This window comes from Hemicordylus capensis, chromosome 1 (genome assembly GCF_027244095.1).
Source record: "Hemicordylus capensis ecotype Gifberg chromosome 1, rHemCap1.1.pri, whole genome shotgun sequence".
Classification (NCBI taxonomy): Eukaryota; Metazoa; Chordata; class Lepidosauria; order Squamata; family Cordylidae; genus Hemicordylus; species Hemicordylus capensis.
The window spans coordinates 158,363,331-158,486,453 of record NC_069657.1 but is presented as its reverse complement, the minus strand read 5'-3'; the positions used below and the strand labels follow the sequence as shown (position 1 = coordinate 158,486,453).

At 43.9% G+C, this 123,123-nt stretch overlaps 1 protein-coding gene across 1 annotated transcript; it reads left to right on the top strand.

The window, feature by feature from the left end:
* Positions 1–9,482: 9,482 nt before the first annotated feature.
* Positions 9,483–65,794, top strand: TFCP2L1 (transcription factor CP2 like 1). The gene is made up of 15 exons (XM_053287537.1): positions 9,483–9,740; positions 23,112–23,263; positions 41,830–41,906; positions 44,620–44,725; positions 45,173–45,279; positions 46,220–46,372; positions 47,310–47,420; positions 50,565–50,656; positions 52,551–52,599; positions 52,696–52,789; positions 54,408–54,498; positions 55,035–55,135; positions 57,322–57,464; positions 60,279–60,330; positions 61,334–65,794. Exons 1-15 carry the CDS (start codon positions 9,679–9,681, stop codon positions 61,369–61,371), a joined length of 1,428 nt encoding a protein of 475 aa, XP_053143512.1. The 5' UTR covers positions 9,483–9,678; the 3' UTR covers positions 61,372–65,794.
* Positions 65,795–123,123: the final 57,329 nt, after the last annotated feature.

Sequence of the window (123,123 nt, the reverse complement as noted above, 5' to 3'; positions counted from 1 at the left end):
TAAGTTTCGAAGGTCAATCATGCAAGCCCCTAAATGTGTCTCTAATACAGCATTAAGATTGGAACTGGGAGTCATGTGAGTGGAAAAACCCAAGCGTGGATTACTACCCTTAACTACTGGCTGAAGGGGGTATTCTCACCAATGGGCCTGGCCCCACTGATGCTTGAAGATAGTTTTCAGATACAGTGGAAGTCAGCTGTTAAAGAAAAGCTCACCTCTTGTGGCTTTTCCCCTGAAGCGCTGCCTTCCATAGGCTACGAACAAGCAAAAAAGGCTGTAAAGCAAAGAATACTGGACATGGAATGGCAACAGGAGATAAGCAAGGCCCCAAAACGACTCATGGAGACATGCTTTTAGCAACAAGCCAGCTGATTGTTGTCAAGCCCTAATAATTTCCAAATATCGTAGAACATTTGCGCTGGCTTGCTTTGATGTGTTGCCCTCAGCAGTGTTATATGGTAGATATGGTGGGATCCCCTACTTGGAACGTTACTGTCCATGTAGTATACAGGCCATAGAGGATGTGGGTCATGCTTTATTATACTGTAATTTTAATAGGGATTCGCATGAATCATTAATTTTACCCTTGATTAAGGATCTACCAGAGGAGATGAAGCATATATTTTATTTCTCTTATCAAACCATCAAGCCCACATTACACATAACGTGACTAAAAGGCCCTGAGCCTTTTTGGAAGGGTGGTATAAAAATCAAATAAATAAATAATAAATTATAAATAAGTTTTGTTTAATAGTAATGAATATATGACAACACCTAATGACTAATGTAGCGGAATAAGTTACTATGTCACTGTATATTTGTAAAGCTATGTTGTTGCTATATTGTGTGCGTATGACACTGTGCTTTTTTCTTCATGTTTCTGTACTGGCCAAAGACTGTAAAAAAAGTTTATCTATCTATCTATCAAGAAGGAAGAAAGGTATAGGGATGTGCACGGAACCACGGAGGCGTGGTCCGGCACTGGGGGGAGTGTGTCTTTAAGGGTGGGGGGGTAGTACTTACCCCCCCCCTCGCTCTTCCCCTGCCCCCTGCCGCTGGACTTTTCTAAAACGTTCTTGGGGTGGCAGAGTTCCTCTCTGCCGTCCCTGCCCCCATCATTGTCTTCCTTCCAACAAGCCGAAAAAGCTGGCGTCACGCATGCGCCCGGCGCGGCGCGCACCTGCCACCGCCGGCGCCGCATACGTCACAATACTACCCCCTCGCCCTTAAAGACACCGGCCAAATTCTGGACCGATCCGGAGGCCTTTTGCATGGCCCCGGACCGGTCCATGCACACCCCTAGAAAGGTACCACCAAGGTCAGGAGGACGCCAGCATAGCTACCAAGTAGAGTCAGGGAAGCTATAAAAGGGAAGAAGACTTCCTTCAGAAAATGGAAGTCCTGCCCAAATGAACAGAGAACAGAAAGGTACAGAAACTCTGATAAAGGAAATGCAAGGAGACAATAAGGGATGCAAAAAGAGAATTTGAGGAGCATATTGCTAGAAGTGTCAAGGGGAATAACAAAAACTAGGGATGTGCACAGAACTGGCTGGCCCAGTTCGGTCCGGCACTCTTTCGAACCCCACCCCCAGACCGGTTCGGTCCAGGAGGGTGGGTTCACAATTTTTTTTTAAAAAAAAACAGCAGTTTTACTGTATCCCCTTTGGGGGAGTTCCTTGGGGTGGCAGGGGTGGTGGTCCGTGGAGGTTCCCCCTCCCCCCACTGGCCTCCGTTATCACCACCAGCAGCCTATTCAGCCGGGTTTTTTTGCCCATTCAGGCCTTCGAACTTCGGCATGGTGGCCATTTCGGACATCGCCATGCCTGCACAATTGGCCTCTGAGAGGCATGGCATGACCCAGGCCAATCAGAGGCCAATTGCGCAGGCACAGCGGTGTCCAAAATGGATGCTGTGCTGAAGTTTGAATGGGCTACTGGTGGTGATAACAGAGGCTGGTGGGGGGAGGGGGATATTTAAAAAATTCATAAAGCCCCCGAACAGTCGGGGTGTTCAGTCTGGGGTTGGCCAAACCTGTTCGGTCCGCCGAACCTGTTCGATGTCAAGCCGGTTTGCACATCCCTAACAAAAACTTTAAATATATCAGAAGCAGAACACCTGCCAGGGAGGCTGTAAGGCCCTTAGATGATGAGGGCATGAAAGGGATTATTAAGGAGGACAAGGAGATTGCAGAGACGCTGAATGAGTTCTTTGCATCTGTCTTCACAGCAGAAGATACTGACCATATACCCTCTCTGGTACTGAGCTTTTCAGGTTTAGCAGCTGAAGAACTGGACAATTTGAGGTGACAAGGGAAGATGTTCTAAACTGTCTTGAAAAACTAAAAACTAACTAACAGCCAGGGCCAGATGGCATCCACCCAGGAGTTGTGAAGGAACTCAAATGTGAAATCTCCTAGCAAATGTGAAATCTCCTAGCAAAAATATGTAACTTGTCCCTACAATCAGGCTCTGTACAAGATGATGGGAAAGTAGCCAATGTAACATCGATTTTCAAAAAGGCATCTAGTGGGGATCTGGGAAATTACAGGCTGGTCAACTTAATTTTGGTGCATACTTAAGGACAAAATTGTTAAACATATAGAAGAAACAGCTTTGCTGAAGGAGAACCAGAATGGCTTCTACAAGGGCAAGTCTTGCCTCACTAATCTTCTGGAGTTCTTTGAGAGTGTCAACAGGCATGTGGATAAAGGTGATCTGGTTGACATAGTATCTTGAACTTCCAAAAAGCTTTTGATAAAGTTCCCCACCAAAGGCTCTTGAGTAAACTTAGCAGTCATAGGATAAGGGGAAAGGTTCATGTGTGGATCGGTAACTGGTTGAAGGATGAGAAACAGAGGGTAGGAATAAATGGACAGTTTTTACAGTGGAGAGAAGTTGGAAGAGGATTCCCCCAAGGATCGGTACTAGGACCAGTGCTCTTTAACTTGTTCATAAATGGTCTAGAAGTTGGGATAAGCAGTGATGTGGCCAGATTTGCAGATTACACAAAACTATATAAGGTAGTTAAATCCACAACAGACTGTGAGGAGCTGCAAAAAAGATCTCTCCAAACTGGGACGGTGGGCAACAAAATGGCAAATGCGGTTCAATGTAAGCAAGTGTAAAGTTATGCACATTGGGCAAAAAACCCCTGCCCCCCAACTTCACATATATGCTGATGGGATCTGAGCTGTCCTTGACTGACCAGGAGAGAGATCTTGGGGTCATAGTGGACAGCTCATTGAAATTGTCAATTCAATGTGCGGCAGCTGCAAAAAAGGCTAATTCCATGCTAGGAGTCATTAGGAAGGGGATTGAAAATAAAAATGCTAATATTATCATGCCTTTATACAAATCTATGGTGCAACCACATCTGGAGCACAGCTTTGGTCACTGTATCTTAAGAAGGATACTGTAGAACTAGAAAAGGCGCAGAAAAGAGCAACCAAGATGATCAGGGGCCTGGAGCACCTTCTTTATGAGGCTAGGCTCCAGCATCTGAGGCTCTTTACCTTGGAATAGAGGTGACTAAGGGGAGACATAATCGAGGTGTATAAAATTATGCATGGAGTGGAGAGTGTGGACAGAGAGAAATTTCACACACACACACACACACACACACACACACACACACACACACACACCCCCACTAGAACCAGAGATCATCCCATGAAACTAAGGTTGGGAAATGTAGGACTGACAAGAGGAAGTTCTTCTTCACAAACCGCATACTTAATCTATGGAATTTTTTGCTATGGGAAGTGGTGATGGCCACGAGCTAGGGTGACTTTAAAAGGAGCGTAAACAAATTCATGGAGGACAGGTCTATCAATGGCCACTAGCCTGGTGGCTGTCGGCCACCTCCAGCCTCAGAGGCACGATGCCTCTCAATACCAGTTGCAGGGGAGCAATAGCAAGAGATGGTATGCCCTTACCTCTTGCCTGTGGGCTCCCCAGAGGCATCTGGTGGACCACTGTGTGCAACAGGATGGTGGACTAGATAGGCCTTGGGCCTGATCCAGAAGGGCTGTCCTTATTAGGTTTGCCTATGTGTCACTCACTACAATTGTACTAAATTTGGTTCAAATCAAGTTCAAGTTAACCCATTTGCACATATCAAACATTTATGCTTTCAACATCTTGAATTGGGGTGGATGACTTCATCACAAACGATTTCATTCTGGTGTCTCTAAGTTTCCTACATCCCATATTGGTCCAGGCATCGCCAAGTTGATAGCAGAGGAGACACAGACACACACATAGAATGCCGGGTGATTAAAAAAAGCTTACCTTAAGGAAAGTAGGAGGGATGTGCACGGTGATTTGAAGATGAATTGATTCGAATCAAATCAGGTTGATTTGAATGATTCAACCTCAAATCAAATCACCATTGTCCTCAGCATAGATTCTAGAGGTCTAATCAAATAGATCCTGATTTGATTTGAGTCAATTTGTCAATTCAAACTGCCATTTTGCTTGCCCATTCTACTGCTTCAGGTTGGTTTTCTGTGGGGAGAGCAGATCTACTGATAGGTTTTCTGGGAGAGCAGGTCTACCCATTAGACCCAATTGGTAGACCAGCTCTCCCTAGAAAAACAGTGCAATTTGAACACTGTTTTTCTGGGAAGAGCAGCTCTATGGTCCAATTGGGTTTAGTGGGTAGACCTGCTCTCTGCTGAAAAACGGAATCAATTCACAAATTGCATAATCGAATACACTGGCAGGTGATTCGAGATTTTGTGATTCGATTCAAGGTTGAATTGAATAACAAAATTCAATTCATGCACACCCCTGGAAACACACAAAAATTATATCTATCTATCTATCTATCTATCTATCTATAATATCAGCAATAGAACACACTGAACTTTTCAGTTAAGGCTGCAATCTTATATACACTTACTTGGGAGAAAGTCTGATTGAAACTATTAGTACTTCTAAGTAGGCATGCATAGAATGCATTGCACTATAAAGCCAAAAGCCTTAAACATTACAATACTTGAGTAGACAGTGGTTTAGATCAAAATCAAGCTATCTTATCAGTTGCCCTATGGAGATCCCCTGCTGGCAAAAAACCAAGGCAACATTCCACAGGGGGATTACTTATTCTGAACCTCTCCCAGCCAACCTCCTGTGCTTCATCTGCCTTTCTCTAAGTCCAGTGGTTGAACAGAATAGTGACCACAGGTTTTGCTCCTTAACTCCACTTCTGCAAGCGCTAGAGCTTAGCTTTTTTCTTTTCAATGAAAGGTGGGAATCCAGGCAAGCTAATGGACTAACCAGGCACTGGGGAACATGGTTAAAATCTAGTAAATGCCCCAAAATCTGGGGGAGATGGTAACCTTAACAGCCTGCCACCCACTAGGCTATTTAGAGCTCTCGCTTCCCTCTCTCCTTATCTAGTACCTGGTAGCTGCCTTCGCTCTGTGCAACTGGCAATATAAAGGTTGTCAAATACTACTGTTTGCATGGTACCTCTGTATGGAGGAACAGCCCTCTATTCCTCCTAACCTTTTTACCGCTGCCATCAAGTGGCCTTTTGGTATGGCTGGATCCACTACAACAGCCCTTCACATTTATCAAAAATTTCAAAAAAACAAAAAACAAACCTCAGTAGTTTGGAAAGGCTTATAGGTATGGGGTGGAGACAAAACAAGCTCCTATTTTATTTTATTTTTAATAACAAGGAAGTTTACTTTTAGGAGAAAAATTGTTCAATTAAAAATTGTTTTACAGGGAAAAAACAAACAAACTCAAAACAGTTACTTACAGAGCAGGTCAAGGGAAATAACAAAGCTGGAGAAACATAATCACTACTGACTCTATATTGGTCCCTACTCAGAGTGTAGTAGTTAGAGTGCTGGACTAGGACCGAGGAGACCTGAGTTCAAATCCCCATTCAGCCATGATACTAGCTGGGTGACTCTGGGCCAGTCACTTCTCTCTCAGCCTAACCTACTTCACAGGGTTGTTGTGAGGAGAAACACAAGTATGTAGTACACCGCTCTGGGCTCCTTGGAGGAAGAGCGGGATATAAATGTAAATAATAAATAAATAATAAATAAATTTCTTCTCAGCTTTGGATTTGCTGGGCAGACTCTTTGTTCTGATTCTGGGGCTCAATCCAGCCTGGCTCTTCCTTTTCTTCCAGTGGTTTCAGCTAGGAGGCTTCTCTTCTTCTTGATGGCTGCTCACTCTCTGCATGGATTCACTGGATTCATTCTAGAAGACTTCCAGACTCTCTTCCTTCTTCTGCAACCTCCCGCTCTGACTTGCTCCAGCAGACTCTCTTGACCTCTTCTTCCAGGACTCTGAATTCCCTCTCTAAATGCTCCCAATATATACAGTTTCTTTAGCCCATCAGAACCTCAGCCCAGCCAATCAGAACAAATGAAAAATTCCCTCCATTTTAAAAAATCTCCCTCCCCACCAAAAAATCAACTGTCAAAATGCTTAAGCAAATGTGAAACAAGAATCAACTTCTGACCCTGCCATCCTTCTCCATGTACAGGGATTAGCAAGCACAGAAATCCTATTTACAATACTGCAGAGTTGTTCTGAATGTAATATAACACAATTCATGTATCAGGGCTTATTTACAAGAAGGTTTGGAAATAATAAATGATACAATAAAGCGGCTTATTTACAGAAACCCAAGAGGTTTAGGCCTTGTTCCTCCACACTGTGCTTTACCAATAAATACATTTTATTTCTGTGTTTCACAGGCCTTGAGTCTGTTGTTCTTCCAGGGTACCCTAACATTGGCATTTGATTGTGTCCAGGCTGTGATCCATTTTTTAATGCACACTTGCTTATTTGGTTTTCAAGCTAATCCTCCTAGTTTGTTCCTAAAAGTATAATTGCACACATGGATCGTGTACATCCATGAGCAAGAGTGGTTATAGTAGCTGTTCAGGATAATGATATTGGGATAGTGATATTGGAGCCTTCCTCTTCTGTCCCGTCTTCAGATGTCTGCCTTTTCTCACTCTCTTATATTTTTCAAAGCAGAGGTGCACCTAGGTAATTTTGGAGTGTAGACCTAGAGGCCTTTGGAGCCCCCCCCCCGCAAATTAAGGATCATCAAGCTCAGCCAGGTGACCACACCATCCAGGACAGACTAAAGAGGATTTGTGGCGGGGTGGGCTGTGGAGGCCCTGGACTTCGGCCTGGATGTCCAGGGGAAGAATGCCTCTGTTTGAATGTCTGCCTTTTTGGGGTAGCCATAGAACTTCATGTCCTTATCTTTGAGTTCCTGCCCTTGTGCTTTTGTTTTGTAACTATGAACAGGCCCTTTTTATTTTAGAAAGGGCTCATAGAATTAGTTTTCATTCAGTGTTATGCTCGTTCCTGAAACATAGGCAGCCGAGTCAGTCCATTGGTTCATCTAACTCAGTATTGCCTGCACTGACTGGCAGCAGTTCTCCAAGGTTACAAAGAGCTCTCTTTATCAGCCCTACCTGGAGATGCCAGAGATCGAACCTGGGTCTAGAGCATGCAAAACAGATGCTCTACCCAGGGGCGTAGCTAGGGGAGAGGGAGCCCGTGTTCACCCCTCTCTCCGGCGGCATCTTGGAGTGAGGGAGATAATGAAGAAAATAGGGAGAGGTGGAGCTGGGGGGATACACCCCTGGCCCTACTATTGAGCTATAGCCTCATATCCTAAGGGGAATATCTTATAGCATGCAGCACTTGCTGTATCCTATAAGATCCAAATGCAAACCAACGTGAATGCTCCTTAGCAAATGGGACAATTCATCCTTGCTACCATTAGACCAGTTTAATGAATGAAATATGTGAATAGTAAAGTCGCATCTCTGAGCTCATGCAGAGTGCATTTCCTTCACAAACAAGCAACCAAGCCAGCCTCAGTCCCCACACAGCTGATATTTAAGAAAGTAGGTAGCTCTCTTTTCCTAAAGTACTGACCATGACAATGTCTTATTTCCAGTAATAGGATTCAGCCTTGGAATATTTGAAATACGGAATGACTTTTGCAGCATCCGTTTCCTTCACCACTAACTGCAGCTATAGCCCTCATACATTGTTTTTAATTAATGTTTTGCTTTGTAATCTTGTTGTAAACCGCCCAGAGACGTAAGTTTTGGGCGGTGTAAAAATATGATAAATAAATAAAATAAATACATCTGGAATACGGGGTCAGTACTTCTGAGGCAGAAGTTCAGGCGGCCCTAGCCGTGAAATGGTGAGCTTTGAGGATTAAGCCTCCCTGTTGCAGCCTGTATTTGGGAATACCTGGGAAACCAAAACCCTCAGTCAGCCCTGAGGGCAGCCTGGCACTGAGTTAATCCAAGTTAGTGTCAATCCCTGACACGCGGCAATTCTCCTGGAGAAGGATAAGACTTTGTGAGAACCACTTTGTAGTACACTCATAATAATCTTCTTCTATATATTTATTTCTCTAAGACGTACCCGTGGCTAATCCCATGCGTGGCAGCTCTTGTGAGAGTTTGTGAGCAGCTGCTGATTAGCCACGGGGACGGGGGAGAAAATGGCAGTGGTGGTGCCAGGCTGGGGATAAAACGGTGGCGGAGGTCAGCTGGTGAAGGGCAAGTGGCGGCTGGCAGGAGGTGGTGGCCGGAGGGCAAGTGGTGGCCAGCCAGAGGCATACACGCAGGAGGTGGTGGCCGGAGGGCAAGTGGTGGCCAGCCAGAGGCAGACACGCAGGAGGTGGTGGCCGGAGGGCAAGTGGTGGCCAGCCAGAGGCAGACACGCAGGAGGTGGTGGCCGGAGGGCAAGTGGTGGCCAGCCAGAGGCAGACACGCAGGAGGTGGTGGCCGGAGGGCAAGTGGTGGCCAGCCAGAGGCAGACACGCAGGAGGTGGTGGCCGGAGGGCAAGTGGTGGCCAGCCAGAGGCAGACATGGAGAGCAAGTGGCGGCCAGGCCAGCCAGCCACAGAGGGCAAAGAGCTGGTGGAGGTGGGGGTGGGGAGAGAATGAACTGGGACTAGGGGGTGGAGATCGAAATGGGGCTGATGTAGGGAGAACTAGGGGTGCAGATGCTCTGCGCCAGGTCAGCTAGTGACCATGGAATTGGGGTAGGTGTCATTCTTCCAGGATGGGCTTGGATGGATTATCCAGGAATCTGCTTGAATCTCCAGGGGGCTCTTGGAAGCAGTCCTAAAGATTCCTTGAAATGGAGAAAAATATCGGGGCCGGGATTTTCCAGGAACAGCTTCGGCCCGTCTGCAACTAACTCTAAGCTTCAGTAACCTTTTCTTTGGGGTGGGAGGGGAGGACGGGGATACTTCTGAAGAAGTCCGCCTCAGCCACGCTGCGCAGCTCCCTTCGTGGTGGTGAGGTAATAATCTCTCCTCTCCCAACTCCACTTCTGTAGCTCCTCCTCCTCCTCGACTTCTCCACCTGTGCCGGGGGCAGCCCCGCATTGCCGCCCAGAGTTGTGGCAGAGACTGAGGCGTCGGTGGCGGGGCGGGCGGGCGGGGGGGAGGAAGGAGGAAAGAGGTCCTAGCGCCTGGGAGCGGCTAAGCAGCGGATCACGCGGCTGGCCAATAAAAGCGCGCGGAGCTCCGCCGGCCGGCCGTCGAGTGCCTGCTGCCCTTGGAGCCTCGCTTTGACTTAGCAGCAGTCTCGGGTTCGCAGCCCGCCTCGTGTAGGGATTTTGCTGGGTTCAAGGCTGCTCGGTGAAGCAGAAGGAAGATGCTGTTTTGGCACACGCAGCCGGAGCATTACAACCAGCACCCGACAGGCAGCTACCTGCGGTGAGTGAGCCCCCGAGCCTGTCCGCCCCAGACTCGCAACGCTGGGCGGAACAAGGCGCGCGAGTCTCGTCGCGCCCCAAAGGAAAAATGCAGTTGTCCGACTTGCGGGCTGGCGTTGCAGCCAGCTAGGAGTGCCCTGCAGAAAGCGATGCTCTCTTCGGTGTTGGAAAGAGACTCCATGGTCTCCCTGCTGTTAGGCTGTTCAGGAGAGGAGGGGGTCCAGGTTTTTGGCAGGCTTCAGGGGCAGAGGAGAGTCTTGGAGGGCGGCGGCGAGGTCTGCCATCCCATTAGGAATTTGGAAAGGAGGCAGGGACGGGCCATATGTGCGGTAAGGTAGTGGCAGGAGAGGCGAGAGCCCCGGTCCGGAAACCGAACGGGGGGCGTTATGGATCAGGGGCAAGCACGGCGGTGCTAGTGCGGCGGGCTTCGAGCCAAATAAGACGATGATCTCGGTGTACCTGGCGCCTGAAAGTTCCATCAGCGATACACACAGGTCCTGCTGCACAAGCGGGTTCTTCTATTCACATCTTTGCAAGAATATCGCGGTTTCGTCGATGTAATGTGTCAAGCGGCTCAGTTCCGAGGGTCTGCGAAGCAGCAGGAATACTGTACAGTTAAGAGAAACGCCCTATATCGGGCAGCAGCGATGTAGAACGATGCTAAGAGGCATCATCTCACATTGCACCCGGGAGATGGCAATGGCAAACCCCTCCTGTATTCTACCAAAGAAAACCACATGGCGCTGTGGTCGCCAGGAGTCGACACTGACTCGACAGCACAACTTGACTTTATGAGGCATCTTGTATAATAGGGATGATTAAGGAGCACGCCTTTGAGGGGTTTTTGGATAGCCCTATATTTGCATGTTACGTTTAACGTGTGAACAATCTGCATACACAGGGTTTGTTGTCTGGGCATATGTACCATTATTCACGCATATATAGCTGTTTGGGCGATCCGTGCTCTGTGCATTTTCAAAGATTCCACTCATATTGTTAAGTGAACATAAGAAGATTCCACTCATAAGTGAACATGCGTACAAGTCAGTCCCATGAAAATATGTGTATGTATGTACATGCACATACAAAGTCTCATATTCAGCAGTGAGATTGGGAATATGTATTCTAATCTGCATGGGTGATTGACTACAGAGTTATGACAGTGATATTTAGTCAGGATTAGTTAGTCCGATATTGTGTACAGGTAGTTATAGTGCTAGAGTGCAGTGCACTTTCCAAATGTTTTTATTGCATGTCGTGAGAGAATAAGGATTGCTGTTGCATGTTAATGGCAGTGAGGGCATTAATTAGGATTAATTAGGGCCTAATTAGGAAATTGTTGTTTTTCTGTATTACTGTAGAATGAAAAAGATGTACTATCTGTGGCATTAATTCAGTCCAGGTCTTTCCAAAGTTCTGCCCTTGCTATAGAAATATCCAAAGTTCTGCACTTGCCTATAGAAATGGATGATTGAACACCTCTGGGAATTTTGTGCAGCAGGCATTGATGTGGGGTGTCAGCCCTCTGTTGTGCTTTTTGTTGATAGATTTTAAGATGGAGCATCACCTGCCCTGCTTGGTCCCAAATAAGTGTCCTTATTTGACCCAGCCAAAACTGTCTTTTTGGGTAACTCTGACACTTATTTTATTTGTATCTCTGTAAACCGCTTTGGGATCTTTTGTTGAAAAGTGGTATATAATATTCATCTTTATCTCTTCTTCACACACAACAAGCAATTTCAGAGGAGGACGTGATTTAGATCAGGAAAACTGTTGAGGGGAATAGTTAAATACCTCTCACCCAATATTGATGCTCTGATGAAAGTTCAGAGCCCCCCCGCCCCCGGTTGCTTTAAAGTAAAAATAAAATCATTGGGAGATCCAGTCACAGATCTGTCTGTAACACATAGTTTGGACAACCAATTCCAATCCAACAGAAGATCATTTAGCTTGAGAACAAAATGATTCCCAAAATCATCTTATTTTAGTCATCATATTTTTATACCACCTGATATGTACATCTCTAGGCAGTGTACAAAATGTTAACTTCCAGGAGCATTTCCAAAGGGCTTTTAGCCCACTTCTCCAGAATGGAGGGTGAGCATTTACATATCAGCCAGATTTATCCAGAAGTCCCTGCAAGCTATTGGGAACACTCCTCCAGGATGATTCAGATTTTTCATTAGGCATTGGAATGTAGCCAGATTTATGTTTGGGGTAAAGAAATCCACTTTTTGTGCTGGGTTTTGGGGGCAAATTTGAACCCACAGTAAAGTCTGCTGTCTAAAAATGCTCCAGTTGATAGAACATAAGAGAATGAGCTATCTCACTATGAGGGACTGGAAGAGTTCACAAGTGGGATGAGCTTAGCATAGTCCCCAAACTATATGCTATTTAAGAACATGGTGCATGCACTAACATGAGAACCAGAGGGAGTGCTACGGGTTAACAAAGAGAGCGGAGGAAGCCTTCACTCAATTAGGTTGCTGTCTTAACTGCTTACTAACACATAGGTGGGGGCTACTATTCCAGTGTGCTGCTCAGATTTTCATTTTGTGGGACTGGAGCAGTTTTCCTGGGCATGTCCTGTAGATTTCTTAGAGTAGATACAGAATATAGAACCAGTCTCCAAAGTGGAAGCTGCAAACATTGCTAATGGGATAGCTCTGCATCAAGTTGGATGCAGGAAGCATCTGAGAGGAAAATACAAGCCCAAGCTTTGGTGATGGCTCCCACCTGAAGGGACTTCTTGGTGGAGTGAGAAGGGGGTCCACTATCAGCCCTATCCATGCATGATTTTACAATGATTCAACCACCAGATCCCTACAACGAAGGAAACCCTTGTTACAATTGTGGATAAAAAGGGCATTTTTGACTGGAATGCCCATATCTTCAAAGGAACCATGAGCAGAGAACCTTCAGTGCTGTTAAGAGTTATCCCCAACTCCCTCTTGCTATATATAAATACACCAAGGTCAATCTTTAACTAAATTCCATGCATTTGGTACTGTTGTAAGATCCACGTTGTTAGCTGGATACGCATCCTCCTCCTACTTTGTTTCCTGCTACTTTTGCCCTTTCCATCTGTATGTTTTGCTGTCCTGCATTGACTGACATACTTCCTAGAAAGCTATTTTTAAACAAAAACCACACACTTTTGGTTTGGCTTGTATTAACTCTGTCCAGATTTCTTGAGTTTAGCCAATCTTGAGCTACGATGAGGAGAAATAGCTCTGTTTCTTCTTAAGAAACTCTGTTTCTTTTTTGTGGGGGGCAACTTTGAGAAGATTTTGCAGTGGGTCCTGGCAGAAGTGTCCTGTGTCAGCAAAGCACTGACAAAGTCTTCCAGGCAAGGAAGACAAAACACAAAAGAACTGAAAAATAAATAATGTATAAAATAGATTATTTAGAATTACAATACCTATAACATATTCATAATACAATAAAGTGTACAAAAGATCGTTCAAGAATAGAACCAGTATTACAAAAAAGTAACGATACATATATACTGGAGGGCTGTGGGCCACCTCCAGCCTCAAAGGCAGGATGCCTCTGAGTACCAGTTGCAGGGGAGTAACAGCAGGTCTGCCCTCAACTCATGCCTGTGGCTTCCAGCGGCATCTGGTGGGCCACTGTGCGAAACAGGATGCTGGACTAGATGGGCCTTGGGCCTGATCCAGAAGGGCCATTTTTATGTTCTTATGCTCTTACTCCACAGTTCTACCAATAGATAGTCCATGCCTAGGACAAAATCAGATATCCTGGTATTGGTCAATTCCATAATTCTAAGCAGTAGTGTACTGGAAGGGCAGGATATAAATATTTTAGATAAATAAAATAATAAATAAATAAATAATGATCCAATGGTGCATTCCTGTTGTAAGTTCTAGAGCTACTCTACAGAGCAAAGGAATTTTACTTCTGGTAGGACCATTGGTGGTTTACTTGATCTGGTGGATACAATGAAGTTAGTAACAATGAAGCCTGTATTTTGAAGCAACTTCACTGAAGAATGCCTTTTTTTTGGCTGAAATTCATCTGGTGATTCATAAGGACAGCAGTTTTGTTAACACTTGGACTACTTCAACTCCAGAACTTAAAACAGGAATACACCATTGGATTCTTTATGGAATTGACTGATACCAGGATATCTGATTATGTCCTAGGCATGGACTAACTGTTTATGGAATCGTGGAGTATATTTGGGTTCTTTTGTGTTTTGTCTTGGTATATGTGGACCTAGTCACAGGACCTTTTTTTTTTTTTGCTCCAGGCAAGGAAGGCACCAGTTATTTAAGGATATGAGAAGTGTGTGATCTTGCCCCCTCCCCCCAATTCATTTAGATGATTCAATCATTTTCAGTCACTTTACTTAGCCTGGTTAATCCAGTTTATTCTGCCTTACTTCCAGACTGGCCACATTTTATTTAAATGTTTTAATTTAAGCCAAAGAGACATTGGGCAATGTAAGCTTGGAAGTGGAAGATATAAAATCTGTATTCCAGCCCTTCCCAATAAAAAGCTATACTTAAAATAGCTGGAGGTGGGGAAGCTCTTTGAAACCATGTTATTTGTGCCTTCTTCTGAACAATGTCTAGCATCCTGTTGGCATTCAATAATGTTATTAGTACTAATGAATATCCAGCTGATTCTGTGCGTTATCAGCCACCCCAAGGTTTTAGGGCAGGGGCTGGCCTTGTTGCCACAGTTGATCCCGGAAACCACCTCTGTGCCCATAGTCTTTGTGTCATGGCAGGAAAATGACTCTCAGGATCCTCTACCCAGGGACGGCAGTTTCCAGAGGAGCCCCAGAAACCTGGAGTTAGCCCTGCCATCCTCTCAGAGACTTAGAGCACACATTGTTCCTCCAGAACACCTAACATCTCTCAGGTTCCACATATTGAAGCCTAGATCAGACTGTATGTGGGGGCTTCCATACCAGAATGGAAGGAAAGATTCCTACACATTGAAAACTAGCATGTTTGAAGGAAGACTAGAAGAGAATGCTTTCCCCTAGCATCTGTGGGGACATCTTTATATGGAGGAGCATTCCGTCATGTGAGCCTCCACCTCAGGGTGGATTTGATTTAAATCACTAGTCATAAGACTAGATTTAAATCATGTTTTTTTTACATAAAGACTCATTCTTGCTGGTATAATCTTAATATTTACAACCAGATGAAGGTTTCATTTTTGGTCCTGTTCTAGCTAGAAAAATTGCCCAAAATAATCTTACAGAAACCTCTGGAAGAGCATGACATTGTGAATGGATTAATGGAATTCATTTACCAAAAAATCCAGACATTGCATATATACAGCCTCATGCTACATAATTAAAAACTAATCCTTATTGCATGATGAATAACCTTTAGACTGTAATGTATCTTAAATAGAAAATTATCTTTAGATAGATTTTTCCTCAAAAAGCATTTTATTTTTAAAAAGTCTGATTTAAATTTTAAAAAAATCTGATTTAAATTTTAAAAATCCAATTTATTTTTATTTTTAAAAAATCATTGATTTTTATCCTCCCTGCTCCACCTGCAGACAGATGTAGTAAAACCTAGAGAAGTTTTGTTTGCGGTCTCGAGTGCCTATTGTTATGAACTAGTAAATGGACCTGTGTATTGGATATGTATGCTACAGAGTGACTTATGTGTTGACACTGTTGCTCTAGTTAGTTGCTGGTAAATGGGTTGTGTTGGACAGCCTGGGGAGAACTGGTTCAAATCATCCAGTCAGTTTCATAACTTTGTGGTAAATTTTGACCAGTCACAATCTCTGTCTAAACTACCATATGGTGCTGTGTGAACAGCAGAAAAGGGGCAATGGTAAACCACTCCTGTACTCTACCAAAGAAAATCACATGGCTCTGTAGTCACCAGGAGTTGACACTGACTTGACGACAGCACAACTTGACCTTTATGTACACTACCTGAACTCTGTGGAGGTAAGGCAGGGATACAAATATAAGTTTGGATCCAAAGATCCACCTGTGTGTGTAGAAACATGCTCCCCCTGCCCCTTTTTAGCTACAGTTCCCTGTCCCATATTGTTTCAGAGGATCATCCAACCCCTGTCAAAGGATGCTTCAGATCCTTGCTTCAGAGGATCAGCCACCCTTAAAGGGGCACAAAAGTCCTCATTGGGAAGATATCAGCCCCCCACCTGTGTGGTCTTGGATACAAGCCATAATTTTTTAAAAATGAATAAAATAACACACCACAGTATCTCAAATACTCTTAAAATACCCTATTGCTTTACAGTGTAGTCTTGAATATAGCTAGGTGAAGGCCACAGAACCCTATTGTGACTCTTACCCTCACTAAGGAAATGATTTTGTTCCAGCTGCTTCCCTTAAAAGCAGAAATGGCACACTTGTTCTAACAGTGCTCATCATCTGCTCAGGAGAGAAGTGATGGAAGGACTGTATCTTGGCCTTTCCCCCCTGTATCTTGGCCCTTTTCACTAAGACTGCAATCCCACACATTTACTAGAAAGCAATTGAACTCACTAGGTCTGAACCTCTGACTAAGAACTGTGCTCTAAACACAGTTGGAGGCATGGTCCTCTTCTATGCTTTCACCTTGATTATTCTGCATTGTGTTTTCAGCACACTATAATCTGAACAAAACGGGCTTCTATATGAGTGGTTCAACATGAGTTTTAAAAATGTCATTGTTTTTCATGCAGGTGTGTTGTGTGACACACGAAGTATCTTTGTGTGTTGTGGTTTTGCTGCATTTGGATCATTACAGAGTGACTTTCACATGACATGAGACTCATTTAATCATTTAGGGATAGTGGAGAAAGGGACACTCATTACCCTTCACCTCTATGGGCAATCTGGTCTTTAAAACAGCTAATGGTCCCACTGGCAGTAAAAGCTTAAAACATGGCTGGGGGCACTTATTTTCCATGATCAGTTGAATGAAGGCATGCATTTATGAGTTCCTTACCAAGCTGTGACATGTTAGAGCTTGTCTGGATTACCGGACAATCTAATTAATCGCCATGAGCTAGGGAAAGCCATGCAGCTACATAATTATGGCAACCTCTCTTGTGCTCCTAATGTGCTATACCTGCAAAATTGCAATCCACTGCTAAATAAGTGGTGCATTTACATAATTGGAGTGGCACTGAATTTTTTGCTTTGCCATAGTATATATGGAACCCATGAGTCAAAATATGTGTGTAGGTGGGTTATAGATAAAATCTGCTATCCAGAGATGTTACCATTAGATATAGGTTTTGTGGTGATGCGTTTTCCCCACTCATTAGCAGAGGAGCCTTGTTAGGGCAGAAAATTGCACGTACAATGGCTTCAGTTGTGCGTTAGCAGCTGATTGCATGTCAAGGCAATAGATCAGAACTACTAATGCACACTTGAATGGGTTTTTAGTGCAGGGGAATAGTGTGCACTAGCCAGATTCTTCTGGCTCTATTTTTGTGCTCTTACAGGGCTCATACTTTGGTATTTGGGTAAAACTCATGCTATTGCCTAGATCTATTCCCAGTGCAGCCCAGAGCCTTACCATGGTAGCTGTTGCTTCTAACCTGCTTGAGCAGCATTGCCGGGTTCAGACTCTGCCTTTAGGCAGTGTGTATTGTCTTATGTAAACTACTCTGAACTAGTCTACCAGTTGTAGTTTCTCTCATTGCTGGTGCTCTTCAGTGGGGAAATGCCACACTTGGTGAAACTCTCAGTTCTCTACAACTCTGAAAAGCGCAGGAGTTCTCGGTTTTGGACCTGACAACTGTAGCTGCTGGATTTTGCAGGCTAGGGCAGAAAATTAAACATTGACTTAACTACTGTTTTGTCTTTGGAGCTGGTACACAAAAATTATACATGTACTCCTTCCTTTGGACTTAAGTCACCTGGGTGACATTTAAGTAAGCAAAAATGGCTTTTAACACAAGGTAATTGTGCACCTGAATGCTACATACAGATTTGCAGAGACTATGCTTTTGCAAATAATGCAAACCTTGATGATATTGACAATATAAATTTTGACAGGTTTACTATCTGAGCAAGAAAAAAAAAGGAGAGAGAAGATAGAGGCAAAACTGAAAGAAACAGCATTAGGTGGTCCTTGGAATTAGAACTGTGACATAAACTTGATTGTAAAAATAACTTTCCGGATTCTTTAAAAGTTATGTGAAACTTATTGTGCAACATATATTTAACCAGTGGTATGATGTTTGTGCAAATATAAATATCTTCATTCTCACTATTTGAAGCCTTACTTTGGTTCCAGCACCTGTGGACTCCATCAGCATCTAACTGTGCTACTGCAGAACAAACTATGTGGGGCTAACTAGCAAAAGTCTTTGAGGATCTGAGAAGGTAGACGGGAGACTGGCGACTTGATGTGCGTGTGCTAGAGAGAATACTCCAGGGTTCAAGCAACTGTCTTGAGTGTTGAGGCACTTCTACTAGTACTGCTGTGCAGAACGGGGTTTAAGACTTTGAACTGACATCTTTGGGAGGGGAAGGGCCAGTTCTGTATTCCGGAGTTCTGCCTCCCCTCCTTTCAGATGCATCTGGGATGGAGAACTGTGTAATTTTGTGTTGCACAATATTATTTGCAACTTTATCCAGCCCTTGTGAGGTGGCAGCAGGGCTACACATCTAAAATGTTCTCAAACAAATGAAATGCCTCAAAGTGATGGTCACAGGCAGGGTGTAAAAATGGCTACAGAAAATGGCTGTAGAAGGGTGCTCTGCTGCTCTTGGGGATCACACTGTCTCTGTTTGCTGTGGGAGTGGTGTGTGGGGGGTACCTCCCACCCTCTTGGAATAATCTTGTCTCTTTAGCCCAGGGCTATACATCTTCAGCCCTCCAGATATTGTTGCACTACAACTCCCATCTTCCCTAGCCACAGAAGTCAAACATTGGGGATGATGGGAGTTGTAGTGCAACAGCAGCTAGCAGGCTGAAGTTGTGTAGCCCTGCTTTAGCCCTATGGCATGCTAATCTAGCTGCTCTGCCAGGGTGCCTATTTAAAACATGCATATGGCTTTTCATACCACCTACCCAGCAGGTAACCTAGAGCACAGATTCTCTAACACAATTCTAATATGTTTTCCTAAGAAAAGGGTGCATGTATGTGGAGTTGCTAAAGTCTCCCTGAAGTTTAAAGAGGACTAATGTAGCTTTAGTATTTTCCAGTGAATTCCATTGCTTCTTTGTCCCAGTATGCCCCTATGTAGTGCCCAGATATCCTTCTCTAAATGAAGGCTGAAACACTAGTCACATTCACTTCAGCATAAGCTTGGAGTAGAGGACTGTGATGGCTTTCTCCACTTGTGTTAAGTCTCAAGTCTGCTTCATACATTATAGATTGCTGCTGTTTTTAAGATGTTGCAGGAGTGCATTGCTTGAGAGAGAGAGTTCATTCTCTAATTAGTAGTTTCCTTGGGGGCTCTTTGAACTGAAAAGCAGGTTATATATGAAATAAGACAAATCTAAATGTGCAAATATGATGAACACATGTATTGTACAGATGCACATTTTGGGGAGCTGTGATTGGTTGAGTAATATCTACTTCATAGTATCCTGGTTTGCTTCTGTGTAATGTGTGAAATGACCCTTTAAAATGCTGAAGACAAGACCAAGCAGCATTAGCATCACGTCAGGGCTTAAAATATAAATGTTTATGTTGAAATGTGTTGTTCATCCAATCTGAGGATAGGTTCTGTGTAACTCAGATCCTGTGTGGTGAACATTGGTTGGTCCTAACTTAAAAAACAACAACAACATTTTGCTGAGGCTGTGAATCATGTTCTGATAATTCAATATGAGAATTCAAAATTCCCTAACTTTAAGACCAGTGTGAACAATACATCCAATAGATCTCCCATGGACCCGAGTCTGGATTTTAAAGGAGAGAGAAGGGTACAAGACAACATGGGTTTGCAGCCTGCTTTTATGAGGGAGATGCTGTATATGACAAATATTTATATAATGCTTTCCAACGAAAGTTCCCAAAGTGGTTTACATAGATATAAATAAATAAGGGCTCACAATCTAAAAAAGAAACACAAGTTAGACACCAGCAACAGCCACTGGAGGGATGCTGTGCTGGGGCTGGACGGGGCCTCCAAGTGGCTTACGGAGGGGGGAAAAAGATGATTCCCTGTCCCCAAAGGGCTTGCAATCTAAAACTCAACAAAACCAAAAGCAGACATGGAGCAGTTGCTTCTAGGCATTCTTTACTGATGTTGTGCTGTGCCCAGGTTCTGATCTAAGCATCTAGAGAGAACTTATTTGCTTGTAATTGTCTGGCCCAGAACCTTTTCCTTTAATGTGTTGTCGGAAAGGAGAATAGAGACTGAACACACAATGAGGTCATTCTCACAACCAGCCCTACCCGGGTGGGTCAGGACAAACCCAGGTAGGACTGGTTGTGAGAACCCCTGGGTTCGTTCTTGATCCCACCACTCCTCCCCTGGGTAGCCCTCAGATTTCAAACTAAAAGTGAGGGAGGAGGTCAAGCGTGCACCCCCTACCTCACTTTCTAGCTGTGTGCGTTGCCATGCTGCTGGCAGCCATCTTCATTGTAGAGCCCAAGCCAGGGGGAAGAGCGGCCAGGCAGTGCAGAACGCCCCCTATGCACTGTGCTGCTTGTGTGGTGGATTGTGGGATACCTGGTGGCCTGGCTTCCTTCCCCCTTCCTGATCACCATGTGTCTCGTGTGGATGTGCAGGCGGCAGAGCCCTGATTGGGCTCTGGTCATCTGAGGGAAGGCAAGTAGGACTATGATCATGGTGACTGTAAAGGCCAAACTGTGCACAGATGCTCAGCCACATGTAGCTTTTCCCAGGGTGTTTTTTTCTTTTAACAAAATTGAGCTTCTACAGTCTGGTGGCAGGGGAAGGTCTTCCGTCCTCTGGCATGTTTTTCCCTTACTAAAAGCTGCTGAGAGGAACAGTTCTTAGAAAACTGCTGGAGTAGGGATAGGAATTGCTTCCCCCCCACACTGGCTTTCTACTGGAGACTGCAGTCCTTTTGTGGCTACTTTTTTTTTTTTTAAGGAAAAGACGGCAGAGAGTAAAACTACACATGACTGGGCTGCACGTGTAGTTTGGGCACAAGGTTGCTAAAAGCATCTGAATGCAGTGAAGACCTTTTAGTCAGGACACACAGTACCAGGAAAGCTTAAAGCTACAGCTGAAGCGACCTTTAGCTTTATTTCTCCATAAAATGACATGGCAGAGTTTCAGCTAAGGACTCTTAACATGCTTATAGGCATGTTCTGTTTAATGGGCTCAGCCGGCTCCCTCATCTCTCCCACCCTGATGTTGAGAAAGCAAAACAACAAGTGAATGATTAAGCTGTGCAGAAGCAGGGCAAACATCTTCTTGACCTAATTTCCAATCCATGTCTTAGATAGCCTATCTTGACGCTTATATGTGTGCATGGCATGAAATCATGAAGCAGTTGCTTCCGTAACTGGAATATAAATAGGTTCCATGTGATTGTGGATAGAAATGTGCACAGAAGACAAATGTCTTCCTTTGCTGCCGATAGCCACTTTATTTTAATACCTGTTTTTCAACATAGAAACAGCAACAACAAATATTTATATACCACTTTTCAACAAAAGTTTCCAAAGCGGTTTAATTAGAGAAATAATAAGATGGATCCCTGTCCCCAAAGGGCTCACAACCTGAAAGAGCTGTAAGAAATGTAAGATAGGCACCAGTCAAGGAAGACATTTGATTGTATTCACATGGGTCTGAATTGGGATTGAGGGTTCCTATCACACTAGTGTTAATTAACAAAATTCTTCTAGCTCAGTGCATGTTAGCAAACAACTGTTGCAGTTGTCAGTTACCACTGTACTTACCTTATTTACACAGAGTACTGAGGAAGGTGGACCAGTGACCTGACTCGGTACAAGGCAGCTTCCTATGTTTTTATGACTGGCCTTATCATCCAATGACCTTGGTAAACTGTCTAGGACAGCTCTTTGGTTGGAGAAGCCAGTGGAAAAGGCGTTCCTTTCCATATTTTCCTTGACACATGTGCTTTTGTCACTTAGGGTGCAGTTTCTGTATACTATATTGCTGTCTTGTTGGTGGCTAATCTCCCCTACTGGCTCATCTAATGCCAGTCTTGTATTCGGTTCTTCCTTAAATTTATTTATTACCGAACAAAGCAAAAACATTGAGATCTTGATTTTTAGATGTGGAATGCATTACTTAATTTTGAGTTGACTTTTTAATACCTGTTCTAGTCAAAGCTCTTGGATATGCCTATTGAATATATTTGTATGTATTTGCCTCTATAAAATTTTTGATAGGAAGCAAATTCGAAAGTCATCTTAACAACATGCAGTGCAGCAATTTGATTGAAATCCAGGTTGTTAACTTTATGTACAAGAAAAAAAAATGCCTGCTGATTGCTCTTGCTCAAGCTGGAAGAAACTCTTACCTTTTTAATGGTAACTCTGAACTATTGGTGACAGACATCTTTAAATACAGTTTCTGGTGATGGATGTGGTAGTAGGTGAATTGCTTTGAACTGGGAATTAAGGGGTAACTTCAGAAGGGGTAACTTCTGGTAGGATCAGTTGAAGATAGGAGGAGGAAGATCTTACTTTTAGGTGGAAAAGGTGAGATGTGTAGTGTTGTCAAGGACAACTGAATAGACTGAATTGTGTGTTTGGGAAAGGTTTTCAGAAAAAGTCTTTGCCCTTTATTTAGCTGAATTTCTCCTGCAGTTCTTAGCTGTAAAAAGACAATTTCCCAGCAAAGTATTGTTTAAACTCCTGTTTACAAAGGACAGACTTTAAAGCTGTAAAAGTCCTACTTAAAGTCCTATTTCCTTTTCCCTCCATCTCCGTGGTCTGTGTGTATATGTGAATACACATTCCTATGTTGCTTGATATAGAAATAGGAGTGAAGGTGATCTAAAGTATGTCTTCAGAATCTGGTGCAAATAGATGAAATATAGTGATGCTAAGCTTGAGATTTTACCACCACTAGTAGGCAATGGTAAACCCCTCCTGTATTCTGCCAAAGAAAACTACAGGGCTCTGTGGACTCCAGGAGTCAAAATCGACTTGATGGCACACTTTACTTTACTTTACAAACCCTTACTTTACAACACCTTTACTTTACCACCCCCAGTTAGTGGGGTTATTTGCACATAGTACTCAAAGCAGTTGGTCCTATATACATTCAGTATGAATCACAGCATGCTTGTATTGGGTGTTCTTAGTTGTCTCATAATCTGGACATAGCACAGATAATAGGTTATGCAGAACTATGATCAGTTCAAACCTGCTCTGGTACTACTAATTCTTTATTCTAATAAGAGCTTTCCTTGACTAACTGGGTATTTATTGTATTTTTCCCCCCCAGTGATGTCCTCACAGTGCCAATTTTTAAGCAGGAAGAACCTCAACTTTCCCCTGAAAATGATGCAAAGCTCCCTCCATTTCAATATGTGCTTTGTGCAGCCACTTCTCCTGCTGTGAAGCTTCATGAAGAGACCTTGACCTATCTCAACCAAGGTAGGACAACCACACACTTGACTAGCCAAAGGATCACTGCTTTCTAATGCTCTCCAGACAAAGGGAGGCAATCAAGAGAGATAAGTTTATTTGGTTGTTGACCAGCAAACATTTACAACAAAACAGTATGCATTTTACAAATAATGTAACAAAACCTGGCCATGCCAGTGATAATACCATTATCCACATTAGTTAAAAGATAATTTAAATAAAACTCATCAGACCGTCCAGGCAGATTATCTAACATAGGAGATATAAGTCTTGAACAGGGTTCACTATAAAAATAACAATGAAGAATAACATGCGTGGTGGATTCTATAACCCCTTTACCACATGGGCAAAGTCGTAAAGATAGCGGAACTCACTTGTACCTGCCTTCCAATACTGCTGTGGGAAGAACATTTAACGTGCTAGAGCGAGAGCTCGTCTAAATTTAGGAGCAAGCAGCACATCAAAATACTTAGCAAGTTTAAGATTGATAGCTTGACTCTCTAAGTATAAACCATGCTTGATCCATGCAGCTTCTTGTTGAACTTCTACGTCTCAAACATGTTGCTTAACTAACTTCCTGGCTTGCTCAATTCCTGCAGTAAACAGATCCTCTACGGAAAGGCCAAAAAGAGAAAATTTACCCAACACTACTCATTTCCAACTAGAGTTAAAACCATCCTTCATAACCAAAGAGGCCAAACACGTGGGAGGCAATCAAATTTCTTAGCCCCTTCTTGGTCCAAAGCCAAGTGCATGTGGACCTGGTTAGTGTAAGTATGAGAGACCATGGGAATAGCATGTACTCCACCCTGGGCTTGATAAGGAAGATGGAGATGGATCTTGACATAGTGAAAACAAGTTAATGCTCCCTAGGAAGTCAAGAATTGACTCCCCCCGCTCCCCCCAAGAGAGAGAGAGAGAGTGAGAGTGCAGTGCTTCATTAGTTTCATCTTTGGAGATGTTGAAATAGTCTGCTTTAATAAAAGGAACGAATAGCTGATTTCTAAATGGTTAGGTTTTATAGACTGTCTTTGGTTTGTGTTTCTTCAAATCCAACTACTTTCATATAACTGTCTGAGTTACTGAACTGAAAAGCGCCATGTAGTAGATAAGTGAACTTGGAATAGGAATATATGGGTTCAGGTTCTTGCTTGCCATACAGCTCACTGAGTAGCATTTGGCAAGTCCTGAGAGCCTTGTTCAGTCACTATTTCAGTTCCTGTTCCATACAGGAACACGCTAGCTAGCCTTGTCCCCTGTATCAGAGCCATTTGTAGCCATGCCCCCTGGTTCTCCCCAAGTGCAGCATTTGTCTGCAGAAGCAGACATGGCACCCAGAGGAGTGTGTGTGGCTATGGAGCATGTTGGCATGGGGATGTGATGAGCCAGCAAGATCCCATTCCCTCTGTATTCAATTACCATGTCCTCAGATGTATTAATAAGCATTGAGCAGGGCTCCTCTGTTCTTGACCTCATCTAACTCAGAGTTGTGTTAGTGGAGGGTAAATCGTGTTTTCCTATGTACACCACCCTGAGCTACTTAAAGGAAGGTTAGAATACAAAGGTAAAATATTTAGGGGTTGTGTTTTGACACAGCCTTTTTATATGACAGAACTTGGCATAATCTGTTTTTACAGAGAAATGTCACCACCAAGTTATGACTCAATTGTTAAGCATTCTAATAGGTGTGTGACTGGACAGGGGAAATAGTGAAGCAGCTTCATGAAATTCTTCTGTTTATTGCATTTCACATAGTTGTGTATCTGTTTTAATCTTATATGCATGCATCTCTACAAACCAGTACTCGCTGGTGACTTTTAAGTTTGGGGGGCTTTAAAAACCTCATATTGACACTTCCATTCCAAAAACTGGTTTGGAAATAATGTAATCCAAGAGGAGCAGGAAACTGTCAAAATTGTGATTGCTGTCCATGCTCTTGTGCAATGTAGTAAATAGAATTGCTGCATCTTTCCCCAATATGGGATGTTCCAGGTCCCCAAATGAAAACAACTTATGTCGCTCACTATCAAAAGAGGAAAGGAAGATAAGGAAAAGAATTGTGAGAAATTGTACTTCCTGTCGTCCTCCATTCCTGGGTAGCATATTTTTTTGCAGCCACTTCTCACCATTTTGCCATTTAAGCAAGGGCTCAGTTGTCTATGAAGCAGGAGTAGTAGTAGTAGAAGAAAGCCAAAAACGCTTTCTGGAGTGACATGGTAAGCATGGAAATAGCCCTACCATGGCTGGTTCTACTGCCTAAATACTCTGTGGACAGGTGTTGGCCACCAATTGACAGGGTCAGAAAAGAATTATTTTATTGGGATCCCCGATAGGCAAAAAGTCTGGAACCCAAAGTTCTTCTCATAATGCTTGTAGAGACTTGGTGCAGTGTTCTGATCACATGAATGCTGTAATGGCTGGTGTTTCTGTAGGGCAGGAATGGGCAGAGCAAAGTTAAATGGAATAGGACACTCGAGTGGGAAGCTTCTTTAAAAGGCCTCCGGGACTGTCAACTGTTCTGCCACTTGGAAAGATTGAGTACCATATCCCAAAAGATGCAGCTAAGGGCAGCAGTGATAGTTGTAGCATCAGCCTCTGCTTCACAGGATTTCCCTCCTTTTAACTGCCCAGTAAACTGGTGTTGGAAAGGTGCTACCATCCCCCAAATCCCTGCCTCCTAGTTGCCAAACTGTATGGAGATATAATAACGTTATGGCCTGTTTCCATCCCAGCATGCAGAATCCTGCGACCTGATGTATCTGTTACTGGAGCAGTGTTGGAGCCACTCGACCATGGCCTGGCCATGTGCTACTCTGGAAATATTTGTCGGGAAGAATCTCATGGCTTGGTTGAATGATGTAGTTCCTCCCCACACCTGCACCCCCCTCAACTGTTCATGCAACCCACATGGTTCTTCTCCACAAATACTACTAGACCCACATGTGGGAGAACCATATAGAAGCAGCTCTAGGATTGTATGAATCTGGCCTATGAATTTCAGCAGTCATTTTTTAATAAAGCAAGTTTTACTTTTCAGAACTGCAGATATTTTTGAAAATGTGGTGACAAGATGTGGCAAAATCAGAGCAGTTCTGGTATGTACTTAAAATTATCTTAAAGATACTCTTTAAGAGAATTGCATACCAGCACTGCTCTGATTCCTGAGCAGCACAAATATAATTCTCTGTAAATCACAAATGTAATATCTGTGATTGGAATTCCATAACCCAGAAGAGTTGATGCTTTGATGTCTTTCTCATTATTCAAGCACTGGCCAGGTATACATACTTTGGAACTTTATAGAATTTAATAGTTGAAAGGTCATCAAATACAACCTCGCTACCCTCAGCTATGATTCAGTAAATCTGCATCGTCCCGGATAGATACTAATCTATGCTTTCCTATAAAACTTCTGAGTAAATTTCCACTCCATGAATCATTTTACTTGCACTTGGGAAATTTTTCGTAACAATCAACCAAACTTCTATGACTAGGCAAAATAAAAAATCATGTGCATTTTGTACTTTAGACCATTTGTGTCCTATCTCCACACATCTGCCCCCACCCCCCAATGTTATAGGAGCAAAAAGTGTTCTCTTGTATCTTTGGACTTGACTATGATATAATAAAATTATAATTGCATCCTCCTTTAATCTCCTTTTTGCATGTACTAACTTCCTCGGCTTCAGCCTCTTTTCATTTGATATGAATTGCCTCTGTCTATACCAAAATGAGCAAATGAAAACTGATCATGGTAGCAGAGTTGTGTCTAAAGAAAACCCCAGGGCACCCTTGTCTGAGCCACTCCAGACTCCTCATCCACTTGAGTGCTGTGCCTGCCCCTGATGAAGGGTTTCTGCCCACCAGATTCTGCTGCCTTTCTGGAATCCCGAAAGCAGTAACTACTGCTGTCTTTTATCCCCATAAAACTTGAAGGGCAAGCCAACTCTGGGCAAGTGAATAGGTCCATTTTTCTGCAGTTGAAATATGCTGAGCCATTGCCCTGCAAGCAAAGAACTGTTTTTAACCTTCCTTTTTGGCTTTGAACTTTTCTGAATTCTGCACATAGTAAGAAACCTCACCCCAGGGGAACAGAACTGTGAAGTTGAAAGGGACATAATGACCCATTTAGTAGCAGGCCAACCACCTTCCCTGAGGCATGCAGTCCTATTAGCTGAGCCCTTCCAGCTCCAATTGCTTATGGAGTCTATGGGTGACTTGGAGCTCCAGAATGTAAATGTGAATGCGCGTGCAGTTTTGAAATCATGCAGTATGGATAGTGAGATCCACATTTGGTTCACGCCCACAGATATGTGTATGATTGTGGACACCCTCAGTCAGTTTTGCATTACTTTCTATTGCATGTGTGTCCATATCCATATTCTAGCATAACATAACAGATTATATGTGCATTCATGCAATTTGGCCTGGACTGAGTTTTCAAATAATTAAAAAACAAAACAAAACACCCCAAAACAACATTATTTTGAGTCCTCAACTCTTGCATAACAGAATTGTATAGTTTGCAGTTGTGATACAATTAAGGGTTCCCTATAGCGAAAAGTCCTAGGACTTATTTTAAGATATTTCTTTACTAATTACTTTGGAAAGGCAATTTGTAATTTATTTATTTTTGGTGGGAGGGATATTTAAACAGACTCTGCCTGTTTATTTTGGGAAGTGACTGAATGAAGATTTAAGCCCCAAGCTACTACAAAGAAATAATTGTTTTTGAGAACTCTAGAACAAAAGGTTTTTTGAGTCGTCTGTAAAGAGCTTCTGCTTTTTAAGGGACACTTGTGTTATTGAGACTGGAAGTATCTATAATAAATTTCTCTGTCTGTTTTTAAAGATGCTGTGTAATAGATAATGCTGTTTTTTTAAAAACTAGCAAAGCAGGAGCTCATTTAGATAAAGCACATTGATAAATAACAGCCTGCATAATTTGAGATCCCTTCAAACCCTCCCGGTTCTCTGCACATCACTGAGAGGAAAGACTCCTGAGGAGAAAGGAGCCTATACTCTCTTATCAATTGGGACAGATTCTGTCCATCCTGCAAGTTCTCTAGTACATATGGATGACTCGGGGGGGGGGGGTTAGCCTCCAGCCTGTTTAGACACTTTTTTGAGTGTCTTAGGAACATAGGAAACTGCCATGTACTGAGTCAGACCATTGGTCTATCTAGCCCAGTATTGTCTTCACAGACTGGAGGCAGCTTCTCCAAGGTTGCAGGCAGGAATCTCTCTCAGTCCTATCTTGGAGAAGCCAGGGAGGGAACGTGGAACCTAGATGCTCTTCCCAAAGCGTCTCCATCCCCTGAAGGGGAATATCTTGCAGTGCTCACATATCAAGTCTCCCATTCATATGCAACCAGGGCAGACCCTGCTTAGCTAAGGGGACAAGTCATGGTTGCTACCACAAGACCAGCTCTCCTCTAGCCTAGCACAAATTGAGTGAACCATCTCTTCTCCCCCCCCCTCAAGTAATGGAGGTCATACTTGATGCCAAGCATTGTGAGTGGTGAGAATCCGTGTTATTGCTTCTTCAGAATATCTGCACAGCCTGGCACAAAGTGGATTCCATCCCTTTCCCTTCTCTCTCAAAGTCCTTGTATGTGCCAAACTATTGTAACTTTAGAATAAGAGATCACAAAATATAACTTTACTGTCTTAAATGGCAACAAAAGAAGGCTTCTGGAAGTAATGTGGGGAATCCTGCACTAGCATAGAAGTCTGGAGATTTCACCCCTCTTAGAGGAACATATGAAGCTGCCTTTTACTGAGTCAGACCATTAGTCCATCGAGCTCAGTATTGTCTACCCAGACTGGCAACAGCTTATCCAGGATTTCAGGCAGGAGTCTCTCTCAGCTGTGTCTTAGAGATGCCAGGGTGGGAACTTGGAACCTTCTGAATACAAGCATGCAGATGTTCTTCCCAGAGCAGCCCCATTCCCTCAGGGGAATATCTTACAGTGCTCACATGTAGTCTCCCATTTAAATTTAAACCAGGGTAGACCCTGCTTAGCAAAGGACTCTGTTTACCCAATAAAGGAATAATACAGTCCTCAACAGGCATGAGTCACTTTCCTGTTGCCAAAAGTCCTAGTTAGATGAGATGAGTTGGTGTGTGTGTGGGGGGGTGACTAGAAATAATTGTTCACTACCAATGTCAGACAAAAAGTGAACCCCTAGAGAGCAACCCTAAGAAAAAGAAGCTGCTGGAGGGGAGGGGAATCTCTTAAATGCTGTCCCCAAGTTATTTAATACTTGGGGACAAGTATTTCAGCTTTTTCATCACAGGGTGGTAGCTATCTCTAGCACTATGTATTTACTTTCACAGGATGCATTCACATTTCACATTAGTAGCTTTGCGCCCAGACAACAAAGACATGAGACAAACTTAACTGGTATTAAAGGGTCACAACTTTGTTGATAATCTTAAGCTGATGAGGATTGGCTCTCCATCCCCTACAGTGCAGTATCTATGGCCTCACTACCAACAGTGCGAGCCTGTCCTAAAATGCCATGGGTTACACACCTTGGCTCCAGACAACCCCCTTGCCTTTCCTAGCCGACCTCATGTTAGGCATCTGTGAAGAGCATCGCCTGAGCCTGAGCCTTTCAGAAAGTTGCTGCTTCTACAGATTGGAGGAAGCAGCCCCATGGAAACTGGTCCCAAGGAAACAATTCCGGCACCCTCAAGGTGCCAAAAAAAGCCACAGCAACTGCAGCCTGAAAGAGCATAGTCTCATAAGGAGAGTTACACAAGGAAGGAAAAAGGTGTACCACATCCACAACCACCATAGGTGTTAAAGGCTGATGAGGGTGCACTGTGCCCCACCCCTCAAGCCTCCTGTGCACTCTAAAGTCACCTGTGCTGTTGTGCAAACCCTGCACCTTTGTGTGGAAAGCTAGCACCGCGAGGTGACCTGCCAGGGCACCCGAGAAAAGGCCATGAGGTCCCAGGTGCACCAGATACTGCCTAAGGTGTTCTGGAGGTATGGACCACTGATTATCTAGGCCTATCTGCTTGCTATTGCTAAACACCTGGAAGGACCTGAACTTATCATATGCTATCTTTGTAGTTGGGGCCAGGGAAGTACTTAGCATATGCTATCCTTGTAGTGGCTTCCTGAGCCACTAGACGCCAAGAGTCCAAAATCAGGGTGGCATGATGTCCGGGGCAAGTTGATGGAAGCGCTCCACCTGGAACCAAGACAGCGCATCTGTGATGCCATTGTGTACCCCAGGCACGTCCCTAGCCACAAACAAAATGTTGTGGCAAAGGCATTGCAGGACAAAACCCAAACAAAGCACATCACCCTGGGGAACCTGGAAATCTGGTTGTTGATGACCTGGACAGTGGCCTGGCTGACACACCAGAAATGCAAGGCGGAACTGGATAGGAGGCCCACGCAAATATGAACTGCTGGATTAGGACTGGGGAGACCCGAGTTCAAATCCCCATTCAGCCATGAAACTACACTGAGGGAAATAAGTATTTGATCCCCTGCTGATTTTGTCTGTTTGCCCTCTGACACAGAAATGACTATAATTGGAATGGTAGGTTTATTGTAGCTGTGAGAGACAGAATAACAACAAACAAACCCTCAAAAGCCCAGTGCCCAAAAGTCAGCGATGGATTTGCATTGTAGTGAGGGAAATAAGTATTCGATCCCCTATCAACCAGCAAGATTTCAGGCTCCCAGGTGTCTTTTCACTATATGCAGGTAACGAGCTGAGATGAGGAACACCCTCTGTAAGGGAGTGCTCCTAATCCCAGCTTGTTACAGTACCTCTATAAAAGACACCTGTCCATAGAAGCAAGCAATCACTCAGCTTCCAAACTCACCACCATGCCCAAGACCAATGATCTGTCGAAGGATGTCAGGGACAAGGTTGTAGACCTGCACAAGGCTGGACTGGGCTACAAGACTATCGCCAAGCAGCTTGGTGAGAAGGTGACTACAGTTGGCACGATAACTCGCAAATGGAAGAAACACAAAATAACTGTCAATCTCCCTCAGTCTGGGGCTCCATGCAAGATCTCACCTCGTGGAGTTGCAATGATCATGAGAATGGTGACAAAGCAGCCCAGAACTACACGGGGGGAACTTGTCAATGATCTCAGGGCAGCTGGAACCATAAGCACCAAGAAAACAATTGGTAACACACTACGCCGTAAAGGACTGAAATCTTGCAGTGCCCGCAAGGTCCCCCTGCTCAAGGCAGCACATGTACAGGCCTGTCTGCAGTTTGCCAATGCACATCTGAATGATCCAGAGGAGAACTGGGCGAAAGTGTTGTGGTCAGATGAGACCAAAATTGAGCTCTTTGGCATCAACTCAACTCGCCGTGTGTGGAGGAGGAGGAATGCTGCCTATGAGCCCAAGAACACCATCCCCACCGTCAAACATGGAGGTGGACACATTATGCTTTGGGGGTGTTTTTCTGCTAAGGGGACAGGACACCTTCACCGCATCGAAGGGACGATGGACGGGACCATGTACCATCAGATCTTGGGTGAGCACCTCCTTCCCTCAGCCAGGGTATTGAGAATGGGTCGTGGATGGGTATTCCAGCATGACAATGACCCAAAACACACAGCCAAGGCAACAAAGGAGTGGCTCAAGAAGAAGCACATGAAGGTCCTGGAGTGGCCCGGCCAGTCTCCAGACCTTAATCCCATAGAAAATCTGTGGAGGGAGCTGAAGGTTTGGGTTGCCAAACATCAGCCTCAAAACCTTTCTGACTTGGAGAGGATCTGCAAAGCGGAGTGGGACAACATCCCTATTGGGTTGTGTGCAAACCTGGTGGCCAACTACAAGAAACGTCTGACCTCTGTGATTGCCAACAAGGGTTTTTCCACCAAGTACTAAGACATCTTTTGTGAAGGGATCGAATACTTATTTCCCTCACTACAATGCAAATCCATCGCTGACTTTTGGGCACTGGGCTTTTGAGGGTTTGTTTGTTGTTATTCTGTCTCTCACAGCTACAATAAACCTACTATTCCAATTATAGCCTGGTCATTTCTGTGTCAGAGGGCAAACGGACAAAATCAGCAGAGGATCAAATACTTATTTCCCTCACTGTAGCTGGGTGACTCTGGGCCAGTCACTTCTCTCTCAGCCTAACCTACTTCACAGGGTTGTTGTGAAAGAGAAACTCAAATATGTAGTACACCGCTCTGGTCTCCTTGGAGGAAGAGTGGGATATAAATGTAAAAATAAATAATAATAATAATACTGTAGGAAAATGTTCCAGGAATGTCATGTCCCTGTTAACCCCGCTCTCCACCCACACAGCAGGCCAGCATCCAAAACACCAATGATCCTTACATAAGAACAGCCCTGCTGGGGCCTGCCTAGTCCAGCATCCTGTTTCACACAGTGGCCCCCCCGATGCCTCGGGGGAGCCCACAGGCAAGAGGTGAGGGCATGCCCTCTCTCTTGTTGTTGCTCCCCTGCAACTGGTTTTGAGAGGCATCGTGCCTCTGTGGCTACTACTACAATATTTATATACTGCTTGTCAACCAAAGTTCTCAAAGTTGTTTACACAGAAAAATAAATAATACATAAAGAAGATGGTCCCCTGTCCCCACAGGTCTTACAAGATAAAAAGAAACATAAGGCACATACCAGCAACAGTCACTGGAGAGATGCTGTGCTGGGGCTGGATAGGGCCAGTTGCTCTCCCCCTGCTAAATATAAGAGAATCACCACTTTGAAAGATGCTTCTTTGCTTAGTTAGCAGGGGTTGGCTGGAGGTGGCCCTTGAAATATACCCCAGGGCAGAAACTGCTAGCTGCATCAGAATGAATAGCTGCATCAGAAAGGAAACCCTTTCGAAAGAATGTAGAAATGAAGACAAAAGCTCCACAACCATGTTCATAGCAACAGAAACCCTCGATCTATGGTGTGGCTCACATAGGCCCCTCATGGTGTCATAGAGTCACTGAAGAAAGTCCTCCCTGGCACAATCACCCATGACACCTCAATTGCTGAAGGGTAACTTTTCAAGCTGCTAAACACCCAGCCAATTGGTTGTATATAATTAATAAATAAATATAATAAATTTAATTTGTCCTGAGGGAGCCAAGAACAACTGGCCACCGTATCCAGTTCAATGACAAAGAAATTGGGTCTAGAAGTTGTCCCCTCTGTCTTGGCTTGTTCCAACATTACACCCCGCTCCAGACACAGACTGCAGAAACCATCCAACAGATGGATGCATAGGTCAGAATCACCAGGTCCAACAAATGAAAATCATAGAGGGAACAGACTGTGGTCTGCACTTCCATGTGTCACTTGACTGCCTACTCCAGCATGTAGCTAAATGCCAAATGCCAAACATGAAATGGAACAGCCCAGGGGAAGAATCAAATCAATGAAATAAAACTCCTGAAATATTTAAAAAAACACCAAGCAGGTCAAAATCCATGGGAAGGACAGGCAACAGTTGAAATGCAGATTCAATATCGCATTTTGCCAAGAAAGCACCAGGACCACCTCATCAAATGAAGTATACTGAACCAAACATAACTGAGCTGGTATACCATCATTGACTGAGGAACCCTTAGGAAAAGAAAGGTGGTGGATGAGTCTAAATTCCCTAAAGGTCTTCTTGGAGACCACACCCAATGGTGAAATGGCAAGAGGAAGGACACGAAGGCCCCCCCCCCCAAACCCTACCCAACTCAACCTCCTTAAGGATTTTTCCGGTGACTACCTCCTCCATCCTGATGATTGACCGCTGGTACTGTGATTCCATATGAACCCTAGGAAAGGAACACAGAATCTGAAAATGGTCCCTAAAACCTGCTAATCCGCCTGCCCGTGAAGTGGATAATTCTCCAGCAAGCATGCCAGTGCTGGCAATCTAATTGGGCGGGGACCCTTTTCCAGAACCACTGAGGTGGAACTGCCCTGCCTCTTACCTACCTGTCTCATGTCCTGTGTTCCCCTCTAAATCCTCTACCCTTGGGGCAGCTGGTGCTAGTGTGCTTGCCTCCACAAAATTCACACTCGTGACAGAATCTGCAAGGGGAACAGGTGCACCATCTGCCACAACAACTCACAACAAAGGAGCGGGTTTTGAAGTCTTTGTGCAATGCCAGGCACTTCCACCGGCGCTGCTGAGGTCTTGAAAATGATGTGGCCACTGGCAGACCACTCACCCTGCATCGGTGTGGATGGGGTCATAAGCTGCAGCCACAATTCTTGGTGCTTTCTGTCCCAAGGAAACGTGGGGTCAAGGGCTGATCTCATGTGGAATGGCTGGTCATTCCTCTGCCAAGTGTTATCTACAAAATCCATGTACTCTCTGTGGATAATGCAAAAATATTTCACCAGGGCAGGCCTAATTACACCCATGTAGACGGTGAAGGAGGATAGCTAGTTAGACCAATTGTGTTCTATGGGCTTCTGTTTGGACTTTTCATGTTCCCTCTTTCCCTCCTATTCTCTAGGGATGGGTTCCGGCTCTCTGAAGAGCAACTGAAACACATCCACGTAATCCTCTCACCATATGTGTTCCTTCACCAAGTTCACCAGGTGATCGCCTAGAGGCAAAGCCCCACTGGCATGCAAGATAATTCAAGGGGTAGCTGCATGGCAAGGCCAGTACACCTGGGGAGCAGAGGGGTAGAATCCATACATGCCCTGTGGCTATACACCCCCGTCCCATGTGACTCACCCATTCCAATGTCTGGTGCTTCCCCACCAGGCACCAGCGGCCTCAGAGCTGCAGTATCCTTGGCCTGTGTCAAATCAACTGGTGATTGAGTAGGCCCGCTGTTGTATTCTTCAGCCATGCCACTCTGCCTGAGAGAGGCTGAATAATCAAGCTTAGCCCTCTTAGAACACCTTGTGTCCCTCCTAGGGGGGAGATGGGACTCCAGAAGGACCGCCAGCATCAGGGCCTGAGAGGGGTGTGCCCTTGGCCCTCTCCGGGGCTTCTGAATGTGCAATGAGTGCCCTAATCTGCCCAAGGTCGCTGTCGTCATCGTCAGGAGAGCTGTGGAGGGGGAGTCTGGAGCGGGGGTGGGTGGCAGACCGGCCACCCTCCTTTCTTGCCTTGTGCCTTTTGTGGGACCATGCCACCCTTAATAAAAATGGGGTGGTTGGGTCATTACCACCCTAAATGCAGCTGGTGGGCAAGTGGAAAGCCGATAATGTGGCTAGAGTGCTGGACTAAGGAGCGGGGAGACCCGAGTTCAAATCCCCATTCAGCCATGAGACTTGCTGGGTGACTCTGGGCCAGTCACTTCTCTCTCAGCCTAACCTACTTCACAGGGTTGTTGTGAGGAGAAACCTAAGTATGCAGTACACCGCTCTGGGCTCCTTGGAGGAAGAGCGGGATATAAAATGTGTGTGTGTGTGTGTGTGTGTGTGTGTGTGTGTGTGTGTGTGTGTGTGTATATATATATATATATATATATATATATATATATATATATATATACACACATACACACACACACACACACACACACACACGCAGAGTCACCCATCCAACTACATACCAGGGCTGGCCCTGGTCAGCAGTTCAAGCTTGCTACTACAAAACCAGCACTCCTCCCAACAATTCACCCAGCTACTAAAAGACCAGCCCTCCTCCCAATCAGGAAAATAAAGACAAAAGGGTGGTGGTGGGGAAAATGCAACAGCCAAAAAGTGTGTGTGGGGGAGAGAGAGAAAGCCCCAACCCAGCACCACTTGGGATCCCTGGGATGCTTATCAGCCCCCGCCCCCAAACCCCCTGTGCTCCCACTCCATGAGCAAGGCCAACTATGTGGGCCAAGCCCCCCATTTGTGCTGTGCACCAAGATGCTTGAAAGCATACAAATAGTTTGGGTTTCCTGCTATTTCTGTTTTCCTGGGCAATGATAATTGGATAGAGTCCTTTGAAAGGCACATTGTGCTCACCTTTCTTATTGCAAGGGACCTTGGGATAGCCACTACTCTTTCTTCCTGCCTTGGGGCAAGGCAGAGGATAGCTATAGTAATTTATTCCATCAGGGGTGCTGTGTTAGTCTGTTGTACAACCAAGTATCCTTGGTGGTTAGTCTGTTGTACAACCAAGAGTCCTCAAAGTAAAAAAAATTGCTGTGGCATAAGCTTTCATAGTCTAGAGCCCACTTGAAACATGTGCTGGCCATAGCTCTGATGTTCCAGTCACTGCTGCTTTCATTGCTGTCAGCAACTGAAGTAGGCTAATAATGCTTTTTTGCTATTAAGACATGGCTTTCAAATATTTGACTTATTTCTAGATTGTCAGCAGGCAGCTCTTTTGCCCTAAACATTCTGCTGTTGTGCTGTTATGTTTATGGGCCTTTAATTGCCAGAGAAAATAGCCTACTAAATGCAAAAGGCTAATAAACTTTTTTTTCAAGAAAGGTGAAATTGTTTTACATTGTATAATCTAGGAACATTGTGGAACTTAGGTGTGTGTCGTGTGTGTATGTGGTTTTTTTTTACTACCCTCTTTAAAAGGAGAGAGAGAGAGAGAGAGAGAGAGAGAGGAGAGCTCAAGAACACAGCATTGCATAAATTACAGCTTGCTTAGAAGTACTGTACTATATAAATGTTCATTGCTCCAGGGATTGCCCTCCCAATAACTCACTCTAAGAATTCGATAGCAGTGCACAAAGGCAGAGGCCATTTCAGATGTAAATCTATGGTCATGTGTTTGTTTGAATGTACCCTATGGTGGCTTCTGCTGTAGTGTTCCTCCAGTGTAGAATAACTTGCTACTTAGCAGCTAGCTGAAAACTTACCACTTGACCCTTCGGAGTATATGAGAGGGAATAATAAGGTACTGCCATGTAGTAAGCAGAGTTTTAGAGGCGCTGCTCATGAGCAGTGGGAAGCGCTGAGAGGAGGTTTGCAGGGAGAGCGGGCTTAGCCCGCTCTCCCCGCAGACGATCAAGAGGCAACCCTGGGCGGCCAGATTGGCCACCCACATGATTGCTGGCTCCGTCACGGAGCCGATGAGGGCTGTGGGGATCGAGGACCATGCGGCCCCCGGAAGTTCCAGGATGCCCCGTGCAAGTGTGCGGGGCATCCTGGAGAGACCCTCGAGCAGCTGCTTGAAGCCTCCCGGCGGGGGTCTCCTTGTGTGCCGCCATGGTGCGGAGCCGTGCCGTGGCAGCACATGATCAGGAAACCTGGGTTAGCGGGTTAGCTAACCTGGGCTAAGGGGAGGGCTACTTTGGTGGGCTAGCCGCCAGAGAACCACTGGGCTCACCTGCTAGTTCTCACGATGGGGAAAAACCAGGCTGGGCTTCTTTAACCCGGTTTTTCCCCATTGTGAGAATAGCCTCTTAGTATTTCTTCTCCACCTCCACTTTCCAGAATTTCCAAGAGATCATGGGAACATAGTAATGCTTAGTAGTTTTCAGCCTGTGTTATGAGGAACTCTGTGGATCATGGGAAGCTTATTGGTGATTCCTCAGTGAGAACCTCAGTAATGACAAATGAGTTTTCCTGAAAGACAGCTGACTTGCAATCATCAGTGTTATCCTGTAGGGTCCAACTGCAGGAGAGCATTTGTTCTGTTTTGAGATTAGACCACCTTCAGTTCATATGTGTCAACAGCGTGGCTCAAATAGGCTTGGCCAGCTTCTTGCATGAACTGAGTGAGTGCTGTAGAACATAACCGATCCGTGCAACGGGTTATCATGTTTGTTAAACACCTAGTTTCTGATTATCTTGGTAACAATTTTGTAGGCTGGGGTTTCTCAGACTTGGCTGCTCAGATGTTGTTGGACTACATCTGACATCAATTGCAGCCATTGTGGCTGGGGATGATGGGACTTGTAGTCCAACATCATCTGGGGACCCAGGTCTGAGAACTGCTGCTGTAAGAAATTGTAGTTAAAGGTATAACTAGAATTGTATCTTTTGGATTTTTTCTAATGGACCAATATGACCATCTACAATGCTTATGTTAATACAAGTGTAATTTCATGCTTAGAAGCCTTAATGGAGTGTTGCTTGAAGAATGTAATGCCTCTAGCTGCTCTAAAGATTAAGAACGAAACATAGTTAACTGTCATATTGGCCTGAAGCCCTTGTACAGAGAAACACTGTATAGATGAAAGGAGAATGTAGCCTTTAATTACTGGTTTGATGTAGATAATGCACATTAGCAACATCAAGGGAGCGTTTTTCACAGATAAGGAGAGACCATTTTAACTTCTACATTCACATACCTCTCCTAGATTATCATTTTACCAGATCTGTTTAGCGCTTTTTTTGTTTGTGTGTGATAAAGTAAACTTGCTGGTATGTAAGTTTAAAATTAATTAGCTGGTTTTGGAGTTTGTAATGCCGTGAAAGGAACACTTGCAGATAAGATACTACTTGTAATAAAGCAAGAATGTACCTTACTTCTTTAATAGTAAGAACGGTGGTGGATTAATCTGTGCCCACAATGAGTAGCTAGTCTCTGATGCCACAGCACTCTTCTGGTTTTAGGATTCCATTGGGAATCCAACCTCTGATTGGCAAAACATTGTCAACAAGATGGGTGCATCTTTTCATTGATGCCTGAGGCAAAACAGTGAAATAATGCTCTGAGGGGTACAAAGATATAACCCAGGGCAAAGCAGACTTGAGGCCCTCCTCCTACATCACCCCCAGTGCTGTCAAAATGAACCAATACGTTGGGCCTTGTGGGGCTTTGGAGCATTTACTCTCTTTGCCCTCTCTTCTGCACCCCTGGGTGTCCCTATTTCCTCCCCACAATGGTGATAAAGATATAATAAGTCAAATAATGGACAATTTGCTGCTCTGTAATAGGATAACAGAATCTGCTGCCTTTCCCTGCCTTTTGGTAATACCAGTTGTGGCACCATAAGTCTCAAAGCATAGGTGGAAAGCATCTATAGCTAATGCTCTGCACCTGTGGATAAATGAGGACATGAATTCTTCTGGGTTGAAATATTGCGTGGGTACTGGTTCCCGAGTAGGTTTGTGAACTGGATCCTGCTTTTTTGTGTGGGGCCTTTTCATGGAAGAAGTTGTGTGACTAACTAATCCCATATAATGTTTCTGACTGAGGGTAGACATGCTTTTTACCAACCGCCCCCCCCCCACATGCTGCCGCCACCATCTCACCCCGGGGAGCCAGGGCCAGGCTGCCACATCCCCACGCATCTCCTCTACAGGAATTAATTATATAGATAGATTGTGAGTACACATTGTTTAGCAACCTAATGGTGCATCGGGGAAATGGCTTGACTAGCAAGCCAGAGGTTGCCAGTTTGAATCCCCACTGGTATGTTTCCCACACTATAGGAAACACCTATATCAGGCAGCAGCGATATAGGAAGATGCTGCTGAAAGGCATCACCTCATACTGCGCGGGAGCTGGCAATGGTCAACCCCTCCTGAATTCTACCAAAGACAGCCACTGGGCTCTGTGGTTGCTAGGAGTTGACACCAACTTGATTGCACACTTTACACATTGTTTACTTAAAAGTAATCTATTGATTCACATTCCAGTTGCTGGGTACCAGCATGTTTTTGAATGCTGTCTGAAGCTGTCCAGAGACAGTTAAGTGTACAAAGTCCCCGTAAGAAGAACCTTGCTAACTGAATGCACAAGATTGCAGCTCTAATCATGCACATAATTAAAGATTTCAGGCTATAACAGGATTTACATGTTTGGAGAAAGATCTTCTGAGAGCTGAAAATAAAGGAATGGGATGCATTTATAATCACAATTTATCCTTAACTAGTATTTTGTTTGCACAGTTAGTTCAAATGGCATGGTGCGTGTGACTGTGTCAAGTTAAATTTATGCATATTGTCTATTTCAAGATAAGGAATCTTGGTGAGATCCTAAAGTGTTGTTCAGTGATTCTAATTAGTGTTTATGAAGATGGAAATCAAGTGTACCTCCCATTGCTCACCTCCATGCATTGCTGTGCCTTTTCCAATGTTGTTGGAGAGAGAAAATGAGCCCTGCAAATCCCTGTCAGTGTCTGGGAAGGTGCACAGGAAGAGCTTGGAAGCGAAGTTCTTTCCAGCGCTTTCCTCATATGCACTGAGAAAAGCACAGCAATGCACAGAGATGAGTGGCGGGAACAGTTGCCTCCATGCTGTGCCGAGGATGGCTGTATGAATTATTCAGCTCCAAATACCCAAAGCCGAATATTTTTACAAACCCACTAATTGCTACAAGTAAGTGTCCTTTTGCCAGGGAATTCACATTGTTAATGGACTCTTATGCTTTTGATTAGCCGTTGTTACTTCCCCACTTGCAATAATTTATAGGGTAACATCCCATTCCCAGGACTTTAATGCAAATCATTTGCAGTAATTGGACTGTCATAAGAAATCTCTTGTCTCCAGACCGCATTCGAGAAATGTAGTGGTTTTTTGTAGGAAGGAAGTGGGTTTAATTCCATTTTCTTTGAAAAACCAACCCTGTCACTGGACCGATCAGAAAACTTACACCGATTTCCATTTTTTGGAAATGCTCTTGTTATACATTGATCTGCATTTTTGTGCAAGGTGGAGAGATGGTTGCAACAGGAACTTGAAAAACCAGTTCCTGTGTATCTTTCCCCTGGTTTTATTGTATTTATAAACTTGTTCTTGTTCCTGGCATTGGCCTTTTAAAAAAATCTTTTATTGTATCAAAAAAGTTTTTACATTGCAGTTGTCTGGCTTATCTCCATGGAAATGCATGCATTGCTGTTGGCTGCTTTAGCTCATCTAAGAGTAGAGAGTCAAACTTTGTACTGAAAGCGCCTGATTCTACCATTTGTCCCCTCTTAAGTCTATTGACCAGAGACAATTGCGTATTTCTAGGAATATCTGATAAGTTTAGAATGGGCAAAACAAATATTCATATCTGTTTCTCTGGGATTAACAGGAAAATTTTGCTTCAGATAACCACTGCTAGTTAACAGATTTTTCAAGTGAGGGTTCGTGTGTTAGGATGGTACTTAAAGCAGAAGCCACTTAAATCAGAAGTTTTGTCATCTATGTGCACCAATAGGATCCCAAACAAACCAGTCCAAATTATCAGTCATCACAATTTCTCTTTCGTGATAGTACTATACGAATGATATTGTGCAATTTGTTGTACATACACACATACATACATACAGTATCCGTTGTTTTTAAGCCTGTATCTCAACACTCCAGATTTCAGTGACCCCTTTCTGTTCTGAATTCAGTTTCCAGTCGCAATGAATGCTGACTGGCATCAGTAGACTATCCTGTTAGTTATTCAGAAGCGGCAGGGAATATCCATCCTTGAAACTTGGGCCATTTCATGGACTAATAAAAAAGGCAGCACAGCCTGATATACCAAGACTTAAAAGCCCTGAGCTGTTTGAATTGCCAGCTCAATGATTTATCCAAAGGCTCACTTTGTCTGAAGAGTTCTGTTCACATTAATGCTTAACCATTTTTGGGGACAAACTTGCTGCATTGCCAGAAAAAAAAAAGAACGTCCCCCCGCCGCCAAGCATGATTGATGCCAGTGCAACTGTCTCTCTTTATTCTTGCTGCAACGTGCTTAAACACCTTGGAAATGTTTCCTTGAACTCCTAGGTCAGTCTTATGAAATCCGTCTCCTTGAGAATAGGAAATTGGGCGAGTTCCAAGATTTAAACACAAAATATATAAAGGTAAGGAGATCTTTTTCCTGCTGCTACATACAGCCATGCCATAATAAGATGGTTACACTTTTAGAAGAGAGTCTACCAGTAAAAGAGATGGATTCTGTCTCTGGGGATTCAGTTTCCGGAGTCCCTATGATCTAAGGAGGATCTGAGCGTCTGGCTTCTAAGTCCTTTATATAGGCCAGTGGTTTCCAAATTTCCTGCCCACTGTGAACTGCTTATACATTGACTATCTGCTGAGGAGCCTTTGCATTTCTGCCACAGATTTCCTGCACATTTTAGAGGGCTGTGGAGTCTGTTCTAGGATGCAGTGTTAGTACATGGCTGGGTTGGTTAGGCCCCTGTTGGTCTTGCACAAATTGAGAGAGCATCTAAGAATGAGCCCAGCACTCCCCTGTGGCTGCTCATTGTAGGGGAGAGGTTGGTAATGGTGGACAAGTTGGTCAATGTCTCTGGGATACCTGTCTGCCTTTACTCATAGTTGTATAAGCTTCAGGAAACATGGCATTCTTAGGCTCACAATTTGAAAACCACTGGTGTAGGCCTTTCCCCTAGTGGGCAAAAAAGGTTTAAGACTAAAATGAGCCTCTAAAATTTAAACTAGACATGATATCAAACATATCGCTTAACATACCGGCCAGCATATCCCTTCCCACTCTGGTGAATGGAAAAATAGGGACATGTCGGCAGGGATGTGGTCGCAGATGGAGGCTGATTTGGATCTGCTGTGAAGCAAGGGGGCTTAACCCCTTGTCCCCATGCATATTTCCCTGCCAATAATCACAGCCTCCCCAAAGTGGCTATTTGTCCCAAAGGTGCCATTGCAGCAAATTATCTTGCCTTGTGTACAAACTGTTGCTAGAACAAACCAGAATTTGCTGGATTTGGAAGCAGCAACACATCCCAATTTATATCTTCTGTTCATGGTCCAAATGAACAGTTTCCTTCTCCCACAGGCAAAGGGGAAGGGGGAGTGTATGAGCCTGAAGCTCATGTTATATTTAACTATGATTTAGTGTTATATGTGAACTTGGCTGATGACATGTTGAATGCCATGTCTAGTTTGGCCTATAATGCATGTTCACATGTTGGAGTGCTATATAGCTCAGTATTTAAATTGAAAAGAAATTATGAGGGTTGTGTTATCACTGTATGTCAATAGATGATAGCTTAGCATTCTTAGCATATCATGCTTTTACAGAAGGTGTAGCCTTTGGCAATATTTTCCTCAACAGTGTTCAGTATTAATATGTAGTAATGGATATAGAGAGGTGCTGATAGCACAGCCTTTCACTTCATAGTTTGAGAAGGATTTACTAACTTGCAGTTTCTCTGTGGCTTGCAAACCCAGTATTTGGACTCCAAAGTATAACCTATGAACAAGCACTTACAAAAACGACTGTGGATTTTTGTCTTGCCTAAACAAAGGTATTACACGCTTCACAAATCCCTTGGGAAGATGCACGTACCTAAGAAACATCCTGCCCCATTCTAGTTGGCATGTTATAGGCACAGCCCAGAACATGCAAATAGATAATGAGAAGGATTGCTTTAGTTAACTTCTGTGCTGTCTGTCTGTCTCTTTTCTCCCCTTTTTATGGGTTCATCATTTGGATACAATCCAAGTTTCAAATATCTTCCCCTTTTACAAATGTCATAGTCAAAGGGCTTTGATGCTTTAAAATGCCACTTTCAAAACTGATATTTTGCAGGAGGTGCTTGCTTATATTTGGAAGATCTCTGAAGACTTGAGAACTTCATTTTGTGTGTGTTCTTTTTTTCTGCAGCCAACATCCTGGGTATAGATCTGCATTATGTTGCTCACATTTCCTAGGGTTGATTTTAGGACCTCAAATATAAGCTCAAAATATTTTAAATATCGATCTTCATGGACAGTGATACCAAAACAAAGTACTTCTGTTGTACAGTATCAGGGCCCACAATTTGATCACGTCTACCGTGGTGAGTGGGCCACTGCCCTTATGAGCCCCAAGTTTGGAGTTGCAGACCTGGTTAGCCATAATTCTTGCATTTGTGTAGCAATCCTGCCCCCGCTCCAGCTTCAAGCTTGGGAGGAAGACTGGGAGGAATTTGGCTACTGCATTGCTGAGGTACCCAGAGTGCCTTGACAGTGCCAGGCCAAATCAACAAGCCCCTGCCACCCTTTCAACATCTAGCCTTTGAGCAAAGGATTGCCCTTGACCTCTCATGGCTACACAGTTTAAGGGGAGACGCAGAATCCTGGTTACCATGGTTCTTGATGTGGCTACCAATGCAACCCAGTAATTTTGGACCCCTTAAAGTAGGCTGTGAGGTCTAGCTAGCTGAAATAAACAGTGAGATATCAAAGTACTAAATGTCCTCATTCTGTGTCTTTGGCAGTTTCTACAGTATGATTACACTGATGACCAGTAACCTGAGTCCAGGGAATTTTTGGCAGAGGGAGAAAAAACAACTTTTCTCAGCTGTAAAGTTACAGTATGAAAATAATTTGGCTAGGCTATCTAATACTAGTAATAACACTCAACTTTTAAAATTCCCTTCGTATACAAGATCATGGAGAAATAACAAGGGGAATGTTGTACATGACAGTTTGTGATCCTTACATAAAGCTTTGAGCATAAATGACAAGACTTCTGTTGCTTTCATGTTGAAGCTCAACTGAACTGTTAAAATGTACTCAAATCACTGCATTCACATCATCATCTTCTTTCAACAGAGCATCATTCGTGTGGTTTTCCACGACCGTCGTCTGCAATATACAGAGCACCAACAGCTGGAAGGCTGGAGATGGAGTCGGCCTGGAGACCGCATCCTTGACATAGGTGAGAACTTTTGGTGATGGTACTGCAATAGATGTGAACCATGCATGATACTTGGTAAAGTTTCCATTCTTAAGAATTGTCAACATTACTGTACAATATCTCCCTCTTTAAAAATTGAAGTAGCATTGATGTAAAGGCATAACACACACCTCTCACTGGAAAATAGCTGACTTCTAAGAAGAAATAATAATGCATATTTTTTCACAATCTATTTTATTCTACTACAAGTACATCTTCATTCTTAATGTAAAAAAACTTCAAGGAGATGTCATTGTAATTGCAAAGAAAGCAAATTTTTATTATTGTGTGTTAAAGGTCTTTATAGTACTGAACTTGCTGCATTTCTGGTTGGTTAGCTTTTCAAATGGGTCTGGTGACTGTATTGCAAGTGTTGTTTCTGTTCTTCAATTTTAATTTTTTTAAAATTTTAGGGGTTTTCTTCTACAGATATCCCACTGTCAGTTGGTATCTTAGACCCCAGAGCCAGCCCAACACAGTTGAATACGGTTGAATTTTTGTGGGATCCATCTAAGAGAGCATCGGCATTCATTCAGGTAAGGAAAGAAAATAGCCTGTGAGTAAATACTTTATCTTATTTGGAAAACTTTGTCCTTTAATATTTCTAGGACTTATTTTACTGGGAGCCCTAAAGCTTGAATTAAAAGGCTTAAGGTACGTCCATTTCCATTTAGGTTGTGATTTTGTTTGGTGCTCACTTGTAATTTAGACTGCTGGAATAAACTTTACTGAATAAAAAATAAACTGGAGTAAATTTTACATGATTCAAAATTAGAATTTTGAGGTCTGTGGTGACAATAGATTCTGAATGAATGATAGGACTACAAATATGGACACTATAGAGATGTAAATATTGTATGTCATATTAAGGAAGAAAGTTCAACCCTTTTCAAGTCATTTCCATTCAAACTGGCTAGACTGGAAACAAGCTGGCACTATTCTGATGCTCCTGAAAGAGGAAAGCCTTTCCCTTTCTCCTGAAAGAGAAAAGTCTTTCACTCAGTCAGTGACTGAGAGTAGCTCTAGATATAACTTAACAAGCACTACCTGTGACTATTAGCAGTCACTTCAGTGATCAGCTGATAGTGGTTTGTGAAAGGGAAGCACAGATGCATATACAGCCTGTATAAATTATTCATTAAATTAGCACTCATCCAGAGCCACTCATAGTCTTTCCTTTTAACAAACCATGCTTATAACCAAATCACTAGTATCTTTTGCAAAAACCATGAGATGTCAGCAGACCGATAATCGTGGAACAAACATCATACTTAATTAGGGATAAGGCTAGCAGAGGGACATTCTTGCTTGAGATGAGTTGAGTGATGGAGGAGAGAGCATGCATTTCCACAATAAAGTTCTTTGTTCATTTTGTCTCCACTGGCCCCACATATCAACCTCTTTCTGCATAATAAACCAAGTGTCTTGTTCTCCTGATGCTGTTGACTTGAACCACAAACATTTCTCTCTGGGTAGGTACACTGCATCAGTACAGAATTTACTCCAAGAAAACATGGAGGAGAGAAAGGGGTACCCTTCCGGATACAAATGGACACATTCAAACAGAATGAGAACGGTGAATATACAGAACATTTGTATTCTGCAAGCTGCCAGATCAAAGTGTTCAAGGTATGAGGCTAATGTGGTTTCCAGAAATTGTCTTTATATCTCAGAACAGTGATCCTTCTACATGTGAAGCTTTTATCTTTTATTTTGTAATTACTGAATATCTGTAACGGGTGCAGAAAGCTACAGACAATCTGGAAATGGACTAATGCAATATGAAAAATTACTGGGCAAATTCTGCCAGAAAGAAAGGAAGCCTGTTCTTTAAGATACTACTGTATTGAAGCCAACAGGCTGTATTCCACACCACAGAAAAAAATAGCAGCCTACATGATGGTAGCAACTAGAATAATGCACACTAAATACTGGGAACAAAATGAGATCTCAATAGCTTAACAAATGGTTAAACAAATTGTGGGATTAGGCAGTAATGTAAAATGATGAATCGCATCCTTTCCTTGATCATGAAGGAAAATCACAATTGGACAAGTGTTATCAAAGGCAGCATTGATTTTTGTAATACAGGGTTGCATTTGGAGAAATGTGTTTTATATTTTAAAAAGAAAACCAGCATTTGTTTGGTTGGTTGTTTTCAGTGAAAACCAAATCCCCTCTTGACTGTGAAGCTCACACAATGGCTTTGGGCTCTCTACCTAAGCTACCTTTGTAGGTTTGTCATGAGACCAAAACACCCTTCTGGAGTTATGTGAAAGAAGAGCAGAAAAACACATTTAATAAATTAAATATGTAGACTAAGGCAATAGATATTCATGACTGAATAGTACTGAGCATAAATGTGCTTCAGGAATGTCTGAATGGAGTGTACTTTACAGGAAAGAACTTCATTATCCTTTGCTTTTCCATGGCTAATATGGAAAAATTGACTGTTTATACTTAGGAGTAATATCCATCACAATGTCACGTTAGTACTTGTAACAAGAGAAATATTGGCATTCTCTCAGTTCGACAAACAATGTGCTATCTTTTGTGTGCTTTATAGCCTAAAGGAGCAGATAGGAAACAGAAAACAGACAGAGAAAAAATGGAGAAGAAAACCATTCAAGAAAGGGAAAAATATCAGCCTTCCTATGATACAACCATTCTCACAGAGGTATGGCTTTCATTCTGGACATTGCTCAACTTTGCCTCTATTGAAAAGCAATACACCTTTAGATTTAACTGTTGGTAGTCCTCTTGTGAGGTTTCCTTCATATTTCAAAGAGCGGAAAGTGGACACTTCACTTTGAAGCCTTGCACTTGACTCTGAAGAATCTGGCTTGTGTCTTTAGACAAGGACACTGGAATTACCCACAATGAGTTTTGGGAGTGAATCAGTAGGTTGTTAGATGTTGACACTGGGAACAAGTACTAGATGTTTAGGGACTTGAGGAAAGACAGTTTCTTCAGTAGTAAGTAAAAGGTTAAGTAAAATGTTTGCAAGTGACTACATTAGATAAGGTTTAGTCCATTCATACATTCATCGTGTGTGCACACATGTTACGACGAGAAGATAGTCCAGTGTGAACAAGAACTGCGTACAGAATTGGAGTAATTCCCATGATATTGTTGGCATCAAAAAGTGCCACCGTGATCATGGGCTCCTATGACATGTATAGCTGGATCCTCCTGTAGAACTATCTCCATACAGTTGCAGAGTTAGACAAGTCTTAGGTGGATCATGTGGAGAAGTTTGGCAATGCTCCTGCATGTCTGGCTAGAGCCCACCTCCAGCCTCTGATGCCTCCAAATACCCATTGTAGGGGAGCAATAGCAAGAGAGAGGGCATGACCTCATCTCTTCCCTGTGGGCTTCCCAGAGGCATCTGGTGGGCCACTTTGCGAAATAGAACACTGGACTAGATAGGCCTTGGGCCTGATCTAGCAGGGCTTTTCTTATGTCTGAATTGCTCCTTTAGATGTATGATGGTGGTTTTGTTTCTGTGGATACTGTTTTTAGGAGAAAATTCTGAAGCATATTCTGTGTTCCTTCAGTGGATTTGCACTCTCAAGCATCCTTCTGTATGGTAGAATTAAAATGATGACTTTGCCACCTTTAAAACATTTAAATAATGTACTGTGTAGCTAACTCACACTGAAGGGCAAAATCAGTGCTCAGAGGCATCTGGGGAAGTGCTTTCAATTTGCGGGACATGTTGCTACACATGTTGGCATCCTCCCCAGGAATAACTGGTTGTGAGGAGCTGCTTTCAGAAACAGCCAGCTTGCTTTTTATATCACCACAGATTCGTGGCTCATGGCACTGAGTTAATCATGCACAAGATTGGACTGTTTCACTACTGTGGGATGGAAACCAATGTGCTATCTAGTCATGTAAACTGTCCCTGAGTTTGCTACGGAAGTCAGGTGCCATTTTAGATCTAAAAATTCACTGCATTTTGATATCTTAGTTTTAAAGTTTACACCAAAGCAAGACCTACATTAAACAATAACTTAACACCACTTTCTTTCATAATTGCCTAAATTCAAGCAAAAGCAAACTTGCTTCACCTCATTCATAAAACCTTTTAATATTTGCACTTAGTTTAGCCAGCTGCAATATAATGTGATCCACAGTTCAGGGCAGTGTGACCTTTGCAAAGAAAGTTACCTAATTTGAAGGGACTGCCAGATTAAATTGCCTTGCTCTCAGCAGAAATGGCCTTTAGCACCTTTGAAGCAGGTAACCATACAGTCCTTGCCACTAAAGCGTTAAATATTTGCTAATAATTATGTTGGCTGAAGAGAGAAATCCTATGGAATGTAACAGATTGCAATGATAGAAAGGCAAACAGAAGAAATCCTGGGTAGTGGAATTTTCTTGGGCTCTTAACAGCAGAGTGACTTCTGTTATCACTACCAGCACTATACCTCTGGAGTCAATTTACTGAATTCTGTGGACAGCCACCTTAAGTGGCACAGTGGGGTAATGCTTGACTAACAAGCAGAAGGTTGCTGGTTCAAATCCCCGCTGGTACTATATTGGGCAGCATTGATATAGGAAGATGCTGAAAGGCATCATCTCATACTGCACGGGAGGAGGCAGTGGTAAACCCCTGCAGTATTGTAGCAAAGAAAACCATGGGGCTCTGTGGGCGCCAGGAGTCGAAATTGACTTGACGGCACACTTTACCTTACTACTCTGTAGGAGAGTAGAGTAAGGAACATGACAGAAGAAGCCTTATGACAGCTTTTCTAGAATACTCCACATATATTATAACAAACTATAAGTGTTATACTGCTTTCCTATATTCATACTCAAAACGGCGCACCATAAAATAAATATTAAAAACATTTAAGTACATTTCAGTAAGCTGCACAGAAGGCAGCAGCAAGTATACTATGCATAAGGCATAGTAATTAGAAAAAGGACCATCAGCTGACAACCGCTGATCTAAAAAGAAAGGCATTACCTAGATGGTGTAAGGCAGGGGTGGGGAACCTTGGCCCTCCAGGTGTTCTTGAACTACAACTCCCATCATCCCCAGCCATGTGGCTGGGGATGGTGTGAGTTGTATTTCAAAAACAGCTGGAGGGCCAAGGTTCCCCACCCCTGGTGTAAGGTAACTAGAGGAGGGACCTGCAGGCCTCTAGGGAAAGGCTGTTTCACACTACCAAAAAGCCTCTATCCTATGTCACTGCCAATTGTACATCCTAATGGAGGTATGAGTTGCATTATGAACAAATGGTAAAATCTTTGGCTGACATTCATACTAATAAAGCACACATGTAATGATGCTGCATGTGCTGTGAGGAAGAGGCAATTTTAATCTCTCTCCTTTCCTCTGAAGCTGATTGTTACTCCCCAAAATTTGTCCTTGGGGGCGGGGTCATGCAGGCCTCAGGAATATGTTTGTATTACAAGGAACAGCAGTGGGGAGTGGGCAGAAGCTCAGCCAATTGCATCTTTCTCTCACCTAATTGTCATTTTCGCATTAAACAAAGAGAATGCTTGGAGCTGATACAGACTTTTAGGGTGGGGAGAGGAGGTGGTGCATTCTTATTAAGACTGTACTAAATCAAACTGCTTGGACGAAGAGTTTTTGGATAGGATTTTGACAATCCTGATACTGTCATGATCCTTCTGCAAGGCAATGTACAAAATACAGAAGTCAAAGTGTTTTTCTTGTTGAGTAAATTCATTGTCAATATGACGTTTCAATGAAACTTGGGTTTTTTGGAGGAGAACCAACTAGGGTTTCTGATTCCCTGCAAAACATGCCATTCTCAGTGTTCCTCAATTTCCTTTGTTTAAACAGTGTTCCCCGTGGCCAGATGTGCCTTATCAAGTGAACAACGCTCAGTCTCCGAGTTACAACAGCTCTCCAAACAGTTTCAGCCTTGGAGATGGGTACGTGATCAATGTGTTTTATCTTTTCAGCTGACAGTGGAGCCTTAGTCTTATCAGGTTTTTATTTTAAACTTCCTAGTATAAATGATTAGGAAGCTTAACCTGGCATTAGTGTTAAGCTGGGGCCTGGCATTCAGGCCAAGCAGTTCCTGTGCAGCTGCACTCTTGCACAACTCCCATTCACTCAAAAGGTTCTTGCACAGTAGAGGTTCCTAAGTGTGCCCTTTGGCTGACATCCTGGCTAATGAAGCACACGTGGGATGGAAGGAGCACTCCTGTAGCACCTGTGCTGAGAATGTGTGAGAATTACAGCAGCCTCCCCTTCCCCCAGAAACTCTCTGTGCCACCTGAAAATCTATCCCTTAGAGAGCTGCGTGATTGCAAGAATGTTCAGCTCTCCATATTTTTGAGTGGCACAGAGTAGGGATGTGCATGGAACCGGGCAGGGAAAGTTTGAAGGCGGGTGTGTATGTGTGTGTTGACTACCGACGTGCTTGTGAGTGCGATGTGTGCACGCATGCGCCAATGTGTGCAGGCATGTTGGGTACTTCCACTGATGTAGAGTCTGACGAGGCAATGGGGTGGCAGGGAGGTATGCTGCTGCCCCGACGGACCCTTTGCAAATGGAGCGCCAGCAGAGGAAAAACAGAAGGAGGGATAAGTGCACCTTCCTCTACCCTTAAAGTCAACCCCCACCTTTGAATCGGCTGTTGTTCGAACCGGTTTATGGCATGCAAAGCATGTGCTCTACCATGGTGATATCCTATGGCGCTTAACCAAATTAATGCTTCTGATGGCATATTATGTTTGTACTGAGCCCATATTTCCAGCTCTATACTCAAACTGACCTCTTTGGGATAGAGTAGCAGGGTGGAGAAAGAGAGATAAATGGGCTATATATAGTGGGTTTACCTATAGTGGGTTTACCTACTATAAACCCACTATGTGTGTGTGTGTGTGTGTGTGTGTGTGTGTGTGTATATATATATATATATATATATATATATATATATATATATATATATATATATATATATATAGTAAACCCCTCCTGTATTCTACCAAAGACAACCACGGGGCTCTGTGGTCGCCAGGAGTCGAAATCGACTTGATGGCACACTTTTACCTTTATAAAGGTATAAAGTGAGCAGATAAAGTAGGAGCTAGGTTTAGATCCTCAGGTTTCCTTTGTGCACTGATCCTCTAGACAATTTTCTCAATTACTTAGAAGGGATTTAGTTCAAAGTCTAGGAGGCCTACAAATGAAGGGGCAGTTAAGCTACTCAACCTGAGCAATTCTTTATTCATGCCAAGAAGAGCTACCCTTCTGATAAGGTTTAGTTTTTTTCATCAGTTTTTCAATAACAGTAACAGCCCACTGCCCAGTTCCCCCCAGTATTTAGGACTCAATTTCCATAGCAGCTGCTTTCCCAGTCAATGGGATCTTATCTTGAAGATGTGTGTCAATCGTATCTTAAAGGGTTGCCTCTTCCAGAACACCATTGTTCTTCACACAGAACATAATAGTCTTCATTCTAAAACACATTTCAACTTTTCTTAAGTTAGCCTTTTGGAAAATATATCTCTGCATTGTCTGTTACCTCCAGTAAGTTATCTTGTACTTGGCACATGTCTTAACAGATTTATTGTCAACAAGGGGATGCATTATCTTATTGGAAATGGAGATTTGGACATAGTTATTCTCCTGTCTCTCCCTTTGATTTTTAGTTCAGCTGACAGGAACAATCACTAGAAAACTAGACTCAAATTTTAATATATTGGATGGATGGAAATGTGGAGGTGCTGGGGAGGGGGAGAGAAAGGGAAACAACCAACTTCATTGATGAGAGACTTAAAATCCCTTTTTTCTTTCCCAACTCTGTACAATGTTTAGCAACAGCTCTCCAACTCACCAAGTGGAGCTCCTGCCTCCCAGCACAGATGTAAGTATTTGAGATCATGTTAATGGGATGCTTTTCTTTTTTAGGACACTGGTGAACAGTTCATTTCAAGACCCTCTTATTCTTTTTGCAATGTAGCATCTCCTTCCCTCTGCTTCTATTCAAGATGCTCAGCAATGGCTTCATCGAAATAGGTTCTCTCCATACTGTAGACTCTTTTCAAGTTTCTCAGGTATGTGTCTAATACGTTTCCTGTGACTTTTATCATCCTTATGTGCTTATAAGGAGTAATCCACTCAATACCTTTGGGCTTCAGCATTGTGCAGTAAATGCAAACGTTTCCCATTTGTCTCCTATAGCTTTTACTCTCCCACAAGGTTGCGTTTTGGTTGTAGTAATATTGCATACTTCCAGCACACAAAAACCAACATTTTGAACCTGGAAAAGTGTGGTGCTTCCTCCAGAGTTTAATTTAGCTTTTGTTCAATGGCTGCCCATCCAGAGCAATGGAGCAGGGATGCATCAGGAAGACTCATCCATGCTGCAGAGAGCTTTCCTAGCTGGATAGTGTTGGGCATCGAGTGAGGGAGGGGGAAGCACACTTCAGTTATTTGCTCTGGCTCCGGAAATGTTGCTTCCAGAGCAAATTGTCAAAATTCACTCCTCCTGCTCTGGGTGCATCAGAAGTAGGGAAGCTCTCCACAGCACAGACACCCTGGTGTGTCATCACTTCATTGCTCTGGATGCCCACCAGTATTCTTCCTTTGCTTATTCTATGCTGGTGAGATGTTCACTGAAAGAAACATGTGACCAAAAGGCCATTGGGGCATGGTTTAATGGACTGTGCCGAAAGGGTATTTCAGTCCATGATGGGGTGTCTGTTGGCATGCTCTTAGGTGTGCATAATACATGCATGATTGTCTGCCATCTCATCTATAAGCCAAATAAGTTACTAAAGCAACGGTGGGAGGTCTGGAAATAGACCCAACTGCAATTATCATGCATCATAAAATGCATCGCATCATAAAATGCAAATTTTTGGTTAGCTTTTCCCCAACAGTTTCAGTCCGGTGCTCAGCAGTGATCTTGGCATAAGAAAATGGTAGTACCACTTTCTGAGGATTATGCAGCTCTTAGGAGACTATCTTAGTTGGTAGTTCTTTGTAGTGTTCAGGACTCCATTTAAAACCGCAAAAGATCTCTGACCACCTTCTGGTTTTAGTTACACCTATGAGCATACTATAGTTAGAAACCAGTTTTGTCTCTGAGACTCGGAGCAACATGATTGTTGGAAGGTTGGAGAGGAGAGCTGGTCTTGTGGTAGCAACCATGACTTGTCCCCTTAGCTAAGCAAGGTCTGCCCTGGTTGCATATGAATGGGAGACTAGAAGTGTGAGCACTGCAAGATATTCCCCTCAGGGGATGAAGCCGCTCTGGGAAGAGCAGAAGGTTCCAAGTACCCTCTCTGGCATCTCCAAGATAGGGCTGAGAGAGATTCCTGCCTGCAACTTTGGAGAAGCCGCTGCCAGTCTGTGAAGCCCATACTGAGCTAGATAGACCAATGGTCTGACTCAGTATATGGTAGTTTCCTATGTTCCTATGTATGATTTTGCCTGTGTCTGTGACTTCTTCCTTATGGACCCCCCCGCCACTTTCCTCTTGTCATTTTTGCATCAAATGTCTCTTCAAGTAACTGCTTGCAGTGTCTCGTCTCCTTCCACCCCTTCTGATTTGAACTAGTAGTCATCTAGCCAAGCTGTGTTAACAAGCATATGAGAGTTGATTTTGTATAGAGATTGCTTAGTAAGCCTTTTGGGGGAAAAACAACCACCTTTGCTTGAAATACTTAGGTGCTGACTTACTAAAGATGACCAAAGAAGATTTTGTTCAAATCTGTGGCACTCCTGATGGCATTCGACTTTTTAATGCCATTAAAGGAAGGTTGGTAATTGTCTTTTCCTGCTGCTGCTGCTGCTGCTGTTGCTGCTGTTGCTGCTGCTGTTGCTGCTGCTGCTGCTGTTGCTGCTGCTGTTGCTGCTGTTGCTGCTGTTGCTGCTGTTGTTGCTGTTGTTGTTGCTGCTGTTGCTGCTGCTGTTGTTGTTGCTGTTGTTGCTGCTGCTGCTATTGTTGTTGCTGCTGCTGCTATTGTTGTTGCTGCTGCTGCTGCCTCCAGTTTGTGGATTTTGTCCAACACCCAGTTGCATTATGGAACTTTGCATAGTTAAGTATTACTTGCAGCATACAAGGTTTCCTCCCTTTTATCTTCACAACAATCCTATGAAGTCTGTTGGATTGAGAGGCCTCATTGAGTAGGGATTTGAATCTGGGCCTCCCAGGCTTTAGGTGCCGCACTCTAGCCACAATACCGTACTGTGTATTCTTGCACAGGAAGCCCAAGATTATTGATAGGGGATTGGGAGTGTTGTGTGTCAGCCCAGAATGCTCATATTTAAAAACTGATTTCACCTTGCCTGCAGGAATGTAAGGCCTAAGATGACCATTTATGTCTGTCAAGAGCCTGAGCAGAATCGATCCCATCTTCACCAAAAGCGAGAGAATGGAGATGGTAATCTGTGTGGTAGGTATTCTGTCCTTTGATAAAGCTACAAGCCTTCCAGGAGTTACATCATGAATTTCACAAGCTTTGAAAAGTACTGGCTGCTCCAGGTTCTGTGGTTTCACTTAAGAAAAGATATCAAACACTTGGCCCTTATTATTGTGATCATACTTTCAAAAGACTTTCTCTCCACATAACAAATCAAATACTCAGCCCCTCTTCTAATAGATACCTTTGTAGCTTGATTGTATTCAGCCTCTGCTCTTCCAAGTAAGTAGGCGTGCGTTAGAGATGTGCGAACCGGTTTGAGTCAAACCTGCTGGTCTGAGTTCAAACCAGACCAGCCCCGGTTCTAAAAGAACCAGTCTGAACCAGTTCAGGGGATATACTTGTAAAGGGGAATCCAGAGAGGGTTCCCCATTACAAGAAAAGAGGCATGCTCTATACTAAGATGGCGGGGATGGTGGAGAGAAAGGGTACTTAGTACCTTCTCCATGCGGTGGAGACATTGGTGGTGGGGGCTCCTCCAACCTCCCCAGCCCCCGGTGGCCTCCTGAAGAACAGCTCCAGGTTGAGCCCAGGCCAGTGTGGAGGAGGCCCAAACCAGAGGCCACAGCTGTCCCCAGCTGTTCTTCAGGAGGCTGGTGGGGTGGTGGTGGTGGAGCTCCCGTCGGCCTTGTCTCTGCAGCCACTGCCTCTGCCCCTGTCGCCTGCAAGGAGAAGGTACTAAGTACCCTTTCTCTCCCCGTCTCCGCCTTAGTATAGGGCATATTCCCTCGAACTGGCCTGCAAACGGGTACGGCCAGACCCGGATCAGTTTGAATTTGGTCTGAATTTGAATTGAACTGGCTAAAGTGGTTCCACGAACACCCCTAGCATGCATGAGTGGACATACAGTCTAGCACAGCAGTGCGAGTCTAAACTGCTGTGAAGGTCACCAGCAAGGGGAAGGACTAGTGCTGTTCCAGGGGCTGTAGACATCCAGGTGTGTTTGGCTAGCCTTGTGTGTCTGGTACATGTGTAGACGGCAAACTTGAGGGATGCATTTGACAAGGAGAGCATCTATCAGGAGAGTCTTCTCCCACTTGATATATATCCATATAAGGTAAACCCTGTGCTGCTATGGCTATATAAGAACTGTTGTAGCAGTCTTCAGCCTTTTCAGACCCAGGAACCATTTTTAGTCCAAAGCTGCAACACAGGATCCACTTCAAATAGTTTTACTGTATATCTGCATTCCTCTTGTCTAGGGTGACCAGATACAGAGGAGAGTATTCTGGCAGATGCAGCTTGTCATGTAAAAGTGTACCTGCTAATTTCCTCTGCCCACACCCCACAGTGATTAGGAATAAAGAATTACTCTTCTCCATTGCAGTCACCCTATCTTCTTCTTTTGTTCTCTTTTTTTGCGTTTTTCTTTTTCTGTCTCTTGAAAGCCATAATGTGACTCACCTTAGGTCAGGATGACCCACTTGTGGGTCCTGACCCACCAGTTAAATACTGTACCAATGATATGAGCCGCCCAACCCAACTCCAGTCGTCAAAATTTAGTGGCAGTGTAAAGAGATTGCCATGTGACCTTTTGACTATTTGAGACTCTTAATTTCTCAGAGTGATACTTGGACCTTCTGGCTACATAAATGTGGCTGAGGTTCTTGATCCAATGCTAATAGATTCAGTCTGGCTAGTCAAAACATTCTAGAGACTTCATCACACCAGCATCTGGTAAACAAGGCTGGTAATACTAAACATGGAATGGAAGGAATTAGGAAGGAAAGCAGTTTCTTTGCCTATGTGCTAGTGGCTTCAGGATTGTGCTTGTCCTAAGATTTTAAAGGCAGTAAAATCACTTTAAATGGATTGTTGTAACATGCAACATCAAAATTAAAAATGTGTTGATGCAGTAAAGTATAAGGACTGTAAATGGGGTGTGAATATTTAAATGGGCAGTCTGAAGGAACAGCTGCCAAACTAGGGTGGACAAGGGCACCATGGAGCATATAGGGTGAACTTAAAACAATCTAATTCAGCCCTTGGGTAAGTGCCCTTCAGTTCTTGGCCTTGGCTTCCTGGCATGCATTAAAACAAAAACGAGAAGTGGATGGGGGCTGTTTGCATCACCTCAGGAGTTTGCCTTGAATTCATGCAAATTCTAGTGCATTCTTACTGTGTGAGTCTGAAGGTTTCTCTTCCCCTTGCTGTTGCAGTATACCATGCTATCTTCTTAGAAGAACTGACAACACTGGAATTAATGGAGAAGATTGCAAACTTGTACAGTATTTCCCCACAGCAGATAAACCGGATCTATCGGCAAGGGCCAACAGGGATCCATGTATTAGTGAGCAATGAAGTAAGTGTTTAACTAGTACAAGTCACATCAGATATTAGGTCTTGGTGTTAAAGACAGTTGACTGGCCTTTTTTCATATTAATCTTAGAGTGACCTTTTGTCATTGTGGTGACTTGGGCTGGATTCATACAATCATTAGTATCCTGGTTAAAAAGTTAATTAGGATTAGTGAGCCCAGAGGAGCTGCATGTGTGAACCCAAAATTTAATGGCAATTTTGGTCAAACTCCTCCAGTTAACCAGCATTTAACCAGGATAGATAAGCTTGGGGACATATATTCCAGCATCACAGAGTGCTCAAGAGGGAAGGGGAGACTGGCAGAAATCGTCCCCTTGTACAACTGCTGGAAATGGTTTCATGCTTCCTTTGCTGCACATGCATTTGTAAGTCAGGTTGTCCGTCAGCTTGTACATAGCACTTCAAAGTGCACATACATTATCTCCGTAATTTTTTCAACAATCCAGTGAAATATGTTGGTACTGTTCCCATATTGGAGATGGGAAGCTGTGGCTGAGAGTTAGTGGCTCACCTGAGGCCACCTAATGAGTTTGACAGAAGGGATATTTGAGTTTGTTTTTAATGGCCTACAGCTCAGTCTCTTGGCAGCTACACTATTCTAGCTCTGAAAGGAGACAGACATATAATACTTATCCCCTAGTGCTTCTTTTTGACTTTCTTTCTTTTTTTAATTTCAGTATAAGGAACAATGCCATAGTTTATGAAATTACTGCTCATACAGCTTATGCCTGCATAAGGCAAGTAGGATATTGCTGGGCACAATTTCTAATGGTTATTTCTAACAGTTCTTCCTGCCTCTGTCTTTATGCCTCTCTTTATTTTTTAATTTGCCTCTTTGGTTCCATCTCATTCCTCAGGTTTGTCTTTTAGTATCTGCTGGACTAGGACCAGGGAGACCCAAGTTCAAATTCCTATTCAGCCATAAGACTTGCTGGGTGACTCTGGGCCAGTCACTTCTCTCTCAGCCTAACCTACTTCACAGGGTTTTTATGAGGAGACACTTAAGTATGTAGTACACCGCTCTGGGCTCCTTGGAGGAAGAGCGGGATATAAAATGTAAATAAAATAAAATATTGAATGAATGAATGAATAAATAAATAAATAAAATAAAAACTGAGGTATGGAAAGTAGATGTGTCCCATCAACATAAGAATTCTTAAGTGCAGGAAATTCCTGCAGTCCTAAAAAAAAAGCCCCTTTATAAAATGAGGGTACTAAAACTTGTATCACCTTCATTTCTATACAATTAAAATAACTTCAGAGAGCCTAATCTTGTTCCCCTCATACTGGGGCTTTCCTGACTATATTTCAGTCCAACTCTGGCTGAATTTTTCACCCCCAGTGGTGGTGGTGCCAATTTTAAGATTTGGTGTTGAGCAGATGCCCTCCATGCATAGAGCTAATAATGCTATCAGAAGTAACACAAAACACAAGTAAGATATTCTTAGGTTTGCAAACGTTTCTGAAATCAAATGGCAGCACTTCACAGGCAGTTTAGGCAGTTTTTGGAAGTGCTTGATGGCCAGTGTTGGACATCACCTTTATTTTCAACACTATAATAGTCTACAATAAAAGTGAATAATTGGGAGCAAAAATCCTTGCTTGCTTGCTTGCTTCCTTCCTTCCTTTCCATAAATGCCCAGTTTATTTTCTTATATGCTCATTTTCATGCTAGATATTCCCAATATTTTCTAATGAACCTGTGGCTGCATGCACTAGAATCACTTAAGAAGTTTCATTGCATATGACCTCTGGGGAATAGAGTTGGAGCAGAGAGCAGGACTCCCAGTTCAGCTGCAAAGGAAGCCTGATTTTTATTCTGAAAGTCTCTCCCTGCCGTTTCACCCTGATGAATCTGAAGCCTTCAACGTTTGAATAGTCATGAAGTGCTTTAAGGCAGCCTTTGGAAAGGGAATGGCCTTGACTAATTTTAGTGCAAGTAGGCCCTTCATTAAATATTTGGGTTACTGATTAACAAGGATAGCTTTATTTTTGTGTTCTAGTGGCAGGGCAGCAGAAGTGATGCAAACAAGAGGCACCAAATGGATGTTCTTCATGCTTCATTAGGCATGTGCTGTGCGGGGATTGCAGGGGAGGAGGCAGCATTGACCCTAATTTTGGTGGCTATTTCTGAATGTGGGAATGTTGAGGAGGGTTATGCCTACTTAAGGACACTGGTGTGGGGAAGTAAATTTAGCCTAAAACTTGGAAATGTCGGAGATGCAGAAATGTGAGAAATCTCAGTGCAGTGGGCAGTTGGCTCTATCTTCCTCAGCCATGATTTTGCTCTTGACTGCAGATGATAAACCTTGAGGTTCTAATAATTAATGCCGGGGGGGGGGGATCCTGCAAGCTGGAGTTTGCCTGCCTCTGATTTATAGCATATTATTTTATCAGTTATAGGATGCTTTTTGTGAACTGTTGCAATAAGACTAATGAAGTATATTTAAAACATTGCCTGGCTTTTTAAAAAGGTGCTTTATAGATGAACCCATCAACACCAAGCTGACCAGGAATTCACCCTTAGTGCACAGAATAAGAAAGTTGTATGAGTGTTCTACAGTATTGTCCCATGGTTCCAAAATGTTGTGTCAACACCACCCCAAGTCTGAACAGGAAGCTTTCTTTATGAATAGCCCTATTTGTCTCTTTACACCTGATGTTTGCATAATTGACAAGATTTTGGAGTTTGTGTTTTTGCTTTAAAGTAACGACACTTAGTGAGGCTCAGATAGAAAATGCAAATTTATGTATGGAAATGGCCTTTTTAAAAAATATATCTTATTTTCTTATCCAGATGGTACAAAACTTTCAAGATGAATCTTGTTTTGTCATCTCTACATTAAAAGGTATATGGATTCTTACCATACTCTTCTTAAGTATAATTGTGTCCCCTAGAATAATGGAGATAGATTTCTAGTTAAGATAATCAGAAATTGCTATAATATTAAAAATACATAAACAGCCAAATTCAACGTTCCTGCAGACTATAAGTCGAGTGCAGGCTAATGTGACCTTGCTTGATGGGTCTCAAACTGAAGGGTGGGATTTTTTAAAATCATAGAAGCTGCTTTTGTTCCAGAAGCATTTGGGCCCCAATCCATCAGTTTAAGTGGACAGCAGCCAGACTGCCCTTTTAAAAAAGGAGTAGTAATCATGCCGGTGAAGTATTTGGCACAAAGAGGGAGGTAGGGGGACTTAAATCCAGCCATTCTCCCAAGCTGAATAGTTGATAGGTGTGATTTTTACTAGCCTAGCAGCTGGACTGGGGAAAGGAATGGCACAGGACCCATTTGACCCTGTGGTTTCTCATTGGGAGCACTAGGAATGTATATGCAGTGGATGGGAAGGACCCTTACTGAGAACTACTTGGTGGTGGCAACCCACCACCACATACAGAACAAGAAGTGGGGGTGGGGGACAGAGCTGATTTGTGGCCACAGGTGAGATGGTAATCCTTTTGCTTTGTCAAGAAAGGCAGTGGCAGGCACTCCCCCACACACACACCATGTGAAGCTCCTCCAAGTAAATTTAACTATTACCATTACCTTATGATAACAAAAAGTTTTGCCTGCTTTTCTCCTCCTCCATATACCAATCTTTCTAGGATTTCACTAAAATAATTGCATTTTCTAGCAAACTGTCTTATAATGACCTTTCAATAAATACAAAAAAGGATTTTGTAAAATGAGTGTCTTTACAGCCTCTGCTGATGTCTTGTGCAATCTGAATCTGAGGAAGGTAGAGACAGGAAAATTTTAGTGATATATATGAGGAACAAATTTCCAAAGGTTGCAAAACAACAAAATAAAAACCCCATAAATGATACAGATATTTTCCCCCTTCTTGCAGCTGAAAGTAACGATGGCTACCATATCATCCTGAAATGACCACCCTTTCTGCCTTTTGGGACATTCAGTGGCTTTACACAATGCCTCACCAAGAACACTGCAACCCAGACTGGAAAGACAGAAAATTCATTTGGATAAAGTGCTCCTGTTAAATGCCCTAAGAGGGGAAACAAAAACACAGAAATGTGTAGCTATCAGAGTGTTTGGCGACTGGAGAATATCTTAATAGTTTGTGTCTATTTTTCTGCCCTCTTTCTTTCCTTTCAGGATTTAGTTATGTGACATTTTGGTTCATTGTTCAGTGTGCCTTCTTAAGGGAATATTAATATGAGCAAATGAAGAAGCATTTCTCCTAAACTACCAGGGTCTGGAGCTGAAGGTTGTTAATTGTGCTAGTTACGATGACTAACATCCTAAGGAATGCTGCATGTGTGCTTCATCAACATAATCCCCATGCAGCATTAGTGCCCATGCTTCCGAAGCATGAAAGCCTTCAGGGGTGTGTTTCTGCTGAAACAGACTGCACAGGGACCAACACCATAAAATAGTTGGCCTCTTGGGGCTAGCACTGTCTGTGCTGTTGCTAGAAACATGCATGCATGCAGTGTTAGAAGGTCAGGCAATGTGGGCCTATGCTACTTTCCCATCTCTTCCCAGAGAAAAATGATGTAATAATTAGTCAGCCATGAATGTTTATAATCTGCATTATTGGTTGTTTTTTCCTCCCTTAAAGCAAAACTGCTGTCTTGTAATCTCCTGGTGAGAGGCTTCTGTTCCTGCAACCTATAGGCCAAGCAAAAGGCCTAGATGTTATATCCTCCTGTAGAACTAGCCCCAATAATTATGTTTTCCCCTGCAACCTTAGGACATCGGACTATAAAGAGGACAACCTGTCAGGGGGATGTTTTGCCCTCAGTTGCACATGATTGTAGCTAGTTTACTTTGCCTCATAAAATTCAATAGTTCCCACTGAGATCTGCTGGAGAACAGAAACAGGCTGGGGATGGAGGGATAGTTGGGTTTTGCTCTCTCTTGGCTGCATCCCAGATTGCAGCTGGCCCATGGAACTCAGTGAGAGTTATTTGACTTGGGGAGAAAGTAAGCTGACTCACTTAGGGACGCATGGCAAAAACCTACCATCACTCCAAACCCTGGTTGACATCTGTACAAAGATGTGGCAGCCTATTAATGCTGTCTGCAGGCAAGCAGCGCAAATGTGAAAATTGCACAAATGTTACACCAGAGTAAGCTAATTGGAAATGGACTTACTCTTGTGTGCCATCACTTGTGTGCACACAGTGACAGCATTACTGGGCTGATGCAGTCTTGCACAGCATGTCAGTCTTTGGTGACTACTGAGGCAGAGAGCAGGTACTGCCTTTGCTCCTATAATATGACCAAGAACTGTGGTTTACTTTTTTGCTGTACTAATGAATCTGTTTCATTAGTTTCTGTGGTGGGAAATGATGAAGACAGGCAGGAGACTTTCACTCACTCTTGCACTTCTTACCATGGGTGTGAGTGAGAAGAAGCTTTCCCTTGTGGTGTCCTTTCACTTCTTTCTGCAGCTGTCAGGACAGTTGTGCTGCTTACAGGAGGAGGAAAAGTGGGGAGAGAGACTTGGTGACTATCTCCACTTTTCCTTCCTTCTCTAACTTGAATATTTTTGTGTCCTTCATATGTTTCACCATGGATTGTACATGGAGGTTCTTCAGCCTGTGAGGAAAATGCTATTTCCTGTTGGATATTGCTTATTCGTTTTTACACAAACAACCTCATCTCTCTTGGTTGCCACTCTTTCCTGGAATTGGTTGAGTTAGAGGCTGCAAATTGTGCATACAAATATTAAAGACTGATGTTGGAAATGAAAAAATATGAAGATTGGTTTTGCTCTTCTAAGCATCATTATGAAAATGGTTTAGAATAGCAATACATATACTTCTGGTATTACTTCTAAGTTTACTAGAAGCTACATAAACTAACTTTTAATGAACTATTAAAAAATGGATTATAGAAGCAAAGTGTTCAGAAGTGTCTCCAGGATCTTCAGGTCTGGGGATGTTCTGGTAATGTCTCTCATGTTCCAATTCATAAGTTCGCTGTGGTGTGGAAGCCTCTAGCCAAACTATCTTCTAAGAATTGTAATGCAAGAATTGGGCCTCAGAAGACAAGTTAACATTTTGTAATTGGAAGTCGAAAAGATGGCCCTCTACTTCTGTGGGGAGGTGAATCTAGTTATTTTGCTAATTTAAATGCCTACTAATAATGATAGGGTTGTTTAATGTGCATTTTTGTGCCTCTGTCACCTATTTTTGCCAACTGAATAGACTTTAAACAGTGTGAAATTCTTGTGAATTGAAAATAACAAGCTGGATAGGTGTTTGTGTCTGTGTTTTGACACTTATATGACCTGGGCACTTGCAACTTGATTTAACAAGTGCCACTGGGGTACAGGAGCAGGCTTCTGTGAAAAGATACCCAGGTGTATTGGACTGTGCATGCAAAAGAGTGTTGCCTATGTCTTTCCCATAGCTAATTACCTGCAACTAGCACCTGAGGCTGTGCCAATCACTCAGCTGGGACCATACCTACTACCCAAGATGGCTGCACTGTTGGCTGTTGCCCTTAACAGGACTGATCATTTGCCGAGAGGATGGTGGCAGACTGTCTCTCCTGGTGCCTCCCAATGGTTGATTGGCACTGTCATGTCTGAAAGCCATCTTGGTCATCTGTCAGATGGGGCACATGATCACATCCTTGCATGCAGCAGTGCAATGGGGTTCATTACATGGAACTTTGGTGTATATCTTGTTGACTTTATCTGGCTCTTACAGTGAAGGGAAAACAGTTCACTTCCCAAATAGTTTATTGTTACACTCCCTGACTCTATTGGGTACAGCAGGTATCGTATAATCATGGTTCAAATGACGTTTAGTACATTCATAATTTGACTGAATTGGTGGCTCTTCACAGAAGTATAGATACTACTTTTAGTAAAGACAATCTTGTTTTTTACTCTTATTATCACAGCTTATGGCAAATGGGTAGCTATATGTAGCTTTTTAAAAACAAAAATAGACTGGACAAAACTTGGAATATCAAGTTAATAAATACTATGCCCTCTATGCAGCAATAACAAAACATTTTTTCCTGCTTACTTGTACATCTGAACTACTGAGCTCAAATTCTTGTATCCTCCAAAGAAAGATAATGACAAGCGGTTTTATTAGGTGGGGGCAGCATTTGTGATCCTATTTCCATCAGACGCATGTGGATATTTTCCAACATGCCAGTGTTTTGTTAATTCACCCTGTAGTCTGGAAAGAGGTGTAGAAACCTTTATTTTGGGACTGAAGTCTTTGGTATACACAAGAAACATGGCTGTATATTTTTAATATGCTTGTCTCTCAGGAAAAGCAGCTTTAAATTAGTGCCTAAGTTTTCTCTGCATTTCAGAAGGAGTGTGTGTGTGAGAGAGTGCGTGTGCGTGAGAGAGTTGTTTTGCAACCCATTTTTTGTCTTATGGGACAAATGTTCTATTTTTTAAAAAAAATACGCAAAGATATTTTGTTTGTTCAGTTTGATTGGGAATAGGTATTTCTGTATTTCAAAGGGCTATGGGAGTTTAGTTCTGTTCACTTGTAATGCAGCAACCATTTTAAATGAGTGGCCAGCATCCAGATTAACAAAGGGTTGGTCCAGCTACAGTGGTCTGGTGCTACAGAAGAGGGCAACTCTTGCCTATCTCTCCTTCCCTCTGAAGCCTGACTGTGACCAGGGCCAGATTATGACACACAGAGGCCCTATGCTCAAGCTTTAAAGGCCCCATAGCATTACAAAAAATTATTATTCTAGCAAAAAGGACAATGAAGTAGGAATAGCAATGCTTTATTTTTACTTGGCAAAATGCAACAAAAAACTAATAGTCTAACAAAAACAGTTACCTTGCAATAAGCCCAATTTGCATTAGAAATACCTTTAAATTAAAATATGTTTAGTCATCTTGTGTTTTGTATTCAGAAGCCCCTCCTAATGTGAGGCCCAAGTTGTAGCTTAACTTGTGACAAAATTCGCCATTGATTGTAACTCTCAAAAATATGCCCCCAAAGATTGTGCATCCCTCAGGGATATATTTCCAGGAATCCCAGTTGGCTTCAGAGGGAAGAGGAGATCAACAAAAATCTGTCCCCCACCCACTACCACCATAGCACCAGCATAGTGTTAGGTGCACCTGTGCTTTATTAGTCTGGATGTTGGCCAGTGTGATTAAATGAAGGGGGTTGGAAGTGGGGGGGGGGCAAGCAAAAGGGTTGTGAGTAATACTGCCAGATGTTTGTTTTTTTGTATAAGAATATTTTTAACTGCATATTTTGCACTGGCCATTGTACTGTTGTACAGAAGAAAAGACACTGCTGTATCTAGAATCTGTGCTCCAGTAAAAATGCAAATAAACTTGTTTGTAAGAAACACTTGTGCTTTTGAAATGGATAGTTACACAATTTCATCCATGTAAGGTTGTGGCAAACATTTAGTGCCTCCTACCTGACTTTACTCTTACCCCCTTAGAACCAAGAAGCTTTTCTTTCCAATCTACATATTAACACATTCGTGGCTCTGCAAAGACTTTGTCAGAAGGATATGTCTTTTTGAGGAGAGGGCAGCTTAATGGTGCTTCAAAAGGTTGATGCAGCACAACCTTCAAAAGGTTGATGCAGCATGGTGCTTCAAAAGGTTGATGCACCTATCATTTGCAAGCAGTTATCCATGGCCTTCTGGTAGATTTTTTCCCTGCAGCAGTACACCTGACCTCCACACTTTCCCACTCTCTCTGCTCTACAGGTCCTCTCAAGTTGTTCCATGGCCAGCTTTTATGTTCTCCTTCCTCCATCCATTAAGGCCAACTGGAGTACAACAGATAAATATCTCTCACTTATTTCTGCCAGTCCACCACAGAGCAAGGATGGAAAACACTGGTGCAGCAGTTTTTCTTTTTTTAGTAAGGGAATAGCAAGATATTGCTTCCAGTGTGAATTGATAGTGACGTTTTCATTGTTGGAAGCATGGCTCAAATCACTTCCCCATCACAATACAAAGGCTATACAGAACTGTGCACTGGGGCTTCGCCACAATTGGGTATGCATGTGCTAAGAACATGAGCCCTGGAGGGTTGCTCTTTCTCCCCCGCTCCCATATTACTCATCTCCACTGCTGCGCTCGTGCCAACTCTGTGCTGCGGCAGGAACCAAAAACCCAGTGAACGAGTGTGGGAAGAAATAAGTGGTGAGCAAAGCAGCAAGTGTCATGGCAGCAGGGTGTCCCAGAGCTATGCCACTGATTGTACAGACATACACCATTACGTTCACACATTCAACACTGTTTTCCACATGGTTGCCATGGAATGCACAAAAAGAAATATCACTTAAAAACCTCTCTCTCTCCATGTGAAAAGATGACACTGGAATAAGATTTCTGTTCACTCCCCTTTGATGTGTAAGCTTTACACATGACCTATTAAAAATATCATAATATATCACATAATGGATTATGGAATGTTACTGTATGAATGTATATGGAATAGAGGTGTGCAGGAAGCTGCATGGGGCAGCAGAGAGCAGGTAAGAGGGTGCTGCTCCCAGACAACTGTCTCCCCTTGCCCTATTATAGTTACGCCCCTGAAGTAGAGCCTATGCTGAGACCAAGAGACTTGCAAATCTCTCTCCCTTTTTCTCCTATAAAGGTAGTACCTTATGTGTTTCTTTCTCTTCCTCCAAGGTTAGGTCCAGATATGGTTCATACACCTCTTTCCAGTGCTTTCATGCCTGGGCAAGTTTAGGTGCTGTAAAATCCAGTAGACATGGAGGTTTCAGGCCTCACTCCATGATGCAAAAGCCCTTGATGTTTTATCTCTTCCTTCTTTTCTAAACTGCTGTCCTCATGTTTCAAGTGGGGTGTGCATTCATTAAAGGACCAAACAGGAGTATAACATAAGTCTTTTATTAGAGAAGTCAGCTGCAACATTCGAATCCCTCCTGCTCCATGCTATAACAAGCACTTCCAAGTAGCGGTGCCCTCTATCTAGATCTTCCTCCTGTGTTGCTGTGTTATTGATCCTGACTGCTGCCCAACCTCTCCTACTTAGTTCCACATTAGGGGTGTGCACGAACTGGGTTTGACACCACGGAGAGGGGAGTGAGGCCTGAAACCTCCATGTCTACTGGATTTTACAGCACCTAAACTTGCCCAGGCATGAAAGCACTGGAAAAAGGTGTATGAACTGTATCTGGACCTAACCTTGGAGGAAGAGAAAGAAAGACATAAGGTACTACCTTTATAGGAGAAGAGAGAGATTTGCAAGTCTCTTGGTCTCAGCATAGGCTCTACTTCAGGGTTTTAACTATAATAGGGCAAGGGGAGACAGTTGTCTGGGGCCCCACTGCCTTGGGGGAGCCCCCAGAGGCAAGTCACATGACTGACTCCCCCAGCCGCGCACCCGCCCGGGCTTCCTTCAATTGTATTCATCGTCTGAAATTGATGTGAGTGTTAAGACCTGGAGCTATCAGAACAGCAGGTCTTTCTCTAGTACTTAGGATGATGTTCTGTTGTGGCACATAGGTTTTACACACACACACACACACACACAGAGAGATTTTACTATGCTTTTTGTTACCACTATTCAGCCTCATGTAAGATTTATTTGTTTCACGAGCTGAGCTTCAGTGAGAGGGGGGCCATTTTAAAATCATGTCTCTAGGCCCACTCCATCCTTGCTACACCCCTGCTCTACTTTCAAATGATATTGCATTTCAGAACAGATGGAAACAGTGGAACATAATTGTATCTTTATGAGGCAACAGGCACAGGGTACTGAAGGAGGTCTGGATGCTTATGCTGCTGCATTAAGGACACCAGTTGCATCCTAGTGTATGTGGAACAAGGGATCAGCAACTCTGAGTGAATGCTGCGAGAAGCAGGTTTAACATTGATTTGCTGCCTGGGGATAGGGAGGGCACCAATAGCTTCTACAGAGAGACTAAAACTACTAGCAGGCATCCCAGATGGGCAAGTGCATGCTGCCTAATAGTAGTCCTGGTGCCGCCAAGGATTGAATAGGCAGCCTCATGAAAAGATGCCCTAGATACAATGCCTATATTGTGGGGAACATCATGGAAAGAGAAAAGAAAAATGTCCCACATATGGGCAGCAGTGCAGAAGGCGTGGCAAGCCGATAAGGCTGTAGTCTGTTTTGAGGCGCTGACACATTGTGAGCTGCCCCAACCAAATCGTTTGGGGGGGGGAGGACACTTGCTCTCCCCACCCCACGTGGCACTGTTTGTGTTCATTAGCTGGGCTCTCTGTTTGCCTGGCTGTATCTTGCTGGGAACAGGAAGTTCCCTGTTCCCAGTAGCCTTTGGGCATCCTCAGGAAGGAAATGGCATTTGAGCATGTGCAGATGCCATCTTGAGTCTTCAGCAACATACTTAGATGCACATGCTCATGATGCTATTTCCTTCCTGACGCTGCCCAAAGGCTACTGGAATCAGGGAACTTCCTGTTCCCAGCAAGATGCAGCTGGCAAAAAGAGAGCCCGTCTGCTGAAAACAAACAGGGGGCAGTTGCGGGGGCGGGGAGAGATGGAGGAGCAAGAGAGGGGCAAGTAAGGCCTGACTTCTTCCATTTAAAGTGCCCACTCTCCTCCCCACTTCCAGATGTGCATGAAACGCTTCATGTTCATGCCTACAAGCCAAACCACTTCCAAAGTGAATGCAGAAGTATTAAGCAACTTCAGAGCCTAGGAGTGAAGGCAGTGCAGGATCGTGATGAATCTGAAGGCTGTGAGGATGTCCTAAGCCTGACTTTGGGACCACCAAATCTTGATGTGCATGTTGTGGGGGATATTGGGGAAAACAGTACATACGCCACTACACTGTTTGCCATTATGCTGTTAAACAAAAAGCCAGTTTGCTTTCAACTGGATTTTCAAGCTACTTGCAATGTGGTGCCATTGTCACTGGTGAGTGAACAGGCTGAGATTGAATCCTGTGGCCAATTGCTTACAACAGTGTACTCTGAAACAAGTGGACAAGTACAACATTAAGGTTTGCAACCCAAAGAATAATAAGCTCTATTGCTTAGAATTATTTGTTGTGAAAGAAGACGACTACAGACCACTGTTGGGGAGTAAACGAGTGCAGGCCATGAGGCTGATTCAAGTACACCAGAATACTTTGAATGCAGTGCAGACCAGTAAGCAGAACTATCCAGCCACCTTGAAAATGGAGCAGATATTGCAAGAATTTGGGGATGTTTTTCAGGCAGGAAAGCTGTGGAGGGTTCCTCTAGCACTGGCAGAATCCACTGAAGCAGGAACTTGCCAGCCTACAGGCAAGAGGCAAATTGCTACAATAGACACCAGCACAGTGTGGATCAGCAGCCTGGTCATTGTACGAAAACCCTCAGGAAAACTGCATATTTGTATTAATCCTAAGCAGCGCACTGAAGTTGAGCCATTACCCACTACCAACCATTGTTGATGTGGTATGGGGTCTATCCTGAGCAAAAGTGCTATCAGTATTTGATGTAAAACATGGATTCTGGCATTTAGAACTGGAAACAGATTCAAGTTATCTGACCACTTCTGCAACTCCTTTTGGCAGATATCGGTGACTCTGTATGCCAATGGGTATAAGCCCTGCTCCAGAAGTGTTCCAGTGCAGGCTGAACCAGGAGCTATAGAATATCCCAGGCCTAAAAATAATTGCAGATTACATTCCAATTGTGTCAGAAGGTGAAACCAAAGTAGATGCAGTATATCATGGCAAAAAACTGAGTCTTTTTTTTTTGAAATCTAAAACTAAACCCAGAAAAGGTCAGACTAAGACTTCCTTACATTGGGCATCTGTTGACAGCAGAGGGTCTGAAAGTCGATCCAGGAAAAGTGAAAGCAATTCAGAAACTGCCAAGTCCTGTGGATGTGAAAGGAGTCCAAAGATCTTTAGGAATGGCAAAGTTTTGCAAAAGGCTAGTTGATCACTGTGAGCCACTCTGGCAGCAGCCTGACGCACCAGGACTTGGGTTGAAAATGGTCAGAATATCATCAGCAAGCATTTGAGGTGATTAAAGCTACAATAGCCAAGGCCCCTGTATTGAAGTACTACTGTCCAAATGAACACCTCGTACTGCCGTGTGATGCATCTGAGCAGAGGCGTAACTAGGGAAAACGGCGCCCGGGGCAAGCACTGAAATGGTGCCCCCCCCCAAAACATACTACATTATACTTAGGTTTTTCCTCACAAGCGCCCGCCGCCGCCGCCAAGCCAGGCCACTGACTGGCTGCCAGGCGCCAGCAAAGCAATGGGGGGCGCGGGCGGCGCGGAAGGGACCGCTCATGGGGGAGGGGCGCCGACACGCTCCCTTGACTGCTGCAGTGCTGCTGCACTGAGCAGGAAACATTTGTATTAACAAAAACAAAAATTTTTGTCATGGCGGCGCCCCCCATGTGACCAGAAAAGATGGCGCCCGGGGCACGTGCCCCCCCTGCCCCCCCTATAGTTACGCCTCTGCATCTGAGTCAGGACTAGGAGTTGCCCTGTTACAGAGTCAGCAACCAGTTGCATCTGCCAGCAGAGCATTGTCGGAAATGGAAGAGCTTGTGCACAGAATGAAAAAGAACTTCTGGCTGTACCATTTGGAATGGAACCATTTCATCCGCTCACATTTGGGCAGACTGTGCACGTCCAATCAGACCATAGGCCACTGGAAACCATTATGCAGAAGCTATTACTGAATGCCCCAAAGAAGCTTCAGAGAATGCCAATATGACTTCAGAACTATGATGTGGATCACCAATGCCACCCAGACAAAGCTCTTGTACTGGCAGACACATTAAGCAGAGCTTACCTTGCAAAGCCCAGCACAGTGGGTTCCATAGAGAAAAACATAGAATCAATAAATATGTTGTAGTACCTACCAATTTCTCGTCCCCATTTGCAGGCAATACAGGAAGACACAGCTCAGGACAAGATCCTACAGATAGTCAAGTGTGTAAGTCAAGAGCCTACAGATAGGCATGCAAGTCAACTGTTGAAGGTTAGCTGAAGTGAAAGAATGAGCTACCAGGGCGCTTTCCAGATTGCCAGCCTTACGCCGTACAAAGCGGGGTAAACTGCAACGTTTTGTGGCACCGAATTCAAACTGCACTAGAGATCTGTTGTAAGGGGACAAACCTCCTACAATGGGCAAATACAGCTTCTTCTTTTTTTAGCAATGGACCTGCAACGTTGTAGCACTATAACGCAGCAATAAAAATCCAAAAGAAGGTGTCGGAAATATGAACAGCACCTTCCTTACAATGCAGGAGCTGTGATGTCAAAACACCAGCAATACAAAAGCACACTTAAGGGACCCGTTGCAACACTGTGATAGCGTGCAATCTGGAAAATGCCCAGTAGAGATAGCATCCTACTTTGCAATGAGGGCAGAGCTCAGTGTTCAAGATAGGATTCTTTTTCAGGGTAACAGAGCTGTCATCCCTGCAGCATAGCTCTAGAATAGCAGAAACTCTGTTCTCAGATAATGGACCACAATTTTTGTCAGCAGAATTCAGATCATTTAAGAACCAGTGGGAATTTGATCATCAGATATTTTCTCCTCCTTATCCCCAGAGTAATGGGAAAGTTGAATCAACTTGTCAAAATGGCAAAGAGAATTCTGACTAATTCTGATTAAAGCCAAAAAATCTGGGACTGATGCTTTGCTAGCCATTCTGGACCACTGATACACCTCTTCACAGGGTTGGATGGGAGTCCAGCACATGATCTGATGGGTTGAGACAAAAACTGTACTGCCTATGCAAAGCAACTTCCTACAGCCAGAAGGCCTCAACAGATGAGCTGAACTTTTAACAGAACAGAAATTAAGTCATGCCCATTATTACACACCCATCAGCCACGAATCTACTCAAACCCATGTGGGTCAGCAAATTTGGATTCAATCAACAGATCAACAGAATAAAGAGTGGCAGAAAGCTGAGGCTCAAAGACAAGTGAACACATGATAATTAGTGATGACACCAGAAGGCTAAGTCTTGAGAAGAAACTGAAGTCACCTTTGGAGCAGCGGCCAGCCTACAACAGACATGGAACCAGCTGGAGAGAGTGAGGGGAGACAACTCCAGGAGGGAAAGGATTCTACTCCACTATCTGAATCTCCAGCTGGATTCAATCCAGATTCCCCAGTCCAGATGAGCAAGAGGATGACTGGCTCATCTCGGTCTCTTCAGATTCCATCTATTGCCAGGAAAGAATGATCTCTCCTCTAGCTAAACATTTTCAGAGACCCCACCACCTAAAAGACTATGCGCCCTTTCTCACAAGCAGTGAGAAAGGGCAAGAGGTCTAGCGGGGAGGAAGCCTTAAAAAGCTTACCTCCCCGCAGTCGATCCAGTCCTTTCCTTTGGGCAGCCAGATTGCCTGCCCCGATGATTACTGGCTGCTGGTAGCTCAGAGGGTTGGGGTGCCAGACGCATCTCTCTGCATCGCCCTGGCCCCTGGAGCTCCCATAATGCACTGTGCAAGTGCATTATGAGGATTCCCCGCCTCCCCTCCATGAAGCTGGCTGGGAGGGATGGCAGATGACTGGTAAAACAGATAGCAAAGGGCTTGGTCTCCTAACCTTATTTTGGAGGGTGGCTCTGTAGGCGGGTTTGCTGCCTCAGCGCCACTGGGATTGGGCCCGATACTGGCAGTGTACACATGCGTACAAAATCAGGCTGGGCTTCCTTAGCCCGGTTTTGCACACATGTGTGAATAGATTCCTTGTCTAAACAAAAGGGGTAAATGGAATGTCTTGTGAAATTTTATTGTTAATTTCCTTTCTCATAATATAAGAATAGCTCTGCTTGATCAGGCCTAAGGCCTATCTAGTCTAGCATCCTGTTGCACACAGTAGCCCACCTCTGGGAAGCCCATAGGCAAGAACTGAGGGCATGCCCTCTCTTCTGCTGCTGCTCCCCCGCAACTGATATTTAGAGGCATTTTGCCTCTTAGGCTAGAGGTGGCCTATAGCCACCAGACCAGTAGCCAGTGATAGACCTGCCCTCCATGAATTTGTCTAAATCCTTCTTAAAGCCTCCCAGGTTGTTGGCTGTCACCACATCTTGCTGTAGACAATTCCATACATTAATTATGCATTGTGTGAAAAAGTACTTCCATTTGTTGGTCCTAAATTTCTTGGCAATCAGTTTCATGGGATGACCCCTGGTACTATTATTATGCGAGAGGGAGAAAAATCGACATCAGCTTTCTCCATACCACGCACAATTTTATAGACCTCTAGCATCTCTCCCCTCAGTCTTTTTTCTAAACTAAACAGTTCCAGGTATTGTAGCCTTGCCTCCTAAGGTGCTCTAGGCCCCTGATCATCTTGATTGTCCTCTTCTGCACCTTCTCCAATTCTATAATGTCCTTTCTGAGGTATGGTGAACAGAACTGTACACAGTACTCCAAAGGTGGCCACATCATATTTTTGTATAAGGGCATTATAATACTAGCAGTTATCTTTTAAATCCCCTTCCTAATATTCCAAGCCTGGAATTGGCCCTTTTCACAGCTGCCGCACATTGAGTTGATGTTTGCAATAAGCTGTCCACCATGACCCCAAGATCCCTCTCCTGGTCAGTCACCAACAGCTCAAATCCCATCAAGATATATGTGAAGTTGGGGTGGGGTTTTTTGCCCCAATATGCATCACTTTACACTTGCTAACATTGAAATGCATTTGCCATCTCCCAGTTTGGAGAGATCCTTTTGGAGCACCTCACAAGCTGTTGTGGATTTCGCTACCCTAAATAGTTTGGTGTCATGTGCAAATTAGGACAACTCATTGCTTACCCCAACTTCTTGATCATTTATGAATAAATTAAAAAGCACAGATCCTGGGGGGGACACCACTTCTTACTTCCCTCCATATTCTTACCCTCTGTTTCCTGTCCTTCAACCAGTTACCAGTCTGCACATGAACCTGTCCCCTTATCCCATGACTGCTAATTTTCCCCCAAGAGTCTTTTATGAGAAACTTTGTTGAAAGCTTTTAGAAGTCCAAGTATATTATGTCAACTGGATCACCTTTATCCATATGCCTGTTGACACTCTCAAAGAACTCCAAAAGGTTGGTGAGGCAAGGTTTATTAATTATTATTATTATTACTACATTTATATCCCACTCTTCCTCCAAGGAGCCCAGAGCGGTGTACTACATACTTAAGTTTCTCTTTCGCAACAACCCTGTGAAGTAGGTTAGGCTGAGAGAGAAGTGACTGGCCCAGAGTCACCCAGCTAGTATCATGGCTGAATGGGGATTTGAACTCGGGTCTCGCTGGTCCTAGTCCAGCACTCTAACCACTATACCACGCTGGCTCCTGGTTTACTTTTGCAGAAGCCATGCTGGTTCTCCTTCAGCGGAGCTTGTTCTTCTATATGCTTAACAATTTTTTTCCTTGAGAATGCGTTACATCAGTTTGCCCAGAACAGATAATTAACCTAACTGGCCTGTAATGTCCTGGATCCCCCTTGGATCCATTTTTGAAAATTGGTGTTACATTTCAGTCCTCTTGTATAGAGCCTGATTGTAGGGATGAGTTATATATTTTTGCAAGGAGATTAGCAATTTCACATTTGAGTTCAAGGACTCTGAGGTGGATCCTTGTTTTTTAAGAAGGATTTCTTTTGTTAACATTATAAAAAGGAAAGATGTATCAATTGGTTGTGGAACTAAGGATGTGCATGCATCATGACTCGGACGCCGCATCACAGCACATCCTTTTAACACGGAGGGAATACACATCCCCTTTAAGACAGAGGAGAGCATGTCTATAACTGCTCCTCTGCTGCTTGCCACTACTTCCTTAATCGCAGCACCACCCCACTGTCATTGCTTGCTGGCGGCACTCTCCCCTAGTGGCCCCTACACTACACTGGCACACACATGCCTCCACCTCCTCCCTCCCAAGACCACCATACCTTAATCCTGTTCCCAGGTATGAGTGCTGCTGCTCCTCTGTGCTGTGTGTGCACAACTGAGAAGAGAACGAGTCTCCTCCGCCGCTCATCACCACTTCCTCAATCGCGCCCTCCTCCCAGCTATCATCGTGCAGCCGTGGCACTCTTCCCCAGCTGCACCTGCGTGATGCTGCCACGCACATGGCCATTTGCATGGTCAGCAGCCATGCTGATCACACAAATGGCCACCATGGATGCAGAGTACCTCCAGTGACTGTTGCTGGTGTCTATCTTATGTTTCTTTTTAGATTGTGAGCCCTTTGGGGACAGGGAGCCATCTTTTCTCTCGCTCTTTCTCTTTTTCTTTCTCTGTAAACCACTTTGGAAACTTTGTTGAAAAGCAGTATATAAATAGTTGTTGTTTGTTATTTGACACTAAGCCCCGCTACTATAACCACACCCTTCTCTTGTTACAGGCTCTCCAGCTGTTCTTGGACTACAACTCCCATCATCATTATTGCAGCTCAGGATGATGGGAGTTGTAGTTGAGCAACAGCTGGAGAGCCTCAGGTTGGCCATCTTGCCCTGAAGTTAGTGGGTGAAATACATTCTTCATTGGGGGCCAGGGAGCTTTTTTGCTTGTTGTATACATAGATGGTGCTATTATAAAATAATTTTAAAAAAGCATACCTGTAACCAGTTTCCTACACCTCTGCTATGTTTGGGTGCTTGTTGATATTTTTCTACTTCCCCATACATTTCCCAATGTTACCTGAACAGCAGATATGAGCAAGGTTATAAAGAAACATTTAGCACCCATTAGTGTCTTTGAAATCCTTCTTCGGCAACTAGTGCCACAGAGCTTCAAATTACTAAAGTTAAGGCATGGAATGGATTATCCACCATGACTTTTATATTATGACATGATCAAGTGTGTCCAGCTAAGTTCTTCACACACTTCCACTGCAGAGTAGGCTCAGTCCAAGTCAGGGTAAAAACATCAAATGTACTGTCATTTCCAAATTCTCCATTTACACCCTGAATCCTATTTTCAATGGAAGGCTGAACCCTGGTATGCCTGAAGTAATATTAAAGAATGGATTCCTGAATGATCTGAAAGCACATGAGAAGAAGCCTCAGCAGCTAAGACGGACGGGATCCTAGGCCTGGATGGGATAAAACCCAAGAGCCATTTGTAAGCTGAATTTCTGAGATCCTTGGAGGAAGAGGAAGTTATAATAAATAAATGAAAGCATGTGTGCAGAGTGTATTTCTGCACACAGAAATAAATGTATTTCTAACAACAGCCCTATATATTCAGAAGCAGTGGGGAAAAGAGCTACAATTTCAGTACAAGAGAGTTCTGGTGCCTCTCTCTTTAGCCATACATTTCCTAAATGTCTAGCTCTTCATCATGGCTTCAGGCAGAGGTGTAGCTGGGGGGAGAGGGCTGTGTTCACCCCTCTCCCTGGGGGCCCCTGGGATAATGAATAAAATAGGGATGGGGGTGGAGCTGGGGGCGGGGGCATCCTCAGGGGCTGGGAGGCCTGGGTTCTTTGAACCCATCTGCTCAATTATAGCTACACCCCTGGCTTCAGGATGGCTTAGTGATTACTATGTGCACCTCAGCATCCCGGGCAGTGAGAGGTTCTAGGGGCAGGGCAACGGGGTTTGATTTCATTGGGATGAAAGCACTGGAGATCTACTATGCCTTTGTAATATTTGCATTACTTACACACAGAGAGAGAGCGCATAAGTGGAGGCTTCTATTGACTAACCCACCTCAGCTCCCCAGAGAGAAACCCTGTGCATACCCAAACTGTTTCGCCTTCAGTCAGTTCACAGCTCTTTTATTTGTCTCTCTGTTTTCAGAACTGTCTGCTATTGCTCCTTTCACTGCACCCTGCCTCCTCTCCAAGCTCTGATGATTATCTTAATTGAAAAACACAGAGAGAAACCCAGCTATCAGACCACCATCTCTTAATCAACATCTTCCTCTGCTGAAGTATCAGCAGATAGAACCAATGCAATGATAGGAAGAACAATAGCAGTGAAAATCCATAGCAACATAAATCTCAGTAAAATTCACAGTACTAGTAAAACTGTCAACTAGTTCCAAATGCTTCCTGGAACAAAACAGTGTTCAGTGACCGCATAAAGGACTAAGCAGGTATTATGGTTCTGTCAGGCCAGAAAGCTCAGTTTTGTTGGAAGCAAACCAATGCATTTGACACCTCGTTTGGCTCCACAAGAAGGATTTAAAAATGGCTCAAGATGCAACGGAGTTCATGCAACGATGCCTTTGCCAAACACTCTCCAACAGCAGATTCGAGAGAGAGAGAAATAACAGAAGCCAATGGCCATAATTGGATTAAGGTTGGGCAGATTTGTAAAAAGAATCCTTTATAAAGTGCGGAAAGGCTGTGGTAAAAAAAAAACAACTTGGCCAAACCTTTCCACTAATCTGCTTTAAACCCTCGGCAGCACATTAACTATGCCTCTTATTGATTTTCCACCTTGTGATAAAACAATGTAGCTTTTCATTTTGTATCTGCAACAAAGAGTGCATAGGAATGTACCTTAAAAGCCAGGATTCTTAGTTGTTGTACCGCCCCCCTCCCATGGAGTGAGTCAAGCTTTCCCCCTTCTTTTTAATGCATTTGACTAGAGCTATCAATTCTAACTGAACGCTAACTATTCCTTGATATTGTTTTCCCCAATATTTTTTCTCAACGTATTTCATAATGTAAGCCATTAAAATCCCCAGGGCTGTTTTCTAGTCACCTGGAGATTGATGTTGATTCCTGAAGACTCCAGGCCACTCCTGAAAAGTTAGCAACCCTGCTCATGGCAGACATACTTGCCAGTGATTAGAGCATTAATTCAATTGTCTGTATTGTAACTCCTCTGATGCTTGGTTGTCTACCTTAAAAAAAAAACACCACTTAAAGTGCCACAAACATTCATTAGCTGAAAAGTACATTTGTCCATTTATTTACTTATTTACTTATTTACAGCATCTTTTTCACAAGATGAAAAACTACTCTGTGTGCGCACGTGTGCATGCACATGCATGAGCACTAATGATGTCACAGGTTCCAGCCAGTCATTGCTGTGCACAGCAGCTTTGGATGCAAACACAGAAGAGCAGTTTCCCTTGAGCTTGATTCTGAAGAGAAGACTATGAAGCTCTTCTCATGATCCGTGAGAAGAGCTTCTTCCGGGTCTGCGGGGAGAGCGGGCTTAGCCCACTTTCCCTGCAGACGAGCAGTCGCACATAGCTGGGCGGCCGGATTAGCCACCCATACAGCTGCCGGCTCCATCATGGAGCTGGTGGGGGCTGCGGGGATCAGGGGCCACATGACCCCTAGAAGTTCCAGGATGCCCCCCACAAGTGTGCGGGGCATCCTGGAGAGACCCCTGAGCCCGGGAGTCTACTCATGTGTTGCTGTACACTGCAGCAACACATGAGCAATGAAAAGCTCCCGTAGCCCGCTTTCCGTGGATTGTGGGAATAGCCTCTGTATGTTTGAACAATAAATTCTGCAAGCACGCTTTCACAGTGGCCTACTGCTTAAGTTATATACATTTGTTTACACTTTAATTGGTTCAACAACTAAAATGTTTATGATGTCCGTGGCAGCTGAGGGAAGGATCCAAACTAAGTTAATCATGACTAAATCCCATTGAAATTACTGGGACTTAGCCATGACTCACTTGTCTTATTTATTTCAATGGAACATAGTTTTGATTTACTTAATCTGAATTCTACCCAGCCTTTTATTTATGCAAGGGGTTTTCTATGTTTGGGAAGTCCTGGTGCTCCTCAGAAACATGTAAAGGATTCTCAATAAGCGCTCACTGGAAGGTCTTTGGGAAATTGGCATGTAGAATAGTAGAATATCCTGTATTACAAACATTTCAGAATTATGAACTGCCAGTTTTATAGCTACTTCCTTCATACACACAAAGAAATCTTATATAGATGTAACTAAAGCTTTAGTCAACAACTTCATTTTCTCCTTCTCTCTTTTCCTTTCTGACTCTTCCCCCACACTCTCTACAGGAACCCACCCTGGGACAAATGTCCAAACAAACTGCAAAAGATTACTGGATAGAGTACAACACACTCCTGCCCTTTATAACAACCAAAAATTGAATCGATTCTAGTGACAAGGTCTTGAAATCTGTTAGGTAGTCTCCTGTCATGCACACTTCTCTGAAGTCCTGGGTTATCTGGCACAGAAGCTGTTTGGTCTTCTGGTATTGAGGCGTATCCGTCACTTTCATCAGCCTCATCTGTGAGGTTGAAACTGGAGGCAAGATCAAATTCTCCTTTAACCACCGGGTTATTAATTTTCAGAAATCTAAGATGATGATCTTTGCCAAAAAGCCTAAGAAATTTAATTGGTCTATATAAGATCATCAGATTGAACAGGTTAACAGTTTTAAATACTTGGGTGTGGTATTTCATGCCACAGGGTCATGCACACGTCCATGCACACATGGACCACGCTGCCCAAAAGGCTCAAAGGAGCACGTCAGCAATTCTGAGATTTTTCTACTACAAAAGAGGAGAGGATATTCTTGTAGCACTAAAGCTGCTCATTGCCAAACCACTAGCTCAAGTTCTGTATGGTGCACAACTGGGCCCCTATTCCTACTACAAATCACTGGAGAGTGTCCAGCCTAAGTTTATAAGAGCTGTACTCAGGTCCCCCAGATGTATCTGCACTAAGGTTAGAAATGGGCTTTCAGAGGGTGGAATTCAAAGCATGGATTCCAATCTTTAATTACTGGCTTAAGATCAACTTTTCCAAACAAGGGGCTGTACTGGCAAATCTTCCTGGACACATGCACTGCTGGCAAAACTCATCACTTGGCTTCTCTTTAGAATATTTGTCACTATTAGGATATAATCAAGCCAAGAAGATCCTGGACATTGAGGATCAAACAGAGGGTCTTGGACACTGAGCATCAAATGACCTAGATGTCATCCCGCATTAGAAGGCACCTTGGCGATCTCAGCCGGGAACCAGCCAATTATTTATTGTCACTCTCTGCCCAGCCATCAGAGAGTGTTACTTAGAGCAAGATGTGATGCATTGGCATATGATGCATTGGCAGTTTTTTAATGGGAAATTTTTGAAAAAACCCTGGCCAGTTGGATCTGCCCTTGTGGTTCGGGTGGAGCTGAATCTGTCCACCACGTGTTGCTATATTATTCTTTTTATGACGACAGTCGACATAATCTTATTACTCCTTTGTTATTACATTACCCTGGCTGAACTGATGAATTTTACGTCACCCTTCTTGTTGCAGACAGGAAATCTTCTATTACACATAAGGTTGCTAAATTTTGTGTGGCCGCTGTTAAGATCTGCCAACAATTAATTTCTATGCTTCATATCTTACCATAAAATATTTACTTTGTTGGTGTATTGTATGATAGATTTCCTATCTGAATGTTTTATAATTTGTTGTGCTTATGTCTGATCTATGATCGTATTAAAGCTATTCATTCATTTATTCCTCTTCAGTTCCTTTCTTGAGATCAGACTCCCTTCCCTCTTGTCTCAGAGTATGCATGCTGGGAAGTCTTGAACTGTTCCATTTCTTTCCTTCATCCAATAGGACAGAATCTCCTCAGATTTCAATTATTTGTTTTGGTCCAGAATATCGGGGGCATTCCTTTCTTTATAAGGCAGACGTACTTGAACAAATTCCCCCACCTGAAGTGTTTGCTGTTTCGCACCCTGTTTCTGATCTGCATACAATTTATATTTCCATTGCTTCTCCCTTACCCGATCATGAATCTCTGCATCTTCAGGGTGAGGGGGCACAGAAAGCCCTATCAGTTGTTGCTATTGGGTAAGTTTGGTGGTAGCTTTGCATCCTCTCAGCAGTTCAAAAGTGATTTCCCTGTAGTAGAATGAGGAGTAGTGTGATAAGCAAATAGAGTTTCAAGGATTACTTCCTTCCAGGGTTGTCACTGAATAGTAGCCAGTACACTTTCTTTCACAGGGATGTGCAGAACCAATTCGAATTGAACCAGCCCATTTGTATCACTGTGCCCACACACCCATCACTGTAATGGCATCTGCACTTGCATGGACACCAAAACCAGGGGCCCCCTGCCCTCACTGATGGGGGGAGTGCCAATGGGGCCTAGGGAAGCCACTGCCATCCAGCCACCACCAAAGAGCCATGATGCCATGCCTAAAGTGACCTCCCACCTGCCCCCGCCTTCAAGCTCATAGGAATCCTTACAGGATTCCCCTTTGCAAGTATGCAGAACTGGGCTGAACTGGGCCAACCTAGTTCAACCCACTTCTAGTGCACAAACTGAACCGTCGACTGGTTCTAACAAACCAGCTTGTGGACCAGTTTGAATGTGAATTGAACTGCCCAGAGTGGTTCTGGGCATACCCCCATCTTTCACTAATCTGTTCACTCTTTTAACTAAGCCATTCCCTTGAGGATGGTATAAGGAAAGGGTCTTGTGTTTTATCCCATGGTTATGCAAGTATTGCTCCATTTCAAATGAGGTATGCTGTGTCCCATTGTGAGGCAGTAGTTCTCTAGAAGGCCTTGCCTCCAAAAAACAAGTTGTGAACAGAATACATCTAGAGGTGTGCAAACCGGTTCGGGTTTGAACAGGCCCAGCCAGGAGCCAGTTTGAGTTCAAGCCAAACCGGGCCCAGTTTGACTGGTTCTAGTGCTTGTAAAGAGGAATTTGTGGTGACACAAATGACCTCCACGCATGCCTGGAGGTCATTCTAATGGCCCCCATGCTTGTACAGAGGCTTGAACTGAACAATGATTTGAGGAGCCATACACTAAATTGTCATCCTGAAAGTAAGTTAAGCCATCTGTAGTCCTAAAAATTGCATGCATCATTTGTTAAACTACTGAAGCTGCAGAGGCTAATTCAAAGGGCAGTTGTTTGTATTGAGAAAGACCCTCAGGGATAATGAAGGCTGTGTATTGTGATAACTTTGTGAGAGCAGAGGAATTTGATGACAGGCCGAAGTCAAGTCCAAAATTGTGAACACTGAGGCTTCTTTCAGCATTTCAATGAAGTTGGGTGATGTTTAAGTCCACACCTCTTAAATATATGCACATTTGAAATGTAACATTTGATTCCCATACAACAACAATGGGAGAGACCCATTCAAATGAATCAACAGGTTCTATGATGTCAGCATGCTGTTGTCTTAAGAGTTCCGCTCTAAGTGGTTGGTACAATGCTATGGGTACATTCCTCATTTTTGTACCGGTATTGCATTTGCCTTCATCTGAATTTTATGGCTGAAATGTATGGCAGTGCCAGGAGTATCAGCAAAAACATCCAAGAAACCAGCAATCATATCAGCATATGGATGCTACATCTTCTGTAATACGGGTTTCATGCTGTTTGGGTCTAGCATAAAGCGTAGATCTTTCTGATGTTCACAGCCCAATTTTAGAGACTCCTTTTTGTGAAACACAGGGGCGTAACTATCATTAGGCATGGAGAGGCTGTTGTCTCGGGGCACCCTGCCTTGAGGGGGGGGGCCCTCAGAGGCTCTCCTCTACCCAGCGCCTACCCGAGCTTCCTTGTGAATCACTTTTATTTTTTTCCCAATTTCAAAATGTTTTTTTCTCCTTGTTCTGGCGCCGGTATTTCCTTGTTGTCTCTGTCTCCACGCTTTGCCTCATGGGGCCGGGCTCCTCCTCCTTCCCCATCCATTAATCCCTGCTTTCCTCCCCCCTCCCTGCCTGGCTGCTTCTCCCCGCAGCCACGGTTTCTGGCTGGACTGGCTTTCCTCCTCCTGGCTGGGTGCCCGCGCTTTCCCCACCCGCTCACATGGTCCCGAGACTCTCAACTCCCCTGCTTTCCTCCCCACTCCCCGCCCGCATGGCCACTTCTCCCCGGCCAGCCATGGTTTCTGACCGGGCTGGCTTTTCTCCTCCAGGCCCGTGCTTTCCCCACCCGCCCACATGGTCCCGACTCCCCTGCTATCCTCCTCGCCCACCCGCATGGCCGCTTCTCCCGTCCCTGGCCAGCCATGGTTTCTTGAAAGTGGCTGCATTTAAAAGCTGCCCTTTCGTCTTGATGAGGGGTGGGTGACGCCCACGAGCAATTTTATAGACCCCGGTAGTGGCCCTGCTCGATTGAAATAAAGGAGGGTAACAATGTTGCCAACAGTTACACTCCTAAGGAGGAGATAATTGTTTTCAAAAGTTGAGAGGGACCGATGCATGCCATCCCCTCTACAAAATCCCATCTGGGGTTGTACGAGTCTAAGAGCCTTGATGTTGGTGGCTTTTCTTTTAGAACCTTCTTAGAAGCCACTTCGGGGGAGAAATGAGGGCGAGGGCTGGACACTTTGTCCAACCATTTGTATAGAGGGAGGCATTCAATAGTGGGGCTTCTGTTCAATCAGTTTTAAGTTGTGCTGAGGTTGGGTTGAAGTTGTAATGTGTGTGGGTTTGTCTGGAGATGGGGGGCCAGGGAGTGCCTTCATTGAAGGTGGGGTAGCTATTCCTGTGGTGGTGGGGAATAGAAGAAGAAACACTGGCAGGTCAGCAGGCTGCTCCAGGGGAAGGGTGGTCAGAAATCTAATAGCTGTCCCCCTTTCCGGCTGTCCTGCCAGCTCTTTGACCTCGGGGAGCACTGCCAACATCCAACATAACCTTACCTTGCTCCTCTGCAATGCCAGGTCGGTCCAAAATAAATCAGAACTCATCCATGATTTGATCATGGATGAAGGGGCCGACCTGATGTGTATTACTGAGACTTGGATGGGGGAGACTAGTGGTCCAGTTTGGTCCCAGCTTCTCCCGCCAGGATATTCTGAATAGGAGCAGGTGAGGAGACGTGGGTGGGGAGGTGGAGTGGCTGTGGTCTATAAGGATAACATCTCCCTTACCAAGGTCCCTGTTAGGGTATCGGACCATATTGAATGTGTGTACTTGAGTTTGGGGACCAGGGATAGATTGGGACTTCTGCTGGTGTACCGATCACCCCGCTGCCCAGCGGAATCCCTTACTGAGCTCAAGGACTTGGTCGCGGGACTTGCGTTGGAGTCTCCCAGACTTTTGATGCTGGGGGACTTCAATGTTCATTTGTCCGGGGCAGCTCAGGAGTTCATAGCGGCCATGATGACTATGGGCCTATCCCAAGCGGTCTCTGGATCGACGCATATTGCAGGTCACATGCTTGATTTGGTCTTTTATTCTGATCAGGGTGGTGTTCCGTGGGTGGGGACTCCTACGATTTCCTCGTTGTCATGGACGGACCACCATCTGGTTAAGGTTGGACTTACAACCACTTCCCACCTCCGTAGGGGCGAGGGGCCTATTAGAATGGTCTGCCCGAAGAGGTTATTGGATCCGGTAGGATTCCAATAAGCCTTGGAGGGATTCATTGTTGGCTTTGCTGGTGATCCTGTTGATGCCCTGGTTGAGAATTGGAACAACTTGCTCACCAGGGCAGTAGACATGATTGCTCCCAAGTGTTCCCTCCGACCCGCTTCAAAATTGGCCCCTTGGTATACGGAAGATCTACGGGGGCTGAAGCGGCAAGGTAGGCGACTGGAGCGCAAGTGGAGAAAAACTCGACTCGAGTCCGACAGATTACGACATGGAGCACATTTAAAGATCTATGCTCAGGCAATACGTGCGGCAAAGAAGCGGTTCTTTTCTGCCCATATTGCCTCTGCGAGTTCACGTCCGGCGGAGTTGTTCAGGGTTGTGAGGGGACTAGTATCTGCTCCCAATCCCTTGAACCAGAATTTGGAGGCATCAGTTACCCACTGTGGTGTGTTTAATGAATTTTTCGCAGAAAAAATCTCTCGGATTCGGGCCAACCTAGATGGAGACTTCACAATTAATTTGATGTCTGAACTGGAGGTGTCCAACAACTCCTCTTATACGATTCGACTGGATCAATTTCAGTTTGTGGCTCCTGATGATGTGGACAAGCTACTTGGAGCGGTGAGGCCTACAACTTGTCCTCTTGATCCTTGTCCAACATGGCTTGTTCTATCTAGCAGGGAGGCTGTTGTAAGTGGCCTGGTAGAAATCATAAATGCTTCTCTGAGGGAGGGCAGGATGACTCCTGTGTTAGATCCCTCAGAGTTGAGCAATTATAGGCCAGTTTCCAACCTCCCATGGCTGGGCAAGGTAATTGAGAGGGTGGTGGCCTCTCAGCTCCAGGCGGTCTTGGAGGAAACTGATTATCTAGACCCATTTCAAACTGGTTTTCGGGCGGGCTATGGGGTGGATACTGCCTTGGTTGGCCTGATGGATGATCTCCAATTGGCAATGGACAGAGGAAGTGTGACTCTGTTGGTCCTCTTGGATCTCTCGGCGGCTTTCGATACTATCGACCATAGTATCCTGGAACGTCTGAGGGGGTTGGGGGTGGGAGGCACTGTTTTATAGTGGGTCCGCTCCTATCTCTTGGACAGATTCCAGATGGTGTTGATTGGAGATTGTTGCTCTTCAAAATCTGAGCTTAAGTATGGTGTCCCTCAAGGCTCCATACTCTCTCCAATGCTTTTTAACATCTACATGAAACCGCTGGGATAGATCATCAGGGAATTTGGAGCTGGGTGTTACCAGTATGCTGATGACACCCAGATCTACTTCTCCATGTCAACTTCTTCAGGAGCTGGCATATCCTCCCTAAATGCCTGCCTGGAAGCAGTAATGGGTTGGATGAGGGAGAATAAACTGAAGCTGAATCCAGATAAGACGGAGGTACTTATTGTGCGGGGTCGGAACTCTAGAGACGATGTTGATCTGCCTGTTCTAGATGGGGTCACACTTCCCCAAAAGGAACAGGTTCGCAGTCTGGGAGTACTTCTGGATCAACGTCTCTCCTTGGTTTCTCACGTTGAGGCGGTGGCCCGGGGTGCTTTCAATCAGCTCTGGCTGATACGCCAGCTGCACCCGTTTCTTGAGATCAATGACCTCAAAACAGTGGTACATTAGTTTGTAACCTCCAGACTGGACTTCTGTAATGCGCTCTACGTGGGGCTGCCTTTGTACGTAGTCCGGAAACTTCAGTTGGTTCAGAATGCGGCAGCCAGGTTGGTCTCTGGATCATCTCGGAGAGACCACATTACTCCTTTGTTGATGGAGTTACACTGGCTGCCAATAGGTTTCCGGGCAAAATACAAAGTGCTAGTAATAACTTATAAAGCCTTAAACGGCTTAGGCCCTGGGTATTTAAGAGAGCGTCTTCTTCGCTATGAGCCTCACCGGCCGTTGAGGTCACTTGAGGAGGTCCGTCTCCAGTTGCCACCAACTCGTTTGGTGGCTACACAGAGATGGGCCTTCTCGATTGCTGCCCCAAGATTGTGGAATGTGCTCCCTGCTGAGATACGATCCTCCTCATCTCTCGCAATTTTCAGAAAACACACCTCTTCAACCAGGCTTTTTCAGCTTTTTAAAACTTGTTTTTAAATAGTTCTGTATATTTAATTGTTGTTTTATAATTTTTGTTTTAATGATTAATTGATTTTAATGGTGTTTTAATGTAAACCACCCTGAGCCTTTTTGAAGGGGGGTATAAAAGTTTTAATAATAAATAAATAATAAATAAACCTGGCCACTGTGAGGGAGGTCAGGGTTTTCTGGCAAAATAGGCTTTCTGATTATGGACTGTGGTCTAGAGATCAGATAGCCTCTGGAAAGAATCAACATTGCTTTTTCCTTTTTGAATGTTTGAAAAAAAACCATTCTTTTTTGCAGTAGCAACCTTCCTCCTGGGGGGTGGGGAGAGAAGCTCCCCAAAATAAGCCATCCCACCTTCCTTTGCAAGCACCATTGCTTGCCTCTGTTAAGTGTTTCTCGGGCCAGTGGAAGGAGAGGTAGGCGGTGATGCTGGGGAGCGGGGCCCCTTTTAAAAGTCTTGTCTCTGGGCTCACTCCAACCTTGTTATGCCCCTGGTGAAACATATACTTTCCCTTATGAGTATGTCCTTTGTATTCCAGGGCAGCAGTGAAGTATCCATTTATGGAAATAGGGGAATCTCCATATCCCCATGGGTGGATGTCTGAAGGCTGCAGCTCTGATGTAATGAGGAGTTTTTTGTAAAGCAGACGGGAAATGATAGTGAATGGAGAACCAGAATCAGTCAGCACCCACACTTCAGGGCCATTGAGTTTAACTTGACAATGTGAAGAAGGGGCTCTGACTCTGAAACCCTTAAAACACTGTCAGGAAGCAGTTCAGCTGCCTCATCCTTATCATACGGTGAATCAGTAATGGAGTGGACAGCAGACTTGCAAACCTTAACAAAGTGTCCCCTGTTGCAAGTTGCACGTGACCTTCCATGCAGGACAGTGAGCAAAATTGGCTTTTGGGGCAGAGTCTCCACATTGGTAGCTCTTCTTTTCTTGTGCTGCCACTTTCTTGGGCAGTACCATATGAGAAGAATGTGTATGGAAGGATTTAGACTGAATAGTCTGGATTTCAGGAGGTGGGTTTGGGGGTACCAAAGAGAGTGATTTGGCACAGTGAAGAGCATTTTCCACCCTCCTAGCCATCTCTATAACTTTATCCAAGGTAAGTTTCCACTCCAATAGCAGTTTTTCATGCAATTTGGAGCAGGTTGTTTTCATAACAATCTGATTCCTGATCATTTCATCAGTAAAGTTGTCAAACTCACAGGTTACACTTAAGGTACGCAATGCTGTGATATACTGATTGATAGATTCACCAGGCAGTTGAGATCTAGAATATAATGTGTAACGTTCAGCAGTTGCATTCAAAGTAGGGTTGAAAAGAGCAGCTTGAAAAGTAGGCTTGAAGAGCAGCTTCATTAGAATTGGCATCCTCCTCCAAGTTGGTAGGAAAGGGGAACTGATTACATATTATCTGGCCTTCAGGGCCCAGGCAGTGAAGCAATACAGCCTTCTGCTTTGCTGGAGTAAAATCAGGGCTCTGTATGGTGAGGAGGTAATTGTAGAAATAGGGCCTCCATTGTTTCCAGGGAAGAGCAAGTTCTCCTGGGGTGGAAATAAATCAATACAGTACCCCAGTTATTAAAGCTACTGGGGGCTGGGCTACAAGAATAAGAAATCCAAATAAAATAAAAATCTAAGCAGCACCCAGTTAAAGCCACTGGGCTGGTATTATAATTAAAAAAATATAGAAAGAGAAAATAAAAGCAACTGCAATTAAAAAGGAGAGGGGAAATAGAGAGTCAGATAAGCTGAGCAGGCAGGTGCATTATCTCCCTCTCTTTCTTCATTGGGCCAGGCAGGCAGGCAGGCCAGCCCAGACCACCACTACCAGTCTTTGCTCAGTGCTGCTGTAGTCTCTCTGACCCTTCACTCCTGAGGCACAAAATAGCTTTCTGCCTCCAAACAGCTCTTTAAATACATTTTGAAACTCTCTCCTTTGGCCTGTCCTTCCCTGCTCCCTCCCCCCAACCAATGGGGGCACAGTTGCCCATGACAACACTTGATTTGAATAATAACAAGCCAAACTTGAAGCAAGAAGATTTCAACCCAATTAGAAGCCAGTGCCAGTAAACCAATCAGCAAGAGGGAAACATCCCTCCAAAATGGCACTTGCCACTTGAATCACTCAGATTTAGTCAAGCTCAAATCAGGAGTGATTCAATTCGAAATCAAATCAGGCTTTTTATTCTAATGGTGATTCAATTCGAGTTCGAATCACTCAAATTGCCTCAATTTGAGCTTGAATCGATTTGACTCAAGCCAATTTGCACATCTCTAGTGTGGAGGTAAATGGTCAAGTGCCCCATCTCTATGCCGCATTGCAGTCTGAATTGCAGCCCAGAACAGTTGCGACTGATGACTAAATTTAAGCCTGCAACTATACACAGATGCATTTAATGTCATGTGCAGTTTGGCTCTCCACTCCAACCCACCCCCCGTCCCCGCACCTTTAAGTGCAAACTAACATGCAACAATGTTGAGCAGTGAGGCTTGTCCTGGTGATAAGAAAAGCATCACCTGCTACATTTCTCCAAGTTGCTACAGTTAAAGACACAGGAGCACTTTACCACCTGCTACAGAAAGACAGAGCATGTGAGTCTTTTGGATAAATCGATATCTCATGCTGTATCAACAAAGCAGCTGTTAAGCCAATGGAAGTAACTGCAGGGACACAAAGGATGTCTTCCACCTTCCATGAAGAGCCAGCCAAGCCTGTTTGCCTAAAAGGTCACAATGTTAACACAGTCCACACTGCTGTGGGGCTCGTGCTTTTTATGGCTCTTCGGTGTTTTATGGTATAAAAGGCCGTCATATCCACCCTGTCCAAAAATATCCTTCTTCAAGCCTGAGCTTGTAAAACTAGTAAACAAAATATGCCAGGCACCCGCTAGGTCAAGACACCAGGTCAGCCACATTTTAAAGAAAGACAGAGAAACAGTTTACATTTGGAGAGCGATGAGAACAAAATGTACAGATTAAATAACTTACTAAGCAAAGAAATGTTCCTTAGGCATTTGGTGTTCTATCTTGCTCCACTACCTTTAGTTGAACAATGAATTAAATTATGCATGGCATTATCTGAACCAGGAAAAAAAATTGTGTATTGTGATTTCCCACTTAGGAACAGGAGGAGAAGGGTGGGAAAATGAATTACAACTAAATCTGTGACTTTTAAAATGGTGGTTACACTAAAAAAAAAAATTGTCTAGAAACTGCTGCTTAATTTTTTTTGCCATATTCAGGCATTCCAGTATTTTGCAGCCAAAATAGCATGAAGTTGTTAAGTGCTAAAATTAATTTCTGTGAACGTGTTGTACAAAAGACTGATGAGATGTAAGGAATTTTTCCTCAGTCTGCAAAGTAAGAAGGAGATTGACTATTGATTGATTAAGTGCCATCAAGTCAGGGTCTACTCTTAGCAACCACACAGATAGATTCTCTCCAGGATGATCTGCCTTCAACTTGGCCTTTAAGGTCTCTCAGTGGTGCATTCATTGCTGTTGTAATTGAGTCCATTCACCTTGATGCTGGTTGTCCCCTTCTTCTCTTTCATTCAACTTTTCCCAGCATTATGGACTTCTCAAGGAAGCTGGGTTTTCGCATAATGTGTCCAAAGTATGAAAGTATGAGTCTGGTCATTTGTGCCTTGAGTGAAAATTCTGGATTGATTTGTTCTATGATCCATTTGTGTGTTTTCCTGGCTATCCATGGTATCCTCAAAAGTCTTCTCCAGCACCAAATTTCAAAAGCGTCAATACTTTTTCTGTCTTGCTTCTTCAAAGTCCAGCTTTTGCATCCATAGAGTGTCATGGGAAAAAACATGGTCCGAACGATTCTAATCTTTGTAGGTATAGACACGTCGCGGCATCTAAATATCCTTTCCAAGTCCTTCATTGCAACCCTACCAAGTGCTAGGCAGCTGCGCATTTCTTGACTGCTGGATCCTTTACGGTTGGTCAATCCTAAAAGGCAGAAGCTATCCACCACTTTAGTGTCTTCATTATCAGTTCTGAGGCTGGTTGCTCTACCCGTTGTCATTAGTTTAATCTTCTTTACATTTAGTTGCAGTCCCATTTTTTCACTGTGCTCCTTGACTTTCATTACTTGAGCGTGCAGATCATCTGCATTCTCTGCTATCAGAGTAGTGTCATCAGCGTAGCACAAATTATTGATGTGTCTTCCTCCAACTTTAAAACCATGTTCATCTTCTTCCAATACAGCTTCTCTCAGTATAGGTTCATACATATATGGAAAAAATATATTTCTGTTTTACAAAATAAAGTATCATTTGCTGTTCTTTTTGAGCTTTCCCTCCCTCCCATCTTTTTCGGAGTGGACAAAGATGTAGCAGTACCTAAGAAATGTACCTCATTTCAACTGCCAGCCAAGAGTGCTAAGGTTAGAAACCTAAGTATACTTATTTTGAAGCGCACCCCACTGAACTCAGTAATTTTTATTTATGAGTTAATATGCCTACATGGGTCTGACTCTTAACAGCATGAAGACTGCAACCGTATTCCATTAACAAAAATGTGTTTGAGGGAAAGAACTCTGTTGGCCTGGATCAGTCCACCATCATGTTTCCAACACTGGACAGCCAAATGATTCCTGAGGTCATGGGCAAGCTGCTTAAAGCTGTACGGTCCACCACCTGTGCTCTCAGCCCTTACCCAACATGGCTTGTATCTTCTAGGAGGGAGATTATTAAAAACAGCCTTGCTGACAACATAAATGCCTCTCAGTGGAAAGAGGGCAGGATGTCTCTTAAGGAGGCAATTATTAGACCACTTCTGAAGAAGCCTGCACTGGATTGTTCAGAGATGAGCAATTATAGGCCATTCTCTAGCCACCCGTGGTTGGGCAAGGTGATTGACAGGGTGGTGGCCTCTTCACTTCAGGTAGTTTTGAAGGGAACAGATTAACTGGAACTGTTTTAAAACTAAGCAGGCTATGGGGTTGAGACTGCCTTGGTCAGCCTGACGGATTATCTTCACTGGGGAGTAGACAAAAGGAGCATTACTCTGTTAATCCTCCTGGATCTCTTGGCAGCTTTTGATACCATCAGCCATTGTATCTTTCTGGATCATCTGGAAGGGTTGGGAGTGGAGGGCGCTGCTATTTATTTATTTATTTATTTATTTATTTATTTATTTGATTTCTATATCGCCCTTCCAAAAATGGCTCAGGGCAGTTTATACAGAGAAATAATAAATAAATAAGATGGATCCCTGTCCCCAAAGGGCTCACCATCTAAAAAGAATCATAAGATAGACACCAGCAACAGTCACTGGCGGTACCGTGCTGGTGTGGATAGGGCCAGTTACTCTCCCCCTGCTAAATAAAGAGAATCACCACATTAAAGGTGCCTCTTTGCCAAGTTAGCAGGGGTTGTGATGTGATGGTTCTGCTCCTGTCTCTCAGGCAGATTCCAGATGGTGTCTCTTGATATTGCGCCTCAAAAAAGGAGCTATTGTATGGAATGCCTTAAGCCTCTGTTCTGTCTCCAATACTTTTTAACATCTACATGAAACCTATGGGAAGATCATGAAGAGATTTCCTGCACACTGTTACCAGTATGCTGATTACAGCCGAATTTTTCTTATGTTTCTTTTGTAGGAAAGTTGGCTCTGCATAGGAGATGGTTTGAGCCACTGCTTGGAGGGCTCCATTGAGGGAGTATTTTGAATTTGTAGCTCAGCCTGATCAGAGGATGGAGTAAATGGCTATACTGGATAGTGCTTGTACAAACAGTAGGTTTAGGCTTATGTCTGCTAATGTATATGGCATTGCAAGGGGTGTTCAGATAAATAGGGCCAGTATTAGGGCTAATATTGGTGAAAGAATAAATAGTGTTGGGGAGGATTTGTTGGTTGTATGGGTTCTTTAATTAATAGTTTTGCTCCATCTGTGACAGGTTGTAGCAAGCCATTCAGTCCTACAATATTAGGTCCTACAATATACAACATCATTCATTTCTAGTGATGGGAGAGCAATTAGAATAAGAATAATTGCTGGTAGGATAGTTCAGTTTTTTTTCTACTTCTTAGGCATCTATTTTATTAGTGTGTGTTACTTTTGTTAGTACTATTATTCAAGTAATATATTTAATACTAGTGTGCGGATTAGGAAGACTATTATCAGGGCATGGTCATGAAAATGGATAAGTTCTTGGATGTGCATGAATTGAGATTTGTGCACTGACTGGAAGCACAGATTGGGCACTTTTAAAAGTGAGGAAAGCAGGTCCACACTTGCTCTTCTGCTGCTCCACACAGTTTCCTGCTGCGGCAGCTCACTTCCCAGGACCCCTTGTGTGGTGGCAGCACGGTGACAGCACACACATGGCGTCTGTGCATGCGTGGCAGTCATTTGAATGATCAGCATGCTGACCACGCAAATGGCCACCGCACGTGTGTGGAGGCCATGTGCGTGCTGCCGCCGCACTGCCACTATGTGTGGGGTGCTAGAAGACATGCCACAGCATCAGGAAGCTGTGTGGAGTGGTGGAGGAGTAGGATCCGCTCTCCTCACTTTTAAAGGTGCCCAATCTGTGCTTCAAATCAGTGCATGAATTTTGATTCATGAACATCCCTAGTTCTTCTATGATTGGGGAGGCAGCATCTTGAAATCCTAGTTGGGAGGGATAAGCCATATGAAGTGCATAGGTAGTAAGCCTATAATGTAGCTCTGTCAGGACTATATAATCTAAAGCCTATAATGTAGCTCTTTCAGGACTATATAATCTAAAGCCTATAATGTAGCTCTGTCAGGACTATATAATCGCCTTAAGGAGGCAATTGTTAGACCTTATCTGAGAAAACTGCATTGGAGTTGGCTCATTATAGACCTGTTTCTAAACTTCCTTGGTTGGGCAAGGTGATTGAGTGGGTGGTTGCCTCTCAGCTCCAGGCAATTTTGGATGACACAAATTATTTAGACCCATTCCAAACTGGCTTTTGAGTGGGCTATAGGGTTGAGACTGCCTTGGTGGGCTTGATGGATTATCTCCAATTGGCTTTCGACAAAAGGAGTGTGCCGATCCTTTTGGATCTCTTGGTGGCTTTTAATACCATCGGCCATGGGTTGCCTGAGAGTGGTGGTTTTAGGTGGTACTGTTTTACAGCCCAGGGGGCTTTTTATCAGCTCCAGCTGATATGCCAGATACATCCATTTCTGGAGGTAAATGACCTTAAAACAGTGGTATATATGCTGGTAACCTCTAAACTTGATTACTGTATTACATTCTATGTGGGGCTGCCTTTGTACTTAGTCCAGAAACTACAATTGGTACAGAATGCAGCGGCCAGATTGGTCTCTGGGTCAACCCAAGGAACCATATAACACCAGTTTTGAAAGAATTGCACTGGCTGTCAATATGTTTCTGAACAAAATACAAAATACTGTTTATTACTTATAAAGCCCTTAATGGCTTGAGTCCAGGATACTTTTAAGAGAGCACCTTCTGTGTCATGAACACTGTTGCCTATTAAAATCATCTGGAGGGTTCAGGTTACTCTTGCTGCTGGCTTGTTTGGTGGTGACTCGGGACCGGGCCTTCTCTGTGGCAGCCCCGGGGCTCTGGAATATACTTCATATTGAAATAAGAGCTTCTCTGCTTGCTTTTAGGAAGACGCTCAAGACGTACCTGTTTCCCCAGGGTTTTAATTGAAATTGAAATTTTAATGTTTTTAAAATGTTTTTATTCACTGAGATTATTTTATCTGTTCTATGAATTTTAACTGTTTTAAATTGTTTTTACAGTTGTTATGTTTTAACTTTTTACACTGCCTGGAGATATTTATATCAGGTGGTATAGAAGATAACTAACTATTATTTATTTTATTTAACACACATTTACCTAATTAATTTATTAGGGCCTTGTTTAAGAGAGAAGCATCTTTTACAACTTCTACTAAGTAATACTGGGTATTATTATCCTAGCAACAATTATACTTGCAGGTGGATTTACCCTTCAAACCCTTAACACAACACAAGAATACACATGACTTATCCTCTGCTCATGGCCTCCTACAATAATGTGATTTATTTCAGCTCTAGCAAAGACAAACTGTGCACCATTCAACCTGACAGAGGGAGAATTAGAACTAGTCTCAGGGTTCAACACTGAATATGCAGCAGGTCCATTTGCCTTATTTTCCCTAGCAGAATATCATCATTATTATTTATTCGATTTCTATGTCGCCCTTCCCAAAATGGCTCCGGGCAGTTTACACACAGAAATAATAAATGAATAAGCTGGATTCCTGTCCCTAAAGGGCTCACAATCTAAAAAGACACATAAGACAGACACCAGCAATAGTCACTGGAGGTACTGTGCTGGGGGTAGATAGGGCCAGTTACTCTCCCCCTGCTATAATATGCAAACATTCTTGAAATAAACACCCTATCATGCATAATATTCCTTAATCCTTGTAACAACCAGAACTATTCCCAATCAACACAGTACATAAAACTATAATCTTCACCACTCTATTTTATGAGCCTGACCAATCCCTTTCCTTCCCTCATCACATTTTAACCAAACTATGCTTCATAGTAGTAGTAAGGATATTTATATACCACTCTTCAACCAAAGCTCTCAAAGCAATTTACATAGACAAATAAATAAGATGGTCTCCTGTCCCCAAAGGGCTCACAATCTAAAACCCTGGTCCAGAGGTGTACCCAGGTCATTTTGGAGCCTGGACCTAAAGGCCTTTGGAGGCCCCCACCCTGCAAATTGAGCATCAACATGTTCGGCTGGGCGACCACACCACCTGGGACAGACTAAAGAGGATTTGGGGGGCCCCAGGGGCTGCAGAAGCCCTGGACTTTGGCCCCGAAGTCCAGAGGTAAGAATGCCCCTGACCTGGCCAATTTATACAAAAATTAATAACTAAGAAAAGATAAAGGAGCCAAACCCATTGGTTGCTGTCCTCCCGCTCGCACCTGCCCATTCATGCACTGCCATTAACTTTGCTTTCTTTCTTTCTTTCTTTCTTTCTTTCTTTCTTTCTTTCTTTCTTTCTTTCTTTCTTTCTTTCTTTCTTTCTTATTAAAACTTTTATACTGCCCTTCCAAAAGGCTCAGGGCGGTTTACATTAAAACACCATTAAAATCAGTTAATTAAAACAAAAATAATAAAACACAAAAACAATAATTAACAATTAAAAACATCGTAAAACAACAATTAAATAATCAGAAGAATTTAAAAACAAGTTTTAAAAAGCTGAGAAAGCCTGGTTGAAGAGATGTGTTTTCAGGTGTTTTTTGAAAATTGCCAGAGATGGGGAGGATCGTATCTCAGCAGGGAGCGCATTCCACAATCTCAAGACCTCACCTTTTGTCAAGACCTCACCATCTATTCATGGTGAGCAAGCCTGCCAAATTCACAACACCTTTGAACACCATAGATTAATTCTGCCATAGTATTTATGAATTGAGAATAGTCGCATGAGAAGAGGAGTAACAGTAATCTTCTAGAATGTTAAATGCAGCAATGATGAACTATATGCAGAAAATAACAAATGATATGCAAGGCAGCATTAGTTCAGCAAGAGTTGTTAGTAGGTATGCAGTGGCATACCAACTATTTTTGCTTGAGCTAGACCTGCTAATATGTAACATGCAACATTGTCTTTAATTTTTCCTCAGAATTTCACCCTTGTCAAAGTTTGAGTCTGGATTGTGAACCTCAAGATTCCCTTTTTCACAGGTGTAACAAAGACATTGCCTAACCCCCAAATCCTTACCAGGATTCCTGTCAGGCAATTGGCCTATATTGATTGTGTGTACCTAAGCCTAGGGAACAGGGATAGACCGGGACTTATCTTGGTGTGTACCGATCACCTCACTGCCCAACAGAGTTGATGGACCTGGTAGCGGAGTTGGCACTGGAGTCACCCGGACTACTCGTAGTGTCGGACTTCAGTGTTTGCTTTGGAACTGAGTTGTCTGGAACTGCTCAAGAGTTCATAGAGACCATGACAATTAGTCTCGGGACCAATGCATGATGCTGGTCACCCACTCTGATCAGGGTGGTGTTCCATGGGTGGGGACTCTTGTTATTTCCCCATTGTCATGGATGGACCACCATCTGGTTAAAGTAGGATTTGCAGCTGCAACCCACTTCTGCAGAGGTGAAGGACCTATTAGGCTGGTCTGCCCAAGACGGTTATTGGATCCAATAGGATTAAGAACATAAGAACAGCCCTGCTGGATCAGGCCCCAGGCCCATCTAGTCCAGCATCCTGTTTCATACAATGGCCCACCAGATGCCACTGGGAGCCTATAGGCAGGTGTTGAGGGCATGCCCACTCTCTTGCTGTTACTCCCCTGCAACTGGTATTCAGAGGCATCCTCCCTTTGAGACTGGAGGTGGCCTTTAGCTCTCCAACAAGTAGCCATTGATAGACCTCCATGAAGTTATCCAAACCCCTCTTACAGCCATCCAGGTTGTTGGCTGTCACCACAGCTTGTGGCAGAGAATTCCACAAGTTGATTATGCGTTGTGTGAAAGTACCTCCGTTTGTTGGTCCTAACTTTCCTGGCAATCAATTTCATGGGATGACCCATGGTTCTAGTGTTATGTGAGAGGGAGAAGAATTTCTCTCTGTCCACTTTCTCCACACCATGCGTGATTTTATAGACATCTATCATGTCTCCCCGCAGTCGTCTTTTTTTCTAAATTAAAAAGCCCCACGTGTTGTAGCCTTGCCTCATAAGAAAGATGCTCTAGGCCTCTGATCATCTTGGTTGCCCTCTTCTGCACCTTTTCTAGTTCTACAATGTCCTTTTTTAGATATCGTGACCAGAATTGTATGCAGTACTCCAGGTATGGCCACATGATGGTTTTGTATAAGGGCTTTATAATATTATTTTTATTTTCAATCCCCTTCCTAATGATCCCTAGCATGGAACTGACCTTTTCCACAGCTGCTGCAGATTGAGTCGACACTTTTAATGAGCTGTCCACCACAACCCCAAGTTCCCTCTCCTTGTCAGTCTCTGACAGCTCAGATCCCATCAACATATACTTGAATTTGGGGTATTTTGTCCAAATGTGCATCACTTTACACTTGCCAACATTGAACTGCATTTGCCATTTTGTTGCCCATTTTGGAGAGATCCTTTTGGAGCTCCTCACAATCTGGTTTGGATTTCATTACCTGAAAGAGTTTGGTATCATCTGCAAATCTGGCCACCTCGCTGCTTACCCCTACTTCTAGATCATTTATTAATAAATTAAAAAGCACCATTCCCAGTACAGATCCCTGGGTGACCCCACTTCTTACTTCCTTCCATTGTGAAAATTCTCCAGTTATCCCTACCCTCTGTTTCCTGTCCTTCAACCAGTTAGCAATCCACACATTTACTTGTCCCCTTATCCCATGACTGCTAAGTTTCCTCAGGAGTCTTTGATGAGGAACTTTGTCAAAAGCTTTTTGGAAGTCCAGGTATACTATGTCAACTGGATCACCTTGATCCACACACTTGTTGACACTCTCAAAGAACTCCAAAAGGTTGATGAAGCAAGATTTACCTTTGCAGAAGCTGTGCTGGTTTTCTCCCAGCAGGGCCTGTTCTTCTATGTACTTAATAATTTTATCCTTGAGGATGCTTTCCATCAATTTGCTTGAAACAGACATTAAGCTAACCGGCCTGTAATTTCCCGGATTGCCCCCGGATCCTTTTTTGAAAATCGGTGTTACACTTGCTACTTTCCAGGCCTCTGGTATAGAGCCTGATTGCAGAGATAAGTTATACATCTTAGCAAGGAGGTCGGCAATTTCACATTTGAAATTCCAAGAAACCTTGGGGTTTTGAGGTGACTTTGCTGATGATTCTGTTGATGCTTTGGTGCAAACATGGAATAACAAACTCACCTGAGCAGTTGACACAATTGCTCCTGTGTCCTCTACAACTTGCTTCAAAATTAGCACCGTAGTATTTGGAAGAATTATGGGAGCTGAAGCGGCAAGTTAGAAGATTAGAGCACAAATGGAGAAAGACACAACACAAATCCAATAGACTACACTTTTAAAGATCTATGCTCTGGCGATATGGGTGGCAAAGAAGTGGTTCTTTTTTGCCCACATTGCTTCCACAAGTGTACATCCAGCAGAGTTGTCTAGGATTGTGAGAGGGCTAGTATGTTCTCCCTCCTCCTTGAACCTGAATTCAGAACCTTCGATCACTCAAACCGTAATGACTCTTTTGCAGATAAAATCTCTCATATTTGGGTTGAACTGGATCCCACATTTATTGCAGAATCTACTAGGGAGTTGCCAGCAACTCCTCTTATGGGGTCAGATTGAATCACTTTCAGTTTGTGACTCTTGAAGATGTGGAGAAGCTGCTTCGGACTTTACATCCTACCACCTGTTATCTTGGCCCTTGCCCAACTTGGCTCATTTCATCTTCCAATAATACTATCAGAGATGGTCTAGTACATATTATAAATGCTTCTCTGAGGGATGAGAAGATGCCTGCTTGCCTTAAGGAGGCTATTATTAGACCTTACTTGAAGAAACCTGCACTGGTTCCCTCAGTTAGCTAATTAAAGATCTGTCTCCAAACTTGCATCATTGGGCAAGGTGAGCGAGAGGGTGGCGGCCTCTCAGTTCCAGGCAATCTTGGAGGAAACAGATAAACTAGACTCATTTCAAACTGGTTTTCGGGTGAGCTATGGGCTTGAGACTGCCTTGGTTGGCCTGATGGATTATCTCCAATTGGGTATTGACAGAGGGAGTGTGACACTGCTGATCCTTTTGGATCTCTCGTTGGCTTTTTATACCATCGACAACAGTATCCTTCTGGATCGCCTAAGATTGTTGGGATTGGGTGGCACTGTTTTACAGTAGTTCCGTTCTTATCTCTCTGAGAGATTCCAGATGGTGTCATGTGGATATTGTTGCTCTGCAAAGTGGGAGTTAATGTACTGAGTTCTACAAGCCTCCATACTTTTTCTGCAATGTTTTTGTCTCCAATGCTTTTTAACATTTACATGAAACTGCTGGGAGAGATTATCAGGAGATTTGGTGCAGGATGTTATATTGCTGATGACACCCAAATCTATTTCTCCATATAACTTCATCAAGTAATGGCATAACTTCCCTAAATGCCTGCCTGGAGGCAGTAACTGGCTGGATGAGGGATGACAAACTGAAATTGAATCCAAATGAGATGGAGGTACTGGCTGTGGGAGGTCAGAACTCAAGAGATGGTTTAGATCTGCCTGTTCCAAATCAGGTTACACTCCCCTAGAAAGAACAAGTATGTGGCTTGGGAGTGTTCCTGGATCCAAAACTCTCTCAGGTCTCAGCAACGGCTAGGGGTGCTTTTTATCAGCTTCAGCTGAAACATCAGCTACACCTGTTTCTGGAGGCAAATGCCCTTAAAACAGTAGTACATATGCTGGTAACCTCCAAGCTTGACTACTGTAATGCACTCTACGTGGGGCTGCCTTTTTACGTACTCTAGAAACTATAGTTGGTGCAGAATGTGGCAGCCAGACTGGTCTCTGGGACAACCTGAAGTGACCACGTAACACTGATTTAAAAGAACTGCACTCGCTTCCGATATGTTTCCAAGTGAAATACAAAGTGCTGGTTATTACCTATAAAGCTCTTAACAGCTTGGGTCTAGGGCATTGAAAATAATGCCTTCTTTGTCATGAACCCTCCCACCTATTAAGATCATCTGGGGAAGTCCGGTTATGGCTATCACTGGCTCATTTGGTGGCTGCCCGGAACTGGGCCTTTTCTGTGGCTACCCTGGGGTTCTTTTAAACTCTGTTAAAATCAGAGTTTCTCCATCTCTGGCTGTTTTTTGTTAGGATTTTATATCATAATTGTTTTAATCATTTAAATCTGTTTTTATATTGTATTGTAACTTATGCATACCACCTAGGAATGTACATGTCAAGCTTTATAGAATTATGACAGCTAGCTAGCTAGCTAGCTAGATCCTGTAATGGTAGAAGACAAAATCCAGCTATCAGTCTATCCAGCTGCCAAAGGTGGTAGGATGCCAGCACAGTATTAGTAAAAATATTGAATTGCATAAGGTGGACAGGCCCCAGTTAAATGAGGAAGGAAATGACCCAGTTTCAAAGTTAGTCTATGGCAAATCATGATTAGTTCGGGTAGGACTGTTCATTGAAACCTCTTAATCTTGAGGTTTTTAAGGTGGTCATATGCTCAGTCATATGAAACTCAATTTCTTCAGCCTCCAGAACAGAGCTGGGGTGGGGGGAAGCAGAGCTGCCAATTTGTATTTGTACTATGGAAGATTTATGGTTTCTCTGTTCTAAATTTGAAGGAAGTGATCTTGCATTTAATGCAATGGAAATGAACAGTGCATTCCTTCAGGAGAGCCTTAAAGACCCATCATTTTAGCCTGGTTTTTAATGATATCTAGTTTTAATTTAAATTTTAATAAGTTTTAATCTGGTTTAATTTTTATTTTAATTGTTTTGGGGGGTCCTATGCGGTGGAGACCAGTGTTCCCTCTAACAGCGATTCCCAGATGTTGTTCACTACAACTCCCAGCATCCCCAGCCAAAGCCCACTACAGCTGGGGATGCTGGGAGTTGTAGTGAACAACATCTGGGTATCTCTATTAGAGGGAGCAGTGGTGGAGACAGCATTGGTTGGCCTCATGGATGTTCTCTACCAGGGAATGGAGTGTGACTCTGTTGATTCTTTTGGACCTTTCTGCGGCTTTCAACACTATTAACCATGGTATCATTCTGGATTGTCTGGAGGATTTGGGTATAGGTGGCATTGCTTTACAGTGCTTCCATTCCTATCTCTCCAGTAGATTCCAGATGGTGTCGCTCTGAGATAGTTGCTCTCTGAATGAAACGAGAGCTATCGTATGGTGTTCCTCAGGACTCCATCCTATCTCCAATGCTTTTTCACATCTACATGAAACTGCTGGGTGAGATCATCAAGAGATTTGGAGCAGGGTGTTATCAATATGCTGATGACCCCCAAATCTATTTCTCCATGACATCATCATCAGGAAATGGCATAACCCCCGTAAATGCTTGCCTACAGGCAGTAATGGACTGGATAAGCTGGATCCAAGCTGAAACTGAATCCAAGCAAGATGGATTCTCATGGTAAGGGATCATACTTCAAGGGACACATCATAGATCTTCCTGTTCTGTATGGGGTTGTACTCCCCGCAAAGGAACAGGTACGTAGCTTGGGAGTGCTTCTGGACCCAGGCCTCACTCTGGTTTCTCAGGTTGAGGCAATGGCCAGGAGCACTTTCTGTCAACTTGTTGACATGACAGCTGCATCCATTCCTTTAAGATAGTGATCTCAGAACTGTGATGCACTCTCTCTAGGCTTGACTACTGCAATGCGCTCTACATGGGGCTGCCTTTGTATGTAGTTTGGAAACTTCAGCTGGTGCAAATGCAGTGGCTAAATTGGTCTTGGAGAGTGTCTTGGAGAGACCATATTATATCTGTTTTAAAGCAATTGCATTGGCTACCAATAGGTTTCAATTACAAGTGCTGGTAATTGCATTTAAAGCCCTAAATGGCTTAGGACCGGGTTACCTAGGAGACCGCCTTCTTCTGCATGATCTCCACCGCACATTAAGATCATTAAGAGAGGTCCGTCTCCATATGCCGCCAGACTGTCTGATGGTGACTCAGGAGTGGGCCTTCTCTGTGGTCGCTCCTAGACTGTGGAATGTGCTCCCTATACACCTTCATGGTTTAACATCTTTGCCAGCCTTCATAATAGCCCTCAAGACACTTTTTTTTTTCAGCCAGGCTCTCAGTATTCTCTGAATGTTTAAAATTTTTAAATTGCTGTTTTGAACAATTTGTGTTATTTTGTTTTTCTTGTGTTTATTTTTGTGAACCGCCAAGAGCCTTTGGAGCCAGGCATTATATAAATTAAATGAATGAATTAATGAATATATAAACAAATAAATTATGTGCTTTTGATTTTAATGCAAACCACCCTGAGCCACTTTAGGAAGGGCTGTATTTAAATTTAATGAATGAATGAATGAATGAATGAATATGTGGTGCCTGAAGCCCTCTTCAGATGCAACTTATTATCATTCTAGTATTACAGCTTTTTGAGTCCATAGGCTGCTCTGGTGCTGTGGCTTATGTGTGGGCATTCCATTGTCTGATAAAGATACTGGGGTGTGGGGACAAATCTCTTTTATATTGGTTCAAGATAAACACAGCATTTAAATACAGCATTTAAAAACTTAACAATATATGAGCCCAATATATGAGCCCATCTCTACTCTGGCACTCACCTGAAAGCAGTCAGGGAGGTGAGTGCAAGGAGATTCTCCTGCAGTCCTGAAGTTAAACTTGACCTATCATCCCAGGCTACACACCAAGTGACATGCCCAGTGAATTGGTTCATGCGAATCAAACACTGAGGTCTCACTGTCCCATGGGATCCGAGCAGCAAAACATGCCCAACTACCAGCCGGTAGCCCACAAACTAGGTAGAGGGGTGCTCCTGGAAGCCCCCAAACAGCCTCTCTGGGCAACACTCAGACTGTCAAAAGTAGCTCCCCCTTGATGTGTGGGGAGCTTCACAGCTGGAGTGGTAGTGGAGCACCTTCCTGCTGCATGACTGGTAGTCTGCTCTGCATGTCAGCCACTGAAGCCAATAGATATGGTTATACAGCAGTACAAAGCAAATGCAGAAAAGAATAATGTATCATTTCTTTCTTGTTCTCTTTCTTTCAGATACAAAAGTATGGGGGCAGTAGGTAGGTGGTGTGCTGGTGGCTGCTTGTGCAGTAGGAAAAAAGGTTCTCATATGTTACACAGCCTCAGCTCCTAGGTTGCTCAGCCTTAGCTTCCCAACCTCCATGACACAGAACTGAACAACACTGCAGGGTCACTCTTTCTCAGCCACAGTCCTCCACCTCCACCTCCACAATATGGACATAACATTTCTCAGCCGTAACCTCACCCACCCTTCTGCAAAAAGAGGATAATCACATTGGAAATAATGGCTGTATCATCACACAACTGATTTGCACATTTGCTGGCTTTGCAGTAGGAAGCCCTTTGCTAAGCAGGATCTGCCCTGATTTACATTTGATTGGGAGACGTGGGAGTACTGTAAGATATTCCCCTCAGGTGATTCCTGCCTACAACCTTGGAGAAGCTGCTGCCAGTCTGTGAAGACAATACTGAGCAAGATAGACCAATGGTCTGACTCAGTATATGGCAGCTTCCTATGTTCCTATGATGGGCAACTCTGGGAAGAGCACCTGCATGCTTGCATGCAGAAGGTTCTGGGTTCTCTCCCTAAGATAGGGCTGAGAGAGACTCCTGCCTGCAACCTGGGAGAAGCTGCTACGACTCTGTAGACAATATTGAGCCAGATGGACCAATGGCTTGACTCAGAAGAAGTCAACTTCCTATATTCCTATGTTCCAGTGTTCGTTCAACAGTGCTCTTTTCCAACTGAGTGAACACTGCTGTTAAGAACAGATAGCAGCTCCCACAATGCTGATGACTCCTGTGAAATGCTGCACAGTATGTCAGCCACTCTTTCTCAGCCACAGTCCTCCACCCCTATAATGGAGTCAGTGGTGGGTTAATGGAGAGGCAGAGTAAGCATTTGCCTATGATGGCAAAATTTGAAGAGCAGCAAATTTTGCCCCTCCTTAAATTTTGCCACCCCTCTCTGTGGGCAGTGGCGGCTGCAGCAAGGGTGAAGTGGGCGAGGAGAAAGTCCCCCCTTTTACCTTATATAAAAAAAGGCAAGCGTTTTTTGTTCAAGGTAAAAGGGCAGCAAAAGGCTTTTTGCCTATGGGCGGCAGAATGCTTAATCCGTCCCTGAACATCGTCATAAAGTTTCTCAGCCTTAGCTTTCACAAAAAGAGGATAATAATATTGAATAGTTTATGTTTCTCCTCCTAGATCAGGAAACATTTGCAGGGCACTTTTTCAATGTTTAAAAAACACTTTTTTAAAAACCTAAAAAGGTTTTCCTGCATTTGAGATTGAAACAGCATAAACTTTTATCTTTGTTTCTGCTTGTTGTGGTGGGGGGAAGCAGGGGGAGAGACACATTGCTGCCAAATCATTGCAATAAGGAAGTCCTGGATTTCTACATTATCTCCTATGAGCATCTGGCATTCTCTCTCTTATAGAGAATGACATAAAATAACCAGGAAATTCAGTCTGCAAATAAAGAAACTGTCAGTCTAGCTGGTTCGTCTGCGGTTGCCACCAGTCTGGTGGCTACTCGGGGATGGGCCGTCTCCATTGCTGCCCTGAGGCTTTGGAATGCACTTTCTGCTGAAATAAGAGCCTCCCCATCTCTTACAACTTTTTAAAAGGCAGTCAAGACGCATTGGTTCACCTAGGCTTTTAATTAGATACTGTTTTAATTGTGTTTTAATTGTGTTTTAATAGTTTTAACTTTTTAATTTAATTGTTGAAATGTTTTAATCTTTTATTGGCTGTTTTTATTGTTTTGTAAACCACCCAGACAACTTGCGTTTTGGGCGGTATAGAAATATAATTAATAAATAAATAAATAAATAAATAAATAAATAAATAAATAAATAAATAAGCAGCTGTGTGTTGGATGTTATAAAGAGTCATGCTGCTGCCTGGTCACTGATGAGCTTATATTGGTCCCTCCCCCCAAAAGATACACAAACTCTCTCTTCTGGGCTAATAGGAATTTGCCCCGTCATTAGGCTGGAGTTAATTGCCTTTAGTCTAAGCACAATCTTTTATTTTCAGAATCCAGCCTCCTCTTACCTTTGATCATTAGAATTATTCAGTGGCCATGGCCATCCACCAACCACTACACCATGGGAAGCACTAACCTCATGCATGCCGTATACCTCATGCTCAGAAACATGTTTCCTAAAATTTGTCTACCTCCCAGAGAGTGAGGCACTCTCACCATGCCTACCTCAAGCTTGTGGAATGGCAACCTGATTTTCAGGTCACGCTGGTTTCCCCCCCAGCTCCAGGATCCAGACACTGTGTTGCCTTTAGAAACCACCTTTATTTTTTATTCCACCTCCCTACACTGCTGGAACCCAGCCTGTGAAGTCAACAAATTCCAGATAAATTGCTTCCCCCATTAACTTGTTCTGAAGGGCTATTTCAAAACAATGCAAGGGAACATTACATATTAAGATAGACCCTTCTAGTTTCCATGTTAAAGCTGTAGTGCAATTATCGACGCATTGTCTTTCCCAGTAAAATTTTCTTATGAAACCAATTGTAATTGATCTTGATGGAACTGTGGGAACCAGAACTGTTCTGGCACTAGAAGCTGGCACCTTCTTCTGGGTATACACGCTTGTCCTTGGCCACTCTTCGGCATTCGATATGCCAACGCTGCAAGATGCCAACATGATCTTTGGCATCTTGACAAACCTTTCATATCATAACCATAGAAAAGTTATACAGCTGCAGTTCAGAGACAGCTCAGTCACTAACTTTCTTGTCAGGGTCTGGGCTCCCAACCGTTTAAGTATAAGGAAAATTTTCATTCTCCAGGAAACTGGTACAGAGCGGACAGAATCACCATCTATCTTTGGCCTCCAATACCAGAACACATACAAAGCAGGGCCTGATCTTTTTGCCCATGTGTCTCAATCTCACATGCCATGTCATATTTTATTTTATTATTTCATTATATCAACCTATTACATTTTTAAATTTACTGCATTTATATCCTGCCCTTCCTTGCAGAGTAGCATACAGAGTTCTTCCCACTTCTATCTTCATAACAACCTTGCAAAGTAGGTTACATTGAGAGAAGGTAATTGGTGCAAATGTCACCTAGTGAGTTTCAGGTCTGAACAGGGATTTGAACCTGCATCTCTCCAGTCCTAATCCAACACATTAAACACTATGCTACACTGCCTTTTAACTGCTTAATCATCCATTAGGCTCATAAAACCAGGGGCATAGCTAGGGAAGAGGAACCCAGTGTTTGCCCCTTTCCCCTGTGGGTCCTCAGAGTGAGAGGGAGAATGAAGAAAATAGGAGGGGTGGAGCTGGGGGGGTGCTCAGGAGCTGGGGGCCCCAAGTTCTTTGAACCCATTCTAGCTACACCCCTGCATAGAATTTAACATTGGTTTTACATTTTAAATTGTTTTAATGTGTTAATTTTGTTTTTATTTGTGCTGTTTTATTTTAAAGCACCCAGAGATGTGAGTTTTGCATGTTATATAAACATGTTAAATAAATAAACATGTTAAATAAATAATCAATTGAATGCAAATACTTTTACATATTACAAAAAGTTCAGTACAGCAGCATGTTGAGACACTGAAGGAAAGAGAAGACAACTTGCAAAGCTACCACTCTTTGTTAAAAGAGATATATAATATTTTCTTGTTTTATGCCCTATTATGGCAACAAAGAAACATAGGAAGTTGTCATACACTGAGTCAGACCATTGGTCCATCTAGCTCAGTATTGTTTACACAGACTGGCAGCGGCTTCTCCAAGGTTGCAGGCAGGAATTTCTCTCAGCCCTATCTTGGAGAAGCCAGGGAGGGAACTTGGAACCTTCTGCTTTTCCTAGAGTGGCTCCATCCCCTAAGCGGAATATCTTACAGTGTTCACACGTCAACATGTCAGAACCAAAACAACCTCAGCATTAAACAAGTGTCCCTTTAACTGACATCCCTGCTGATTACAAGTGGCCCTCATTAATTAATAATATTGACTCTTACCAATATCAACTGTCTACCCTGTAGTACTCATAACAACAAATTAAGGCTATGCACACAATTGCCCCTGGGAGGGCAAGGAGAGGCAAGGATGAACCTACCAATTGATGTCCATTGGTGGGACGCATGGATTGTGCTCCCACACAAACCGTTCTGCTCCAAGTACTGCAGATCTCTGGAGGCCAGGACAATGTGTCTCAGCCTCCAAATATCCCACAATGCACCATGCAAAGAGCGCAGTGCTTTGGGGGAATCCCCTGTGAGTTGGGCACTCTAGGAGCCTGACTCTGTGTATGCTCAAGCTGCGTGCAGCCTGAGCACACATACAACCCCAGCACTGGGGTTAAGGGTGCACTTGTGTCCAAAGGCCAGGGTTAAAAGTAGATTAGGCAAGGTGGAAGCACTGGGATCAGGAGTGATCCTGGTACTCCACATGAGCAGCCTAACCCAGTCTGGGCTGCCTTAGCCTGAATTAGGCTGCTGGTAAGAATAGCCTTAGTATCTGGAAGATTAATGATACCCAGAGAAATACAGACTTTTACATTCACTGGTATTCAGATCACATTCCCATGCTTGCCTTGCAAATATTACCCTCAAGCAGCGGCACAGAAGATAGTTTCAGAGTAAAAGATGCTGGCAAGCAGAAGGTTATGCCATCCTTTGCCTACTCCCCTTTGCTGCTGTAAGTCACCCCTTTCCTGAGAGCAGTTTCCTCCAGTGGTGGTGGTGGTGGTGGTGGTGCTGGCGGCTGGGCGAGCAGCAGGCTGTTCTCCCCCACTTGGTGAAGGGGTGTAGTAGGCTGCAGGGAGATGGCAGCAGCTCTCCCTTCTCCTCGCCCTCAGAGGGTGGAGGGAGGAGCTGCCATGCCCTCCCCATTTTTTGAGTGGGAGGGGAAGAAGCTGCTGTCCAGTTTATCAGTGGCAGCTCCTCTTCGAGGGTTTCCAACTGAAACTATTCCTTGATTACCACACACACACACACACACACACACACACACACACACACGATTTTTCTCCACACAAAGCCATTAAAATCTCTAGGGTTGCTTTCAATAGTTACCCGGAGACTGATGCCCATTTCTGGAGACTCCAGACCAATCTTGAAGGGTTGCCAACTCCATTACCTCCTCCTCAACGCATGGGCCTTCCTTGCAGAGTCCCCTACAATATCATAGAGATCTGTGTGTATTTAATTAGTTAGTTAGTTAGTTAGTTAGTTAGTTAGTTAGTTAGTTAGTTAGTTAAACAATTCATTCCCATAAAGAAATATCTATTTGCCATTAAGTAATCTTAACGTTCTTTTGTCAAACATATCCAAATCAGGTATAGCTTTAAGGCAAACCCATAATGAAAAGCCGTGTAGTGATAATTCTCTATATAATCAAATCTCAAACCCACAAAAAATATTTCTCTCACACTCCTCCATATCTATAGAGCCCCCATATCTGGGACCAAAAAGGAAGCTCTGCTGATGGGACCAAAGAACTTAGAGAGAAAGAAAGAAAGAAAGAAAGAAAGAAAGAAAGAAAGAAAGAAAGAAAGAAAGAAAGAAAGAAGCTCAATCAAACAAAAGTGCTCCATCTGGTTCAATATTCTGTTTCCAGCAGTGGGCAACCAAATGCTTCTGGGAAACCTTCAGACCTTAAAGCAACAATTTCCCCCTTGTTTATGCCTCCACATCTGGTATTCAGTGGTATACTGCCTCTGAACATGCAGATACTATTTAGAAATCATGGTTAATCGCTGCTGATCCACATTAATCTGTCTAATCCATTTTTTGGAAGCTATCTAAACTAGGGGCCACTACCACACTTTATGAAGCTCCATGCTCACTGTGATATGGGAACGAGTGAAAGTTTGTAATTGTTTATTTGCCTAACGAATTTATTTAAACGCAAACAACCTTTACACATTCCCCAGCACTGGGGCTTGAAACAGCCTCAGAAACTTAAGGAACAGAGACTAACAAAAACAAATGGTTTTTAATTGGCTGGAGACAGAGTACAGCTTCTCAGTATTGTCTTAGATACGTCAAGACTATGGAAAACTGATACCATCCTCACATCTATATAAAGAGCTTTGACACTGTGGGAAACCAGGACGACCAACATGTAAGATCAGCACCTGAATATAAATCTGATGATCTGGCAATTAACTGAAAGCATTTCTGAGATATCCATTCTCAGGTACCTATTTTTTATTTGTCCCCTGCCACATTGGCAATTACACTGGAAGCTAGTGAGAGTTTCCCACCCTTGTGCCATTGTTCTTCAACAGTACAAGTGCTTTCAGTTATGATTTGGGAAAACAAGGAGTGGCTCAAGGTGTGGGAATGGAAAGCCAAGAATACTGGCAAGTCTTATCATCCTGTGTGCGCTACAATAGATATTGCTGAATCACAGTAAAGAAGTCACAGAAATATATTCTAGAAAAGCCAGTGTTTATAAACATTTAATTTGATCTGTGAGGTACAGCCCCGATAGAATTATGCCTTATTCCCAGAGTATCTGGACATCTTGTTCTCCACGGAGAACTGAGAAAATGAACAATGACCTTGAAAACTATCTTTGATTCGAATATTTTTACTCATAGTTGACAATGTTCACATTTTTCAACCATTCCAAGATGCCACTGTGAAATATTCAGCATGACAGTGTGACAAACTCCCTAGTAAGTATGCACAGTACTACAACCTGAGTAATATTGTCATAAATACTACTTAGTTTTCTGGCCATTTCTCCAAGCATTATATTCGTGCACTGATAAAGAATAATGTTTACATTAAGAGTTACTTCCATTTGCCGCAATAGGAGTAACTGAGGTAGTGCTTGTTCTCAACAGTGTTGGGAAACACTACAGCAGCCCCAATGTGGTTTGCAGTGTTGCCAAGGCACTGCAGAGCACGTTGGCCAGTGTTTCTATCATGATCCATCCAACCAATTCAAGGTGTTCATTTTGACCTTTAAGGCCCCTTAACGGTTTGGGCCCTGGATACCAACCTGAGGGACCACCTGCTCCCGAGGGTTGCTGCCCACTTGACAAGGTCATCTGAGGGAGCTCTGCTCTGGGTGCCGACAATGAGGGAGGCTTGGCTGTCATGCACATGTGACAGAACTACCTCTGTTGCTGCTCCCAGAATCAATGCTCTCCCAGGGGTTATTTGCTCCTCGGTCTCCATCACAGTTTTTAGAAAGCATGTGAAATCTTGGCTTTTTACCCAGGCTTCTATATGATTGTCTCTACTGCTGCTTCTTCGTATTTTTTAGGGTTATGTTGTGCTTGTATTTTAAATATTTTTAGTCATTTTTATATTTTAGCTTAACATTTTAATTTTGTAATTTTTAGTCTTGTTTTAATGTTTCTGTGTGGACCGCCTTGGGATTGTTTTAATGAGAGGTGGTATACAAATATAACAATTAAAAAAAATCCAATTCAAATCTTGATGAAATCCTTGCAGTACTTTTGACAAGGTTTTGGGTGTGCATACAATCTACATACAATTCCCAGAATCTACCCACATAGGAACATAGGAAGCTGCCATATACTGAGTCAGACCATTGGTTTATCTAGCTTAGTATTTTCTTCACAGACTGGCAGCAGCTTCTCCAAGGTTGCAGACAGGAATCTCTCTCAGCCCTATCTTGGAGAAGCCAGGGATGGAACTTGGAACCACACATGAGCTAATTCATCCATGACTGTCCCTTACCTGTCCACACTGAAACAGCGATGACTGGGGGACTAGCACAGTATGGCAAACTTCAGGTACCTGATTTTGTGCACTTCCTACATGTCACAAACCAATAGAAAAGGCTATGGTAATGCATCTGAACCCTTATAGTGCAAGCATAACAGTTGTATACCTACACATACCATTTAATAGAGTTCAATGCAAGCCAATAAATGCACTGAACAGTCAAGTAATTGATCCCATAAGATCTCATCTAATTATAAGAAACCATCTAGATCCGATTAAACCCCACATGGCCAACTGAACAAAAACTTATTTCACACTACAAGGCTGTTGTTGTTTTACATTGCACAAAGCTGCCTAGCTGCATGTGAGAATATCCATAACCTGTAATAGCCCAGTATTACTATTTTTAAATCGCAAGAGGGGACTGAGGTGGATAGAAAGTGACATTAGGGGTGTGCAATTCTGTATTTTCGGTGTTTTGGTTCGGACCCGAACCAAAACAACCCTGTTCTGTTCTGTGCCCGAATTTTGCTCACCTGAATCACCCCCGATTTGGTTCGGATTCAGATTTACCCGAATCTGAATCGATTTGGGTAAGAAAAACAGGTCCTGGGGCAAAAAGAGTGGAGTGGGGTGGTAGTGCCCAATGGGTGGAGGCTACCACCCAAATTTCAGGGGGATTGGGCAAAGGGCTGATTTTTGGTGATTTTTTTTGAAGTTTTAGTGTCTTTGGGGCAGATCAGGGGCAGAAAGTGGGATCTGGGCCATAAGAGTGGGGTGGGGTGGTAGTGCCTAATGGGTGGAGGCTACCACCACAATTGCAGAGTGATTGGGCAGAGGGCTGATTTTTGGTGAATTTCTGAAGTTTATGCGTTTTTAAGGTTTCCCCCCTTAGGTAGAATGGGGCGTGTATCGCTTCATGTCAAGGGGAAAGGGGTGGCCTAGAGCGGTGTGGGGTTGGTGGTAGTGCTGGGTAGGGGCAAGGAAGCTACCTGAATTTTTTCAAAGGATTTGGGCAGAGGGCTGATTTTTGGTTAATTGTTGAAGTTCATGTCTAAGGTTTAGATTCTATGATAGCAAATTAGAGTGGATTCATGGTGTGTCATTGAAAATCTCATTTGCTATCATAGAATCCACACTCAGAATACCTCAGAAACAACAGAACCCTGTACGCCATGGGTTAGAAACCCATGGGGGTGGTTGGCACCCTATGTGCACTATACCACCACTCACTCTGGGCCACCCCAGCACCCCCCAAGTGCACTTATGGGGCTGCTGAAAGCTCCATTCTATTATAACTTATGAGGAAAAACCTTAAAGACGCGTAAAAATCAAGGTAGCAGGGATGATACACTGGAACATCTGCAAAAAATACAAGCTACCTGTAGCCAAACATTGGTGGGACCATACAATTGAAAAAGTTGTAGAAAATGAAGATGCAAAAATATTATGGGACTTCCGACTACAAACAGACAAACATCTGCCACACAATACACCAGATATAACTGTTGTTGAGAAGAAAGAAAAACAAGTTAAAATAATCGACATAGCAATACCAGGAGATAGCAGAATATAAGAAAAAGAAATAGAAAAAAATCACCAAATACAAAGATCTACAAATTGAAATGGAAAGGCTGTGGCAGAAGAAGACCAAAATAATCCCAGTGGTAATTGGCACCCTAGGTGCAATTCCAAAAGACCTTGAAGAGCACCTCAACACCATAGAGGCCACAGAAATCACCATCAGCCAATTACAAAAAGCAGCTTTACTGGGAACAGCCTATATTTTGTGACGATATCTATAATAACCAACAGTATTGACGATAAAATCCAGCCATCCCAGGTCCTTGGGAAGGACTCGATGTCTGGATGAAACAAACCAGTCAATAGCACCTGTCTGACTGTGTAAACAAGAAATGATAATAATACAACTTGTATGCATATCGATTCTCTCCATCAGGAACCTGCAAAAAGCAGGGTCTCCAATTGCATCAAGAACAGGTTATCCAATCTGTGTGTATCTTGTACCAGCATGGGCTCTGTGCAAAAGAGGTTGATGAACAAGTTGAGGTTGTAGGTAGGATCTGCCACTGCAAATTCCCTCCCATGTGTTCAGTATCCCCTGTTTGGTCATGGGGATAGGCCTTAATTCTGTCTCTATTTTCCTGTGCACAGAAAACTGAAGGTTCTGAATCACGTATTTTAGGCCATTGGACTTCAAAAGGTGGGTCAGACTCTGACCTAAGGTGGATTTCAGAAGAAGCATCAATCCCCATTTTTGTCTTCTGTTTGTTTAGCGGATCTTTTAAAAGAGAGAGACAAGACAGCAGGTGCCCAGAGATAAAAGAGAATAGGCCACCTCTACTTTTAATAATTGTTCAGAAAAGAAAATTTCAGCAGCTTTTCTCATGCCTACATGATAGGGGTATCCACCAAATGTTCTTCTATGCAGTGATTTAAAATGGGAAATGGGAAAAGAACCATCTAATGGATTTGAAATAATATTATTTTGGCTATACAGAGGATGGAAATGAACAGTTTCATAAACAATTAACTATATTTATATTAATTATAAAGATAATTATAGTTAATTGTATGTATATTAAACACTTAAATTGTTTAGGATTTTCATTGTCCTGTATGGAAATTAAAGCAATGATCCAAGCATTAAAAATGAAATTGAGCAATTGGCTAATAATGTTGTATAGAGCAGATGGTTGGTAGAATCAGAACATTTTTTTAAAAAATAGCTCATGGTGTTGAAGTTCAAAAGCACAAATTAGACTTATATATTTATATCATTAAGCACCCTTACAAAAGGGATGAAGCCCTTACAAAGTATTGATGAAACTGGTGAAATTCTCCAAGTGTATATGTTCTGTTTTCAAAGATTCCTTACAAGCTGCAAACTCAGCACTGATGAGCAAAAAACAAGAAAAGCAAACCAAAAAACGCACACCAAACAACAAAACCCTACTTGATTTCTGTCATCTGTAGCTTAGTTGCACTAATACATTTTCCTCAACATATGCATTTCCCAGTGCAACCTAGGTCATCATCCAACATATTTCCCGAGGGTGGGTTATTCCCTTGCCTACATGCCATGCATGAAGCTGCTACTGGGGGATGTGAGATATCAAGCTCTTTCATGGTGTCTGAAGAAAGCACTAAGAAATAGTTTGAAGAAACAGCTTTATTCAGACTCACACAAAGCCAGGCTGCAGAGGAATGTGAACAAAACCGGCTTGCCTGCTTCGGTTTGCGTCACGTCCAGAATGGACGTGAACTAGACCAGGCATGTTTGGTTTTGTGCACCCCCAAACACCCCCCAGTTCAGTCTGGTTTGGGGTGGTGGTGGTTGTATTTTTTTAAAAAAAATCTAAACCTTTTAAAAATGTAATAAAATCCACCACCTCCTGCTCTGGGGGCTTCTCCGTGGCCAGGTGGGGGTGGGGGTGGGGGCGTCTCCAGAGGTTCCCCCTGTAGGGAAAGAATGGTAGTTCAGTCCCCAAATAGCAGAGCAAAACCAGTTTGGTGAGAATTCAGCAAAGCAAGAGGTCTTGAGACAGTTATTTATTATTATTATTATTTATTTACACAGTCAGACAGGTGTTATTGACTGGTTTGTTTTATCCAGACATCGGGTCCTTCCCAAGGACCTGGGATGGCTGAATTTTATTGTCAATGTTGTTGCTGTTGTTATAAATATCGTCGCAGATTATAGGCTGTTCCCAGTAAAGCTGCGTTTTGTAATTGGCTGATGGTGATTTCTGTGGCCCCTATGGTGTTGAGGTGCTCTTCAAGGTCTTTTGGAACTGCACCCAGGGTGCCAATTACCACTGGGATTATTTTGGTCTTTTTCTGCCACAGCCTTTCCATTTCAATTTGTAGATCTTTGTATTTGGTGATTTTTTCTATTTCTTTTTCTTCAATTCTGCTATCCCCTGGTATTGCTATGTCGATTATTTTCACTTGTTTTTCTTTCTTCTCAACTACAGTGATATCTGGTGTATTGTGTGGCAGATGTTTGTCTGTTTGTAGTCGGAAGTCCCATAATATTTTTATATCTTCATTTTCTTCAACTTTTTCAATTTTATGGTCCCACCAATTCTTGGCTACAGGTAGCTTGTATTTTTTGCAGATGTTCCAGTGTATCATCCCTGCTACGTTGTCATGCCTTTGTTTGTAGTCAGTCTGTGCGATCTTCTTACAACAGCTGATCAGGTGGTCCACAGTTTCATCTGCTTCTTTTCAAAGGCGGCACTTGCTGTTTGTTGTTGACTTTTCTACTTTTGCTCCTATTGCATTTGTTCTTAGTGCCTGTTCTTGCGCAGCCAGTATTAAACCCTCTGTTTCTTTCTTCAAGTTGCCATTCTTAAGCCTTTGCCAGGTCTTGGTGATGTCTGATTTTCCACTTATATTGTGCAAATATTGACCATGCAGGGGCTTATTTTTCCATTTTTCTGCTTGGTTCTTGACTTGTTCTTTCTTGTAGGCCTGCTTTCTTTCATTGGTGTTGAATAGTTTCTCGTTCTTGACCATTTGAAGTGCATCTTCTTCACTGTCCTTGATATATTCTTCAAGGCCTCTTTTCTCCTCCTCTACTGTTTGATGGACTTGCAGCATTCCTCTTCCACCTGAGCTGCGAGGGAGGTATAGCCTATCTACATCACTGCGGGGGTGCAGAGCATGATTGATGGTCATGATTTTCCTGCTCTTACGATCCAGCGTCTCTAGCTTTGCCTGGGTCCAGTCTATTCCTGCAGTGTATCTGATAACAGGTATAGCCCAGGTGTTTATGGCTTGTATGGTGTTCCCGCCATTGAGTTTGGACTTGAGGATTTTTCTAACTCTCCTGATGTATTCACTTCCAATACATCAGGAGAGTTAGAAAAATCCTTAAGTCCAAACTCAATTATTATTATTATTTCTTGTTTACACAGTCAGACAGGTGTTATTGACTGGTTTGTTTTATCCAGACATCGAGTCCTTCCCAAGGACCTGGGATTGCTGAATTTTATTGTGAATTATTATTATTAATATTATTATTATATTTATATCCGGCTCTTCCTCCAAGGAGCCCAGAGCGGTGTACTACATACTTGAGTTTCTCTTTCACAATAACCCTGTGAAGTAGGTTAGGCTGAGAGAGAAGTGACTGGCCCAGAGTCACCCAGCAAGTCTCATGGCTGAATGGGGATTTGAACTCAGGCCTCCCTGGTCCTGGTCCAGCACTCTAACCACTACACACCACTCTGGCTTCTTTAGGACTGAAGAACAACAAGGATTTATTTAAAGAAGTTTACAAACAAATGTGAAAAAAGGCTGCAGTTTAATTCCAGCTGTAGCTCATGGCTGAAGAGAGAGACCAAAACAAACAGTTATCTCTGGAGAGACAAAATGGAAACTAACACTAGAAGAACAAAAAGGGGAGGAGTCCAGCACTTTTATCCATGACTCCAAATACACCCCCCCCCACACTCCAGTGGTCACTATGAGACATGGCAGCTGGGAGCTGATGCTGCCAGGGTCCTAGCTCCAACACCCCTTCCCTCCACCGGCCTCCATTTAGCTACCATTTAGTCACAAATAGCCCTGTTAGGGCAGTTTTTGGCCCGTTCTGGGCCTCACCTCCATGGCAGCAGCCATTTTGGAGGCCACCACACATGCCCAATGGGCCTCTGCGTGGCCTGGGTCATGACCCAGCCATGCATATAATATATAGTATAAAAATATATAATCCTCTCTAATAAAACGCTTGGTGTCCGTCCGTGGACGGACACCAAGCGTGTGTCCGTGCCTCCCTGCCCTGTTCTGCGCCTGCGCGAAGCGCAGGCGCAGAACAGGGCAAGGGAGACATGACGGCCGGCACCCGGTGGCCATCTTGGGCGGCCAGAAGCGGCCGCCCTGAAGAAGCCGGGAATGCGGGGAAGGAGGAGACTGGCCGAGGCGGTGGCTTCGGCCAGAGGACGCAGCGCGGCCAAGGCGGCGGTGGAGCCGCGCCGCCGAAGCCAGGCGGGGGGAGGAGGCGACGGGGTAAGCCGGCCGAGGTGGTGGCAGAGCCGCCGCCGAGGCCTGGCGCCGCCGCCGCAGCCAGGCGGCTGCAAGTCCTTGGGGCCCTTGCCCGTCCGGGGAGACCGGCCGGGAATGTGAGGCGGGGGCGGACTGGACCGGCAGCGGCGCCCCCAGAGTCTGCCCGGCCGCCGCCACTGCCCACTCTCCCGCCCTCCCAGCTGCCCAAATACTCCTTCCCCGCTCCCCCCCGCAAATGATTAAGGGCCAAAACGGCCCAGAAGAATGCCTCCGCGGCCGCCGCCATGGCCGCCAACTGCCCTCCCAGCTGGCCGAGACTTCCTTACCCAAAGCAGCCCGCGACAGTCGGGCGATCAAAAATCCATTTTTTGCGAAGAAGAGAGGAGCTCCCGAACAGAGCTCCTCTTTGTGCTAAGCCAATGCCCAAACTGCTGCTATGGACGCAAAGGACGCCTATTGCGTCCTTTGCGTCCATAGCAGCAGTTTGGGCATTGGCTTAGCACAGAGAGGAGCTCTGTTCGGGAGCTCCTCTCTTCTTCGCAAAAAATGGATTTTTGATCGCCCGACTGTCGCGGGCTGCTTTGGGTAAGGAAGTCTCAGTCAGCTGGGTGGGCGTGGGGGGGGGGGAGGCCAGAGGAAGTGGGGCGGGGGGGGGGAACTCTCCCCTACTAGCGCCCGTTATCACAACGGGCCTGAAAACACTAGTATATATAATAAATATATTAATTATATTTTTATTTCTCTGTTCTGAATTTGTTAAAAAAAGCTGTAATTAAGTTCAACTGTCATCATGGAAAAGTAATAATGCATTTTGCACTTCAATTCTATTCATATCTGCTCAGAAGCCACATGCATGGCAGCCTCCAAAATGGCCACTGCCACAGAGGTGAGGCCCGGAAACTGCCCGAACCAGGCTGTTTGTGACTAAATGAGAAGCCCAGCAGAGGAGTGAGAAGATCATCAACTGCTTCCCCTTCAGTGCCGCTCGGGGTGAGAGACGAGTGTGTGCTGTTGGCTCCTTCTGCTACTACCTGCCTGCTTCTACTTTCCCCAGTGAGACTGCAGCCTGATGCCTCTGGGTAACATCTAGGGAGTGTGTGTAGGACCAGGGCCAGGGGTGGGTGACTCGGCAGTTCCTGGGGTCTGCTGCTTAGCTCTGGGCTTTATAGAAACATTGCCTGTGGTGGCAGGCCTACCATTGAAGGGGCGACACCAAAGGGGGTTGACCCTTTGGGGGAGCCACTTGGGGGGATAACGATGGCGAGGACCAGGCTGTTCGGCTCAGGAGCCCTTGCGGTGTGTGAAGATGGTTGGGTATTTTAATTCGGCTTCTGTCTAAAATCCTGGGTGAGTTGAGTTTTAATATGTCTATCTGGAAATGTGGAGACAGGGGATGTATCCACTGACAATGGGACAGCTGTTCTAGTGGTGGTGGGGAATAGAAGAAGTAATGTTGACAGGTCAGCAGGCTGTTGTAGGGGAAGAGAGATCAGAAACTTAATTGGTGTTTCCCCTTCTGGCTGTCCTGCTAGCTCTTTGGCCTTGGAAAGCAATGCCAACCACCCACAGAGCCTTGTCTTGCTCCTTTGTAATGCCAGGTCAGCCCAGAATAAACCTGAAATCATCCATGATCTGACTCTGTATGAAGGGGCCGATCTGGTATGTATTACAGAGATTTGGTTGGGGGAGGCTGGTGGCCTAGTCTGGTCCCAGCTTCTCCCTCCAGGGTACTCTGTTGAGGAGCAGGGGAGGGGACATGGGTGGGGAGGTGGAGTGTCTGTGGTCTACAAGAACAATATCTCCCTTGCCAGGAACGCTGTTGAAGTGTCTGACCATATTGAATGTGTGTACCTAAGTTTGGGGACCAGGGATAGATTGGGACTTTTGTTGGTATACCGATTGCCCCACTGCCAAACGGAGTCCCTAACTGAGCTGACGGACTTGGTCTTGGGCTCGGTGTTGGAGTCTCCCAGGCTTGTGGTGCTGCGGGACTTCACTTTGGGAACAATTTGTCTGGGGCAGCTCAAGAGTTCATAGCACTCTGAACAGGGTGGTGTTCCGTGGGTGAGGACTCCGGTGATTTCCCCATTGTCATGGACAGACCACCATCTGGTTAAGGTAGGACTCATGACCACGTCCCACTTCCACAGGGGCAGAGGGCCCATTAGAATGGTCCACCCAAGAAGGTTACTGGATCCTATAGATTCCAGGAAGCCTTGGAGGGATTTAGTGTTGGCTCTGCTGGTGGAGAATTGGAATAATCAACTCACCAGGGCAGTGGATACGATCACTCCTAAGCGTCCTCTCTGACCCGCTTCAAAATTGGCCCCTTGGTATACAGAAGAACTACAGGGGCTGAAGTGGCAAGATAGACGACTAGGGCGCAAGTGGAGGAAGACTCAACCCGAATCTGACAGATTATTACATAGAGGACATTTGAAGATCTCTGCTCAGGCAATACATGCAGCAAAGAAGCAATTCTTTTCCTCCCGTATTGTGTCAGCAAGTTCACATCTGGCGGAGTTGTTCAGGGTTGTGAAGGGGCTAATTTGTGTCCCTTCCCCCTTGAATCAGTATTTGGAACCAACAATTACTCGCTGTGACCTTTTACATGATATTTTTGTGGACAAAATCTTTCATATTCAAGCTGACTTAGATTCAAACTCCACAATTGTTACAGAGTCTAATGCTGAGGTGTCCAGCAGCTCCCCTTATGTGATAACCCTGGATCAGTTTCAGTTCATGACCTCAGAGGATGTGGACAAGTTGCTTGGAATGGTGAGGCCTACCACCAGCCCTCTTGCCCCTTGCCCGACATGGCTTATAAAATCTGGCAAATTAAATCATGGTTACCCAGTTGCAAGGATAATTCAAAATGCACCCCCAGGTGCAAGGAACTTTTAAAAGCACCTTTACAGGGTACAGAGACTTCTACAGAGCCCTGGTTGGATAAAAGGGCTCAGGCTCAGTTCCTCTTAGTTATGTTACAGATTATGTTACAGATAAAAACACAATAAACCAATTGTAAGGAGTTGCAAAAGCACAAAATCGAAAGAAATCTGACACAGGCTACCTAACACACGGTTCCCTGGTTAAACCTTTCCCCAAAGCGAAACTACTGCTACTACTACAAATATTTATATACTGCTCTTCAACCAAAGTTCTCAAAGCGGTTTACATAGGAAAATAAATACATAAATAAATAAGATGGTCCCCTGTCCCCAAAGGGTTCACAGTCTAAAAAGACACATAAGGTTGACACCAGCAACAGCCACTGGGGGAAGCTGTGCTGGGGTTGGATAGGGCCAGTTGCTCTCCCCCTGCTAAATAAAGGGAATAATCAGTTTAAAAAGATGCCTCTTTGCTCAGTTAGCAGAGGTTAACTGAGCCAAGGCCCTGGCTTCCCTCCTGAACTCACCAAATCCATGGTAAAGACTTCAGACCCCTGTAGAGCTCTCGGTTGCTGCCATTGCCAGGCCAAACAACCTGTTGTTTGCCCTGCCTGGTTCCAACAAAGAACTCCCTTCACCTCTTGCCGCCAGGTCCTCCAGGGGCCGCCATATACTGAGTGAGACCATTAGTCTATCTAGCTCAGTATTGTCTTCACAGACTGGCAGCAGCTTCTCCAAGGTTGCAGGCAGGAATCTCTCTCAGCCCTATCTTGGAGAAGCCAGGGAGAGAACTTGAAACCTTCTGCTGTTCCCAGAGCGGATTCATCCCCTGAGGGGAATATCTTGCAGTGCTCACACATCAAGTCTCCCATTCATATGCAACCAGGGCAGAACCTGCTTAGCTATGGGGACAAGTCATGCTTGCTACCACAAGACCAGCTCTCCTCTCCTGTTCTGTTTGTGACGTTGAACTACAGAGAGAGCTTTGCTTGCATAAGCAATGGTGAAAACATGACCATCAGAGCCAACCTGGATCAGTATGTCTCCCAGGCCCCCTGGACTGGGACTTACAATGAATTCTGTATTCTTCTCAGGGTCAAAATATGTCATCATGGTGTCAGTTGAGAAAGATGCTTTTAAACGTGACAGAGCATCTTGATGTGTAGGCACCCATTCCCACACTTTTGTTTTACTGGTGAGTTCCCTGAGAGGTTGGGTGATGGTGGCCAGATTTGTTGGAGATGCAGCTCCTGATGGCATCGACTCTTAGCACCAGCAACCTTATTGCCCACTAGTGGCACTAGGGGCAGAGATAGTGAGCAAGGGAATCCCCTCTTTGACTATGCTTTCTCTACTCTACTTCCCCTTTGTTAGACTAATAGTCTCAGGTTTCATTTTCTCATGTTGAGAGAGAAACTTCCTCCTCCTTCCTCTCCTGTTCCTGTATGTAGCTAGCAGGAAGGCTTGTAGGCTTTCTCCCTGATGGATTTCCTAAATACACTATTTTATTTGGAACTTTAACTCCATCTCTCCAGACAATACTAATTAGCAGAGCTCTCCTTACCTGTGCACCTCCGCTACAGCTGGGGTGGAGAAAGAAATCTTCCCTCCAAGCATTCTAATAAAATTTGGGATATAACCACAATATGTAGCAAGTCCAAGAAGACTCCGAAGTTCAGTTGCATTTTGAGGATCTGGTGCATTCTTAATGGCTATGACTTTTTTTATTGGATCTGGGGAAAAACCACCAGCAGAGAAAACACATCCAAAGAACTCAACTTTGTCTTTGTTATATTCACATTTGTCAGGATTCAAAGTAAGGTTGTGTTGTTGTCGGTGATCCAAAATAGAGTCAAGCCATTCATTATGCTCTGTGTGATGCCCAAAGTGGGAAAGTTGTTATTAAGGTTTAGCACCCCTGTCAGCCCAGACAGAGTTTCATGGATAACATTTTGAAAAATAGCTGCAGCAGATGAGATGCCATAGCTAAGCCACTCATATCACTGCAAACCAACATGAGTGGCGATATGTCTTGAATCAGGATGATGCTCAACATGATGATGCTCAACATGAGAGGTCTTACTGAGGCATCAATATGGAGTTTGACTTGACCAGTCTTATGTTTCCCAATGCCATGGAAAATAGATGCATGATCATAGAGAATTTGATCCAGTTGGGTTGGCTGAACACTGAGGCGGTTCTCATGATCAGTGAGACCCGCTCTGTCTGGGTTTAAGCCCGGGGCTTAGAGTTAAGCCCACTCTCCCCACAGACGATCGGGAAGCCCTGCCAGGGCAGCCGGATTGGCCATCCACACGACTGCTGGCTCCACGATGGAGCCAGCGGGGGCTGGGGAGTTAAGGGGCCGTGCGGCCCCCGGAAGCTCCAGCATGCCCTGTGCAAGGCTGCTTTTGAGCTGCTTTTGAACCTCTCAGCTGGGGGGGTCTACTCATGAGTAGCTCCCTCCGCAAACCCGGTTTAAGGGGAGGGTTACTTGAGTGGGTTACCTGCTCAGGAACCACCGGGCTTGCAGCCGAGCCCAGTGGTTCACACGGTATGCACAAATCGGGCTAGGCTCCCTTAGCCCGATTTTTTGTAGACTGTGTGAATAGCCTCAAAGTATGCTATGTAAATGAGTTTCAAAGTAAGTGTTGTGTCACTGCTAAGAAGAGTGTCGGGTCCATCTTTTGTGACTAGAAAAGTTGCAGTTGTTTGGGCATCTCGAAATTGCAGATGTGTCAAAAACTGTCCACAGAGCAGTAATGGTGTCTGGTGAAAGTGTTAGAAGCAAAACCATGAAGCATAAGTCCAAGTGTTCCCTCTGGCAGTCTGGTCTCCCTGCCACACATACCCATCTTGGTTTGTTTTTGCCCTGCACAACCACCTGGCTTGCCAGGGATTGCTCTAATCTGCAGGTGCCCTGCCCCAGGATGCCCTGTGGTGGCCAATTTACATATACCACAATGCCAGTCCCAGTCCGGGCTGTTTGAATGTGGACTA

Coding starts and splice junctions, on each gene's coding strand:
- TFCP2L1 (XM_053287537.1), top strand. CDS start 9,679: ATGCTGTTTTGGCACACGCAGCCGGAGCATTACAACCAGCACCCGACA. Junction 9,741..23,111: donor CCGACAGGCAGCTACCTGCG/GTGAGTGAGCCC, acceptor TTTCCCCCCCAG/TGATGTCCTCACAGTGCCAA. Junction 50,657..52,550: donor AGTTTCAGCCTTGGAGATGG/GTACGTGATCAA, acceptor TACAATGTTTAG/CAACAGCTCTCCAACTCACC.